At 45.5% G+C, this 142,945-nt stretch overlaps 2 protein-coding genes across 12 annotated transcripts; one reads left to right on the forward strand and one right to left on the reverse strand.

Moving 5' to 3' along the window:
- The first annotated feature begins 44,025 nt into the window (after positions 1-44,025).
- RUFY1 (RUN and FYVE domain containing 1) lies at positions 44,026-111,442 on the forward strand. 5 transcript variants are annotated; one of them, XM_059175890.1, is made up of 19 exons: positions 44,028-44,328; positions 54,027-54,200; positions 56,011-56,128; positions 59,885-59,986; positions 61,835-61,958; positions 70,405-70,466; positions 72,924-72,989; positions 75,605-75,674; positions 78,024-78,125; positions 78,920-79,036; positions 80,078-80,245; positions 97,992-98,089; positions 99,701-99,820; positions 100,441-100,570; positions 102,611-102,705; positions 104,847-104,895; positions 105,926-106,003; positions 109,202-109,243; positions 110,199-111,442. In XM_059175890.1, the coding sequence occupies exons 1-18, from the start codon at positions 44,055-44,057 to the stop codon at positions 109,223-109,225; spliced, it is 1,971 nt and encodes a 656-aa protein (XP_059031873.1). In that variant the 5' UTR covers positions 44,028-44,054; the 3' UTR covers positions 109,226-109,243; positions 110,199-111,442. The 5 variants fall into 5 exon arrangements, with proteins under 5 accessions (XP_059031875.1, XP_059031874.1, XP_059031873.1 ...); XM_059175889.1 differs by having other exon boundaries at positions 109,202-111,442; XM_059175888.1 differs by lacking the exons at positions 109,202-109,243; positions 110,199-111,442 and adding an exon at positions 107,089-107,618 and having other exon boundaries at positions 44,029-44,328.
- HNRNPH1 (heterogeneous nuclear ribonucleoprotein H1) lies at positions 110,361-120,180 on the reverse strand. 7 transcript variants are annotated; one of them, XM_059175898.1, is made up of 14 exons: positions 119,405-119,542; positions 118,793-118,921; positions 117,376-117,531; positions 117,021-117,164; positions 115,368-115,506; positions 114,250-114,428; positions 114,096-114,167; positions 113,906-114,039; positions 113,613-113,748; positions 113,152-113,211; positions 113,001-113,060; positions 112,217-112,309; positions 111,703-111,752; positions 110,361-111,100 (listed from the first exon to the last, which is right to left on the reverse strand). In XM_059175898.1, the coding sequence occupies exons 2-13, from the start codon at positions 118,887-118,889 to the stop codon at positions 111,703-111,705; spliced, it is 1,320 nt and encodes a 439-aa protein (XP_059031881.1). In that variant the 5' UTR covers positions 118,890-118,921; positions 119,405-119,542; the 3' UTR covers positions 110,361-111,100. The 7 variants fall into 7 exon arrangements, with proteins under 7 accessions (XP_059031881.1, XP_059031880.1, XP_059031877.1 ...); XM_059175897.1 differs by having other exon boundaries at positions 112,971-113,060; XM_059175894.1 differs by lacking the exons at positions 111,703-111,752; positions 119,405-119,542 and adding an exon at positions 120,037-120,180 and having other exon boundaries at positions 112,971-113,060.
- Between the last annotated feature and the right edge of the window lie 22,765 nt (positions 120,181-142,945).

Consider the following 142,945-nt stretch of genomic DNA (forward strand, 5'->3'; position numbering starts at 1 on the left):
TTGAAGAGAGGCGCTCCTGGAGAGCTCACGGACTCTCCGTGCCCCTTCCCCATACCTTGTCCGCTGTGTCTCTTCCACCTGGCTGTTCCTGAGTTCTATCCTTTCCTAACAAGCCAGTGTTTTAGGTAAGTGTTTCTCTGGGTTTTGTGAGCTATTCTAGCAAATTAAACACATCCACAGAGGGGATCGCCAGAATCTCCAATGAATAGCTAGTAGACCAGAAGCACAGGTGATAACCTGGATCTGTCACCAGCCCATGGTGGGGGGAGAGCAATCTTGCAGGACGAGGTCCCTAACCTGTGGGATCTGATGCTCTCTCCAGGGAAACAAGGTCACTTGTTGGGTCGAACTGTAGAACACCCAGCTGCTGTCAGAGAATTGCTTGCTTGGTGGTGTGGGAAAACCATTCATGTTGGAATTAGGGATCAGAACCCTTGATCTGTAACAACCCATTCCAAAGCTTAGTGGCTTAAAAAACAATGATTTATTGTTCCTCTGGATTCTGGGGTCGAATGGTCTCAGCTGGGTAGTTGTCCTGAGACTGCAACCAGCTGGGCTTATTCTCCTGGCTGCATTCAACTGGCAGCTGAGCTGAGCTGGGCAATCCAAGGAGACTTCACTCACATGACCATGTGTCTTGGTGCTCTCTGTGTGGCCCCTTCAAGGGGCTGGCTTGGGCTTTTTCATGGTATGGTCATGCCAGGGGAAGTCAGCTTTCATGCTTGATGGTTACCTGTCAGGAAGGAGGACACAAGAAGCTGCCAGTCCCCTTAAAAACTAGATTCAGAAGTCATAGAACATCATGTCTATGTTCTATCAGTCATAGAGAATCACAGGCCAGGCCAGACTCAATGGATGGGAAAGAGACTCTACCCCTGGTTGGGAGAAGGGGTGTGGAGTACAAAGAAGGAAAAAATTAGTGGTGGCCATCTCAAGACCATCTGCCATCTAATCTCTTTTAGGCAATTTTTCCCTTTCTGAAATTAGTTAGAAATATTTTTGTCACTGTATCCTTTGCCTTTGGACTTTGTTTACGTGTGTGTGTATAGGTATAGTGGTTTTTAGCTTTTTATTTTGAAACCATTATGGAATCACAGGAAGTTGCAAGGAGCATATAGAGAGGTCCTCTTGTGACCGTCACCCAGATTCTCCCAAGGATCTCCTCTTACGTAACTACAGGATGACATCAACACCAGGAAAATTGCATTGGTATGATATGTGTCATTTTATCGCACGTTGAGATTCATGTAACCACCAAGGCAAATCAGAACTTATCCATCACCACAGATGTCTCCCTCTAAGCTCCTCCTTTGTAGTCATGCCCACTGCCCTCTTCCCACCATACTGACCCCTGGCAACCACAAATCTGTCTTCCATCTCCACAGGGGATTGGCCTCCAAAAAGCTAGGTCCAATTCCTAATCCCCAGAACCGTTGCTTATGACCTTATTTAGAAAAAGGAACTTTGCAATTGTAAAGAAAGATCTTGGGCACTTGGGGGGCTCAGTCGATTAAGCGTCTGCCTTTGGCTCAGGTCACGATCCCAGGGCTCTGGAATCGAATCCCACATTGCGCTCCCGGCTCAGCAGGGACTCTGCTCCTCTCTCTTCTTCTGCTCTCCATACCCCACCAACTCATGCTTGCTCTCGCTGTCTCTCAAATAAAAAATAAAGATCTCAAGATGAGGTCATTCAGGAGTTAAGGTTAGCCCTAAAGCTAAGGACAGCATCCTTTTTTAAAAACATATATATTTTACCCACTGGCACAAAAATAGACACATAGATCAATGGAACAGAATAGAAAGCCCAGAAATAAAACCTTATTTGTATAGTCAATTAATTTCGGACAAAAGAGGCAAGAATATGCGATGGGAAAAAGTCTCTTCAACAAATGATGTTGCAGAAACTGGACAGCCACATGCAAAAGAATAAATTGGACCACCTTCTGATACCATGCACAAAATGAACTCAAAATGGATTAAAGACCTAAATGTGAGACCTGAAACCATAAAACTCCTAAAAGAAAACATGCATAGTAATCTCCTGGACATTGGAGTTAGCAAAATTTTTGCAGCTGTGTCTCTGGACTTGTCACTATGTTTTATTTTAGCTGCTCTGATAGGCCATAGTGATATCTCATCACCTTCTTTATTTGCATTTCCATATTGCCTGTGGAAATACATCTTATCTTGTGCTTACTTGCCACCTGTGTATCCTCTTAAGTGAAATGTCTCCCCATCTCTTTTGCCCATTTCCTAACTAAATTGCTCACCGCTGAACTTTGAGAGTATATGTTCTAGATACAAATCCTCTGTCAAATACATGGTTTTTACAAATATTTTATCCCAGTCTATAGCTGTCCTTTCATTTTCTCAACAGAGTCTTACAGAAAGCAAAGTTTTCAACTTGGTTGAAGTCCAATTTATCTGTCGTATTTTTTTTTTTTTAACAGATTGTGCTTTTAGTGCATGTTCAAGAAATCTTTACCAAAAACTATGTCCTGGAGATTTTCTCACGTTATCTTCTAAAAAATGAATAATTTTACATCTAACAATTAAGTCTTCAAGCCATCTTGAGTTAATTTGTATGTAAAGTATAAGATTTAGGTCAAAGAACGTTTTTTAACATAGGCATGTCCAATTATTCTAGCACCATGTGTTGAAAAAACCATTCTTCATTTAATTGCTTTTGCACCTTTATCAGAAATCAGTTGGCCCTACTTGTTTGGGGCTATTTCTGGATTCTGGATTCTGTTCCATTGATCCCTCCACCATTGATCACCTCCACACAAGCACCGAATACTTTATTCTTCTTTTTCAAAATTGTTTCAGCTCTTATAGTTCCTCTTCCTTTCCATGTACATTTAAGGATAATCTTGTCTATAAAAAAAAAAAAATCTGGGGTGCCTGAGTGGCTCGGTCGGTAGAGCATACAATTCTTAATGTCGGAGTTGTGAGTTCAAGCTCCACAATGGGTATAAAAATTACATCAGAAAAATAAAATCGAGGGGTGCCTGGGTGGCTCAGTTGGCTAAGCATCTGCCTTCAGCTCAGGTTATGATCTTGAGGTCCCAGGATCAAGCCCCTCATCGGGCTCCCTGCTTAGCAGGGAGTCTGCTTCTTTCTGTCTGTCCCTCCCCCGTCCTCCACTCCTGCTTGCTCTCTCTCTCTCTCTCTCAAGTAAATAAAATCTTGTTTTAAATTAAGATTAAAAATAAATAAATAGGGGCACCTGGGTGGCTCAGTGGGTTAAAGCCTTAGCCTTCGACTCAGGTCAGGATCCCAGGGTTCTGGGATCGAGCCCCGAATTGGGCTCTCTGCTCAGCGGGGAGCCTGCTTCCCTTCCTCTCTCTCTGCCTGCCTCTCTGCCTACTTGTGATCTCTGCCTGTCAAATAAATAAATAAAATCTTTTTAAAAACAAATAAACAAACAAACAAACAAATAAATAAAAGTTTTTAGAAATCTGCTAAGATTTTGATAGTGATTCCGCCAAACCTATATATCAATTTGGGGAGAACTAATATCTTTACTCTGTTGAGTTCCATTTATTTAGATCTTCTTTAATGTCTTTCATTAGCACTGTGTAGTTTTCAGCACATAAATCCTGCACATGTTTTGTAAGATTTACATCTAAGTATTTCTTTTTTAAGGAATTATAAATGGTATTAAATTTTAATTTCAGTGCCCATGTGTTCACTACAACTATATAGAAATACAATTGATTTTGTATCCTGTAGCCTTGCTGAAATCACTTTTTTTTTTTTTAAAGATTTATTTATTTATTTGACAGAAAGAGATCACAAGTAGGCAGAGAGGCAGGAAGAGAGGCAGGCAGAGAGAGAGGAGGAAGCAGGCTCCCTGCCGAGCAGAGAGCCCGATGTGGGACTCGATCCCAGGACCCTGAGATCATGACCTGAGCTGAAGGCAGCGGCTTAACCCACTGAGCCAGCCAGGCGCCCGAAATCACTTTTAGTTATAGGTTTTTGTAGATTCCTTGAGATTTTTTATGTAAGCCCTCCATGTTGTCTACAAATAGAAAGTCTTTTTTTTTTTTTTAAGAAAAAAAATATTTATTTATTTATTTGACAGAGAGAGAGAGCACAGTAGGCACAGTGAGAGGGAGAAGCAAGTTCTCTGCTGAGCAGAGAGCTTGAGTCAGGGCTCGATCCCAGGACCATGGAATCATGACCCAAACCAAAGGCGATGCTCAACCAACTGAGCCACCCAGGCAAAGCCTTGTTTGTTCCTTTCCAATGGTACACATTTTCTTTATTTTCTTGAGTCACACTAGCTAGGATTTCTAGTATTATGTTGAATAGCAATGCTGAGAAATGATCTCAGGGGGAAAGCAATCTCATCTTTTACCATTAAGTATGATGTTAGCTATCGAGTTTTTGAAGATGATCTTTATCGAGTTGAAGAAATTTTCTTCTTATTTCCAGTTACCTGAGAGTTTTTATCATGAGTAGATGTTCAAATTTGTCAAATGCTTTTCCTGTATCAACTGATATGCTCATGCGATTTTTCTTCTTTAGTTTACTAATATGGCACATTGCATTAATTGATTTTTTAAAGATTTTATGTATTTACTTGACACAGAGAGAGTGTGCATGTGCACAAGCAGGGGAAGTGGCAGGCAGAAGGAGAGGGAGAAGCAGACTCCCCGCTGAGCAAGGAGCCTGATGAGGGGGCTTGATCTCAGAACCCTGGTATCATGACCTGAGCCGAAGGCAGATGCTTACCCAACTGAGCCACCCAGGCACCCCACATTATTTTTTTAATCTTTTATTACTTTTCCCATTGGATCCAGAGTTTGGGTGTATTTTTATTTATTTATTTCACATACAGAGATCACAAGTAGGCAGAGAGGCAGGCAGAGAGAGGGAGGGGGAGAAGCAGGCCCCCTTGCCCGTTGTGGGGCTCGATCCCAGGATCCTGAGATCATGACCTGAGCCAAAGTCAGAGACTTTAACCCACTGAGCCACCCAGGCACTCCCATTAATTGGTTTTTGAATGTTAAACCAACCTTGCATCCTGGAACATACCCCACATGGTCATGGTATCTAATTGTTTCCATATATTGCCAAATTCTATTTGCTTTTTGTTTTAATAATTTTAAAAATATCTTATAATTTTATGAGTCAATTATACCTCAATAAACCTGAAATTAAGAAACATAAATGAATTTAAATTAGCAGGGAGAAAAGAATTTTGCATCTATATACATGTGGGATATCTACATTGTATCTAAATGTATGTTATGATAATGATACATTACATATAATATATATTACATATATACACATGTTAGTCTGCAGTTTTTTTAATCTTTTGTCACTTGTCTAGCACTGTCTTTGTCTGGTTTTGTTATCAGGGAAATAGTGGCTTGACTAAATGAATGAGGAAGTGTTCTCTTCTATTTTCTGAAAGAGACTGTGTAAAATTGATATTAATTCTTCTTTAAATATTTGGTAGCATTCACCAGTGAAATTTTCTGGTGCTGGAGATTCCTTTCGGGAAAGTTTTTAAATTATGAATTTAATTTCCTTTATAGCAATAGAGCTATTTACATTAACTGTTTCATATTGGATGAGTTGTGGAATTTGTGTTTTCAAGGGATTGGTCCATTTCATCTAAGTTGTCAAATATGTCAAAGGAGTTCAGAGTATTTCCTTTTTGTTCTTTCCAATGTTTCTGCCTGGTCTGTCTTATTTCTGACATTAGGAATCCATGTCATCTCTCTTTTTTCTTTGTCAGCTTTGCCAATCCTTTGTCCATTTTATCCACACATTCCTAGCTTTTTGTTTCATTGACTTTTACTATCATTTTGTTTTCAATTTCATTCATTTCAGATCTTATCTTTATTATTTCCTTCCTCTGCTTGCTTTGCATTTAGTTTTCTCTTCTTTTTCTAGGGTCTTAAGTGAGAACTTGATTATGGATTTAAGACATTCCCCCTCTTTTAATCTAAACATTTAGTGCTATAATTTGCTTTTTCAGCATGGTTTTCACTGCATTCCATAAATTTTCATGTTATATTTTCATTCTCAATGTACTTTTTTATTTCCCTTGAGATTTCTTGGGGCGCCTGGGTGAATCAGTCAGTGAAGTGCCTGACTTGATTTTGGCTCAGGTCCTGATCTCAGAGATGTGAGATCGAGCGCCCATGTGGGGTTCTGTGCCTGACTTGATTTTGGCTCAGGTCCTGATCTCAGAGATGTGAGATTGAGCGCCCATGTGGGGTTCCGTGCTGGGCATGGAGCCTGCTTAAGATTCTCCCTCTCCCGGGTGCCTGGGTGGCTCAGTGGGTTAAGCCGCTGCCTTCAGCTCAGGTCATGATCTCAGAGTCCTGGGATCGAGTCCCGCATCGGGCTCTCTGCTCAGCGGAGAGCCTGCTTCCCTCTCTCTCTCTGCCTGCCTCTCTATCTACTTGTGATTTCTCTCTATCAAATAAATAAATAAAATCTTTAAAAAAAAAAAAAAAAAAAAAGATTCTCCCTCTCCCTCTGCCGCTCTCCACTCGCACACTCTCTCCTTAAAGAAAGAAAGAGAAAGAGAGGAAGGAAGGAAAGAAGGAAGGAAGGGAAGGAGGGAGGAAGGAAGATCTCTTCTCTCATCCATGGATTGTTGAAAACTGCTTCATTTCTGAGCATTTGGAGATTTCCTGTTATATTTCTGTTAGTGATTTCTAGTTTGATCCCAGTATAGTTGGAGAACACACTCTGTATGATTTCAGTTCTTTAACATTTGTTGAGGTCTGTTTTATGGCACCTGATGAGGTCTACGTTCGTGTACCATCTGTTGGTGCTTGAGAAGAACGTGTGCTCCGCTCTGTTGAGTGGAATGTCGTGTACATGTCAAGTCGATCTTAGTACTGTTGATTTTTTTTTATCTTGGTATTGATGATTTTCTGTCTAATTTGTCTTATTTATTGTTGAGGGCTGTTGAAGTCTCCCACTAGAATTGTGGACTTGTCTATCTCTTCTTTCAATTTTTTTCCCAGTTTCTGCATATTTTATGGTTCTGTTATTTGATGCATACACATTTAAGCCTCATATGTCTTCCTGGTAGGAAGGGACTCCTTGATACTGCTGGTTAGGGTTGAGAGTTCAGGCTCCTAACTAAGCCTCTGCAGGTACCATCCAGCCCCAAAGAGGAGGGGTGCCTTATTAGTGCTCCCCACAGGTCGCCACTGACGCATTGAGGGGATGGTCTCATTCCTGCTGAGCAGTGGTTAAATTCCTGATTGTCCAAGTCTCCTCTGCACCCCAACAAGGAGGCAAGGGGGTGCCCTATTATCGCTGAGTGGAGGTGGAGGTCCGGGATCCCACCCAGTCTCCACTGACACAGCAGGGTGTGGAGGAGCATTGCTTTGTTTTCTCCCCTCTGGGATCCAAGTCCAGGCTCCTCTCTTGGCCTTCTCTGACACCACCCAGTGATGAAGCCATAGATTGGGGTTCCTCATTAGCAAGTGTGGAAGTCTAGGCTCTTCACACAGGCTTTGATGATGAGAGGGTGTCATTTTCCCTGTGGAGTCTGGGTGACACAGAGTGGTTATTGTCTAAAGTTTTCTGTCTTGGCAGGCTGTCTCTCTCCTGGTCCTTTGGCCACAGACAGCTGGCTTTGTTGAAGGCTTTTGTCGCTCTGCCCTTATCTCTCTACCTTTTGTTTGTTTTCCAGGAGTTTTAGTGGTACTTAGGAGGAATAGGGAAAAGTGTATCTCCTCTATCTTTCCAGAAGCAGAATGTTTTCATTCTTAGTATAATGAAATTTATCAGACCTACTTTATGGCTTTTCACTTTGACTGATGGAAAGGATGTCCCCATTTCAAGATCATAAAGGAGTTTGCCATGGGATATTCTAGTAATTTTATGATTTCATTTTCTGAATTCAAGTCTTTGATCTATTTGAGTCTTATCTTCTTCAGCATTGAGAGGTATGAATCCAACTTTATATTTTTCCAAATGGCTACCCATGTTTCCCAACAGTTGCTGCTATTTTATGTATAGATATATCTTTGTTGAGAATTATAAACTTCAGTATCATAAAATATTCTTCTTTGGCTCATTTAAGAATTTTTATCTAAGTTCTATCTTTTCTATATTCAGAGTACATCTCTATTTTTTTTTTTTGCATTTAGCTATTATGCCTTGCTTATTCTTTAATTTTTAACTTTCCTGAATCTTTGTTTTACATTTGTCCCTAGTGTGCAACACAGACTTAGATTTTACTTTGTGATCTGATCTGAAAATCTCTTTTAAAAGATGAGTTTACCGCATTTACATTTATTGATATGAAATATGTGTCTTCTTAGTTCTATTATATAATGTACTTACCTATTACGTATACATGAAATTATCTTATTATTGTTCTAATTTTGGCAGGGTTTGTATTTTTATTTTACTGATTACTAAAATTATGCATAAGGGGCACCTGGTTGGCTCGGTTGGAGGAGCCTGTGATCCTTGATCTTGGGGTGGTGAGTTCAAACCCCACGTTGAGTGTAGAGATTACTTAAATTTAAAAAACAATAAAAAATAAATTAAAATTATGTATAAGATTATATGTTAAATCTTTTTCTTTCCCCCTGGCTCTGTGACCCCCCCCCCCAGGAGAGACTCATGAGTCAGTCAGTCACATGTCACTGGAGATGCTGGAGAACTGGAATGGGGTCCATTAGCCACAGCCAGACTAACAGGCCATAAACAGTGCTCATAGGTTAAATCTTTTTTTTTTTTTTTTAAAGATTTTATTTATTTATTTGACAGGGAGAAATCACAAACAGGCAGAGAGGCAGGCAGAGAGAGAGGAGGAAGCAGGCTCCCCGCTGAGCAAAGAGCCCAATGTGGGGCTCGATCCCAGGACCCTGAGATCATGACCTGAGCCGAAGGCAGTGGCTTAACCCACTGAGCCACCCAGGCGCCCCTCATAGGTTAAATCTTTATAAAACTTTATCAGACCTACTTTATGGCTTTTCACTTTGACTGATGGAAAGGATGTCCCCATTTCAAGGTCATAAAGAAGTTTGCCATGGGATCTTCTAGTAATTTTATGATTTCATTTTCTGAATTCAAGTCTTTGATCTATTTGAAACTTATCTTCTTCAGCATTGTGAGATACGAATCCAACTTTATATTTTCCAAATGGCTACCCATGTTTCCCAACAGTTGCTGCTATTTTATGTATAGATATATCTTTACATAAAGATATATCTATACATATATCTTTATGTAAAGATATATCTTTATGTAAAGATATATCTATACATAAAATAGATATGTATTTTATGTATACATATCTATTTTGTATGTATACATAATATACATACATAGAAAATATGTATGTATGTATATTATACATAATATAATGTATCATAATACATTATCATACATACATCATACATGTATCATAATACATTATATTATGTATAATATAATACATGTATTATATGTATTATATAATATATGTATTATATATATTAATATATAATAATTATATATTATTGCCCTCTGCTTTTTCAAATGTTCATTATTTCCCTACTATGAACAGCGCTGGGAGAGGGGGAAGGGGGTGGTTCTGGCTCCCTCTTTCCTATTCCCTCCCTGTCCTCTACATCCCAATTTAGGACATTCATTTTCTTATTCTTTACCACAGCGCACCTAATGCTTTCTTTATCTTTGTTTACCTTTGACTTAAGTGTGCTTAAGTTTGCTCATTTTAAAAATATCTTTAACTCTTGGAGTGCCTGCATGGCTCGGTCAGTTAAGTGACTGCCTTTGGCTTAGGTCATGATCCCCACATCCTGGGATGGAGCCCTGCATCAGGCTCCCTGCTTAGCGGGGGCAATGGGAGTGGGGGATGGATAAAAAGATGATGGGGATTAAGGAAAGCACTTGAGAGGAGCACTGGTGATGTACAGAATGTTGAATCACTATATTGTACACCTGAAACCAATATTACACTGTATGTTAACTAAACCTGAATCAAGATAAAAAGCTTAATTTAAAAATAAATAAGTAAAATGTTCAAATACCTTTAACTGCATTGCATACAGGGCAACCCGCAAACTTTCTCTGCTTTCTACTTTTTTTTTTTTTAATTCCTGCTGTGCTTTTTTAAATTCTACTTTCCCCTTTCCATTCATTTCTTGTAAGATGTCAGGACAGAAGACCTTAGTATTTGCTCTGCAATTATTCCCATCCAGTGCTCACCATCAGACCTTTAGCCAAAATTTCCTGTCATCTCATGCTTCACGAAACTCGTCCTTGAATAGATTCTTAGGCAAGTGCTCAAGGAAACCCTGTGGTTGGTTACTGAATGTTTAACACTTGTCTCTAGCCCTCATCCAGTTGAACTTGGCTAGATAAGCCTTGGCTCACATTTTCTCTTATTGGCAATCTTGTGGCTGTTACTCCACTGTCTTCTGACTTCGTGTTGACTTTGAGCGACGGAAAAGTGTGATGCCAACTGATTTCCTTTCCCTCAAGTAACATTTTTGCCTAACTGTGCAAGAGTCTTTATCTTTAAAAAGTCTTTTTCTGTAGGAAAAAGTCCAATCATTTTCTAAGATAGGTATCAGCATTGACATTCTACGTCAGTTTTCCCTGGAACGCATTGCGCTTTCTCAATGTATAGAGTAAAATCTGTGTTTCCAGGGAGGCTTTTGTAAATAATTTTTTAGAAGTTTATTCTGACTCACTCCTTTGGATTCTTCCTTATAGAGTCCAATTATGTATCTATTGGGTCTCCCTTACCTGTTTTCTCTACCTATCAATTTCTATTAAAAGATAATTGATTGGAGCGCCTGGGTGGCTGGGTGGGTTAAAGCCTCTGCCTTTGGCTCAGGTCATGATCCCAGGGTTCTGGGATCGAGCCCCACATCGGGCTCTCTGCTCTGTGGGGAGTCTGCTTCCTCCTCTCTCTCTGCCTGCCCCTCCACCTACTTGTGATCTCTGTCAAATAAATAAATAAAATCTTTTAAAAAATAAAATAAAGTCTTTAAAAATATATCTATTTTAAAAAAGGATATAGCTTGGGTGTACAGAGTGAAGCAGACACATAGCTTCACAATTTATCTATGTTATAGCAAGTATCAGAATTTCCTTCTTTTTTAAAGCTGATACTATTCCATTGTATGAATATACCCACGTTTTGTTGATCCATCCACCCATTGATGAACACTTGGGTTCCTCCCACCTTTTGGCTATTGTGAGTAATCCTGCTATGAACATGGGTGCACCTATATCTGTTCAAGTTCTTGCTTTGGATTCTTTGTGTTTATACTCAGAAGGGAAATAGCTGCATCAAATAATACTTCCATTTTTAATTTTTTGAAGAATCATCTTACTGAGTTCCACAGTGGCTGCACCATTTTATATTCCCACCAGCAATGCACAAGGGTTCCATTCCTTCCAACACATTGTTTTCTGGTCTTTTGATCATAGCCATCCTAATGGATGTGAAGTGGTACCTCATTGTGATTTTTATTTGCATTTCCCTAGGATTACAGATATCAAACATCTTTTCATGTGCTTACTGGTCATTTACCTATGTTCTTTAGAGAAATGTCTATTCAAACCCTTTGCTTAATTCTGAATTGAGTTGTGTTTGATTTTTCTGTTATTAGGTTTTAGAAGTTCTCCATATATTCTGGACATCAGTCCTTTATCAGATAGAGGATTTGCAAATATTTCCTCCCATTCCATGGACTACCTTTTCATTTTGTTGATACTATCCTTTGATGTAGGCAGGTTTTTAATTTTGATGGAAATCCAATTCGTCCATTTTTTTTCTTTTGTTCTCTGTTCCTTTGGTGTCATATCCAAAAAAATCATTGCTAAATCCAATGTCATGAAATTTCCCCTGTGGCTTCATCTGAGAGTTTTATAATTTTAGTTCTTACATTTAGGTCTATTACCCATTTTGACTTAATTTTTGCATATGGTGCTAGATAAGAGTCCACCTTCATTCTTTTGCATGTGAACATTAAGTTTTCTGAGCACCATTTCATAGTACCATTGCAAAGATGTCCCCTCCCCCATTGAATGGCAACACTGTCAAAAACAATTTTTAAGAGTGAAATTAATTAATAAAAATATAAAATAAACATTTAAAATATTTTATTTAACTCACTGATTAATGATGAAATGAATAAGACATTATTCATTTCAATTCAAAGGAGAATTCAAAGAACAGAGACCTATATTGAACATAAAATGAATGTACAAAGAGATATGAAATTGACTTTTTTGGGTGGGGTATGTATCAGTTTCCTATTGCTGCTATGACAAGTTACCACGACTTTACTGGCCTAAGACAACAAATAGATTATCTTAGAGTTCTAACAGTCAGAAGTCTAAAATGTGTTGGCAGGCCTGTGTTGGAACCTCTTGGAACTGCTAGGGGAGAATCCATCTCCTGCCCTTTTCAATTTCTAGAGGCTGCCCTCATTCTTTTGCCTGTGACTGAACATTTCTACAACCTCACTTCTGTGGTCATAGCTCCTTTCCTAATTCTGACCTTCCTGATCATAGGGACCCTCATGATTACATTGGGCCCTCCTGGATAATTCAAGATAATCTCCTCCTCTCAATACCCTTGATTTAATCACAGCTGCACAATCTCTTTTGCCATGTGAAGTAATGTATTCACAGATTACAGAAATTAGGACTCAGATATCTTGGGAGGACACTTGATTTTGCCCACCACAATGGGGGAGGGGGCAATGGCTCCTTCCATCAGAAAGAATTAATTTTCATAGAAAATTTATCACTTGCATTTCTATAGGTTTCCTGCAGTTTACAAGATTATAAAATAACACAAAGACAGTGAAAGGAGCAGGACCAGGAAAAAACAATCCAGAAGGTGGTGCTTAGTTTTTCATTACATTCCCGAGTTTTCCATCAAAGACACTCAATAATCTTTTGGGTACATTTCAAAGTCTTTCACAGTTCATCCTGGTATCTTTAATTCATTTCATCCCTTTATTTCTGTGTCATGTTTTTTTTTGCATTTCTAACCTCTATATGTCTTATTGTGCTTCCTGCTCCATTCTCTTTTGGGCTTCCTTTAGTTTAGTATTCATTTTTTTTTAAGATTTATTTATTTGAGAGAGAGAACACACATATGTGCAGGGGGAGGGGCAGAGGGAGAGGGAGAGAATCTCCCGCAGACTCCCCGCTGAGCACAGAGTTCAACATGGGCTCAATCTCAGGACCCTGAGAGCATTACCTGAGCTGAAATCAAGCATCAGATGCTTATCTGACTGAGCCAGTCAGGGGCCCCTGTTCATTGCTGAAATTGTTTTGTTTTGTTTTGTTTTGTTTTGTTTTCTTCTATTTCCTAACCTCTCCTAGTCCCTAATGTCCACCCACTATCCATCCATCTCTTCCTCTTGTCTGGCTATTTCTATCCCAAGGTCCTAAATTATTTCTGCTTTGTGGTCATCGTCAGACCTTCAACTACCTAAGGTATTATTATTATCATTATTATTACTATGTTGGAAGATTAGGGTGCAATTACCCCCCACAAAAAAAAATTCTGATGCATTTTCTTCATCTGCAGAAAAATTCTGTTATTTCTTTTCAGGATTTTTCCTCCGGTGTTCTATATGAATGTGCAATTATACCTATTATGTTACTTATACTTTAAGTGTATTCTATGATCTCAAACCAGCTATTAGCAGGGGAATCCCGGGCATTGGTGGTGTTGCGAGACATGCCTCCAGGCCTCCCTCTTCTGCGGCTATGAAGGGTGGTTTCCTCCACTATGGCCATACTGAGCTCAGCCACCAGTCTGGAAGGGCTCCTCCCAAGCTCACGAATGCATGAAAATTAAACATACTCCTAGATGACCAACAGGTCCAAAAAGGAATCAAAAGGGAAATCAGGAAATACTCTGAGATGACTGAAAATGAAGACACGATGTACCAACCCTTATGGGAGAGCAGTTAAAACGGTATTTAGAGGGAGATCTATGGCTGCAAATGCCTATATTCAGAAAGAGGAAAGATCTCAAATCAATAACCTAACATTCTACCTTAAGACACTAGAATAAACGAGCAAAGTAAGACAAAAAGAGGGTCCTTTCCCAAGCCCTGAACCCCTTCAGCATCCTGGCCCCCTGGTGCCCCCTCAGGTTGCTGGACCTACCTTCCAGGGATGCATTCTCTTCCCAAAGGGGTTCCTTCTAGATGGACCACTTCTGAGCCCCCTCCAGGCCCTTCTCTCCCCTCCTCCCACTGATTTTCAGTCCTATTCACAGCAGTGTTTCCTCAACACTGAAGGTGAGGAGGGGCCCTCACCTTCCAGGACCTGCTGGTTAGACTCCACCCCTTTCTGGTCCTGCTGCCCCACTGTGACAGCTCTGGGCTGCTGTTAACAAGTAACTCAGTCTTGACCATAGCTCAGGCAATGAGGGTACAAGAAGCTCTCCCAGTGTAAGGGACTTGGCTGGCGGGGGGGTGGGGTGTCCTAGGCTGCACTCACGTGGCTTTCTCACCTAGTACAGAGGATGCTGCCCCTTGCATGCTCAGCACCACCTTATTTTCTGGGGTTTTTGAACCAGGATGCAAAATATTGCAGTCCAGTTCAAATGCTAACCGTCCAGAACTACCATCAGACCCCACGAGTAAAAGCACAGACCCCAACAAGCTTTCTCTGGCTTCAGACACAAGCTGCAAGTTCAGGGGTCCCCAGGCCACCTGCACTTCTGGCTATATGGTCACAAATTGGGGAGTTCCCACAATCCCCTTAGTTTCAGTAATTCACTTGAGTGCCTCATGGAACTCAGGAAAGTACGAGACTTATAGTTTTATTATAAAGGATACGAATCAGGGGGCGCTTGAGTGGCTCAGTCAGTTAGGCGTCTGCCTTTGGCTCAGGTCATGATCTTAGGGTCCCGGAATGAGCCCCACCTCGGCGGGGCGGAGGAGAGGGGTTCCAGCTCAGCGGAGAGTCTGCTTCTCCCTCTGCCTGCCGCTCTCCCAGCTTATGCTCTCTCTCTCTCTCAAAAAAATAAATATAATCTTAAAAAAAAAAGTTATTAAAAAACCCAGGCAAATGAAGAGACACATAAGGCAAAGTCTGGGAAAGACCCTTTCCCAGACATGGAAAGAGCTTCCATGTCTTCTCCCCAAGCATCAGGACAAAACACCTTCCCTGCACGTAAAGGCATTCACCAACCAAGAATCACCTGAGTTTTTATCCAGGTTTCATGACATAGACATGGTTGCTTGGACCATTGGCCATGTGATTAAACTTAATCTCCACCCCCTCTTCTATCCCGAGGTGGTGCGTCTGGGCTGACATCCCCCGGCTCAAAGCCCTAAGCCTCTAATCACATGGTTGGTCTTCCTGAGTCATCCCGTTAGCATAAACTCAGGTATGGCCCAAGGGCCACCATGAACAACAGCTCTCCTGCCACTCAGAAAATTCCCAGCACTTAGAAGCTTCATCCCAGGAACCCAAGAACAAAAGCAGACAAATTCTTTATTATAGCACATAAGGACTTTCGGGTAAGTGTGCCCAGAACAGTGGGAGGCTAAAACCTGTCATCAGAGCAGCCAAAGAGACCAAGAAAGAAGAGCCCCGGAAAAAAGAGGACGGCAGACAGGAGGGCTGTTTCCATAAAGAGCTCCCAAGAGAGCTTTCTTGAGACTTGTTCCTCTGGCCTCAGAAGACAAGGCAGAAACGGGCAATTCCGGGTCCAGGAGACAAGTTACTCGTCGGGGAGAATGTTGTTCCTGTTTAAAGGGAAGCTCTGAACCTTGTTGCAGGGAAAGGACCAGGTGACCCCCAAGGGTCCCAGAAAATCACAACAGACCTCAACACGCACACACACGTGTGCAGTTACCATAGAGTCTGTGTCATTGCCCCTCGAGGTCTGGTATGTCATGGGTGGTGGGAGGGATGGAGGAGTAGCAGGGAGCCCACCTTCGTATACCACAGGATGCAGCATCAAATCGACGCCCAGACAGAGTCTGAAAAGGCTGTCTGGGAAGAGCTCACTGCTCATCTTTCCTCCTCACATCTCTTGCCGTGCGCTTGGTCTACTTGGTTCTTTTCCCATAGCACCAGCCTCTTTGCCTCAATTTCCCATACGCAACCCCCAGTCCTGAGACTCCAGGACAACCCTACTCAGCCAAAAACCCACTAAGGCATATGCTGAGCAAAGTGCCAGGGACCCCTGGCCTCCAGAGCCGAAGCTTTGACCTCTCCTTCCTCGATATCCCCTGAGACTCCTGTTGGCAGAGCCCTCACTGGAAAGGGGAGCAGGGGTGAGGCAATTCCTCCTGCTTCAGCAGCCAAACCAAGCCTGTCATCGGTCCCTCTGCTGCTGACCACTTCTGTCTTCCTGGGCGCTTTGCCTGGACTCGCCCCTGCACAGGCTCTCAGGGATTCCGAAAGGCAAAACCTGTCTTCTCACTCCTTATTCCCTGTCTGTCCTATCCCATGTATGTGGCGTCCCCAGAAGCTGCCCTTCTCTTTCTGTGCCCACGACTTTCACACTGTCCTTAGGTACTCCTGAGACCCATGGCTTCCCATCCCACACAAACACTAGGCCCCCCACTGCCTATTCCCCGCCCAAGACCTCCTCCCTTCTTCGGATGGAGACTTTTACCCATGGTTGAATTTGGGATGGGAAGAACACATTTTCTACTTAATTCATCCATGACTACTTGAATATTTCACAATTCTGGGACTTTCCCACTATGATGGTCAGTTTTTTGTTCGTTATTTTTTTTTAAGATTTTATTTATTTATTTGATAGAGAGGTATCACAAGTAGGCAGAGAGGCAGGCAGAGAGAGAGAGAGGAGGAAGCAGGCTCCCCGCTGAGGAGGGAGCCCGATGCGGGACTCGATCCCAGGACCCTGAGATCATGACCTGAGCCGAAGGCAGAGGCTTAACCCACTGAGGCACCCCATTTGTTTTTGGTTTTTTTTTTTTTTTTTAAAGATTTTTTTTTTTTTTAGATTTATTTATTTATTTGACAGAGATTACAAGTAGGCAGAGAGGCAGGCAGAGAGAGAGAGAGGAGGAAGCAGGCTCCCTGCTGAGCAGAGAGCCCGATGCGGGACTCGATCCCAGGACCCTGAGATCATGACCTGAGCCGAAGGCAGCGGCTTAACCCACTGAGCCACCCAGGCGCCCCTTTTTTAAAGATTTTATTTATTTATTTGACAGAGAGAGATCACAAGCAGATGGAGAGGCAGGCAGAGAGGGAGATAGAGGGAAGCAGGCTCCCTGCTGAGCAGAGAGCCCGATGCGGGACTCGATCCCAGGACCCTGAGATCATGACCTGAGCCGAAGGCAGCGGCTTAACCCACTGAGCCACCCAGGCTCCCCTTTTTTAAAGATTTTATTTATTTATTTGACAGAGAGAGATCACAAGCAGATGGAGAGGCAGGCAGAGAGGGAGATAGAGGGAAGCAGGCTCCCTGCTGAGCAGAGAGCCCGATGCGGGACTCGATCCCAGGATCCTGAGATCATGACCTGAGCCGAAGGCAGCGGCTTAATCCACTGAGCCACGCAGGCGCCCTGGTTTTGTTTTTTTTAAAGATTTTATTATCTATTTGAGAAAGAGTGAGCACAAACAGGGGGAGGGGCAGAGGGAGAGGGAGAAGCAGACCTCCTGCTGAGCAGGGAGCCCGATGAGGGGCTCGATCCCAGGACCCTGGGGTTAGGACCCGAACCGAAGTCAGACACCCCACAGACGGAGCCACCCCGGCGTCCCTAGGGATGGGTAGCTTTATGCGTCAACTTGGCTAAGTTGTGGTATCCGTTTCTTCAACCCCCCACCAGTCTAGATGTTGCTTTGAGGGTATTCTGCAGACGTGATTCATTCCTACAACAAGTCAATGTTAAGGAAGGGAAATTATCCTCAATAATCTGGACGGGCCTTAAAAGCACAACTTTCCCTGAGTCGGGAGAAATCCGGCCCATGGTCTCCAGGGTCAGCTTCTCCCTGATGCTTCCAGCCTGCCCATCCCTACGGCTTCTCCTGCAGATTTCAGACCAGCCTGGGCAGCCTAGAATCATGTAAGCCTTGCAATAAATAGATCAATCTCCTCTCTCTCTCTCTCTGTCTCTCTCTGTTTTCATGTATAGGCTGATTCTGTTTCCCCAGGAGGCCCTGACTGATATTCTACCTAACACCATTCATAAACTCAAGGTGCCTGCACCATCGTGCCCACCCCCCAGGGCTCTCCCACCAGGTCCTCACCCTGGGGCACCGCATGGTCTGCCTTGCATCTGCCCATACCAGAAACTTACGGGTCTACTCCCTCCTGCTCCCAGTCAGCTGACCCATCCTTGGGGGGAGGGGTATCTCTCGAATCTGCACCCAGCCCTTCAGCCTGTGTCCCTACCTCTTCTCCTTCTGGCTTCAGCTCAACTATCTCACGGGGCTCCCTGTCCCTGTGACAGCTTCGTCTTCCCCATCCCACCCGCCAGCCGCAGGGTCTCTGAGAAGCCCCCTTCCCCTGTTTAAAGGCCTCCCGCATAGGCCGCATGGCGTCCACCCCCTCCTCCCAGGCTGGTGGGCTCTGCCCGTCTCTCCTCACTCCTCTCACTCCAGCAGTTTCATCCCTAGTTCTGGGCCTGGAATGGGCTTCCCTCTCTTCTCACCTCCGAACCTTGGCTTCAATTTTCCCTCCTTGCCAGTTGCCCAGCTACGTCACCGGTACAAGGCCAGGTCCTCGGGCCTCAGCTTGCCCCTGGCTGGCTGCTTGCTTTCTCGAATCACCAGCAAACTGAGCTTCCCTCAGAGCCTCCTCCCAGGCCGAAAAAATGCAATTACGTGCTCAGAAACACTGGCTCAAGAACTAATCGGACGAATGGTTTACCCACGCTTCCCTTCTTCCCTTGTCTTTTTCCTAGTCAGAATGCAAACCAAAGCAACGCGTTTAATTAGTTTGGGGGTTTACCAAAGGGAATTTCCTTGTCTCCGTTCATGACTTCACTGCAGATGATTAGGACAAAGACCATTTCGCCCCTTAAGAAAAGGAAATCAATCTTCTTTGACTCCCATGCAGGTTTGAGTGGAGTCTCTCTCTGTTTGCTTCCCAGTGGTCCGGGATACTCCAATCTGTTTGGTGGTTCTTCACGACGTCCAAGAAGAACATGTGACCTCAAGCTCCAGGTTCCAACAGCCCCCATCCCTGATGCCTTCGTGATGGCGTCTGTCTGAAGACACAAATTCTGTCTCGGTAGCAGACAGAATTTGCTTAGAGCAGCTTCCCTTCGCAAGACGGAGTCCTTGTCCCCGACCTTGAGCCTTTGCCTCCGTCCCTGCCGGGGGTTTCCTCCAAACATTGACTCGATAGAGAGATCTCTGGTCCTCCACAATCCCCCAGAGGACAGAGCCCGGAGCCTGGTGTCCGATGGGGTCCCTGGTCTGAGGAGCTGGCCAGTCCCAACCTCACAGGAACACCAGCCCCAGCCTGCTGAAGCAGGCAGCACCAGCTGAGAAAAAACACAGATGAACTTGTTCCCCAGTTAGACTTCCTTCTCCACTGGAGATCTGTCCTTTCCCTCCCCTGGCCCTCAATCCCTGGGATCCTGTGATAACGTGTCCTCACTAGAAAACCAGGGACAATGACTAAATCAGCATCTCTGGGCTACAGCAAGGCACAGTCACCTGCACTTAATTAAATAAAGAGATCAGACAAGCAAAGACAGGCAGACCCTGAATTCTAAGAGCCTGGTGCCCATCGCATCAGTAAGGACGATCCCAGGGTCCTTTGGGGAGCGAGCCTCTCTTTCCACCATGGAGGGGTCCTCCCGCCACCCTTTGCCCAAAGCTCAGCCTCATCCCCGAGTTCTAGGTTCGCTTCAGAGAGAGAGAGACTGAGAGAGACGTGCTGTCCCCAGTACTTTTCCACCCTGGCATTCTGAATTCCTGCTCTTCAATCCACTTGGAGACAAAGTCACACTTTTTATAGGCTCAGAACTTGAAGGTCTTCTCACACAGAGACTCATAAAGGGGGGTAACAAAAGACATTCGAAAGCTCCAGAAGCCAAGAGGAGCAAAGGGGGCGGCTGCCAACAGCAAAGCAGGTGAGCCAGCACCGAGCTGAGCCAGCGAGCCACCTGGCTGCCTGTCCCTGCGGCCAACTGCCATGGAAACCGCACACAGCATCGCGGCTCCCGGCACCCTTGAGGAGGCAGGCCATGGGGCTTGGCAAGGCCACTCTGTGGGTAGAAAACAGCTAAGCAAAACCTCAGGAGGCTGGTCTTCCTGTCTCGGGTCTGATACCTGCTCTTCACGGCACTCGGGGACCAGGGGTGGCCGGCCTCTCCCTCGAAGGCGGGAGATAATATCACAAGATTGGGGGAGAAGAAACCTTGATTCAAAGACTCCAGCCACTCGGGGAGCTTGAAGTTACTCAGTGTTTCAATTACGGTGTGTTGAACAGTGATGATGAGGACAGCTCTTGAGAAGCCAAGTGGGAAAGTGGCCCCTCACGGCTTCCAGGCAGAGCACATAATCGGGACATGACCCTTCCATGGCTCGTTGTCCGTCCGTGTGATGCAACAGACAACAGCCAAACGGCAGTATTACACATTTATTCCCACAGCAAACCACAGCAGGTCTGTGCTCAGAATCAAAAAGTCTAGCCTCTAGTCTCCTCCCCATCCAGCACAGGCCCCTAAAATTAACATCTGCCTGGACATGGCTTGCCCCGTCTCCTCCCTCCACTGGGAAACCTCCAGCGGCTGTCCATGGCCTGCGGGAAAAATCCAAACCTCTTGGTGTATAGCCACCCAAGTTCTCCACAATCTGTTCCCTATCTTCCCTCCCACTGCTCAGCAGCTTGGACCTGGCCCCCAGCCACCCGGTGCTCCAACAGCATCCCTTAAACAGTCTGGGTTCCCTTCACCCATTCCTCACCAGGTGCTCCAGGAAGCAAGAAAAACACACTGTCTACTTAGGGGCAGCTTTCCTTGTGCTAATGCGAATCTGGATAAGACCTGGAAGCAGAGGTAACACCACGAGGAGAAGGTGCAAGTAGGGTTCCTTGGGACCCAAAGACAAGGGAGGATTAGAAAGAGGTGCTCTCAGACATGGCTGGAAAGGATAAGGTGGTTTAACCGCTGCAAGGGGACAGCTGAAAAAATCTGCCAAAATTATAGATGCCACTATGCTCTGAGGCAGCAATCTTCCTTCTGGAAATCGATTCTGCAAACACCCCAGCCTGCATACAAATGGAAGATGTACAAGATTATTCATTGGGGCATTCGTTGTAATGGCAAAAGATTGGAGACATCCCAAGAGGACCTCAATAAGGAGCTGGTTAATGTCCTATGACATCCACCTAGGAGCAATGAGAGGCAGCAAAGGATGTCTCTGTGGGCCCACATGAAAAGATCTCCCAGGGGGCGCCTGGGCGGCTTAGTCGTTGAGCGCCTGGCTTCCGCTCAGGTCATGAGTCCAGGGTCCTGGGTTCAAGCCCCACATCAGGCGCCCTGCTCAATGGGAAGTCTGCTTCTCCCTCTACCACTCCCCCAGCTTGTGTTCCCTCTCTCTCTGTGTCTCTCTCTGTCAAATAAATAAATAAAATCATTTAAAAAGAAGAAAGAAAGAAAAAGAAAAGATCTCCAGGATATATTGGCACATACATAGCATGGCACCCTTTTTAGGACAGGAAAATTAAAATACATATTCATATACGATTGCATAAGGAAACATTAGAAGTAGAAACAAGAATCTAATACCCAGAGGGTGTGAGCCGAGTTAAAACAGCAGATGAGAATAACTCCTCATTATCTCTTGATTCTTGAACCCTGTAACTTACCTCCCATTCAAAAATTAAAAGTGGTTGGAAAAGGATTATTCCTTCATAAACATGAAACATCTTTAAGTCCAATAACTACCACAATACGTAAAGCTGGGGTCCACTGTGACCCACGGAATCTACATCATTTGCCTTTTCTTCCCTGGAGTGAGCGTCCTTGAGGGAAAGCATTTTGTCCTTTTCATCTTTGTGCCTCCAGGAATGAGTGCATAGTAGGCATTCAGGAAAGAGCTCTTGACTAGATGGCTGCTGTTTTGTGGAAACTGACAGCCACAGAGGAAAAAAAAAAAAAAATGACAAGGCGTCAGGGCACATGATCAGGACTGTTCACTTTATTTAACAAGAATCACCATAGTGATGAGAGGCAAGTGAGAAGAATGGTAGCGTGGTTGCTAACGGCAGCAGCTCCAGGCCGACGGGCAAAGCCTGGACCATATCTGAACGAGGGGCTCATTGCTGGCTGGAACTTTATGCTTTGGGGGGATTTTATTGTAAAGTTTTATTCATTTTAACAGCAAATGCTGAAAATGTTTAAATATGCATTATCCCTTAAAATGTGTAGCTAAAATACAGAAGACTTGGTTTTCTTGCCATTTTTTCTTTGCTGATTGAAAAAAAAAAAAAAAACAGGAAATGAAATCTGGTTTATATATAATTTGTCACACATGTAATATATCCAACTTTGTAAGCACTCCAAGTTTTCATTAACTCTGCTGAAATATATTTACATTAAGAAATCTCTCAGCCCTAATGTCGTTAGTTTCAAACTTCCAAACTTAGTTGTTTTGCTAAAAATGCAGATCAGAGCCAGATGGAGGACTGAGCACCCCCATTTGACCTCCCTCCTAACCAAAATCCCATTAAATAACAGAAAATTCTTGCTTAATTAGAAAAGGCAGAAAAGAGAAGGAAAAGGAGAGGAAAAAAATTCGTAATGGCATGGGAAAATCAGAGCACCATCACTGAAACATAGTGTTTGCCCCAAGCTAAATCTGAAGGTGTGAATACTTTGTCCAGAGAGGCAAAGCAGAGACTACCCCAGTGACGACTGATCGTCCACAAAGAACAGGTCACCTCTACACTCTCAGAAGAGTAGACACCACCTTACCCCAATAGTCATCAGAAGCAGGTATGATCAATAGAATAAGCAAGCCAGCAGGGATTTCTTGATACAAGGATGGCAGATGGCCAAGAATCACCCGACATTTGAGAAAACCAACACCACGGTAGAGTAACATCAAACATAACCTAGAAGAATTACAACCAAAGGAAATAAATAGAGAAAATAAAGGTATTCTAATAACTATAATTTCTGTCTCCAGGGAAATAGAAGACTACATTTCATCCATAAAAAATTAATTGTAATTAATCAAAACCAAAGACTAACTTCCAACACTCAATAGTTGGGGTGAATGTCAACACCAACACAGTTAAGGAGAAATTCATAACATGGAAAATCAAGTAAAGAATTCCCCTCGGCCTGGGGTGCTCAGTGGGTTAAAGCCTCTGCCTTTGGCTCAGGTCCTGATCGTCCTGGGTCCTCTCTGCTCAGCGGGGAGCCAGCTTCCTCCTCTCTCTCTGCCTGCCTCTCCACCTACTTGTGATCTCTGTCTGTCAAATAAATAAATAAAATCTTAAAAAAATAATAATAATTCCCCTCGGCCTTAGTATGAAACAAGAAAGAAATAAAAAATTGTGAGTTGAAAGTCATGAGACGTGGAGGATAGGCCCAGAAATTCCAATATCTGTATGACAGAAGTTCCAAAGGGGGAAAACAGATAAAATGAGAGTGAAGAAGTACCCAAAGAAAGAATGGGATGGTGATTGGGGATTCAGAGTTGAAGAAAGACACCAGCCTTCAGACCAATAGGGCTCACTGAATACCAAGTGCAGTGAATGAAAAGTGAAATAAATTTTCAGAAATCTAGACACATCGTGGTAAGGGTTTGGGACACCAGGGATGCCTGGATGGCTCAGTTGTTTAAGTCTCTGCCTTCAGCTCAGGTCATGATCTCAGGGTCTCAGGATCAAGCCCCATGTCAGGCTCCCTGCTCACTGGGGATTCTGCTTCTCCCTCTGTTTCTCCCTTCTGCTCATGCTCTCTTTCTCTCAAATGAATATGTAAAATCTTAAAAAGAAAGAGTCTGGATTACCATAGATGAGAGGAAAATCCTAGTAACTTCCCAAGACAGGAAATAGATTATCACAAGAGAATGAAACTCAGCTTGACATTGGACATCTCTATCATCAGCCAACCCTGAGCACTGGAAGATAGTAGAGCAAGTCCTTTAACACTCTGAAAGGCAAAAACAAAACAAAACAGAAAACAAATAAACAAAAAACATGTTTAACCTAGGATCTAATACCCAGCCAAACTAGCATTCAAGTGAAGATCAAAATAAAGATGTTTTTGAGCATGGGTAGGTTCATACAACCTGTCACCTGCCCTTAAGAATAGTGGAAGATAGAGGATCCAAGAAAGTGGAAGATAGAGGATCCAAGAAATAACAGGGAGGAAAATAGAGTTGATGCATAAGTTTTTTTTTTTTAAGTTTCATTTTAGTCTGGAATTAAAATCTTAAACATGCTCAATGTGGTAGGGATAATGGGAGCAGCAGGGGAGAAAAGAAGCAAAACCGTGCTCAAGGTCCACACCCTACTGTCCCACTGCAAGAACAGATTTTTTTTGCAAATCACCCCATTAGAAGTGCCCTAATTCAGAAAATAACTTAATTTGAGATTTTTACTAAACCGCACTTCTTCACTAAATAATTGGACTAGTAAAGAAAGCCAGTTTTGCTCTTCTAAGTTAATGAAGGTATAAATGTTTGCCTTTGAATTTACTCGAGGGCAAGGGTAAGGTGGGAGCTCATCTTGGAGATCCCTTTCAATTATCACATATCATCTTCAGCACCTTCCAAGCCGCAGGACATCAGGTCATGCACACAGAGAGCCCCCTGTGTGAGAGAACACAAATGATTAGGAACCAAGAAGAAAAAGCTGAACCTTGACAGGGTCTCTTAAAAAGACTATTGAGTTGATGCAACATGAAAAATAAGAATTCCTCGTATGTCAACATATTGAGTTAAACAGCAATCTCTTTCATCCATTCGAATCCAATCAAGAAATTTCTTTGAGGGGCGCCTGGGTGGCTCAGTGGGTTAAAGCCTCTGCTTTCGGCTCAGGTCATGATCCCAGGGTCCTGGGATCGAGCCCCGCATCCCGCTCTCTGCTCAGTGGGGAGCCTGCTTCCTCCTCTCTCTCTGTCTGCCTCTCTGCCTACTTGTGATCTCTGTCTGTCAAATAAATAAATAAATCTTTAAAAAAAAAAAAAAGAAAAAGAAAAAGAAATTTCCTTGAGGGGCGCCTGGGTGGCTCAGTGGGTTGAGCCGCTCACTGCCTTTGGCTCAGGTCGTGGTCTCGGGGTCCTGGGATCAAGTCCTGAGTCAGGCTCTCTGCTCAGCGGGGAGCCTGCTTCCCTTACTCTCTCTCTCTCTGCCTGCCTCTTGTGATCTCTCTCTGTTAAATAAATAAATAAATAAAATCTTTAAAAAAAAAAAAAAGAAATTTCTTTGAGACAAGAAATAACAAGTGTTGGTGAGAAGGTAGAAAAAAGAGAACCCTCGTGCACTGTTGGGGGGAATGTAAATTGGCACTGCCACTGTGCAAAACAGTTTGGAGACTCCTCAAAAATTTAGAAATAGAAATACCATATGATCCAGCAATTACGTTTTGGGGGACTTATCTGAAGAAAAGAAAAACACTGATTTGCAAAGACATAGGTACCCTCCTGTGTTCATTGCACATGATCTACAACAAACAAGATATGGAAACAACCAGTGAATGAATGGCTAAAGAAAAAGTGGTTATAGAGAGACACACTGAAATATTACTCAGCCATAAAGAAAGAATGAAACCCTGTCATTTGGGACAACATGGGAGGACCTTGAGGGCATACACTAAATGAAATAAGTCCGGCAGAGAAAGATAAATGCCATATGATCTCACTTATATGTGGAATCTACAAATGAAAAAAAATTAAAATTGAGTCTGTAGATACAGAGAACAGACTGGTGGCTGTCAGAGGCAGGGAAGGTGGGGCAGGGGCAGTTAGCCAAATGGTTGAAGGCGGTCCAAAGATACAAACTTGTAGTTATAAAATAAGTAAGTTCTGGGATATCTGGGTGGCTCAGTTGGTTAAGTGACTGCGTTTGGCTCAGGTTATGATCCTGGAGTCCCAGGAGAGAGCGTTGGGCTCTCTGCTCATCGGGGAGTCTGCTGCTCCCTCTGACCCTCTGACCCTCTCCCCTCTCGTGCTCTCTCTCATTCTCTCTCAAATAAATAAATAAAATCTTTTAAAAAATAAATAAAATAAAATGAGTAAGTTCTGGGATGTAAGGTGCAGCGTCATGTGACTCTAGTTAATAATACCGTATCATGTATTTGAAAGTTGCTAAGAGAGTAAATTTTCTTTTTTTTTTTTTCTTTTCTTAAAAGTTCTCATCATGGGACGCCTGGGTGGCTCAGTTGGTTAAGCGGCTGCCTTTGGCTCAGGTCATGATCCCAGCATCCTGGGATCGAGTCCCACATCGGACTCCTTGCTCCGCAGGGAGCCTGCTTCTCCCTCTGACTCTTCCTTCCACTCTGTCTGCCTGTGCTCGCTCTCATTCACTCTCTCTCTGACAAATAAATAAATAAAATCTTTTAAAAAAAAAAAAAAAGTTCTCATCATAAGAGGAAAACTGTAACAATGTGTGGTGAACGGTGTTAACAGACTCACCATGTTGATTATTTTGCAGTGTATGCAAATATCAAATGATTATGTTGTAGACTTGGAATTGATATAATGTGATATGTCAATTATACCTCATTTTTTTAAAAAGAGGGAAAAAGAATCCTCTTTTTAATTTATAACAATGGAAAGCAGAAGTAGGAGTCTGAATTACTGGTCCTGACTCTTCAATCCTCCCTACACCCACATCCTTGCCACACCCTCACTGTGGGGTGGGATGTACTTTCTCACCCCTTGACCCAGCCAATAGAGCAGATACAATACAAGCAAAAATCTGAAATGTGTTTGTGTGGTCAAGGGTGCCCTCTCCCAGTTCCCTGCCATCACCCAGTGACGAGCGTGTCCCTGCCAATCCTCAGACGAGAATGAAAGACATGAGGATCCTGTCCTACCCCAGCATGGAGCAGAGCCACACCGGCCAACCTACAAACACACAAGTAGGAAATAAATAGTCATAATTGTATGTTATTGACAGTTGGGGATGATTTGTTAGCCAGCAAAACTGTGGCGATAGCTAGCTGATACAATAACTGCTCAACAATTTAAAAAGGAATGGTTTACTGATAAGCACAAAACCAAGGAAGAACCTCCAAAAAGTGTTTTTTAGCCAAAGAAGCCAGATTCAAAAGAGTACATAATTTAAGATATGTTAATATGAAGTTGAAAACCAGAAAGAAAACACATACACACACCCACACACACACACACCTTAATATTCCGGAAGAGAACTCTGCATAGTGGTTTCTTGGGAAGGGAGAGCAGATAAAGTGGAAAGAGAAAGAATAGAATTTTCTGGCGGTGATGACAATGTTCTTTATCTAGATCGTGGTGTATGTATCAGATACATAAGTATTTGTCAAAAATCATTGAACCCTACACTGAAGATCAGTGCATTTCGCTGAACTGTACCTCAATTTTTTAAAAGATTTTATTTATGTATTTGACAGAAAAAAAGAGAGAGAGCAGGAGGGGGAGTGGAAGAGAGGAGCAAGGAACCTGATGTGGGACTCAATCGCAGAACCCCGGGATCATGACCTGAGCCAAAGTCAGAGGCTTAACTGACTGAGCCACCGAAGAACCCCTGTTCCTCAATTTTTAAATGCCTATCGGGGTGCCTGGGTGGCTCAGTGGGTTAAGCCTCTGCCTTCGGCTCAGGTCATGATCCCAGGGTCCTGGGATCAAGCCCCGCATCAGGCTCTCTGCTGAGCAGGAAGCCTGCTTCTCTTCCTCTCTCTCTGCCTGCCTCTCTGCCTGCTTGTGATCTCTGTCTGTCAAATAAATAAATAAAATCTTTAAAAATAAAAAAAGTAAAAAAATAAAAAATAAAATGCCTATCAGTGGAATTGGATACAGTGTCCAGCTAAGCTGAGGGGCAGATAAGCCAATCTGTGGAGCTGGGCAACCCCCAAGACCCAGTGGGCTCTGGGCAGACCAAGCTCTGTGCTCTCACAGACATTCTGGAATGTTCTTCTTGGAGCGTGGGATCTAGCTACATCTCTAGATTTTCTGAGGGCCCACCCACACCCTGGGGAAGAACTTCAGCTGGGCGCACGAACACAGTCAAACCTGTCCGCCAGATGGTGGGGATGGAGGCCAAGGAAGGCAGGTGAGCAGCAGGGACAGTGAGGCATCAACTGGACACCAAAGCAGCAGGAGGCTGGCCCAAACCCACCTGGGAAGCTCCTCCTGGAGGAGGAGGCCCTGGGGAGGCAGGGCAGAGAGCCCCCACACTGGGTGCCCTATGCAAGGATTCCCTTCCCACATTAGCTCGCCAAGGGTCTTAAGCAACTCCACGGTCCATTCTGAGAGCTGAATGTGGACCACGAAAGCTTCCTCAGCGCTCTCACAGGAGAGAGATGCACGCGGAGGTCTTGGGTCACTGCAACAGAACTGGCCGTGCCACAGGTGTTAAAGCGGTGGACACCATGGGGACCCACACAGAGCTTAAAAATAGCATCAGTAGGGTGGCAGGTGGGGACAGAGGCCTTGACCCAGGAAGGCAGGGCGAGCAGAGGTCAGGGCATGAGAGGGGGACGAGAGGTGCCCTCCATACCCCAGGGAGGCGAGAAGGGACCAAGGAGGGAGGACTGAGGGCTGCCGCATGGTGGGGAGGGGCACCTGGACACATACCTTAGCCAGAGCCCTCAAGGTAACAACACAGAGGCAACTGGGATTACTCAGGTAGAGTTCCTGGAAAGCCCTGGAAAGGATAGTAGAAAGAGGCAACCCCGCCGCAGGAGCCTGGGCTGCAGCTCCAGCAGGTGAATGCGTGGTGCCTTACAGTGGCCCAGTTCACATACAGACTGCACAAGACCGCAATCGGACCCGCAGGCTGGTCCAACCTGGGACTCCACGCTTGTATTCAGAAGGCATCAGCAGCGGAGAAAGAGGTGCAGAAACACAACTGAGAGAAAACACGACAAAATGTCAGTAGCAACTGTCTTTAATCTCCTAGCAGTAAGATCACAAGTGATTTTTCCCTTCTCAGTACCTGTTGGTTCTTTATAACTTTATAATTTAAAAATATTGAAATGTGGGGCACCTGGGTGGCTCAGTTGGTGAAGCATCTGCCTTCAGCTCAGGTCACAAACTCAGGGTCCCAGGATTGAGCCCCACATGGGGCTCCTTGCTCAGCAGGAAGTCTGCTTCTCCCTCTCCCTCTGCCCCTCCCCCATGCTCATGCTCTCACTCTCTCTCAGATAAATAAACAAATAATACTTAATTTAAAAATAAGTAAATAGGGCGACTGGATGGCTTAGTCATTAAGTGTCTGCTTTCGGCCAGGGTCCCTGGGTCCTGGGATTGAGTCCCAAATCGGGCTCCCTGCTCTGCAGGGAGCCTACTTCTCCCTCTACTGTTCCTTCTGCTTGTGTTCCCTCTCTCGCTATCTCTCTCTGTCAAATAAATAAATGAAGTCTTTAAAAATAAATAAAGATAAGTAAATAAATAAAAACATTGAAATGTATCTGTGGACACATGATCACATATAGAACCACGATGGTCAAACATTTTGCTTCATATAGTCTAGTACATCTATTTACATAGACATTCTGGAGGCATACACTCGTACACATACACATTTGCCTCTTGAAAAAGGATTGCAAATCCCCTAAAAATCTTCTATTTATGTGAGTTACAACTATCAGTTCTAACTGTATTAGATATTAAAACAGAGGTGATTCCCAATTATTTATTTTTAAATGGCAGTTAAAAAACCCACTGCATGTTAACATAAGTAGCCTTTCCGTGAAAAATAATGGTGTCTTTGGACACCGGAGTGAGGAAGGTGGCATTCTGCTAGCACTTGCGAATCTCTTTAATGCCCAGCTTTAGTGAGACCGCTGGATTCTCAGATCTGCTCCATCCTTCAACCTGCTACAATGTCACAGGGAATGTGGTCTCCGGAAAATTCCACTGTACTCTCAAGGGAGAAAGAATGAAAAAGGCAAATGACATCGTCGCGTTGTTATGAAAATAGTTTTGGCCACACTTTGAGAACTGCTAGTATAGAGTGTAATCACAGCTTTGGAAAAACAGCCTGAAAAATATCTGAACAAAAGTGTCATGGTGCCCCCTCGTGATCACCTCTGATTATTGCAACTATGGTTACCAACATTGAGTGTGTACATGTCTGGGTGACTTTTGGAGATGCAGAAGGCCCGAGGTTCCACAAGCCGTAAGTGGTGGGCCCAACCCTCCGACCCGGGTCTTCTGATCCCCATGGCATTCAATCACCTGTACTGAGATTGCCTCTAGTTTAGAAAAATCCTCAGTATGGTATGATCAAACAATATGTTAAAAGGCAGACAGATTTCTGAATAAAAATAATAAAACATCCACTCTGCTCCATTACACTTGGTGTGTGTGCATATGCTTAGGCTACATGCAGATTTGGAAAAACATGGACTGTCACCTACGGGGCACCAACGAGACGCCCAGCCACGTGCAAGACATTTTCACGTTCAAGTATAGACCAAACACATACACGTTCTCAATCTGAAAAGGCACGTGCACGAAATGCAACTGTTTTTCAACACTCAATTTTAACTTCTAATTCCAATTCCTGTAAGCATAATCTAGTCCTTCCCAGGAACACTAAGCTCCATTCATGGTCACTCAGCACTTAGGGCGGCATCATCCTACCCCATCCTCACCCTTTTCCTTGGGTGGAGCCAGGATTCTGGGAGAGGGATGTCGCTCCCAGTCCGCTCCTAGTCTCCTGCACCTGTGCCCACCAGCATTCACTGAAATCCAGCCCACCCCCAGCCATGGCCACCTGCTGGAAGGGGATACTCTCCGCATGCTTTTGTCAACACTGTGAGGAGTCCTGAGGTTCTCAAGAGAGAGAGATCCAGGGACACGCTGCTGCTCTCCCCTTCGCAGCCCCTGGGGTCCTTCGACCTTCTGGCCCACCTGCTCTCCAGGCCAAGGGCCCTTCTCAACACATCCATAGCCCAGCCCTGGGGGTTCTCCAGCCAGCGAGCCCATCTCCCAGCTCCTACATCAACCGCCATTCCTCCCCACTCTGTTCCTCATGCAGAAAAAGTCTTAGACAGGAGCGCCTAGGTAGCTCAGTCGGTTAAGCGTCTGCCTTCAGCTCAGGTCATGGTCTCAGGGTCCTAGGATGGAGTCCCACATCGGGCTCTCTGCTCAATGGGGGATCTATTCCTCCCTCTGCCTCTGCCCCTCTCCCTCCAACCCCCGTTCATTCTCTCTTTCTTTCTCTCTCTCTCAAATAAATAAAATCTTCAAAGAAAAAAAAAAGAAACAAACAAACAAACATTTACATAGAGTCCTTCAGGATCTGCCCCTCAAGAGTCAAACCCAAGTCAAAAAGATCTTGATTTTCAAACTAATGTTCCCTTGGCTGTGAGCTCCTAAAAGCCATTTAGAAACTTGCTGGATTTTTATCCTCCCTGAGTCTAAGATCTCAGGGTCCTCCCTTGGCTGGGCCCAGGAAGAGCCCTGAGAAAGCCTGGGACCACACTGGTGTGAAGGATCCTGTGCCTTGAGGGAGGGGGACACACGCTCCTGGAGGGGCCGACTTCAGAGAAGAACCAAAAGATAGCATTGAGAGAAGCAGTTGTGATGAGAACCCTGAATGAGATAGATGTACCAATGTAGATGGGTATGATCGGGTAGATATACATACAGACATACACATGTAGATTAGAGACAGATTAGATATAAACGTGAAACAACTACATCCCAAAATCGTTTTTTCTTATTGTTTCTTGGTACTATGTTCTTGACTCTCCATAAGAGTTCTCACTACAGAGGTGCCTGGGTGGCTCAGTCAGTTAAACATCTGCCTTTAACTCAGGTCGTGATCTCTGGGTGGTGGGCTCCTTACTCTGTGTGGGGGTGGGGGTGTCTGTTTCTTCTTCTCCGTCTGCCCCACCCCCAACTCAGGCACACGCGCAAGCGTGCTCTCTCCCTCTCTCTCAAATAAAATCTCTAAAAAAAAGAGTTCTCGTTAAAATTACTTTCTAAATTTTTATTACAATTTTAACTTTTTCATTTACTTATACACTTTTACATATTTTTATATTTATAGTCTATTTGTATTTATTTTTATTACAGTTATATATTTTATACACACCCATCTATACATAATAGACACAAGCATACAGTCAGGTTATAAAATTCAGTAGAGGTGGTAAAAAAAAAAAAATAATTGGATGTTGCTAGTAACATAACTCATGATCCAAAAGGTCAAAAACAAGAGCTGGGGTGCCTGGGTGGCTCAGTCATTAGGTGTATGTCTTCGGCTCAGGTTACGATCCCGGGGTCCTGGAATCAGGCCCCGCATCGGGCTTTCTGCTCGGTGGGAGGCCTACTTCTCCCTCTCCCACTCCCCCTGCTTGTGTTCCCTCTCTTGCTGTGTCTCTCTCTGTCAAATAAATAAATAAAATCTTCCCAAAAAATTAATTAAAAAAAAAAAAAAACAAGAGCTAACATTATCCCCATTATCATCCCGGGCACATGCCTTACATTCTCGCCCCCTTGCTTCCTTGAACTCTCTTGCTGAAACCCCAACTGAGTAAAATCCAACTCTCCCGCAGAAGGGGGCTGGGAAAATCACAAGCCACAAGGACCTCATGGGCCTTACTTCTGTCCCTGACCGTGAGCCTGATGAGCATCCAGAGGCACTTCCTGCCCAGCCCACACCATGCTTCCCTCTTCTGTCCACTACCCCATGTGCAGAAGACCGTTTCCCACTTCCTCCACCCTCCCCCATAATCTGGCCTACCTTCTCTACCTCCCACCTGCTACCGGACATCCCCAGTGGGTCCCTCCTCTCCTCTTCAAGGCTCAGCTCGACAACTCTTTCCCTCTCTCCTACATCATCAGTTCTCACTCTGTAAGATTTTCTTCAACAGCATATAAAAAGGGTGTTATCTCTCCCATCCCAGAAGAACAAATGAGAACACTCTTGGTGGGGCTCCTGGGTGGCTCAGTGGGTTGGGCGTCTGCCTTCAGCTGGGGTGGTGATCTCGGGGTCCTAGATCAAGCCCCGCATCGGGTTCTCTGCTCAGCAGTGAGTCAGCCTCTCCCTCTGCCTCTGTGATCCGTCTCTCTCTGTGATCGCTTTCACTCTCTCTAAAATAAATAAAATCTTTAAAAGAAGAAGAAGAAAGAAAGAAAGAAAACACCCTTGGCTTGCACCTACTTCCCCCTGCCAGTATCCACCCCATTTCTGGTTTATACTCATCTCTCATTCCTCCCCACTCACCATCTCTCTTTACCTCACTTCAGCCAGACTTTTTGCACACAGAGCTGACCAATTGCTCTTCCCAAGGTTACAGATCATTTTCACCTAGATCCCATGGCCAGTCCTCAGTCACCACCCACTGCCCCATCTTGGCCACTCTTTTCTCCTTGTAACATTTTCCTCTTTGGGTTCATACTATTTCATAGTCCTCCTTCTGCCTACCAAAACATTCCTTCCCTGGATCCTTTGCTGGCTCCTCCTCTTCTCCATGACTTTCTTTTCCCCTGGGAACTGCTCATCCAGAGCTCCTCCCAGCCCTTCCCGGCAAGGGGAAGACAATATGGGATTGACTCTTGCTGATGAGCCATGAGCAAAAGACACAGGTCACTTCCCAGCAAAGCCTGCCTGCCGCATTACTCTCCAGCTGTCTTTTCTCCTGCTGCAGCAGCATGGAGAAATCTTCTTGTTGGCATGTGGGACCAAAACACCAAAGCAGCCTGATCCCTGAGTCACTCTATGAAAGACAGATGTCCTGGACATGAGCCCAGACTGGCGTCAGGCTTCCTATGATTGAGCAATAGGCTTTCATGTGTCTGGCCACTGGGATTTGGGGGCTATTTGTTACCAAGACAGAACCCTAACCATTCCTGACCAATACAGTCACCTTATCCAGTATTACAGCTTTCGATACCATGTGTATGTTCATAATGCGCAGGTTTATAGGTCCAGCCAAATTGTCCCCTAGACTCCAGGCTCAAATACACAACTACTTACTCAACACTCCATCTGAGGTGTGAAACATCTCACACATAATGGATCCAAAACCAAATTCTTGATTTTACCCCCATAGCATTTCTCATTTTGGCTGGTGGCAACTCTACCAGACCACCGTTGTCCGGAGGGACCAATTTCCACTTTCTCCAACCTGACCCCAGCTATTAGTATAGCTCTCCTCCTAGGAGGGCTCCTGCCTCTACCTTTCCTATCTATTTCTGCACACTCTATAGCTGCACAATCTCATCCTAGCAGCTTCGTGAAAAAGAGCCTTTTACAACCAGGTCAAATCAAGTCATTCTTCATTCCTGAAACCCTGTAACAGCCTCCCATTTTAGGTAGAGTAAAACCAAAGTCTTTACTGTATCTTCAAGACCCTACAGGGTCTATATCTGTTAGTTATCAGAATCCCCACACTCACTCTGGGCCAGTCACACCAGCTTCCTTGCTCTTCATCCAACACGTAGGGCATGCTCCTTTCTGAGGACCTTTGTTCTAGAACATTCCTTCTCCAGGTTCTGAAAATGTCATCCCTCACCTTATTTTCTTAAATCTCACTTTCCCAAGAAGCCTACCCTGAACACCTACTTAAAATTACAAAAGGTTCCTGGGCACCTGGGTGGCTCAGTTGGCTAAGCATCTGCCTTTGGCTCAGGTCATGATCCCAGGGTCCTGGGATCAAGCCCCGCATCAGTCTCCCTGCTCGGCAGGAAGCCTGCTTCTCCTTTTCCCTCTGTCTGTCGCTCCCCCTGCTTGTGCACTCTCTCTCTCTCTCTCTCTGCGATAAATAAATAAAATATTTTAAAAAGAAGAAGAAAGAAAAGAAAAGGACCAGGGGAGGGAGGTGGATGGAGGGAGAGAAACTAAGAAAGTTTAGAAAGTAAATAATGTATTGCTAAATAACTTAGTAGAAAGCAAATTACGAAATATTTAAAACTGAACCGAAGAGATGTCAAAATTTGTGGGTGCAACTAACAGTACTTGAAAGAAAATGTGTATCTCTACAGACACTTATTGAGAAATGAGAAATAATTAAAAATAAATGAAATAAGCATTCAACTAAAAAAAAAAAACCTGGAAGAAGAACAACATACCAAAACCAAGGAAACGAGAAAGGGAAACATAACAAAGAGAATTACAGAGAAAAACATAATAATAGGATATGGACATTGGGGAGGGTATGTGCTATGGTGAGTGCTGTGAAGGGTGCAAACCTGGCGATTCACAGACCTGTACCCCTGGGGCTCATAATACATTATGTGTTAATAAAAAATTAAAAATTTTTTAAAAACATACTAGGAAAGACTAGTAAAGATGAAAGACACTCATAAATTATAAAATGCTAATAACTTTTAAACCTAAACAAAATGAGACATTCACAGACAAAACTTAAAAGACCAAAATTGAACAAGAAGGAAAGATAATTTGACTAGATTAATAACTGTGTCTTCATTGAAATGGTGGTCAAAGATCTCCCTCCCACCCAAGACTAGACAAAAAGAAAAAAGCCTGGCCCTGGTCCAGTTATTGTACATGTGAATCCTTCCAGACTTTCAAGCAAGAATTAGTTCTCTTATAGGAGCCGTCCTCTTGAACTGCACCCAGTATCCACCAGCCCTCAGCGGCTAGCAGCCCTTGAAATGTGGTCAACAGGACTGGGAAAGCAAATTTTTATTTTTAGTTTACCTTCATTAATTCTAAGTTTAACTGAACAATCAATACTGATTTCCACTACTGGGAAAAAAAAAATTTTAAGATTTTATTTATTTCTCTGACACAGAGAGAGGGAGAGAGGAAAAAAAAACACAAGTGGGGGGAGGGGCAGAAAGAGAAGTAGAAGTAGGTTCCCCACTGAGCAGGGACAATGAGCTTTATCTAAGGACCCCAGGATCTTGACCTGACCCACCCATGCTCTGCTGGGAAAGTTTTTTGATGCTGTTCAGTTCAGTACTTCCTAAACCTCTTCAGTCATGAAGTAAATTATAATTCACTACTTTTGGTGTGCAGTTCTGTGAGTTTTGGTAATACGCATTAGACCGTGTAACTGACATCATGTTTGGGACATAAAATAGTTCTCTAGGGGCACCTGGGTGGCTCAGTGGGTTAAAGCCTCTGCCTTAATCCCCACATCGGGATCTTCGCTCTGCAGGGGGCCTGCTTCCTCCTCCATCTCTGCCTGCCTTTCTGCTTACTTATGATCTCTCTCTCTGTCAAATAAATAAATAAAATCTTTAAAAAAAAATAAATAGTTCTCTAGCTCCACAACTGTGCCTCCTACCTCTCCTTTTTAGCCAAATCTTCCCACCACCCCTCACCCCTGTCAGCAAACGATCCCCAGAGCTTTGCCTTTTCCAGGATGTCATTATAAACGGAATCCTAAGTATGCAATTTATGGGTGTATTTACTTGAAAATTTTTCCAGATGTTTGAAACAACTCGGGGATGCGGATCTACTTTTTCAACTGTAAATTTAAGAAATCTAAATACACATGATGTATTTCCTGTGAAAACAACCAAATTAATGACATTGGTGCACACTAGCATGAACCAACACGAAATTAATTTAAATAAGATACCAGACACAATGGCAAACATATATGCAAATATAAAAATTATTTATAGATTAACCCGTTTGTACACGGCCACTGTGGAGAGACTTCAACACTCTTAAAAAGGACATAAAAGTGGGTGCCTGGGTGGCTCAGTTGGTTAAGTGTCTGCCTTCAGCTCAGGTTATGACCCTGGGGTCCTGGGATCGAGTGTTGTGTTGGGCTCCTTGCTTGGCAAGGAGTCTACTTCTCCCCTTGCTTGTGCCCTCTCTCTCTCTGACAAATAAATGAATCTCTGGACTCCTGGCCTCACAGCCAACCTGCCCGTGGGCTCTTACCCCAATCAGGACACCAAAGGCTTTGAGGACTGAATGACATGTTAGCCAAACAACCAGGACCCAGGCCTCTTTAATATATGAAGAACCGGGGAGCGCCTGGGTGGCTCAGTGGGTTAGGCCCCTGCCTTCGGCTCAGGTCATGATCCCAGGGTCCTGGGATCGAGCCCCACATCGGGCTCTCTGCTCCGCGGTGGGCCTGCTTCCTCCCTCTCTCTCTCTGCTTGCCTCTTGACCTACTTGTGATCTCTCTCTCTCTCTGTCAAATAAATAAATAAAACCTTTAAAAAATTTTTTAAAAAAAAAATATATATATGAAGAACCAGGCCGTTGTGATCAATTTTCAAAAGAAATGGCAAATAACGCCCCAACTTCACGATAACCCAGCTGTTGGATTATTAGAGCTTAAAGCAGTTCTGATTCTTCTCCTAGGCACATGGTAGGGCTGCATGTCCCACCCCCGTGCAGTGAGGCATGGCCACATGTCCACTCTGGTCAACAAAATGTGAGCAGAAGAGTCTGGGTGACTTCCAAGAGGAAGCCTGTAGGAGCAGCAATCATTATTCCCCTTGTCCCTTCCCTCTGCTGGGATGATAAAGAAGTTCCACAGGATGGGGGCTCTGCTGGCTCAGTCTTTTAAGTGGGGAGAAAGGGGGGGGGGACTCTGGCAATGAAGGTAGCTGTGCGGTGTGATCACGAAATAAACTTAGTAAACCTCTGTTGTTTAAAGTCACTGACACGCGGGTGCAGATCTGAGCCCTGAGAATACAACAGTGACCCACAGGGACAAGTTTCCCTCTGAGCTCCATTTCAGGAATGGGGAGGCAACCATACTAAACAAAACTGGAACTGGAAAATGTCAGGAACTGGTAAGAACCATGGAGGAAATTAAACCGGGTCAAGTGACCAAGGAAGGGAGGCTGGGAGGGGTGCATATTTTAGAGCAGTTAGGGACCGTGTCTTTGGAAATTTGAATTGAACTTGAATGTGAAAGATGTTGATAAAAAAAAAAAAAAAAAAATGTCCATCAGAGGGCGCCTGGGTGGCTTAGTAGGTTAAGCATCTGCTTTCAGCTCAGGTCATGATCCCCAGGTCTTGGGATAGGGTCCAGTGTCTAGCTCCCTGCTCAGGGGCGGGGGGGGGGGAGCCTGTTTCTCCCTCTGCCTCTGCCTGCTGCTCCCCTCTGCTTGTTCTCCCTCTCCCTCCCACTGTCTGTCAAATAAATAAATAAATATCTGGGGGGGGGGGGTTGATTGGTCTAAGACTAGGAGAAAATCATTCCAAGCAAAGAGGGGGAAATATATGGAAAGAATACATGTGGTGTGTTTAAGAAACAGAAAGAAATCATGTGGGACTTAACAAATCTACAGATTTGCCTGGGTAGCTCAGTCGGTTAGGTGGCTGCCTCCGGCTCTAGTCATGATCCCCGCATCTAGGGATCAAGTCCCACATCTGGCTCCCGTCTGCTTCTCCCTCTGCCTCTGCCGGCCACTCCCCCTGCTTGTGTGCTCTCTCTCTGTCAAATAAATTTTTAAAATCTTTAAAGAAAGAAAGAAATCTACAGATGATGATATGACATAGGGTAAGAAAGATTGGCAGGGGTCAGATCACACAGGACCTTGTAGGCTGTGATGGCTATATGGGTGAGAGAATGAAGGGATACGGATGGATGGGAGGATGGATGGAGGGAAGGAAATTGTCAAATCCTGGACGGTTAGAAACGCAAGTCCACTTTGGACCACAAGGTGGAGCCAAACATTGATATTTGTTACTTAGTTGTTTCAGTCTGGCAGAAATTTAAAAGCCTTCAGGAGGGCGCCTGGGTGGCTCAGTGGGTTAAGCCGCTGCCTTCGGCTCAGGTCATGATCTCAGGGTCCTGGGATCGAGGCCCGCATCGGGCTCTCTGCTCAGCAGAGAGCCTGCTTCCCTCTCTCTCTCTCTGCCTGCCTCTCCATCTACTTGTGATTTCTCTCTGTCAAATAAATAAATAAAATCTAAAAAAAAAAAAAAATAAAAAAAAAATAAAAGCCTTCAGGATATTCCTGCCTGGAAAGCAGGGTGGGGTTCAACTTCCCTTAAACCAGAGCAGAGTTTCTTGACTAGTGAGGCTACTGGACTATTAGCTGTGCAGAGATACTGATGCTCTTGGCCCTGGGGTGACCTAATAAAGTCTGAGGAAGCCAAGTTCCCCAAGTGTTACTTCTGTCCATTCAGAAAGCTGTGTAATACAGTAATCATTATCATGTTCTAGGCGGGTCAGTATGCAAAAAAAAAAAAAAAAGTTTAGGAGGTGCAACCTTACAGAATGTTGTGTTCTTCATGTCTCATCATTCAGAAGAGTGATCTGGCTTTTTTTTTTTTTAAGAGTTTATGTATTTATTTGTCAGAGAAGGAGAGAGAGAGCACAAGCAGGGGGAGCGGCGGGCAGAGAGAGAGGGAGAAACAGGTTCCCGCTAAGCAGGGAGTCCAATGCGGGGCTCGAACCCAGGACCCTGAGATCATGACCTGAGCCCAAGGCAGATGTTTAACCGACTGAGCCACCCTAGTATCCCGAGTGATTTGGCTTTAACTGGCCATTCCTGGAAACAGAGTACCAACTATGTCCAGATACTAAAGATTCTGAAATGCCAAAGTGTGAAACGTGTGCATGGGAGATACAGGGACTCTCAGCTGTTGGGCCAACATATAAAACCAACGAAAACTTGAGATTCCACCTCTCTGGATACTGTTCTGGGATCAGGCAAATCACCAAACCCATCTGGGATGCTGCCTAACTCAATTTAAAGTGCACATCAAGGAGAGAATGAGCCATCAGCAAGTATGACGTGCAGATGAGACAAAGTCTCCTGTAACGGGAAGCAAGGAGAGAGCTGCAAGCAGGAAGATGAAAGGATCAGTGCTGGGTCTTTGGAAGTTCTCAAGCTAAAGTGTCTAGAACAGAAGGGAGGAAGGAAAAGTCCCAAGACACAAGCTGTCCTGGAGAGTGTCTACAAAATGAGGCGAGAGGCCACACAGGCAGGGGCAGCGATCGAGCAAAGGGCAGGGCCAGAAGTCAGAGACCGAGTCTGAGAAATGTAGTGAGAAACCTTTGGATGATTAGAAAGGAGAATGTGCAGGCAATGGGCAGAGGGTAGAATCATACTCAGGAGGAAGCAGCAAGCAGGTGAAACTCAAGGCATAGAAAAGGTCCGGGGGCACCTGGGTGGCTCAGTGGGTAAAGCCTCTGCCTTCAGCTCAGGTCATGGTCTCAGGGTCCTGGGATCAAGTCCAGCATTGGGCTCTCTGCTCAGCAGGAAGCCTGCTTCCCCACCCCCCACTCCCGCTTGCCTCTCTGCCTACTTGTGATCTCTTTCTGTCAAATAAATAAATAAAATCTTTAAAAAAAAAAAAAAAAACATTAAAAAAAGAGAAGAAAATAAAAGAAAAACGGGTCCGGGGGTGCCTGGGTGGTTCAGTCGGTTAAGCATCTGCCTTCGGCTCAGGTCATGATCCCAGGGTTTTGAGATGGAGCCCCACACTGAGCTCCCTGCTCACTGGGGAGCCTGCTTCTCCCTCTGCCTGCCACTCCCCCGCTCATGCTCTCTCTCTCTCTCTCTCTCTCTGTCAAATGAATAAATGAAATCTTTAAAAGGAAAAAGAAAAGTGGGTCCGAAGAAGATTGGAGAGGACAGGGAGGATGTAGGGGAGGAGGGGAGAATACAGGGAGGGAGGATTGGACTACATATTTGGGGGTGGGACTTCCTACTTATTATGGCATATTTCAAGCACATGAAAAGTTATAGAAAATGACAAACACGGTAAGGTGTCTTTTAAATTCTACTATTTGTACAGAAAATAAGTATACACAAGAGTGCTCCAAATCACAGATCTTTCTTACCAAGTTTTCTCCAAAGTTGACCTCATATACAGTAAAATTAGAAAGAATTCAGAACTGTCATGTCTGTTGCTAGACTTGACATAGTTACATGCAAACTCAGTCACCTACCCAATTAGGCCCATCACACCGTTTAGAAAATACATATTTTATAATGCCACACTGTCTACTGTGAAAGCTGTTCATAGATAATAAACCTATCAAACACCCAAAAGTTCAAAAAATTAACTATCATATAAAGGAGAAATAAGTCTCTAAAATGCATTTCAATATGTAAATAAGTCACCACTAACACTAAAAGAAATAAGGTAGCCAGACACTTGTACCTAAAATCCCCATGACTGTGACAAACAGCACAGGTATTGTCTTAATACCAAAAGCAACAATATTGTAGGTGATGTGATCTTCTGAAATGGATAATAGCTCTTCGGTTCTGAACAAACCATTGTCACTGCATTCTGGGAGGTTCAGAGTACATTTACGGTAGTCATTTTGCTCACCAGTATTCCCTGCTCTCCTTTCCAGACACTGGTAGGATTGAACTTTTGAACTCTCTCGAAGTTAAAGGAGCAGGTACTTACTCTGGCCAGTGAAAAGTATGTAAGTGGGGGGGCGCCTGGATGGCTCAGTGGGTTAGGCCGCTGCCTTCAGCTCAGGTCATGATCTCAGAGTCCTGGGATCGAGTCCCGCATGGGGCTCTCTGCTCAGCAGAGAGCCTGCTTCCCTCTCTCTCTCTCTGCCTGCCTCTCCATCTACTTGTGATTTCTCTCTGTCAAATAAATAAATAAAATCTTTAAAAAAAAAAAAAAGAAAGAAAGAAAGAAAGAAAAGAAAAGTATGTAAGTGGGGAGGCCTAGATGGCTCATTCGGTTAAGCATCTGCCTTTGGCTCAGGTCATGATCCCCAGGTCCTGGGATCGAATCCCACATCAGGCTTTCTGCTCAGCAGGGAGCCTGCTTCCTCCTCTGCCCGCTGCAACTGCACCCACCGCTTGTGTTCTCTCTCTCTCTCTCTCTCTCTGACAAATAAATAAATACAATATTAAAAAAGAAAGAAAGAAAGAAATGTATATAAATGAACATCGTCACATCAGGGTTGTGGCACTTAGTGGTGATGCAAAATTCTGCTCCAAATGATAGAACTTGCGATGGCCTGGGTCCCCAAGAGGAGGACGATGAGAAGCAAACTTCCGATAAATTAAACCACTGAGATTTGGGAGGTTCTTTGTTACTGCAGCAAAACCTAGTCTGATATAATGTTAAAACCATTTTTCTGGGGCACCTGGGTGGCTCAGTCGGGTCAGCGTCTGCATTTGGCTCAGGTCATAATCCTGGGGTCTTAGGATAGATAGAGCCCCACCTCAGGCTCCCTGCTCAACAGGGAGCTACTTTTCCCTCTCCCTCTGCCCCTTTCCCGTTTGTGTTCTCTCTCTCTCAAATAAATTAATAAAATTTTTTTTAACTATTTTTCTAAAAGGAGTTTATATTTCTATGCAAAGTGGAATATGATCCAGGCTCTGGCCATTATAAATGAGCTCTTCACCTACAAGAATGTCCACTGGCACTGAAAAGTCATGAAAGATCTGGGTCCGTTGCTTGGTAATTTCAGGGCATCTAACTCCCCTGCTCACTGCATTTCAGTAGAGACTGGCAGCAAACCCCTCCATCACGGTGACAGCTCAAACACCATCCCACAGCTCCCCTACTACCTCTGCACCCCACTCTCCCCATAGAAAACAGCTGGCCTTCAAGGACCACACGGTTCATAAACAGGGAATGGAGTGGAGACAGCTGGACCAAAATGCCTGGAGAACCAGGGAGCTTCTAAAGGGACCGCCATTGCCCACTTCACCAATTTGTTGACACCACAGAATAGACTCTGAGTTGCCAAAGCTTCCACTCTTTCAAGAGGGCCAAAATCCAGATTTTCATACCAAATCTTCCGATTTCGAAATGTCTGCAACAATTTTTTTTTTAAAGATTTGAACGCTATGGGGGCACCTGGTTGGCTCAGTGGGTTAAAGCCTTTGCCTTTGGCTCAGGTCCTGATTCTGGGGTCCTGAAATCGAGCCCCGCATCCGGCTCTCTGCTTAGAGGAAAGCCTGCTTCCTCCTCTCTCTCTGCCTGCCTCTCTGCCTACTTGTGACCTCTGTCTGTCAAATAAATAAATAAAATCTTAAAAAAAAAAAAAAAAAAAAGATTTAAACGCTCTGGGAGCCAAACAACAGTTCTCCTAGTTCAATGACTCTGGGAGCCAAACAACAGTTCTCCTAGTTCGATGAGGACCCTGCGTGGCACTTTGCAACGGAAGTGTCGAATGCAAATGAAATGTGAGCTTCCAGTTAGATTCCGTTCTTTTCCAAGTGAGGAAACAGACGGGCAGTGCTTGCCTGCAAAGTGGACCGTGCCAAACGACCCATGGCGGTAACGTCTGCCATGCGCTCCTTCCTGCAAAATCTAACTTCATCATGAAGTAGGTTCCCTTATTATCCCTATTTAACTAATTCATAGAATCCGGACCTTCTGATTCCCAGTCCTGCCAACCTGTCGTGTCTGTAGGGTTTTGTTTGTTTGTTTGTTTTGTTTGTTTGTTTGTTTGTTTTGATCTCAGGGTCCTGGGATCCAGCCCCATGTCTGGCTCTCTGCTCAGCGGGGAGTCTGCTCCCCCCCCAACTGCTTCTCTGCCTACTTGTGATCTCTGTCAAATAAGTAAATAAAATCTTTAAATAAAAAATAAACTAATTAAAATATATATTTTTTTAAATCCTAATTTCTGCCTCGCCTGTCCCAATTCCCTCAGCCGCCCTTCTAGGGCTTGCTCCGAAGCGTGCTGCCGGAAAGAGGCGAAGTAGAAAAAGCACATCATGAAATTAAATCAAAAAGAGGAAATTGAGTCACGCCGAAACTAAAGCCGAAGGGGCTGTGTTCCAAGCCAGGCTGCGGACAATCCCGATGGGGGGAAGGGGGCAAGCCCAAGAGTAATTTTCTGGACACGAGTCTTCCCTACTGGTGGGAATATGGGTGTGTCTTATGTTACGATTTGTTGTTATAATGATTTTCCTGAACCTTTTGGAGGCTAAAGAAAGGAGGGTATAGAGTGGTGAAGAGGAAGGGAGAACTTCGCGAACAGGAAAAAAAAAAACTCTTCCCACCCGCGCGCCCGCCTGCGCGCCCGCCCGCGCCGAGTCCTCCGCCCGTCGTGGCCACGTGACGCGGCCAACATGGCCGACGGGGAAGACGGCTGCCCGGCGGGGCGGGAGCCGGGACCGGAGCCGGGAGAAGAGTTCGAGATCGTGGACCGGAGCCAGCTGCCTAGCCCTGGCGAACTGCGCAGCGCAGCGAAGCCGCGGACCGGGTCGGAGGGCTGGTCGGCGCCCATCCTGACCCTGGCGCGAAAGGCCACTGGCAACCTGTCGGCGAGTTGCGGGAGCGCGCTGCGCGCGGCCGCGGGGCTAGGCGGCGCGGACAGCGGCACGGACGGCGCGGCGCGCGCAGGTAGGCTGCGGCCGGGCACGCCCCGCGCGCGTCCGCGGGACAGGTGGCCGTTTGGCTGTGGGAGCCCGACTGGCGAGGGCATCGAACCTTCGCAGCCTGTCAGACGAGTTGCTCAGAACCAACCTGTTAGCACGCGTCCGTACTCGTGCGCTTTTCGTCCTGCCGTGCAAGCCGAGTCAGGGTAAATGCGCGGGTTTGCACGGGCTGAGATTGGGGCGGTTCCCCTAGCCGACCCTTGTAATTGGGTGCCCCAGACAATGTCCTGACTCCCAGTGGGGGACTTGAAGTAAGGGTAGGAGTTTAAAAGTCCTCAAGAACTGAATGCAGTTACGCTGTCTGCCGCGAATCTCCAGATGCCAGGTCGGCTCGCGCCTGGGCTGTCCCCGCCCACCCAGGAGTGCAAGCTCGGAGGTGAAAGTCAGGAGGCGGTGGTTCCAGGCGAGCGGAGCTGCCAAGTCTTTTGGGTGAGGCGCGCCGGTCACCGCGTTTCTCAGGCTGTGCAGTAGTGTTTTGATTCACCCGTGAGCTCTTCTAGTTCTTTTCAGCCCTTGTTACCCGGAATAGAGTTTCAGCATGTTAGAAGAATGGAAATAATGGAAATACTAAATGATGATATTAAGAGTGTGATTTGGAAAGCCCTGTAAAGCCAGTTATTGAGAGCTGTGCTCACCAATAGAGTAGCCACGACACGCATGTGATGTTCAAATGTTAAAATTTAAAATTCCGGGGAGCCTGGGTGGCTCAGTCCTTAATCTTCTGCCTGCCTTTGGGCTCAGGTCCTGATCCCAGTCTTCTGGGATCCAGCCCTGCATCAGACTCCCTGCTCCGCGGGAAGCCTGGTTCACCCTCTCCCACCTCTCCTCCTTGTATTATGTCTCTTGAAGTCTGTGTGTGTGTGTGTGTGTGTGTGTGTGTGTGTGTGTGTGTGTGTGTGTCAAATAAATAACGTCTTTTTAAAAAAATAAAAATAAAAAATTCCGTTCCATCTTCATAGAGTGCTGTGGGGCAGAGGTGATGGAAGACTGTAGTGCTAAGAACCATAATGTGTCTTTGAGGTTTCTTGATTCCCTCCCACCGGTGTCTTTGCTGCCTAGAAGTCCTCGCTGACACAGCATTGTGAATTGTGAGAATTTCGGTGGTGAAGATGGAGTAGTGAGTGGAGAAAGGTTTACACACGGACTTGTTTTGAGATTCTGGCCATGGCAAGTAGGACTAGCAGGCAGTGAGGCAGCCTGTTCACACGGGATTCTAGTTTCCACTGGTTCACTGCCTTTGCACATACCTGTGGGTGTTTGATTGAGAACCAGCCATGGGCGGCAAGTCCCGAAAGTCAAGGCATAGGGTGAAGTAGAGGCCTCCGAGATTGTGTAGCAAGCAAATAATGTGAGCTGTTCACTGAAAAATGCCATGCTAGTGCCTAAAATAGCACCAGCACAGAATAATTAATAATAAATATTTGCTGACTTACTAGATGCCAGGTATTAGTCTTAGATCTGTGCCTGCATTAATTCATTTAACCTTCAGAATAACCCTGGGTGGTAGCAGCACTGGCTTCCTGCTATGCATCAGTGCAGGCTTTGATCCAGGTGGTCACCTGGGTACTCAGAGGTGCTGCACACGTTATCCTTGTTATCTTCGTTGGTTTTTGTTTTGTTTTAAGATTTTATTTATTTGATAGAGATATAGTGAGAGAGGGAACACAAGCAAGGGGATTGGGAGAGCGAGAAGCGGGCTTCCCGCCGAGAAGGGAGCCCGATGCAGGGCTCAATCCCAGGAGGATCAGGACCTAAGCTGGAGGCAGATGCTTAACGACTGAGCCACCCAGGCGTCCCAAGGGCATTCTCCCATTTTAGAATTATTCAGATATATATTTCCTTCCCATCAGACAGGGGGTATGTGTTACGCCTTTCTCTGTTCTTCCATGGGAAACTTTATTCTCCATGTGTCCAAGTGGCCCTCCACAGCCGGTGCAGCTCGTTTCACAATGAACCACAGTAATGTTTTCCCAGTTATGTTGCTGAACTCACGTTAGCCCCTGAGATGCTAAGTGAAAATTCCTGACAGGAAAGTGTTAAAGTTTTCCTCCTTGTCCACAGAGGGGAATATTGTATTGTAAGACCCTTCAAGACACCAAAGGGCTACTCAAAACTAAAACTCAGATTTATCAAGAATCTCCTTACTCCTCTGTAATTGAGAACCCAACAACAACAACAAAAAAAAAACCCTATGGCCCACTCCCCATCCTGTGTACTCACTCTCTGTACCTCTATATATAGAGGTGACAACAAGCTGTGAGCTGCTTGTATCTGGTCATTGCATCTTCTATAATTTTCTTCTTTTAAAGACTTTATTAATTTATTTGCGAGAGAGAAAGAGTGAACATGAGAGGGGAGAAGGTCAGAGGAAGAAGCAGACTCCCTGTGGAGCTGGGAGCCCAACTCAGGACTTGATACCGGGACTTCAGGATCATGATCTGAACCGAAGGCAGCAGGTCAATCAACTGAGCCACCAAGATGCTCCTGGTCGTTGTAGATGCTGCACAGTGTAAAAGCATTAAAGCAAATTTTGGGACACCTAGGCAGCTCGGATGGTTAAGTGTCTGCTTTTGGCTCAGGTCATGATCCTAGGGTCCTGGGATCGAGACCCGCATCAGGCTTCCTGCTCCTCGGAGAGCCTGCTTCTCCCTCTGCCTGCTGCTCCCCTTGCTCAGCATACTCTCTCTCTATCTGACAAATAAATAAAATCTTTTAAAAAACTAACATTAAAAAAAAAAGCAATTTTTTTTTTTAAGCTAGTGAGCAGGCTTTACATAGAAATCCAGACGTCCAGCTTCTGAAAACTCTGCATTGGACACTGTTGACCAGCATTCCTCTCACCAGAGGGTGATACTTAGCAGGGTTGCTCCCTGGATATTCATAGGGCCCTGGTACCCTCCAGCTCATCCTCCCACAATAGCCCTCATTTCTGTTCCAGGCCTGGCCCCTGCACAACAGTCAAGATTGAGATCCCTGGATAGACCATTTGTTTGGCAATTTAGGAAGTATAGAACTTGGTGATGTCCTGTGTGTGTTCTGATGTGCTGGGCTTTTTTTTTTTTTTTTTTTTTTTTTAAGATCTTGTTTATTTGAGAGAGAGATGTGAGAGAGAGCGCAAGTGGGGAGGAGAGAGAGAAGCAGGTTCCCCGCTGAGCAGGGAGCCTGATGTGGGACTCAATCCCACGACCCCGGGATCTTGACCTAAGCCGAAGGCAGACGCTTAATGACTATGCCACCTAGGTGCCCCATGCTGAACTATTATTAATGAAGCTTAGAGAGGTGAATAGCTTGGCCAAAGTCACAAAGCCAATAAACTTGAGAGATGGAATGGCTCAAAGATCCATTCCATAGCTCTCTAAATTGAGCATGGATGGGAACAGGTGAGTCGTGGAGCAGAGGGATGTGTGGGATGACTGCAGAACACAGCCATGTACCCAGGAACGGTGATAGTGATGTGGGGAACAAAGAAAAATTAAATTTCCTTCCTACCTGAAGCCCACAGACAAGTCCTTGAAACAGGCCCAGTGACGTTCTTCTAGGAACTCTGCTGTCTCAATGTTGATACTCTGCTAAGGACAAAAGACCGTCTTAACCCAACCCCCTGTCCTGTAAGTCTACTTTAAAATACAAAAATTCCTTTGGAAGCTCCCCACCCCCACCCAAGATACGTGTTGGCAATCATCCCCCTAAGCATATAGCCCATGATATACATCTGAAGGGTCTCATGACTAAGGTTTTATTAGATGGTAATAAATGACCTTTTCCCAAAAACAGCTAGCCCACTCAAGGTCCTGGAAACCTTGCTTCTAAAATTCCTTACAAACTTACACTATCCCTAATCCCCTCCCAACTTAAAAGTGTAGAAAACCCCAGTGCCCATGGGTCCTGTTCCCATGTTTTAATAAAACCACCATTTTGCATCAAAGATGGATCAGGAATTCTTTCCTGGCCATTGGCTCTGAACCCCAATGTCTTTCCTACATCAACAGAAGCCACTGCCACCTACTTCTGGTGACCTAAAACACTAGTCTTCATGTTTTTTGCTCACATAACCCCCTACAAGAAGTCATCAGCTTTTAAGGTTAACATATAAAATTCTTCATCATAATTTTAAAGTTTGTTTTCTGGTATACTGTAAATATTAGCTTTTTAAAATAAAAGCATTACATCATTTTTTAAGTGGTATATAAATACCTAAATGATTTGATAAGTACTACCATCCATCTTAAATATAAATAAGTTATTTGAAAACTTTACTTTTTTTTTTTAAGATTTTATTTATTTGACAGAGATCACAAGTACGCAGAGAGGCAGGCAGAGAGAGAGAGGAAGGGAAGCAGGCTCCCCGCCAAGCAGAGAGCCCGTTGCGGGGCTTCATGTGGAGCTCCATCCCAGGACCCTGGGATCATGACCTGAGCTGAAGGCAGAGGCTTTAACCCACTGAGCCAGCCAGGTGCCCCTGAAAACTTTATTTTTTTTTAAAAAAGATTTTTCTTTTGCGTAATCTCTACACCCAGCGTGCAACTCAAACCAAGCCCAAGATCCAGTCACATGCTCTACCAACTGAGCCGGCCAGGAGCCCCTGAAAACTGTACATTTTCCCTTTTACTCCTAAAAAAAAAAAGTAAAATTCAATAAACTTTTTTTGTAACTAAAGCTCTCTCTTATAAAAGTTTTCTTGTGGAATGAATTATCAATAAAATAAGAAATACAAAGTTGACATAAGGATATAACTTTTATACATAAGTACTATAAACTTTTCTTGTTATTGTTTCTCTTAATGGGCTGCTTTGGTTTTTTCATTAGCATATATCCAGAGATGAACATATATGATTCACAGATAAAATATGATGGGACTCAGCATCAATTTTATTACCATTTTTTGTTTTTTTTTCTTTTTAATTTTTTATTTTTTATAAACATATATTTTTATCCCCCGGGGTACAGGTATGTGAATCATCAGGTTTACACACTTCACAGCACTCACCAAAGCACATACCCTCCCCAATGTCCATAACCCCACCCCCCTTCTCCCAACCCTCCTCCCCCCAGCAACCCTCAGTTTGTTTTGTGAGATTAAGAGTCACTTATGGTTTGTCTCTCTCCCAATCCCATCTTGTTTCATTTATTCTTCTCCTACCCCCTTAACCCCCCATGTTGCATCTCCACTTCCTCATATCAGGGAGATCATATGATAGTTGTCTTTCTCTGCTTGACTTATTTCGCTAAGCATGATATGCTCTAGTTCCATCCACATTGTCGCAAATGGCAAGATTTCATTTCTTTTGATGGCTGCATAGTATTCCATTGTGTATATATACACATCTTTATCCATTCATCTGTTGATGGACATCTAGGTTCTTTCCATAGTTTGGCTATTGTGGACATTGCTGCTATAAACATTCGGGTGCACATGCCCCTTTGGATCACTACATTTGTATCTTTACAAACACTTCGTTTGTATCCCTGATGCAGAGTGATGTTGAGCACTTTTTCATGTGTCTGTTGTCCATCTAGATGTCTTCTTCACAGAAATGTCCTCTTCCCATTTCTTGATTGGATTATTTGTTCTTTGGTGTTGAGTTTGATAAGCTCTTTATAGATTTTGGGTACTAGCCCTTATCTGATATGTCCTTTGCAAATATCTTCTCCCATTCTGTCAGTTGTCTTTTGGTTTTGTTAACTGTTTCCTTTGCTGTGCAAAAGCTTTCGATCTTGATAAAATTCCAATAGTTGATTTTCGTCCTTGCTTCCCTTGCCTTTGGCGATGTTCCTAGGAAGATGTTGCTGTGGCTGAGGTCGAAGAGGTTGCTGCCTGTGTTCTCCTCAAGGATTTTGATGGATTCCTTTCTCACATTGAGGTCCTTCATCCATTTTGAGTCTATTTTCGTGTGTGGTGTAAGGAAATGGTCCAATTTCATTTTTCTGCATGTGGCTGTCCAATTTTCCCAACACCTGGTTTGTTTGTTTTTTTAATAGAGAACTCTGGTTCATATAAACAGGAAATAGAAATGGATAGTTTTGTTTTAGTAACTTTGTCAAGCTTTTGAATCCCTTCCAAGTTATATGCCCCAAGTCACCTTGATCTATTGTCAAAAATTATTTTTTGTTCCTTTATTTTTGTTTAAAACAAATGAAAATCACCTGACTTTCAAAAAGATGTTACCCAATCATATTAAATTTCCCAGCCTCAAAATGTTCCCCCCAAAAAGCCTTTACCAAGACTTATCAAATGGAAATTATACTTGTAATTCTTTCAGTAGCTACCGTTTAACCCAGAACACTCAGAACAGTTGGCGACACGTGAATGTTGCTTATTTCATTATACCTTTGCCAACGCAGTATTTTTTGACAAAAGGATTTAGTTTATGTGTACTTCAAATCCATTTTCTTAAAAAACATGGAGCTGTAATTTATTAGAGCCCATCTAATTTATGGAACACATCCTTCAAGTTAATGGTGCATCTCAGGGAGGAGTATTGAGATGGGCTAATTGATTACATATATCTGTGGGAGAAAAAAGTGTTTAATTTTCTGAATTCAGGCTAGCCAGCAGAGAGCTAGAAACCGTCCCCCTCCCTCAAGACCAGCTTTCCTTAACTAAGTACAATAAAGCAACAAGAGGTTGGAAGGCTTTCATGTTTTGGGTGACTTGAATCATCAAAGGAGGCTTAATCTCCACTTGGCTGTGTGGGACTCCCTGGACCCCAAGTGGGTGTGATGTGGTTTTGAGTAGCGTAGTTGGTGAGGCCTGGAGCCAATGGCCACGGAAGAATTCTTGAGACGACTTTGGTGCAAAAAGGTGATTTTTCATGGGATAGGACAGGTAGGCTGAAAGAGCTGCAGCACTGGGGCTGTGCGGAGTGGCTTGAAACATATGTGGGGGGAGGGGGGGATGACAAAGGGAGGTGTCCAAAAGGACTTCCATATGCTAAAGAAGACTCGGGATACTGCAGGCCTTGCTATTGTCAAACTAAGGTTGCTTTTCCCTCTAGGAAAGCATTGGTGTTGAGACAGTTGGGAGTTTCCCGGAGGAGTATTAGACTGTGCCTGCCTCTAGTGTTTGTCAGTGGGGCTACGGGTAATGAGGAAATTTAATTTTATTTACATTCCCTTTTGCCTTTGTTTCCCACATTGCCACGGAGGAGAGGGTGATGTTAGGGCTCCAGGAAATTGAGTCTTTGGGTCTCTGGATATTAGGCTGTTAGTAACAGGATGCTTTTGTCTTGTAAATCTCTAGGACAGTGGTAAACTGATCGACAAGACCCCTGTCCTATAAAGGACTGTGATCTTTATCAGTTAACCATTTGTTTTTCCCTTTCCTTAGTTTTAGGGCAGCCTGGAGTGTCGGGGAGGTTGGGTAGCCTGCTGGGGGCAGGGTATGAGCTTGTGTCCTGTCCTCAGCAAGCCTTCTGCTCCGTCATCAGGCACATCAAGAGGAAGATGTGGGATAGGGAGTGAATCTGTAACCAGGCCGCAGGAATGCAGGAACACCTGGGGGGGGGGCAGGGGGGGCGGTCCCAAACAGACCAGGTTCAGCCACTGGCGGAGAGAGGAGGGGTGGTGAGCCAAGAAACGAAATTTACTGCAGTGAGGGGGAGTAGCATCTCAAAGGTGGGCTACAAAGTGCTGAAAATACTCTATATTTCTGTAAGGAAAATGTGGGGGCAGAGGTCGGTGAGTACAGGCCGGTGGGCAGTAAAGGCCGCGTCCATCCTTGTCTTGGGGTCAGTCACACACGAAGTCTTGCTGGCTCAGAATAGTCCATATGGTAGTTTGGTTCCCATCAGGCGACGCCTGGCCCGCAGACTCTTGCGGGGACGTAAGAGATAAGCAGGAAGGAACTTAATTAGAAAGTACAGAATGAAGTGAAAATAGAGTTGGTTGAAACCCTGTTTCAGAGGGTGAAACCTCGGGGGCTGGAAACGCATCTCCCGCAAACATTTGGGCTTGCAGGGCGCTGCGAAATCCTGGCTCCGCATAATCCTGGCTCTGCATTCCGAGGAGCAGAGCGGTGGTTTGCAGACCTAGGCGTGGTGGCTTCTTGAGCAGTCAATCTTTGCAGATTGCAGGTCTTTATTGGTCCGTTTAGGGTTTCTCCCTCCTCGTGATGAGGCTTTTACAATTTTTCTTTTCTATGCCGATCTCCCGCTCATTAATGCTTTCAAATTTATACATTTAATATATAGGATTCTCTCTAAATTTAAAAATAATTATACCGCCCCTACCCCTTTAATCAACCCATTTTCCTCTGATGAAATGTTCCCACCAACTTTTCTTTCCCAGTAGCTGTCTTTGTGGGTGTCTGAGATTTTTTAGAATGTGTAGTCCCAGGCTGTCTCAGGTCTCAGTAATGTTTACGTAATACCTTTATTATCAGTTCACCATAATACATTACTTCTCGATTCAGCTCTCCATGTGTGCCCTCTTTTATTTTTATTTTTAAAATTTTTTTTTATTTTTTATAAACATATATTTTTATCCCCAGGGGTACAGGTTTGTGAATCGCCAGGTTTACACACTTCACAGCACTCACCAAAGCACATACCCTCCCCAATGTCCATAACCCCACCCCCCTTCTCCCAACCCCCCCTCCCCCCATGTGTGCCCTCTTTTAAACTATCTTTTTGGTTGTATTAATCAATGACCGTGAAATCAAACAGCTATAAGCAAAGGATTAGTATCAATATTAATTTATACAAAATACACAGATCACAAGGATTCACAGAATCCAAGGAGACAATAAACATGAAAAGCCACTACGATCCCCACCCCACCACCACCACCATCTGGCCGGCCAATGTTTCAGACTAGATGTTGGGCAGGTGCGGAGGGGCGTGCGCGGGGTGGTTTTTTCTCCCAGGACGCGGTTAATCGCGTGGAGTATGCATTTTTAATTTCTAGGCTGGCAGCTTTCTGGCATGAGGGGGACACGTGGCAAACATTTGTCATGGGTATCTGATGCCGACGGCCCACAAACTTTTTACTCTCAAAACCAAGACAGCGTTAATAGGATTGAAATGGAAACGTAGCTGAGTTCTGATTGTAGCGGTTTCACATACCACAAAAAAGGGTCGAACTCGTATTGCCCACCCACTGTGGGCTAAAGCTAGGCAGTGAGAATTTGAGTTTGGAGCTCAGGGGCAGAGGCTTTCCCAAACGCACTTGGGTTGACACCGTCGGACAAAGGAACAAGCTCAGAGAGCCGTCTAGGGAGGGTCGGGACAAGGCCACCCGCGCCGAGAACGCAAAATGGCGCCCGTGAGCTTCGTGGGCGTGGCCTCTGACTGAGTCCGTCCAATCGGAATGTCCAGGGGAGGACCACTTGTGGGCGGGGCTTCCTGGAGTATGCCCCCTTCCATTGGTCGAAAAGGTGTGGAAAACGCCAATCGCGACGAGTCTTAGTAGAGCCGTCGCCCTGGCAACGCGCGGAGCCGCCTGGGAGAGGTCTCCCGAGACTGACCCGCGGCTCAGGCTGCACAGGTGCAGCCGTGACCTCCTGGGTTCAAAGGCCGGTTGACTACGAAGTCCATTTATCCGTCCAACCACACGTCCGCGCTCGGAGCTGATCGCCTGGCCCCGCGCCAGGCGGATCTTCCAGCCTCCTCACCCTGGACCACCTTCAGTCCACTGACCAGGCTGTCCCTGTTTGTGCCCCCACAGCTTCCAGGTGCCAGATGATGGAGGAGCGTGCCAACTTGATGCACATGATGAAACTCAGCGTCAAAGTCTTGCTGCAGTCCGCCCTGAGCCTGGGCCGCAGCCTGGATGCGGACCATGCCCCCCTGCAGCAGTTCTTCGTAGTGATGGAGCACTGCCTCAAACACGGGCTGAAAGGTGAGCTTGAGGGGGCCTTCGGGGCGGGGGAGTTCGGGCCAGCTGTTTGCTCCGCATGTATTCATCAGTGCCAAGCCTTGTTCTGGGTGCTGGAGTAACGGCGGGGTCAAAACAGACGCGGGGGGGGGGGTCCCCAGCACGCCAGACCCGACCCGGAGAGCGGCACTAGCCAGGGGAAATGCCACGCAAGGTACTTGTGCAATTTTTAGTGTTTTGATAGCCACGTTTAAAAAAAAAAAAAAAAGGACGGGGCGCTTGGATGGCTCAGTGGGTTCAAGCCTCTGCCTTCTGCTCAGGTCATGATCTCAGGGTCCTGGGATCGAGCTCCACATCGGGGCTCTCTGCTCAGCGGGGAGCCTGCTTCCTCCTCTCTCTCTCTCTCTCTGCCTGCCTCTCTGCCTACTTGTGACCTCTGTCTACTTGTGATCTCTGTCTGTCAAATAAATAAATAAAAATCTTTGTTAAATAAAAAAAGAAAGGAAAAGTAAAAAGAAACAGGTGAAATAAATTTTTAGAACACATTTTATTGACCCCATTATATCCAAAATATTATGATTTTTAACAAAGTCAGTGATTAAAATCCTTATTGATGAGGTATTTTACATTTTTCTTTATTCTACTAAGGCTTAAAAACCCACCAGGTGTTTTATACCACATCTCAGTTGCACTGGCTACATTTCAGGTGCTTAAGAGCACACAGTACTCAGTGACTCGAGGGGACCGCACAGGTCTAGGGGACCAGACAGACGATGAACACAGAAATGAAATTACAAAACGCCACAAATTCAAGGAAGCAGCAAGCGTTTCAGCTAGAGTGAGAGGTGAGGTCTTACTGGGGAGGTGAACTGTGAGCTGAGACCTAAAGGAGAAAGAGTTAGCTGTGCCAAGATTTGGGGCAAGAGCATTCCTTAGTTGGGGAAGAAACAGATAGGCAGAAGCCCCGGGTGAGACGAGGATTGGTTTGAGGAAGATGCCAGTGGGCTCAGAGTGAGAATGGGAGGAGATGAGGTCAGGGAAATGGATTGGGGGGCAGGAGAAGGTTGGGTCATAGCCTTTGGCAGGTCATGTGAGGAGGTGGATTGTGTTGTAAGTGTATCTGGAGGATTTTAAGCAAAGTGAAAAATATGGCCTGACTTAACATTTTTAAGAGAACTTCCTTTTTTTTTTAAAGATTTAATTTATTTGATAGCACAATTAGGAGCAGCAGCAGAGGGATAGGGAGAAACAGGCTCCCCTCTGAGCAGGGAGTTCGATACAGGGCTCGATCCCAGGACCCTGAGATCATGACCTGAGCTCAAGGCTGGCACTTAACCAACTGAGCTACCTTTAGAAGAACTTCTATGTGTGTGAAGAGATTGTGAGGGAGTGGAGAGTGACGAGGTGTCCCTCTTAGGAGCAAGGAGACCCATTAGCAGCTTATTGGCAGCAATTCAGATGAGGGATGCTGGTGATGATTTGAAATCCAGCATTGATGTTGACATCAGGTAGAAGGGAGAAAGGGGAAGGATTTCTACTGTGTATATATACATATTGTATATGTGTGTATAAATTTATTTGTTTATTTGTTTGATTTCATGGGCAATAAATACTTAGAGTAAGCATATATAGTCAGGGTATCACAGAAACCCTGTCACCGGAGGAAGGGAGAGCTCATTTGTTACCTGACATCTCTGAGTCCCCAGGACTAAATCGGGGTTAAGCAGTAGAGCTGTGTTGCATTGTCCATTTGGCTTTTGGGAGAGAAACTGTGGGCGCCTGAGGACATTTTGCAACCCGCTCTTGTGAATAACACTTTTGTTTTCCCTTTTAGTTAAGAAGAGCTTTATTGGCCAAAATAAATCTTTCTTCGGTCCTTTGGAGCTGGTGGAGAAACTTTGCCCAGAAGCATCGGATATAGCCACTAGCGTCAGAAACCTGCCAGAATTAAAGTGAGTGAGAAGTAGCTAACACTGATTTAATGTTTGTTTTTTCTTTTTTTTTTTTTAAAGATTTTATTTGTTATTTATTTGACAGACAGAGATCACAAGTAGGCAGAGAGAAAGGAAGGGAAGCAGGCTTGCTGCCAAGCAGAGAGCCCGATGCGGGGTTCGATCCCAGAACCCTGGAATCATGACCCGAAGGCAGAGGCTTTAACCCACTGAGCCATCCAGGTGCCCTGATTTAATGTTTTTTTTTTAAAAAAAAAAAAAAAAAAAGCCAGCTCCCTCATATTTACCCATTTCTCAATTCCTTGCTGCTAAAACTTTTTCTAATTTAGAACAAATGGTAATATGAGCCACACTCCATTTAAACTTTAGTCTCAGCTCTGCTACTCATTATCCTCAAGATGTTGAGCAAGATTTGTTCCTCCCTAAGCCTCAGTTTCCTTATCTTTAAGATGGGGACCTGTAGGTCACACTTAGGTCATGTAGTTTGAAAAGGTGTTATGAGGCAGCTGGCTGGCTCAGTTAGGAGAACACGCGACTCTTGATCTCAGGTCATGAATTCAAGCCCCCATGTTAGGCATAGAGATTACTTTTTTTTTTTTTTTTTTTTTTTTTTTTTAATTTTATTTATTTATTGAACACAGAGAGAGAGAGATCACAAGTAGGCAGAGAGGCAGGCAGAGAGAGAGAGAGAGGGAAGCAGGCTCCCTGCTGAGCAGAGAGCCTGATGTGGGACACGATCCCAGGACCCTGGGATCATGATCTGAGCCGAAGGCAGTGGCTTAACCCACTGAGCCACCCAGGCGCCCCCATAGAGATTACCTTAAAAGAGAGAGAGGGAGAAAAGATACTGTTACCTGAGAAGCAGTTACAAAAGTAAAAGGGTCATCATCAGGCCCCTGGAATCTGAGTTTTGGATGCATCTGGGCAGTTTTCAGAATATAGTTCAGGCCAGATTTTAGCTTCTGGGATATGGGACATTTGTGAAAAGGTGAGACAAATCATTTACCATATCGGAGTTCGCCCTTGGGATCCCCATGCATAGGCTCAAAATTTAAAAACTTGACAGAATAAAAACAAGGCATCATCATGAAGTTGACATTTAAAAGGGGACCTAGAGATCCCTAGGCCCATTCAAATAGCACTGTGCAGTCTCCTGCAGGGGGATACCACTGTCCAGCCTCAGATGCTTCTCCTGGGGAGGCAGCCTGTTCTGTTTTCAGATAATAATCTCCAGCTTTTACTAGGGGCCTGCCATGTCCCAGGCATTGTGCTAAGGACATTTCAGGATCTCATTGAATTCCTCACAACAAAGCCTCCAGGAAAGCTGTTAAGCACGGTTCAGCAGCTAAGTAACCTGCCCAAGGCTCCTTGGCAAGTGAGTGGTGGAGCCACGAAGAGAACACAGGTCTGTGGGATTCTGGAAGCCTCTAAGTCCCATTGACTTCCATTGCTGCAGAGCCCCGTGCGGTCTTCTCAAGGTGAAATTGAAGCCTCAGTCCCTGTCCCTAATTCAGCCCTTGAGCCTAGCCCACAGAAGATGAAAGCCTTTTGCACCATGACAACTTTCAGATACTATTTGATGAGCTCTCAGGCGCTTTCCACTTCTACCTTGTTTCAGCAGCTCCTTCTGTGGTCCTCCTGCCCACCCCTTCCATCCAGCTCCCTCCTTCTGAGTGAGGCCGGGGCAGGGGGGCGGGGGGGGTGGTTGATGGAGTCCCGCTGCGGAGTCCCAGTGCGTTCAGATTGCCAGACCGGGGTTGTCCCTTCTCCTACACTCAGACCTCTGTTTCCAGTTCAGCATGAGAGGCAGGTTTGAAGTCTTGTATTAACAAAGAGCTCACTGTCTGCCAAACCCACTACCTCTGTTCCCTTCTTAACTCTTTGGCTATGAAGAGGTGACAGGCTGTCCGAAATCCTCCCCTGTCTTCCCGAGACGGAAAAACACAATAGTTCCCTTCTCTTGATGCCTGCAGAGAAGTAGCCTCACCAGGGGCCGTGTTGGGAAGGACTTTTCTTTTTTCCTATTTCATTAAATAGTTTAAAAAGTTCTAAAATTTGGGGGGTGGAAGCGTAGTTTGAAACTTGGCAGGGTATGTTTGTATCCTGAGGAATCTCCCTCAAGTTCAGTTTCCCCTAATTGAAATGAAAATATCTTACATAGTATGACCCCGTCACCCAAGGTTTTTTACTGTTTTCAAGTCATGGGTGGTGTTTATTTGTTTGTTGTTGTTTTAAGATTGTTATTTATTTATTTGAGAGAGAGCACTGGTTGGGGAAGGTGGAGGGAGAGGCAGAGGACAAACACACCCCCTCTGAGCAGGGAGCCCAACGCGGGGCTGGATCCGAGGACCCTGGGACCATGACCCGAGCCGAAGGCAGGCACTTAATCGACTGAGCCACCCACGTGTCCCCACAACATCATTTTTGAAATGGCCACATAGCATTCCTTTATGGAGCTCATCTTCTTAACTCCCCTTTGGGCCTTGTGCTTTTCTTCAGTTTTTCATTATCTGAGGAGTGTGGCAGACTTTCTCCACACATACATTTTTATGTGCATTCTGAATTATTTCCTTACCACACATTATTAGATCTCGAGTTTTGATACCCTGATCAAATCACTGGCTGGAAGTGTGGTGCATCATCATTGCCAACAGTCAGTATCTTTTTTTTCTTTACTTCCTTTCCTTTTTACTCCAATTTAAGCTCATTTATTTGGGAGTGGGGAGGGGAGGACTTCAAAGCCTTTTGTACTGATGGAGTTGGATTAACCCTTACGGGCCTGGCTCCTGGAAGCGGCCCCCATAGCTCTCTTTGGTGCAGACACTGATTACAGGAGCGCCTCGACTACTTTCTCGGAGGTCACAGATGCTGTCACTCTGCCTGGAACAGAATCTTTCTTTCCTCAAGCAGTGTTAGGTCCACAGCTGGGAGGCTTTTGGGTTTCTTCTGATGCTTAGAGCAGGCCTTTCCCAAATTACCTCTTTGAGACCGGCTGCACAACAGCATGAACATACTAAATGCTAGTGAAGTGTACATGTAAGAAGGTGAATTTTTATGTTCTGTGTATTTTGCCACAATTAAAAATAAAGTTTCACCTTTGAGCTAATGCCTAGGGACGTGAGACTTCAACACATCAACAAACACTATGTTCCAAATATTAATTTTTTTTAAGATTTTATTTATTTATTTGACAGAGACACACAGTGAGAGAGGGAACACAAGCAGAGGGAATGGGAGAGGGAGAAGCAGGCTTCCCAGCAGAGCAGGGAGCCCAATACAGGGCTCGATTCTAGGACCCCGGGATCATGACCTGAGCTGAAGGTAGACGCTTAACAACCGAGCCACCCAGGCACCCCTATATATTAATCTTTTGAAGAAATGTTTATGCAGTATACTAATCAGCTATTTCCTGGCCCCATGTGAAATTTTATGAATCTGTGCCATGTTTTATCTAATTGTATTTATTCCAGAAATCGGATTTTTTTGTGGCTTGAGAGTTTTTTTCTCTCCTCAAAACAAACCAGAAATACATGTCCGTGATACAAAATTCGAACTGTACCCAGAGGTTTGCAGAAAGCTATTTTCTGGGCCTTCCCAGACTTTGCTGTATCTGGGCCCCAAAGCTGCTATTCCCACGGTCTTCCCTGTGTTCACATGCACGTACATGCGGGAATACGTGTCTCTCTTCAGCTAAATTGGGGACTTGGGGGTTTTTGATGTCATGCTTTAACAGTTTGCTGCTTCACTGAATTCCAGGACGGCTGTGGGAAGAGGCAGAGCCTGGCTGTATCTTGCACTCATGCAGAAGAAACTGGCAGATTATCTGAAAGTGCTCATAGACAATAAACATCTCTTAAGGTATTTTACCTCCTGTCTTTGCTTGTCTTTTGCTCTGTAAATACTTAGAACATCGTTCTGGAAATGATTTGGAATTAAAATAGGAGTATATGATGTACACCGCTTTTATTTGAGTTATTGTTCATCATAAACATCCTGTGGCTTGGTTTTAGGGTTTTTCTTTTTAAGATTTTAATTGTAATTTTTTTATTTTTTAAGATTTTTAAAAAGATTTTATTAATTTATTTGACAGGGAGAGACACAGCAAAAGAGGAAACATAAGCAGGGGGAGTGGGAGCAGGCTACCTGCTGAGTAGGGATCCCTGACGCAGGGCTGGATCCCAGGACACTGGAAGCATGATCTGAGCTGAAGGCAGACGCTTAATGACTAAGCCACCAGGTGTCCCATGTGGCTTAGTTTTTAAAGAGTATTTCATTTTTCGAACTTGGGTATCTGAAAGTCATTTTGAATGAAGATTCCTACTGCTTTTCATTTGGAAAAGCCTTTTCAAAGATAATTCTTCAGAAATACCTAAGATTAAGAAGCAGGCAACCCACTCTATTAAACTTCAATGATACGGTATGTATTAGATTTATTGATAATAGGGGGAAAATGCCTTTAAAACTAGAGGCAGTGGACAATTTTAAAGTATAAAAACCTGCCTTTTATAAGAGAGAATACCTTTGTTACCTATTTTAGGATTCCATATCATCTTATAAAATTTTCTATCTCTTAGCATCAATGACAACTAACTGGCTGTCCCTGAAATTGATGACTGGTTCGTTTTTGATACTCACATGTAAGCACAAATAATCCTCACAAAGGAATATTTTCCTAGAACCTGGGAATTTGGAAGGGGAGACTCTCCCTAGAGTTAGCGTTTTTTTGTCTGACTGAGTTGAAAAGTATGGCCTGCCACTCAGAATTTTTCATTGTTTGTAAGTCATGGCTTATTGCACATATCTTTACATGATAAATAGGGATTTCAAATACTTCATGTACTTTGTGCTTTCAGTACAATTACACTGAGTAACTTTGAGGTGCAGATTTTGTTCTGATGAACTAACTTTTTTTAATTGAAGTAGAGTTGATACACAATGTTAAGGTAGTTTCAGGCATGCAACAGAGTGATTCCACAAGTCTACACTATTGTGTTGTGCTCACAAGTGCACTACCATCTGTCGCCACACAAAGTTCTGACAATACCATTGGCTGTATTCCCCGTTCTGTACCTTTCATCTGCATGACTTCATACCCTAATTCTTAAGTCACCGAGTTCTCGTGCGTACACACACACACACACACACACAGAGTGGGTAAATGAGCACATCCTTGGTGACCAGGAGCAGTAGTAGATGGGGAATGGAGTCCCCCTGCGAAGGGCGGAGGCGACTGGGAGGTAAGGAAGTAAACGAGCCAGTGTGGCTCCGCGGGACACAGGGAAGAAGGAGGGGTTTTATTCTTGGAAGTGAGGGGCTGTGGGATTCCCGCTTCCTGATGGCATAGTAGTACACTGCAGTGTGGAAGAAGGCGCCAGTGGGGACAGGCAGGGCAGAGTGATGGTTAGAAGCACGGAAGCCAAGAGGAGATGGGGGGGATGAGATCCGGGGTCCAGACAGAGGAGTCAGCCTTGGACTAGAGGCGGGAGGAGCGCATCCTCAACCACAGGAAGAGAAGAGGGGCCAGAGAAAAAAGAGCAGCACTTGAAGCGGGGACAAGAAGTGGCACCAGAGAGTTGCTGGGTACCTGGTGAAGCTGGCAGCCTGGCCCATCCACTGAGGGGTGAAAGGGGAGGGCGGGTCGGGGAGAAGGGGTGGTGAACCTCCCTTCCTGACCAGCCGGCCGCCTGTTGTGTCAATCTGTTGCAGTGAGTTCTATGAGCCCGAAGCATTAATGATGGAGGAAGAAGGGATGGTGATTGTCGGTCTGCTGGTGGGACTCAATGTTCTTGATGCCAATCTCTGCTTGAAAGGAGAAGACTTGGATTCTCAGGTAGGATGGGAGTCTTGGCTCTTGGTGGAATTCCTTCTCTGGGCCTGGGATTTTACACAGGTCTGTGTATGCGTGGCCAACCTTCTTGGGGGCAGATGGCAGAGGGTGTTTGCTCCAGGGCTGTGCCGGGTGTTGTGCTGGGGTGGGGTCCGGGCCAGGGCACGGAGACCTACTAAGTTAGAGGCCAGCCTCAGTTTTCAGGCCATTCATACCATGCTAACGGCCATGCTTTTGTCCCTGGAGCTTTGAGAAGCTGTTAGAGGTTTTTAAGCAGTGTGCCGGCATAATCAGGCCCGGATTTGAAAAAGAGCAATCTAGCAACAATCCAGGAGATGAATTAGACATGGCCAAGAGTGGAGACATCAAAAACATGGAGCAGACAAGTCCCCAAGGTTGGGTGTGGACCAGAGGATAGAGTTGGGAGAGGCTGGGGAAGGGAGTAGGTGCAGGGGGCATGAAATGAAAGCAGGCAGCAAGGAGCAGAGCAGGACCGCTCTCCTTTCTACCTGCCCAGGAGCGGGTGACCAGGACTGAGGCCTAAACTCCTAGCGGCAGGGACAGTGAGTGAGTGGTGGGGGAGACACATGTAGCTATGGCTGGGCCGCTGCCTGGCCTTCTTCCTGCCACAAGTTCAAATTCAGATCTGTAGAATCTAAAGCTTCCCCTAATCCCTCCGTACCCAAGCCACTCCTTCCTATTTTTCCCCCAATGGTTTTGTTTCTGCATGTTGAAATGTTTCAAAAAATACAGAGAAGTGTTTTTGAAAAGAACCAGCGCCTCAGAATCCTAGTCCTCAAGAGACAGCTGAATGATTTAATGTTACATTTTGATACCTATCTTTTCAACACATGAATAAAGGTGTGTGTGTGTGTGTGTGTGTGTGTGTGTGTTTTTTTTAGAGGTATTTGGATCTTTCTTTCTTTCAACCAAAAAATACGATTATTCCAGGCACACCCATTTTGTAATTTTTTATTTGACACTGTGTCCCACGTGGCTCTCAATGTCAGGAGAGATATGTGCTATTTAAATGGCTACACAGTAGAAGCATACTTTAGAGAGACTGTGTGTGACTTGCGTTCCAGACCACTGCAATTAATCACATATCTCAGTAGAGTGAGTCATGATCTCCTTTGGTTTCCCAGTGCATATAAAAGTTATGTTTACACCATACTGTAGCCTATCAAGTGTGGGATAGCATCATATCTTTAAAAAAAATCAATGTGTAAATAAATAATAAAAATAAATTAAGCTAAGTAAATTAAACAAAAAGTCAATGTAAAGTGTTTTTTAAAGATTCTATTTATTTATTTGAGGGAGTGCAAGCAGGGTAGAAGGTCAGAGGAAGAGGAAGAAGCAGAATCCCTGCAGAGCAGGGAGCCCAAAGCAGGGCTCAATACCAGGACCCCGGGACAGACACTTAACTGACTGAGCCATCCAGGTGCCCCATATCTTAATTTTAAATTACTTTCTTGCTAAAAAAATTCTAACCATCATCTGAGCTTCCAGCGAAAGTCCTAATGAATGATCACAGATCATCATAACAAATGTAGTAATAGGAAAAGTTTGAAATCCAAACTTTTGGTGATGACCAAAATGTGACACAGAGGGGAGAAAATGCTGTTCGGAAAACGGTGCTGATAGGCCTATTCAACACATGGCTGCCATAGACCTACCCCTTGTAAACATGCAGTGTCTAGGAAGTGCAATAAAGCAAAAGGTAATAAAACAATGTATGCCTGGATTCATTTGATGAGCGTACCATAATTTATTTAACCAGGGCTGTATTAACGGAGGTTGATTCTGTATTACAACAGTACTATAAACATCCTCATGCCTCTTTGCACTGTTGTCCATTAATTTCCTTAGGATAAATTATGGAATTTCTGTGTTAAAGTAAACATCCTACATCAGTGTGACGATGTTATGATGAGCACCTTGATCTTTTTCAATCTCACAGACCAAAACAGCTCCTCTCAAATTTTCATTTTTTTAAAGCATGTTTAGTTTTGGTGGTTTGTTTTGTTTTGTTTTGTTTTGTTTGAAGATTCATCTTAGAAAGAGAGAGTGTGCATGCATTGGAGGAGAGGGAGAGAATCTCAAGTAGACTCCCCACTGAGCGTGGAGCCCCACGTGGGGCTGGACCTCACAACCCTGAGATCGTGACTTGAGCCGAAATCAAGTGTCAGTTGAAGGGTGTCAGTTAAGCATCTGCCTTCAGTCATGATCTCAGGGTCCTGGGATCAAGCCCTGTGTTGGACTCTCCATTCAATGAGGAGTCTGCTTTTCCCCCTCTCTCTCTACCATTCCCTCTGTTCATGTGAGTACATACATGTGTGCTCTCTCTCAAATAAAATATCTTTTTTTATTTAATTTTAAAAAGTCACTTAACTAATTGATCCACCTAGGCGCCCCTATTTATTTTTTAAAGTAGGCTTCATGCCCAACATGGGGCTTTAACTCAAGATCTTAGGATCAAGAGTCACATGCTTTACCATCTGATTTAGCCAGGTGCCCCACCAGATTTACCTTTTTGAAAACTCTGGAGGTCAAGTATTTTTTGCATGTTTTATTTGCCATTGGTGGTTCCATTTTTGTGACTCCCCCTTCCTGTTCCTCCCATTTTTCTGAGTCTTCCATTTTTTCTACTTTATTATAGATTAATAAAGAATATAATTTATTATAGATTCTACTTTATTATAGATTAATGATATTAACTGTCAGAATTTTGGTTCAGTTTTTTTTCTGATTTCTTCCAGCTGTTTTCCCTGCAAGGAAAGAAGGGCTTTTTTGCAGTCAAATTTATTTCTTTTCCCCAAAGATTGTTTTTACATAATCTCTGCTCCAACCATGGGGCTGGAACTCAGAGCCCTGAGATCAAGAGTTACATGCTCTACTGACTGGGCCAGTAGTCACATTTAATGGACTTTTTCTTTTTTCTTTCTTTCTCTTTCTTTCTTTCTTTCTTTCTTTTTTTCAAAGATTTTATTTATTTATTTGAGAGAGAATGAGAGCGAGAGAGCATGAGAGAGGAGAAAGTGAGAGGGAGAAGCAGACTCCCCAAGTACCTGGGAGCCCGATGCGGGACTTGACCCTGGAAGTCTGGGATCGTGACCTGAGCCAAAGGCAGTCGCTCAACCAACTGAGCCACCCAGGCGCCCCTAATGGGCTTTTTCTTTATCCCTTCTAAGGTATTGTGCTTAGAAAGTCCTTCCCCATCTAAAAATTAACCTACTTTTAAAAATCAACTATTTTTTTACATTTAAGTAATGCCTGTCATTTATTTTGACATAGTGTGAAATGGGAGTCTGGGTTTCATTTACAAACACTAAACCAGTTTTCTCAGTATCATGTATCAAGTACATTTTTCTACTAATCTGAGATTTCACCTTTATTATGTGTGAACTATCCCTAATCCACTGAGGTTTATTTCTAAATTCAAAGGCCTAGTCTCTGAATCTCTTTATCTTATGTCAGTAACAGTCCTTTTTTGTGTTTAAGATTTTATTTATTTATTTGACAGAGGGAGTAAACACAAGCACAGGGGGAGGGGGAGGGCAGAGGGAGAGGATGCCCCACTGAGCAGGGAGCCTGACTCGCGGCTGGATCTCAGGACCCTGATGTCAGAACTTGAGCTGAAGGCAGACACTTGACCGAACCACCTACCCTTCCCTGTAGTGTTATTTATTGTTAATTACCATCATTTAAGAGACAGTCTGAGGAAACCTAGGAAAAGTCCTCTGAAATGACAGTTGTCAGCTGTTTCATTCATTTTTTAGTTTAGTTTTTTTTTTTTAAGATTTTATTTATTTATTAGATCACAAGTAGGCAGAGAGAGCGGGGGAGCAGGCTCCCCGCTGAGCAGAGAGCCCAGTGCAGGGCTCGATCCCAGGATCCTGGGATCATGACCTGAGCCGAAGGCAGAGGCTTTAACCCACTGAGCCACCGAGGCACTCCTCATTTTTTAGTTTTAAATAGAATTTCCATATGTTAGGGCGCCTGGGTGGCTCAGTGGGTTAAAGCCTCTGCCTTCGGCTCAGGTCATGATCCCGGCGTCCTGGGATCGAGCCCCACATCGGGCTTTCTGTTTGGCAGGGAGCCTGCTCCCCCCGCCCCCCCCCCTCCGCCTGCCTCTCTGCCTACTTGTGATCTCTGTGAAATAAATAAAGTCTTAAAAAAAAGAATTTCCATATGTGTGTCTGTGCTCAGGGTAGAATTTTTTTTTTTTTAAATTCTAGTAGACATGTAGCATTATATTAGTTTCAGGTGGACAGTGTAGTGACTCGAGGCTTCTGTACATTTCCGTGCTCTGTTCTTCAGCTCAGTGCCTCTCATATGCCACCAGGAGGTGTGAAGGCTTGCTGCTGGTGTCTGAGGGATCCTCTTATGTTTAGAAAGTACTGTTTCAGTCTAATTTATTTCCCGTTTTTATTAAAAATGAGCATGCAGTGCCATCACATACCCTTTTTTGGGTGTCTTTTGAAACATCTTATCTTTTATCCCATAAATATAATGGAATTCATACATAGGTTTGTGATATTACCTGTTGTGATATTATCTCTGCATTCCTAAAATAAACCCAAAGTGGCCATCGCGCATTATTCTTCTAGCATACGCCTAGATTTCACAGGTCTTTGTCCCTTCACGGTGTCAGAATTGTGTTACTCATAAAATAAGGCGGCTAATGTTCTTTTCTTGTTTTCTGTAACTTTATTAGAGCAGGAATTTTTTTTTTTATTTGAAGGTTTCTTCCTGGTATGACCTCTTCAGCTTTATGCTGATTTTTAGTCACATATTTGTTTTTTTAAAGATTTTATTTATTTATTTGACAGACGGAGATCACAAGTAGGCAGAGAAGCAGGCAGAGAGAGAGGAGGAAGCAGGCTCCCTGCCAAGCAGAGAGCCCGATGCGGGACTCGATCCCAGGACTCCGAGATCACAACCTGAGCAGAAGGCAGAGGCTTTAACCCACGGAGCCACCCAGGCGCCCTGGTCATAGTTCTTTGACCACTTTAATTTTTTACTTAGCTCTTGGTATGTGTACTGGTTTCCTATGGCTTGGAATGATTTTTTAGTCACATATTTTTCCAAAAGTCATTTATTTCATTCAGATCTATTAGTTATATGAGAGTATTCCTTTATAGCGTCTTAAAATCTCACTTTCTCATTTGCAATATTGTGTACTTGCCAGTAAATACCAATCATACTTGATAGAGATTTGTCTATTGTGTTGAGTTTGAAGAATCAGCCCTTGCTTTTATTGATCACTTTTGCTTTGGGAGAAGGGCTTTATTTGCTTTTTGATCCATTAATGTCTATTTGAGTGTTAACTCTCTCTCCTTTCCTTCTTTCTTTCTTTTTTCTTTTTTAAGCTTTTAATTATTTGACAGAGAGAGAGAACATGAGCAGCGGGGAGGAGCAAGGGGAGAGGGAGAAGCAGACTTCCCGCTGAGCAAGGATCCTGATGCGGGACTCGATCCCAGGACCCTGGAATCATGACCTGAACCAAAGTTAGATTTTAACCGACTGAGACACCCAAGCATCCCTCTCTTTCTTTCTATTGTTGGGTGTGTGTGCTTTTTTGCAGTTGAAAATGTATTTCTTTTTTATTTATTTTATTATTTAGGGTATTTTTTGTTGTTGTTTTAAAGATTTTTATTTATTTATTTGACAGAGAGAGATCACAAGCAGGCAGAGAGGCAGGCAGAGAGAGAGGAGGAAGCAGGCTCCCTGCTGAGCAGAGAGCCTGATGCGGGGCTCCATCCCAGGACTCTGAGACCATGACCTGAGCGGAAGGCAGCGGCTTAACCCACTGAGCCACCCAGGCGCCCCTTATTTAGTTTTTTTAAAATTTTATTTTTGAGTAATCTCTACACCCAGTATGGGGTTTGAACTCACAACCCAAGATCAAGAGTTGTTTGCTCCGCCCACTGAGCCAGCTAGGCGGCCTTTATTTCTTTTTATTATTAATTTTATTGCAAAAGAAATGTGCGCTTGTTGAAAAAGGTTTATATAGAAGCATATCAAATGAAAAGTAAAATTCAAACTCCTTTCTCCCTTCCCCTGTCAATCTCACTCATCCCCACAGAGAACGGTAAAAACCGAAGGGAAAGTCTTTCTAGAACCAGTTCTCCTTTTTTCTCTGCATTTATGTTTACATAGGTTTTGTTTCAAAGTGAATCCTTTCTTGCTCCTATTTCTGGGTAAGGAATCCCCAGCCCAGTAACCAGCAGTCATCACTGTATCTCCGGCTGGGAGTTGACTGGGCTGAAAGAGGCAGGCACTTCTTGACTGAGGGCTCTGTGATTGCAGTCGGGTTGGTGACAGGGCAGCAACCACTGAGGCTTCCTTTCTTGCTTGTCTGTCTTCTGGGCTGAGAAGGGACTCAGTGAGCTGGGACTGGAACAGCAGAGCCCTCTCAGGCACCTCTGTCCTCATATGGTCTTCTCCACTTGGTCTCCAGGGTGGTCAGAATTCCTCTGTGGAAGCTCAGAGGTATATACCCCTATAGGGAGAGCCAGGAAGAAGCTTGTGTTGCCTTCATTAATGTGGCTGCAGAAATCATGGCCACGTTTCTGCCGCTTTTGACTGAAGACAGACACTGAGGCTGCCCAGGTTCAAGCATCGGGAATATAGATTGGTAGGAGGTATGACAGAGAAGTTATAGAAGCCCTCCCACGTGGCTCTAGCTTTAAATAAATGGTATTACTATAGGGATGCCTGGGTGGCTGAGTCGGTTGAACATCTGACTCCTGGTTTCAGCTCAGGTCATGATCTCAGGGTCATGGAATCAAGCCCTACTTGGGCTCCGTGCTCAGCACGGAGTCTGCTTGAGATTCTCTCCCATGCGCACGTGTTCTCTCTCTTAAATAAATAAATCTTTTTTATGGCGCACCCTGGTGGCTCAGTGGTTGAGCGTCTGCCTTCAGCTCAGGTCATGATCCCAGGATCCTAAGATCAAGCCCCACATTCCATCAGGCTCCTTGCTCAGCAGGGAGTCTGCTTCTCCCTCTCTCTGCCTTTCCCCCATTCGTGCTTGCGCTCTCTCTCAAATAAATAAAATCTTCTTTAAAAATTAAAATAAAAAATGGTGTTACTATAAAGAGTTAATGCTGTACCTATCACTCTAGGACTTAACATTTTCTCCTGAAGCATTCTTCATGTCACTATACATCCCTCCATGGCGTTCTTTGTTACGGTTGTGTAAGGATCTGTGATAGGGCTCTTACATGAATGAAAAGTAGCTACTGATGGACCCAGTTTTCCCATTTTTCAAATAAGAGTGGTTTCATTTATTCACACTGGAGTGGACAGTGGCAGACCAGGCTCTCATTCTCTCCAAGTGCTTTATTTCTGGACAAAGCCCTTAGCATCCAGATGTAGGGGTTTGGTTCCTCCCTTGTTCTCCACATCAGCAGAGAATGTCCCCTAGAAAATGAAATAGGACCCTTTCACCCACAATTTAGGGACGGAAGGAGGCAGGATATCAATTAAGGTTACCTACCACTTTGGTCTAGCAACCCAGGCCTCTTTTTTGTTGTTATTGTTATTGATCTTTGTTAGCAACTTGATTGTCGAATAAATACAAAAAACTAACCTTGACAAGGGAGGAAAACTTCAGAAAATTCCCTTAAATTCTGATTTTTTTTTAAAGGTTTTATTTATTTATTTGACAGACAGAGATCACAAGTAGGCAGAGAGAGAGAGAGGAGGAAGCAGGCTCCCTGCTGAGCAGAGAGCCCGATGCGGGACTTGATCCCAGGACCCCGAGATCATGACCTGAGCCGAAGGCAGCAGCTTAACCCACTGAGCCACCCAGGTGCCCCTAAATTCTGATTTTTTAAAAAATGTATTTATTGGGGCTCCTGGGTGGCTCAGTGGGTAAAGCCTCTGCCTTCTGCTCAGGTCATGGTCTCAGGGTCCTGGGATCGAGCCCCACATCAGGCTCTCTGCTCAGCGGGGAGCCTGCTTCTCCTTCTTTCTCTGCCTGCCTCTCTGCCTACCTGTGATCTCTGTCTGTCAAATAAATAAATAAATAAATAAAAATGTGTTTATTTGTTTAGAGAGCAGGAGGGGCAGAGAGAGAGAGACTGAGACTCTCAAGCAGACCCCCTGCTGAGTGTGGAGCCCAGTGCAGGGCTCGATCCCGCCCTGAGATCATGACCTGAGCCAAAATCAAGAGTCGGTTGCCTAACCAACTGAGCCACAGTGATGCACTCCCCTCCCCCAAATTCTGGTTTTTTAATATGTTTTTCTTCTAGAAGGGGGTAGGGTTATTTTTCTCTTGGTTTGTGGGTTCCATCGATTGCTTTTATAGAGCAGGTTAGGCCAACTAGATGTTTGTAGGAAAGAGACAGGAACGTAAATACCCTGAATTTTAAAGATAAAAGGTTTGTGGAGAATGGGACAAGTCTCTCTTATTTAAACTTGTGCTTTTCATGTCATTCAGGTTGGCGTGATTGATTTTTCCCTCTACCTTAAGGATGTGCAGGAGCTTGATGGTGGCAAAGAGTAAGTACGGCCCTGTGTGCTGCTGCTCTTCATGGTTTCATGAAATTCTGCAGACAAGGCTACATTGGCGTTGGCTTTGTGTGCCATTTTCATTCTCATCGGGTGTCTTAGTTACAGAAGTAATACAGTAATATTCCCTCGTACAAGGAACTGAGCTCTGCACAATAGAGAAGACAAATGAAATGTGCCCATTCACATCCCCCCCTCACTGCCCTGCCTGCCCCTCCCTCAGTGGGGAGACCCTGCTCAGGTCTCCTCCGACGGCTTTTCCAAACGCTGTAGACATATCTGTTGGTTGTATAACTTGCCTTATGGTTTGTTTGAATATAAGTGGGACAGTACTATTATATAGACATAAGTTCCCTTGGGACTTGTTCTTTGATTCTGGTGTCTCAGATGTCTCCTCGTGCCACCCATAGCTCTCCTTCATGCTGGTTAACAAGAACATTCTTTTAAAGGGGGTTTTCTGGGACAGAAGAGAACTAAACAAAGCAAACACTGTGTATAAAATGCTGCCATTTGAGTTATGATAAAGAATATACATCCATATTTACATGCTGTACTTCCCCGCACATGGACTCTTCTAGAGTAGCATATGGACCGGCTAACATGGGCTGCCTGGCGGGGAAGAGACTGGGAGGCAGGCATGGGGGTAGTTTCTCTGTAAGCCTTTGGGTTGTGTTTGAATATTTTACCACGTATCTTTCAAATGTGTTCTGAGAAGGGTTCTCACGGTCGTGTGCCCTAGCAGCACACCATATCTGTCAGTGGGAACTCCATTAATGTTTCAGGGATACATGGATTCACCCAGTTGAGACTTAAACAAAAATAGATTCTTGGGGCATCTGGCTGGCTCAGTCAGTAGAGCATGCAACTCAGTCTCAGGGTTGCAAGTTTGAGCCCCAGGTTGGGTATAAGATTACTTAAAAATAAAATTTATATATACCTATATAATTAATGTAAAGAAATTGAAATAAACTGATTAATCAGTAAGGGGATAATTGAATAAATTATGGAACATTCAAAATATTCCACTCTGTGATATATTATGCAGACAGAACAAATTTCACCTACTGGATATAGTAGACTTAAAGGGATTTCCACAAGGTATTCCTGAGTGAGAAAAGTATGATACTGACAGGTGTATACAGTTGACCCCTGAACAACACGGGTTCAAACTACATAAGTCTACTTATACAGATTTTTTTTTTGCAATAAATATAATACAGTACTTTAAATGTGTTTTCCTTCTGATTTTCTCTCTCTCTTTTTTTTTTTTTAAGATTTATTTACTTATTTTAGAGAAGGGGAGGAGGGGCAGAAGGAGAGGGAGAGAGAGAGAATCTCAAGCAGACTGCATGGAGCACAGAGCCTGGCGTGGGGCTTGGTCTCTCAAACTTGAGATCAGACCTGAGCCTAAACCAAGAATCGGCTGCTTAACCAGCTGTGCCATCCAGGCCCCCCCAACCTTGTGATTTTCTTTAACTTATTTCTTTGTAAGACTAAAGTATATAATATATATAACACTCGAAATACATGTTGATTACCTAATTGGTAAGGCTTCCAGTCAATAGTAGGCTATTAGTAAAGTTTCTGAGGAGTCAGAAGTTAACTTGCAGTTTTTCAACTGCATATAAGGGTTAGGGCCCTAACCTTTGCATTATTCAAGGGTCAACCGTATATCATGTTTGTAGACAAACCTAAGAAATCCCTAATATATTTTTATGTTTCAATTACATACCCTAACTATACGTAGGTACCTATGTGTAGGTACCTATGTGTATGACACACAGGGATATTAGGACCATATGTATATAGGCTCAGCAGACTATTCACACGGGTTACCTGCACACCTATGTGAAGGGCAGAACAGGTAAAAGAAACAACTGACTATTCTGAACAATCCAGCACCTGTGACATGCACCTGTGTGAACATACATATATATGTAAAGAAGCTGGGGTTTGGAGGAAAGTATAACTTCAAAATGTAGAAGTTTGCGGGGTTTTTTGTTTGTTTATTTTTAAGCCAGACTGGTCAGCTTTATGTGTTAAAAGGGCTCTGGTGTGCTTTCTTGAGCCACCCACTTTCCCTTCAGCATGACAGGGGCCGCTTCATCGGCCACCTCGAGGGAGGGCACCTTGTGCCAGATGACTTTCTCTCCTTTTCCCAGATGCCCAGCCTTCCAGGGAAGGAGGGGGTCTGCCAGAGGTCTGCTCATGTTTGTGCATCTCCCAAGACCCTGGCCGGTGTCCCTGCCACACCCCAACCCTTGGCCAGCTTTGCTCTCTATTTATTCCGGGATTGGGAGCAGGCAGACGTTATTATGGAGGTCTGACTGTCCCTAGGTTTCCTGATGACTTTGGTTCTCCTTCAAGGTGATCAGCGTGTTGGGGGATGGTTACAAAGTAGTAGCCACAAATAAAGGAATGTCTCTCTTTTTATGCTCTTTTTAAAAGGCATGAAAGAATTACTGATGTCCTTGATCAAAAAAATTACGTGGAAGAACTTAACCGGCACTTAAGGTAGGACTCGCTCCTTTCTCCAGTGTTACAGTTCGGTCTCAATACACAATAATTGTTTCATGGAACATTTCTGAACTGCCATATATTCATTACTGATGCTTTTGCCAAACCAAGAAAGAAGGTTATCACACTTTTGTACGCAGAGTGGGGAAGTATGATTTCTCGATAAGGAGCTTTGGGAATTCTTGGGTTCTTTGTTTTATGTGGTTAGACAATGTAGAAAGCAACCAAATTATACCTTGAATCTCAACACCTCACCCCTCAGCCACCTGGTTGGAAGTCACAGCCACGGGAAGCCCTGTTCCAGCTGGCAATCAGCACACATCCCTCTGGGGTGCCAGGGCAGGATAAAAGGGTTGAAAAAACCTTCAGGGCTAGACTTTTGATGATAATTTGGTAGCAAAAAGCAGGCGTCTTGTACTTTGATTTTTTTTTTTTTTTTTTTTTTTTCATTTTAATTGGAAAGCTGCTGCTGTGTTTCCTGAAGCACTAGCCAATGGCGGTGGTGGTGGTGGGCAGATTCTGATTCAGGGGTTTGGGAGACCTGTTGTTCTCTGTGTCTCTGAATCCCCTCTGAGGGTGTGTGGTACATGTTGGCTCCGCTTCACAGGAGTGGCCCCTCTGGCCCCAAGCGCCAGTGAGACAGCTGAAGGAGCTGGCACAGTGTTGCCATACGGGGAGACTGCTCCAGGTTCTCCTTAGGTGTATGTTGGCTGCTATTGCGAGACATTCTTGATAGATTCTTATTTATTGAGCATTTTTATAGGGAACAGGTGTCAGATTTTATCGAGTGCCCTCTGCTTCATTGAGGCAATCATGACTTTTATCCCTTAACCTGTTGATGGGATGTATTTATTAGTAGAAATCTTCATATTGAGCCATTTCTATATCACAGGGATAAACCCTACTTGATTGTAGTTGTATTTTGTTTTACTTTTTAAAGATTTTTTTCATTTGAGAGAGAGCATGAGCAGGGGGAAGGGCAAAGGGAGAGGGAGAAACGGACACCTGGCTGAGCAGGACTTGATCCCAGGACCCTGGGGCCCTGACCTGAGCTGGAGGTAGACATTTAACCATATGAGCCACCCAAGCGCACCCTGAATTATAGACTTAATAATCATTTTTTAATATGTAAACTGATCTAATCGTTCTCCGGTTTATTCCTCTCCATTGTGGTGTCAGGGTTAAGCACCTTCAGAAAATGAATTAGTTCTGGTTCATGAGCATTCTTTGCTCCTTGAAAACATGAAGCTTGGGATGCCTAGCTGGCTCAGTCAGTGGAAGATGGGACTCTCGATCCCAGGGTTTTGAGTTCAAGCCCTTTGTTGGGCGTAGGAATTACTAAAAAAAAAAAAGGAAAGAAAATGTGAAGCTCAAAGCCTTTGTTGAGGCAGTACTTTGCTTTTCAGCTTTTCAATTTTTCCTAAGTTGTTTAGATTTTTTCCTTCTGGAGGATATCTCTCTTTTGGTCATCTATATTTTCTAAGAAATGTATAAATTTTAGTGACATTTTCTAAGTTAGATAGTTGGAATAGAACTGAAAGTGGTATACTTTCAAAATTTGTAGTTCTCAAGGAGCCTGTGTGGCTCAGTTGGTTAAGCATCTGATGCCTGATCTTGGATCAAGTCTCAATCTCAAGTCCTGACTTCAAGCCCCACACTGGGTTTCACCCTGGGTGTGGCACCCACTTAAAACAAAAACCTTGTAATTACCTCCATATCTTTTGTGTTCCCTTTTTCTGCTTTGTGTCATTGTATAATTTTCTCACCATGCCACCCACCCCTCGCAATCCTTGAACCTTGGTTCACAAGTCTCCCAGGGTTTGTTTCTTTGTCCTTGCCTCAGTGGCAAAAGGCACCAGTTAGGGGCAGCAGGGCCTGGAGCCAGACCACCTAGGTTCAGATCCCACTGCCCCACCAGTGGGGAATGAACATGAGTGAATTTTCCAATGTAAAGTTATGGTTTCATCATCTATGAAACAGGTAACAGTGAGAGTTACTCACAGAATTATGGGGAGGGTCACATGAGTTGATGCACTGAAATGCTTAAAACAAACAGGGCCTGGCACATGGTCCAGAGAGGAAGTTACTGTGCTTGTTATTGTTGCCATTGTTTTTATTGTTTATCAGATTTACATCAGTTTGACATGTTTTTCAGTAGGAAGGTAGTACAGATTACTTAGAGCATTTGAAAAATGAAGCAAAGTATAAAAACAATTTAAAAACCTCATTAGATCCTATAACCCCAGAGTACCAATATCTTGTTACAGATAATGATCTAGATAAATGACCACTGGCACATTTTGGTTCCCATCTATCCTGTTAGGGAAAAAAAAAAATCTGTTTCCTTTCCAACTGGCTAAAAAAGAAATGGATAGCATATTTTGGGGGAAAGACATTGAAGCCTTTTCAGTAAATGTATACACACACACACACACATTCATATTTAGAATTCACGCACACATACATACATATTTAGAATTCTCGTCTCAGTTCATTGGAGACCCTCGGCTTTCCATCCACTGCACAGGAAACCCTAGGAATCTGTTATTGTTCACAGGCTGGGGAGACAACCTTTATAAGCTCACTGTTACTTAATGTGTTGTTTTCTCTAGCTGCACAGTTGGGGATCTTCAAAGCAAGATAGATGGCTTGGAAAAGACGAATTCAAAACTTCAAGAAGAGGTTTGTAACTTTCTGAAGTTCTTAGAGTGGCCCGAGGTGCAGAGATGGTATGGTTGGTGTATCTGACCAGAGCTTCTCGCTGGTCGGAATGGGATTGCTAAGCTCGGGTTGAGCTGCACGGGGGGTTAGTGTTCTTAGAGTTCTGCATCCTCAGAATGTCTGTGTTCAGCCCTGCTGGCGCTTCCCATAGCCAAGGCAGCCAATCATGATCCAGTTCTAAGTGACTTAGGTTTCATCACTGCACAGTGCACCCGGGGAAGACCAGGCCTCCTTGGGAAAGCCCAGCTCCTAAGGTGAAGATGCTTTTCTCTTCCTCTTTACCCACCTTCCTCTAATGTAGTCTGTCCCCCTGCTGCCCAGAAGGCACAGACCGTTATGAGGTAAAAGTAACCCTCGCCCACCCCTTCTGTGTTTCGGCCTCTCAGGAGTATGGAACCAGTCTCCCCACAGTGTGGTCTTTCTCTGCTTTCTCACTAGGAAGAGAGAGAATGAAAGGACAGGAAGAAGGAGGGCTGAGGCCGAGGAAGAAAGCTTGCTGCCAGCTGCCCGGCAGTCTCCTTGGTGGACACATCTTGTCTCCTGTTAGCAGGAGGGGGGTTGCTCAGCCTTTCTGAGGCTTTCCACAGGTAGCGGTCCCTGGCTGCTCGGGCCTCCCCACCAGGTCTCCCTGGGGAGGAAGAGGGCTGTGATAGGGGCCAAGGCGTGACCCCCCCCACCTCGGTGTGGAGGCAGGTTACGGCCAAAAGAGAGACACAGAGCATGCTTTTGTATGGAGGGCCCAGTTTTAAGTCTCACTTTAAACTGACTGCTCTCTCCCACGGGGCCAGCCCTGAAAAGCTTTAAGGACAGGAGGTCAGATTTGTGTGACAGAAGGAAATTCAGAGCTGGCCTTCATAGATGGGCTTCCCGGGAGCAGCTTCACCACACTTAGAATTAGAGGACCCACGTTTCCCTGGGGTGGGTGGGCCTCTGGGCCTCAGTTTAGGTAGGCAGGTCTTTGGACTCACAGTTCTCATCTCCAGATTGGATGATAACCCATACCTCACAGTGCTGTAGAAATTAGATTAGTATTCTGTAAATTTGCCTAATGCAACACTTGGCGTGTGGAGACATCAGTTGATTTTAGATCAAACATATTGATTCTTTGCTCTCCCTGGCTAGGTGGCATACTTTCAGTGAAGGTCTGATTTTAGCTTTTGAAACTAAACAACTGGGTTATTTTTTCTTCAAAGGCCAACCGTTTTAATAGAAAACCTGCTTTAGAGAAAAGTCCCTCTTCAGGGTGTGCTCTCCATTTTCAGAGAGCGGATGGAAATTAGCATCTGGCTTTTGCCTGCTTCTTCCCCTTGTAGCAACTAGCACCTCCTAGAGCCATGAAGTTCCTTATTTGGGTGCAGCAGTTCATGGTTAGAAGCCCCAGTCATGGGTTCCTAGACCTCTTTGACTTAGATGCTTTTGAGGAAGGTGAACAAGGAGTTGGGTGCTTCAGGCCCTCCCCCGCTTTGGTGAGTGATGCCAAGAGCACCGCCAAGTGTCCCTCTTCTTTCCCCTTCCCCAGCCTGCCCTTCTCTCGCCAGGCTGTGTTGGGAGGCTGGATAAGGAGAGGTTGGTGGGTGTGCTCACGCCTCTGCCTGCCTCTCCCTAGGCATCCTGTTCCAATACACTTTGCCCTAAACTATGGGAACTCACTCAAGGCCAGGAAGAGGCTCTCCAGGGCCTGTCTTCTGATTCCTCCCCCAGAAGGTTTTCACTCTCCCTTCGGGGATCAAATATCCTTTTGCTTAATGGCTGGCAAAACTGAAAAGAACCAAGAATCAGAACAAAAGCCCACAATCCCTTTGCTAAGTGAGAGCTACTGTGACCACCTTCATCATTGGTGTTTATATAGGCCCCAAATTTTCCTAGGCGTTTTTCACCTAGGGGATTTTTTTTTTTTTTTTTTTTTTTTTTAAATTAGAGGTGAGAACACCCTCCATAACCCACGTTTTTCCCCTCTCGCTGTTCTTCCCTAAGTATGTTCTCTGGTCGTTAAAAGCCTCTGCTTTTAACTAGGAACTACATGTTCGTCTGATGCCCCCACTGCCATTCCTTAAACCACTTCTCCAGGGTTGGACATTCAAGCGTCTGTCAGTTTGTGTCCGCGAATGTTTGCCTTGAACTAGTTTGCTCTCGTGTTTTCAAAACTATGTCCGTGCGTTACCTATTCAAAACCCAGAACTGAAACGGGAAACAAGAAATCAGATACGTGGAAATCCATCGTCACTGGCGAAGGTGCCGGACGTCAGCTTTTAAATTTGAGCGGTAAGAGTAGTGCTGATGTCGAGAAACATAAACATCTTTCTTTACCAGCTTTCAGCTGCGACAGACCGGATCTGTTCGCTTCAAGAAGAGCAGCAACAATTGAGAGAACAAAACGAGTTAATTCGCGAAAGAAGTGAGAAGAGCGTGGAGGTGAGACGAGACGCTGGCCTCACTGGGGGGGCGGCGGGGGGGCACGACGCACGCACGCACGTAGGCCGCACGCAGGCACGCTCGCGCGTATACGACCCCGATGGACCTCGAGCCCCCTGCGCGGCAGTGACACAGGCCTCCCGTAGTGCACAGCTGCGGCGTTTGGTGCCGCTGCGTCCGCCCTCCCCCTCGCGGGTCACCGGGGCCACTGTGGGATGCCACCCCGGACGCCGCAGATGCTTGCACCTCCCTGCGATAGAGAGAACCCCTTTCCTGTGCTGCAGAGCTGCTGGCCGGCAGCTGTCCTACCTGATGACCTGAGAGCACGGAGAGACCGTATCTGGTTCATCTCTAAATCCCCCGGTGCTGAAGAACGTGCCGGGTAAGGAAAGTCTGCGCTGAATGGGGGCCTTTCCCACTGAAAACAACAGCTCTGCTTTAAAGAAAATTAAATGGAAATTGTTTTCCGAATCCAGCTTTCAAAAGTCTGGTGACTTGCTTCCGTCTTTCAAGTTCAAATGTATTTTTGGAATATCTTTTAACCTTTTTCTATTATGCCTAAAAAATAGAAATTATCCTACATCTTTAAAAATTGTGACATTAAAAATATATTTTTTTTTCTCTTAGTTTAAGTAGGCTCCATGCCCAGGGTGGGGCTTTGAACTCATGACCCTGAGATGAAGGGTCATGAACACTATACGGACTGAGCCAGCTGGGCATCCCAGTGGTGTATTTTAAAATAGTTTGTAGTTAGCTCACTTCCATAAACAAACCATTCCTTTTGTTATCCACAGATAACAAAACAAGACACGAAAGTTGAGCTGGAAACTTACAAGCAAACTCGGCAAGGTCTGGATGAAATGTATAGCGATGTGTGGAAGCAGCTAAAAGAAGAGAAGAAAGTCCGTTTGGTGAGTATGCAGGACAGAGTGTGTTGAGAAGGTATTCCCTGGTAGCCCGCCAGGTTCTTTGTTGGTGTGTTTCAAACACGTTCCCTGATCTACTTTTAAAAACAAATGCGTTTTGGGGGGCATCTGGGTGGCTCACTGTTAAGTGCTTGCCTTCAGTTCAGGTCATGATATCAGAGTCCTGGGATGGAGTCCCTCATCAGTCTTCCTGCTCAGCTGGGAGCCTGCTTCTCCCTCTTCCTCTCATACTCTCCCTGCTTGTGTTCTCACCCTGTCAAATAAATAATTTTTTTTTTTTTTTTAAAGGGTTACTACTAAGCTCTGAGTTTTTTCTATCTCTATAAACCTTTGTCAGAGTTCACCATGAGATCAGATTCATGGTTGCTTTGCCAGTACAACTCCCTCACCCACAACCTCTGGTCTTTTTCTTTCTACCCAGTCTGCATGCCAGTGACCAGTGATTTGGTTTTTGTGTGTGTGTGTGTTAAGTAGGCTCTACACCCATCGTAGAGCTTGAACTTAAACCCTGAGATCAAGAGTCAAGGGTGCCAGCCAGGCACCCAGGCACCCCAGCCAGTGTTTTTTTTATTAGACCCAGCTTTTGGGCCTGCTTTGTTTCTTTGCTTCTTTGCACCAATGTGGAGACGTGTCCTGAGTTATCCAAGATGGAACTGGTTCAATATGATCACACCCCTGTTGCCATAATCTAGGATCCCTTTACAAAAACTCATATGGCAGTGTCACATTGCTGAGCAGACATTCTTTCAGTCTCCGCGTTCTGGTCTTCAGGCTTAAAGAACATGGTTGCTGCAGTGTGAGGCTGAGTGCCACCTACCAGCTTTCTGACACACAGAGCCAGTATTCATTATACAATAAGAAAAAGGGAAAAACTTAATCTAGTCCTTTCCAGACAAACTCTGCTGAATCTTGCTAACCTATTCTGACTTCGGTTTTTTATTTCTGGCACTGCCCAGGATACAGCCCCAGGTAAACACATCTCTGCGGCTGTTTCAGTAATACTTGGCTTATTAATACCTTCTTAAGGAACTAGAAAAAGAACTGGAGTTACAGATTGGAATGAAGACAGAAATGGAAATTGCCATGAAGCTGCTCGAAAAGGACACCCATGAGAAGCAGGACACCCTGGTCGCCCTCCGCCAGCAGCTGGAAGAAGTCAAAGCGATTAATTTACAGATGTTCCACAAAGTTCAGGTGGGAGTTAGCTTTGTGTCCCACAGCCTGGTTTCCTGCTGCTTGTTGCAGGCTGCCTCTCAGTCTGTCCCCATTCTTCCTTCAGGAGAAAGAGGACACATCTGTGAGGCACTCACATGAGGCAGGCCTAAACCCTAGGCCCTAGGCCCTGTCACACGTTCCTGTGCTTATTTTAATTGAGCCTCCCAGCAGTCTACGAGAAAAATGTATAACATGGGGGAAATGTAAGTAACGAGGCAGAACCCCCGACTGCATCACATGCTGGGGCTGGCCCAGCCCCTAAGTAGAGCTGACAACGCAACTGTGCCTTCTGAATCCAAACCCAGTCTCGACTTATTGTTCCCTTCGCTGTCTCCCCAGTGTCTGTCGCCTCTGCTTCAGTGACTAACTCCCTGCCCCCAGGGGTTGGAGAAATGGAGTATGGAGTGATATAAGTTAGTATTGTCTTTTCAAACTTGGCTGTGACACTCATCTTGCGGAGTCTCCAGCCGCACAGCTTGCCATGTCCCCTGTCATGTTGGAGTGGTCCAGGGGAGCTAGCCCAGAAAGAAATGGTCATGCCACAGTTTGAAGCTAACATCTGAGGTCACATACCTTGGGCACCTGGGTGGCTCAGTTAGTTAAGTGTCAGCCTTCAGCTCAAATCAGGGTCCTGGGATCGAGTTCCCCATCGGGGCTCTCTGCTCAATGGGGAGTCTGCTTCTCCCTCTCCCTCTACCCCTCCCCCTGCTCCTGTGTGCACTCTCTCCCAGTCTCCATCATGAAGAAAAAATATTTAAAATAAAAAATCGCAAAGCTTTCTTGCCAAGAAGCTATGGCAGCACCCAAGACCTTCTCAAAACTTTTCTTCTTTTGAAATTCTGTTTTCTGTTTTTAATGCCCAGACTATCCTACTTCCTTTTCCTTAGCTGTCATGCATCTGTGTGAGAAATGGTGTGAGGGCGGACACGCGTGTTCTTTTGTCCGGCTGTTTTTAAACTGTTGTGTAACCGACATTATCATAATAGCAGCAGTTAGAAATTAAAGTGTAGGGAGAAAGTGGAAAATAGCCTCACTGTTTTCCTTCCCAACACATTCTCTTTTTTAATTTGTTCGTGTTTTCTTCTGCTTTGGGTCCATCTATAAACGTAATTTTTTTTTTTAAAGATTTTATTTATTTATTTGACAGAGAGAGATCACAAACAGGCAGAGAGGCAGGCAGAGAGAAAGGAGGAAGCAGGCTCCCTGCTGAGCAGAAAGCCCGATGTGGAGCTCGATCCCTGAGATCATGACCTGAGCCGAAGGCAGCGGCTTAACCCACTGAGCCACCCAGGTGCCCTGTAAACGTAATCTTTTTTTTTTTTTAAGATTTTTCTTTATTTGACAGATCAGAAGTAGTCAGAGAGGCAGGCAGAGAGAGAGAGAGAGGAGGAAGCAGGCTCCCCGCTGAGCCGAGAGCCTGATGGCGGTGCTCGATCCCAGGACCCTGAGACCATGACCTGAGCCGAAGGCAGAGGCTTTAACCCACTGAGCCACCCAGGCGCCCCCTGTAAACGTAATCTTAATGCATGTTAGGGGAAGCCATCCTGCCATAATAATTTAGCAGACCCTAAAACAGAGCATTCCAGACCAGCACTTTTCCTCCCCACGGTCCCTCAGGGACCCAGGCCACTCTGATCAATGCCATTCTTGCCAGTGGAAGGGGAGAGAAAAACAAAAATTCCAGAGGCAGGATTTCCTCCCAGACAGTGAGAGAGAAGTTAAACACATTACGTTCGATTCCATAGCAAAGGGCGACGTGAGGCGGCATGGCCAGGTGTGGCGGCGAGAGGAGCCTAGGGCTGGCGTTTCTGGGCTGCCAGCCCAACGAAGGGGAACATATGGGTTAATAGACAGGGTTGTCGCTACCCCATCAGCCCCACCGATCTCCTGGAAGTCCGGTTCAGTCCCGGAGTTCTCATTGTCCACAGCCCCTGCGTGTTGGGCAGCACTCTCCACGGAGCCCATAAGGCCTGTTTAAACCACAAGACCAACTGTCTTTCATGTTAACCCATCCCGCCCAGCATAAAATGGGGGAGACAAAACAGGATTGCCAAATGCCTGTTTGCAAAGGGAAACGAGGGACACGCAAGGCAGACCCCAGCCGGCCATGGCGCTCACTACGTCTCTGGGCAGGAGCCATGAAGGCTAGCCAAGGCGCCAGAGGCGTTAGCCTCTCTGACTACCCTTCCTCTGTGGATTGAAGAACTTGTCTGCGGACTTCCATGGTCCCTGAGAGGTCTGCCGTCCCCGTGGCCTTGGGAAGCGGGCTCTTGGGGTTGGGGACTTCCTGGTGGGAGCATGGCTGTTGTGGCCAGCTCCTTCCTGGTGTCAGTTTGCTGACCTGGAGATTTTCTTCAGGATCAAACGGTTGCAGATGTTCTTCAGGCCTGACTGGTTTTATTTGACAATGCAGTCCCCTCGGTCATTGTGTGTGTGTGTTTGTCCTTGGTCTGTGTGTCAGTGCCCACAGTTCACTGTCCCATTTACTAAACCCAGTTTTCGTGCCTGCCTCAGCCTCTCCCACCCACTCCCTCACATCAGTGGCCAGCCAGCTGCTCAGCAGTCCGCAGAGGGCTTTCCCGCACCCCCGACCTCTTCTGCAGGATGCCGTGGGGCCTCCGGGGCTCACTTGCCAGTTTCTCTCACTTCCTTCTGGGCGCAGAAGCAGCAGGTGGCTTTCCTAACCTGGTCAGGCCCCTGCCCTTGCACTCTGCTCCTGTGCCAACAGCCCCCTCGGTCACGGCCCCCACAGCAGCACTCCGGCTCTTTACAGCCATAGCCCCCGGGGCCCTGGCGTGGTTGGTGTGGTTGCAAATCCAGTCTTGGGCAAGTAATTCTGCTTATTGTTCGCCATGATTGTCACCCCTGCTCTGACGGTGCCCAGCCCTGGACTGCCTAGTCCTTGCTACATACAGGACTTTCTTGGCACAGGGGCTTCAAGAGTGCCCCTCAGTGTGGGGTCCAATGTCATAAAACGTCCCTTGTTTTTTTTTTCTCCTCATGCCTGCTCCCATCCTTGTTCCTCTGGGCCCATGTTGTAAAGTGTTTATTTTTGTATGGATATTTGTCATTCCAAAATGCGTATCATCTTGGTCTTGTGCATGGCTCTTCTCTTTCTTTTTTCCCCCTCAGAGGTCCGCATAGCCGGGGGTGTACCTGGTTTGGGCTTCGAAATGGTTAGTCCTGGGGTTTGGGGTCATCCCTCCCCTGTGGGGGACACTGTTCCTGCCATTCCACCAGCACACAGCACAAACACCCCCGTGGCAGCTGGTTTACACATCCTCCCGCACCTCCCCAGGGATTCAGGAGAGTCTCTCTGCCAGACAGAAGCTGGAGTACCTGCTGGACAGACCCTCCTTTTGTGTCCTTGATTTGTGGAAGCCCAGCCACTTCTCTTTCCGGGAGGGCTGCACCAGCACACGCTGCCCCCTTCAGTGCTGTCTGCTGACATCTGTATTCTGAGTGCGTTTGTTTTATGTGCACTGGTTGGCCTAGTGAGTGTCAGCAATATCCCTTCGTATGTTTGTTAGCCTTTCGTGTTTCCTGTTCTTGCCTGTTCATATTTTTGTCCTCTTTTTTTTTTTTTTAAAGATTTTATTTGTTTATTAGAGAAAGCACAAGCAGCAGGAGAGGGAGAAGCAGACTCCCCGCTGAGCAGGGAGCCCAATACAGGTCTCGATTCCAGGGCCCTGATACCATGACCCCAGCTGAAGGCAGACGCTTAACTAACTGAGCCACCCAGGCCCGCCGTCCTTGTTTTCTTTTTTAAATTGAAGTACAGTTGGCATTAGTTGCGGGTGTACAACATTAGTGAATCCAGTTCTGTTACACAGAGCTCATCACAATAAGTGCAGGCACCATCTGTCACCATACAATGTGATTACAGTATTGTTGACTTTATTACCTATGCTATATTTTTCATTCCTGTGACTGACTTAATTTTTAAGTGGAAATTTTACGTCCTAATCCCCTTCACCTATTTCTTCCATCTGCTGCCGCTCTAGTTTGTTCTCTATTCTTGAGTCTTTTTCTGGTTTGCTTTGTGTTCTGGATTTCACATATAAGTGAAATCAGATAGTTTTTGTCTTTCACTTTGTGACTTATTTCACTTAGCATGTTACCCTCTAGATCCATCGGTGTCATTGCAAATGGCAAGATCCCATTCTTTTCTGTGGCTAAGTAATACTCCATTGTGTGTATACCCCACATCTTCTTTATCCATTCATCTGTCGATGGACACTTGGGCTGCTTCCATATCTTGGCCCTTTGGAAATAATGCTGTAGTAAATATAGGGGTGCACATATCTTTTTGAATTCATATTTTCACTTGCTTCAGTGAAATTACTGGATCATAAAATATTTCTATTTTTACTTTTTTTTTTTTAAGGAACCTCCAGTCTATTTTCCACAGTGGCTGCACCAATGTACATTCCCCCCAACTGTGCAATGAGACAGGCACGAGAACTGTGTTTAATAAATGAAGCAATAAACTGGTCACATGGGTTGAGGGGAGATAAGCCAGAGACAATGACTGAGGGAACTTTATTATCAAAGAATCCATGAGTCAGGCCGGAAGAAACCTGTGACTGATCCTTAATGCAGCCTCCAGGCCAGCAAACTGAGACCATGTCTTCTACCAGCACTTGTTATTTCCTGTCTTTCCCAAACTAGCCTTTGTCACCAGTGTCCACCGACACCTCACTGTGGTTTTGATTTCCATTTCCCTGCTGGTGAGTGACGAGCATCTTTTCACAGGTCTGTTGGCCATCTGGATGTCTTCCATAGGAAAACGCCTATTCAGGTCCTCTGTCCATCTTTAATCAGAGTACTTTTTGCTGTGGTTTATTGTAGGAGTTCTGTGTATATTTTGGATACTAACCCCTTATCAGACATGTCATTTACAAATGTCTTCTCCCATTCCGGAGGTTACCATTTCATTTTGTTGATGGTTTCCTTCAGTATGCAAAAATTTTTAAGTTTGATATTGTCCCAATAGTTTATTTTTACTTTTGTTTCCCTTGCCAGAAACACGTTGCTAAGGCCATTGTCCCAGGAGATTGCAATCTGTGCTTTCTTTTAGGATTTTTATGGTTTAGGGTCTCATTTAGGTCTTTAATCCATATTGAGTTTTTTGTATGTGTGGTGTATGAAAGTGGTCCAGTTTCATTCTTTTCCATGTGGCTGTCCAGTTTTCTCAACAGCATTTGAAGAGACTGTCTTTTCCCCGTTGTGTATTCTTGGCTTCTTGTGGTAGATTAATTGACCATATGAGCTTAGGTTTACTTCTGGGCTCTCATCCTTTTTCATCGGTCTAGGTATCTGTTTTTGTACGAATATCATGTTAATTCTTCCAGCCTGTGAGCATGGTCTTTCTGTCATCTTCAGTTTTTTTCATTCATATCCTGATAGTCTTCACAGGGTAGGTCTTTCACCCCCTTGGCAAAATTTATTTTTAGATTTTTGTTTGTTCGCTTTTGGGTTTTTTTTTAAGGATTTTATTTATTTATTTGACAGAAATCACAATAAGCAGAGAGGCAGGCAGAGAGAAAAGAGGAAGCAGGCTCCCTGCCAAGCAGAGAGCCCGATGTGGGGGTCAATCCCAGGACCCTGGGATCATGACCTGAGCTGAAGGCAGAGGCTTTAACCCACTGAGCCACCCAGGCACCCCAATATTTTATTATTTTTGATGCAGTTATAAATGGGGTTGGTTTTTTTCTTAATTTTTCTTTTGTGCTACATTGTTATTAGTGTGTAGAAATACAACAGACTTCTGTATATTAATTTTGTATCCGCAACCTTACAGAATTCGTTTATCTGTTTTAAAATTTTTTGGTAAAGTCTTTCAGGTTTTCTGTCTAAAGTATCATGTATTTGCAAATAGTGAAAATTTTACTTCTTTCTTACGAACTTGGATTCCTTTTATTTCTTTTTGTTGTCTGATTACTGTGGCTAGGATGTCCAGCTCTATGTTGAATAAAAGTGGGGAGAGTAGACATCCTTGTCTTGTTCCTGATCATGAAGGAAAAGCTCTCAGTGTTTCCACATTGCATCTGATGCTAACTGTGCGTCTATCATATATGGCCTTTATGATGTTGAAGTCCATTCCCTCTGAACCCACTTTGTTGAGAGTTCTTACCACGAATGGATGTTATATTTTGTCAAGTATTTTTTCTGCATCTATTAAGATGATCATACGGTTTTTATCCTTCATTTTGTTAATATGTTGTATCACGTTGATTGATTTGCAGATGTTGGGCCAGCTCTGCATCATGGAATAAATCCCATTTGACTCTGGTGAGTGATCCTTCTCTTGGATCATTGCATTCAGTTCACCAGTATTTTGTTGAGGATTCTTGCATCAGTCTTCATCGGGGACGTTGATCTGTAGTTTTCTCTGTAGTGCCTTTGTTCTGGTTTTGGTATCAGGGTCCTGCTGGCCTCATAGAATGAATTTGAAAGTTTTCCTTCCTCTTCTGTTTTTTTGGAATAGTTTGAGAAGATTAAGTATTAACTCTGTTTAAATAAATATTTGGTAGAGGGCACCTGGGTGGCTCAGTGGGTTAAGCCGCTGCCTTCGGCTCAGGTCATGATCTCAGGATCCTGGGATCAAGTCCCACATCGGGCTCTCTGCTCAGAACAGAGCCTGCTTCCCTTCCTCTCTCTCTGCCTGCCTCTCTGCCTACTTGTGATCTCTCTCTCTCTCTCTCTCTCTCTCTCTGTCAAATAAATAAATAAATAAATAAATATTTGGTAGAATTCCCCTGTAAAGCCAAGTGGTCATGGACTTTTGTTCATTGGGAGTTTTTTTTATTACAAATTTAGTTTCACCACTAGAAACTGGTTATTTCTTCCTGGTTCAGTCTTGGAAGATCATAGGATTTGGGTAATTTACCCTTTTCTTTTAGATTGTTCAGTGTATTAGCATATGATTTTTCATAGCATATCCTATAGTCCTTCATATTTCTGTGGTGTCGATTGTTACTTTTCCTCTCTCATTTCTGAATAGATTTATTTGAGTCCTCTTTTGCTTTTTCTTCCTTTCTTTTTTTTTTTTTTTTTTTTTAAGATTTTATTTATTTGATAGAGATCACAAGTAGGTGGGGCAGGGGTGCAGAGCAGGCTCCCCGCTGAGCAGAGATCCCGAGACACAGGGCTCCATCCAGGGCCCCAGGATCATGACCTGAGCCAAAGGCAGAGGATACTTAACCTACTGAGTCACCCAGGCGCCCCTCTTTTTTTTTTTTTAAATTTTACTTATTTATGACAGAGATAACAGGAAGGGAACACAAGCACAGGGGAGCTGGAGAGGGAGAAGCAGCCTCCCCACCAAGCAGGGAGCCTGACTGAACCACCCAGGTGCCCCAAGAGTCCTCTTTTTCTTGATGAGTCTGAGTAAAAGTTTATCAGTTTTGTTTATCTTTTCAAACAACAGTTCTTGTTTCCATGTGTTCTTTTCTACTGTTTTTTAAGTCTATTTCATTTATATCTACTCTTACTTCCTTCCTTGAACTGATTCTGGACTTTTGCTTTTCTTTTTCTAGCTGCTTTAGGTATAAGGTTAGATTGTTTCTTTGAGATTTTTCTTTTCTGTAGGGAGGTATCACTAAACTTCTTTCTTAGAACTGCTTGCTGTGTCCCAGAGATTTTGGACCATTTCCCTTTTTACTTGTCTCCAGGTACTTTTTAAAATTTCTCCTTCGACGTTTTGGCTGACCAATTTGTTGTTTAGTAGCATGTTGTTTAGCTTCCACATGTTTGTGTTTCTTCTCTGTGTGTGTTGTTCTTTTCCCTTGTAACTGACTTCAAGTTACATACTGTTGTGGTGAGTAAAGATGCTTGATAAGATTTCAGTTTTCTTAAATTTATTGAGATGCCTTTTGTGGCCTAACATGTGATCTGTCCTGGAAAACGTCCCATGTGTACAAGGAGGGAATGCATATTCTGCTTTAGGATGGAATGTTCTGTGTGGATCTCTTAAGTCCATCTGCTCCACTGTGTCACTCAAAGCCTCTGTTTCCTTACAGATTTTATGCTTGGATGTAAGTGGGGTGTTACAGTCCCCTACTGTTGTATCATTGTCAGTTTCTGTCTTAATGTCTGTTAATAGCTGCCATATGTATTTAGGTGCTCTGGTGTTGTTGCACAGATATTTACAGTTGTTACTTTTTTTTGCTGGATTGATCCCTTTATCGTTATATAATACTGTTTTGTCTGACATAGGTACTGCTACCCCAGTTTTGTTTTGTTTTTTGTTTGCCTCCATTTGCCTGCAGTGTTTTCCTGTCCCTTCCTTCACTTCCTTCACTTTCAGTCTGTAGGTTTTTAGGTCTGAAATGAGTCTCTTGGAGGCAGCATATAAATGGATTTTGTTTTTTTAATCCATCTGCTACCCTGTGTCTTTTGATTGGAGCATTTAGGCCATTTAACTTTTTTTTTTTTTTTTTAAAGATTTTATTTATTTATTTATCAGAGAGAGAGCGAGCGAAAGCGAGCACAGGCAGACAGAGTGGAAGGCAGAGTCAGAGGGAGAAGCAGGCTCCCTGCGGAGCAAGGAGCCCGATGTGGGACTCGATCCCAGGACCCTGAGATCATGACCTGAGCCGAAGGCAGCGGCTTAACCAACTGAGCCACCCAGGCTTCCCTAGGCCATTTAACATTTAAAGTTACTACTGACAGAATGCCTGGCTGGTTCAGTCAGTTGAGCAGCTGGCTCTTGGTTTCAGTTCAGGTCATGATCTCAGGGTCATGAGATCAGTCCCTGTAATGGGTCTGCTGGAGAGTCTTTCCCTCTCCCTCCCTCTCCACTCCTCCCCCCTGCTTGCATGCATCCACTCAAGCACATGTTCTCTCTCCCTCAAATAAAATATTTAAAAGTTACTACAGATGGGGCACTTGGGTGGCTCAGTTGGTTGTGTCCAACTCTTGATTTCTGCTCAGGCCATGTTCTCAGGGTCATGAGATGGAGCCCCAAGTCACTCTCCCTGCTCGGCAGAGAGTCTCCGTCTCTCCCTCCACCTCTCCTGGTTTGCACATTTGCACACACATACATGCACACATGCTCCCTCTCTCTCAAACAAATAAAACTTAATAAATAAAGGGGTGTGTGGCTGGCTCAGTTGGTAAAGCACCTGCCTCAGCTCAGGTCATGATCCCAGGATCCTGAGATCAAGCCCCATTTCAGGCATCCCTGCTACTATGGAATCTGCTTCTCCCCCTGCCGTCACTCCTCATTCTGCTCATGCACGTGCACTCTGTTTCTCTCTCAAATAAGTAAAATCTTAAATAAATAAATAAAATGAAAAATAAAATTATTGACACATATGTGTACTTACTGCCTTTTTGTTCATTGTCTGGTTGTTTTATAGTTCTTCTCTGTTCCTTCTCTTGCTCTCTTCCCTTGTGATTGATGGCTTTCTGTAGTGTTGTGCTTAGGTTCCTTTCTTTTTACTTTCTGTATGTATATCTGTTGTAGGTTTTTGATTTGTGGTTGCCATGAGATTCATGTATAACATTCTGAGTATATAACAGTTTATATTACGTTGGTGGTCTGTTAAATTTGAACACATTGTAAAAGCACTACATTTTGGGGCACCTGGACGACTCCGTTGGCTCAGCATCTGCCTTTGGCTCAGGTCATGATCCCTGGGTCCTAGGATTCAGCCCCACATTGGGCTTCCTGCTTAGTGAGGAGTCTGCATCTCCCTCTTCCTCCGCCTCTCTCCCTGCTTGTGCTCTTTCTCTCTCTGTGTCAAAGAAATAAGCAAAATCTTTAAAAATAAATATATAAATAAAGGTACTACATTTTTACTCCTTTTTTTATATATGATGTAATATTTTATATCTTTTTATTTTGTGTATTCCTTAACTGCTTTTTAATATAATTGTACTGTTTTATCTTTTACTCTTTTTACTAGCATTATAAGTAATTGATCTCCTGCCTTTATTTTATGTTTGCTTTTGCCAGTAAAGTATTTCCATTTCATAATTGTCTTAGTGTAGTTATGGCCTCTTCTTTTCCACTAAAGAATATTTCTTGTGAGACTGGTTTCTTGTGAGACTGGTTTAGGGATGATGAACTCCTTTCACTTCAGTTTGTCTGGAAAACTCCTTCTCTCTCACACCAGATAGAGAGAGTACTCTTGGTATAGGATTCTGCCTTTCAATGCTTTGGATGCATCCTGCCACTCCCTTCTGGCCTGCAATTTCTGCTGAAAAATCCACTGATGGCCTCATGTGGTTTCCCTTGTATGTAACTATTTGCCTTTCTTTTGCTGCATTTAAGATAGCTCTCTGTCGGGGCGCCTGGGTGGCTCAGTGGGTTAAGCCGCTGCCTTCGGCTCAGGTCATGATCTCAGGGTCCTGGGATCGAGTCCCACATCGGGCTCTCTGCTCAGCAGGGAGCCTGCTTCCTCCTCTCTCTTTCTGCCTGTCTCTCTGCCTACTTGTGATCTCCCTCTGTCAAATAAATAAATAAAATCTTTAAAAAAAAAAAAAAAAAAAAGATAGCTCTCTGTCATCTTTGCCATTTTAACTATTATGCATCATGGTGTGGACCTCTATTGCTTGAGCTTGTTTGGGGCTCTCTTCCTTCCCCCAGGTTAGGTTAGGAAAGTTTTCAGCTGTTACTTCTTCAGATGGGTTTTCTGCCCCCTTCTCTCCCTCTTTTCCCTCTGGGATATCTACACTGTGGATGTTAGCATGCTTGATGCTGTCCCAAATGTTCCTTGACCTAACCTCTTTTTTTAAAATTTTTTTTGTTGGGGGGGATTCTTTTTTCTTTTTGCTAATGAGCTTGGGTGCTTTCCATTTTCCATCTGTCTTCCAGATCTCTGATCCAGACCTTCTGCATCCTTTAATCTGCTGTTTCCTCTCTCTAGTGTATTTTTTATTTCAGTTCTTATGTTCTTCAACTCTTATTCTTTTCTATAATTTCTCTTTGTTGAAGTTCTTACTGAGTTCATCCACTCGTTTGTCAAGTCCAGTGAACATCTTTATGACCATGACTTTGAACTCTTTCTCAGGAGGATCACTTACCTTCATTTCATTTAGTTCTTTCTGTAAATTTTGTCTTATTCTTTCATTTGGAATATATTCCTTTGTTTCCTCATTTTGCTTGACTTTCTGTGTTTGTTTCTGTGTATTAGGCAGAGCAGCTACCTCTCCCAGTCCTAAAGGAATGAGTAGCCAGTGTGGGACTGTGCCCTCTGTAGTCTGCATATGCCTGGTGTCTTCAGCTGGAGCTGTAGCAGGCACATGCTGGGGTTCCCAGGGCACTTCATGGGAGTCTGGAGCTGAGGGAGACAGGGGCCAGGGGGTCCCAAGGTATTCCATAAAGCAGAGGGTTCCTGGCAGAACAGCTGGGGAAGGGGGTGCAGGCTAGTGAGTCCCGGGATGTTCTGCATAGTGGAAGCCCTGGTGGGATGGCTGGAACTTATGTGGGTATAGGCCGGGGGTCCCAAGGTGCTTCACATGTGGTAGAGGGCCTGGTGGGATACCTGAAGTGGGCACAGACTTGGGGTGGGCAGCGGGTGTCCTGGCAGGTTGTGTAGAGCTGAAGCAGGTGTGGGCCTGGAGTGTCCCAAGGTGCTCTGCACCCATGCTGTGTGGGCAAGACAGCTGGAGCTATAGTAGGCACCATCCAGGGTTTCCCAGTGTGTGCTGCACTGGGTCCACCTTGGTGGGACAGCTGGAGCTTGCGTGGACTCAGATGGGAGGGCTGCCTCAAGGAAATGCCTGGGGCTGATGAAAGCTAGGGAACTGAGGTTCACTGAGGTGTCAGGCCGGCTAGAATGGCCAGACCGTGCTCCTGTCTGTGCTGTCAAGGTGGAGGGCGTCCATCAACAGTGGTCATCACCAGCACCTCCCTACCAGGCAAACATTCCAGCAACTACCCCCACGCCTGGCAAATGCACTCGGTTTAGGTCACCCACAGTCTAGTTGCCGTTTTAAACTACAGCTTCTTCCCATGCCCCAAGGGCAGACACATCTGCACACAGGCCCCACAGTGCCATCCCATCCTGTGCACATGCAGCAGCCCCGGTGGGTTCCCATCCTCACTGTCTCTCCACCTCTCCTATCCCTCTCTGCATGGTCCCTCTGCTGGGGTGGAGACTGCCCTCAGTTCTTAGGGGAGAGTCACTACAGGTGCAAATGTGGGTTTGGTATGTCTGTGGTGGAGGAGAGTTCAGGTTCTTCCAATGTCACCATCTTAGACCCTCTCTTTGTCTTACCTTGTCCTTGTGAGATAACAGTAATTACATGTATACCATGAATACTGGGCCCTTATTGGTTCACCTATGGTAGATCTCCTCTCTTCTCTGGAATCCTTTTTTTTTTTAAGATTTTATTTATTTATTTGTCAGAAAGAGAACACAGGCAGGCAGAGTAGCAGGCAGAAAGGGAAGCAGGATCCCTGCTGAGCCCAATGCAGGACTCATCCCAGGACCCTGGGATCATGACCTGAGCCAAAGGCAGATGCTTAACCAACTGAGCCACCCAGGTGTTCCTTTTCTCTGGAATCCTTAAGTCCTTATTTTTGGTGTAGTCATATGTGCTGACTTTTCAGATTATGGGCTGTGGTTTGGGGATTTTAAGAAGCCCTTTCTCAAGCTTAGGTGGCAAAGACATTCTATGCTAGTTTTATAAACCTGACACAGGTTTTCCATGTCTAGAGTTAAATTTGTTTTACAGCCTTACCAATGGATCTAGGTGTGGCTTTCTCCATCTAGTTCACCACTTCAAAACTAGTCCACTCATCTTACTCTCGTATGTGGTGCCATTTTGATCCTAGATCGTTTGTCCATAAGGTGGACCTGTGTCTGAGGTCTGTTCTCTGCGTCTATTTGAGTTATCTAATCACAATAGCTTTGTAGTGTGTTTTATGTCTAGTCTATTAGTTAGCTATAACAAAGTACCACAGACTGAGTGGCTTGCCAGAGCTTCATTGTCTCGAAGTCTGGAGGCCAGGCGACTGCAGCTGGGTGTCAGCACAGGGTTGTGGGGAAGATGGTAGCATGTCTGTCTCCTAGCTCCCAGTGGTTGCTGGCCACCGCTGGCAATCCTTCACTTGCTGTGCTCCCCGTGTGCATGACTGTGTCCACATTTCCTCTTCTCATAAGGACACAAGTGATACTGTATTAAGGGCCCACCCTAACCTCATCTTAAGTAATTATGTCTGCAGCGGCCCACTTCCCAAATACAGTCACACTGCATGGTACTCGGGGCTAGGCCTTCCACATTCGGATTTGGGAGGGATGGAACTCAACCCATTACGGAGGTCAAGCCTGCCCTCCTTGCCCCCTGTTTTGTCCCCTCTTTTTAAGATCGACTTATCTGTTTGTAAACCTTTATTCTTGTTGAAATTTTTAGAACAGTTCATAAGGTTCCTTTTAGAAATCAAGCTGAGGGGAGCCTGGGTGGTTGAGTTGGTTGAGCATCTGACTTGATTTTGGCTCAGGTCGTGATTTCAGGGTCACGGGGATCAAGTCACATGCTTGGCAGGGAGTCTGCTTCGGATTCTCTCTCTCTCCCTCTGCCCCTCCCCCACTGGCACACACACACTTTTGCTCGCTCTCTCTAAAATAAAAGTTTTGGGGTTTTTTTTTTTAAGATTTTATTTATTTTGACTGACAGAAATCACAGGGAGGCAGAGAGGCAGAGAGAGAGGAAAGGAAGCAGGCTCCCTGCTGAGCAGAGAGCCCGATGCGGGGCTCGATCCTCGGACCCCAGGATCATGACATGAGCCGAAGGCAGAGGCTTTAACCCACTGAGCCACCCAGGTGCCCCTAAAATAAAAGTTTTAATAAAAATTAAAAATAAACAGGCGCCTGGGTGGCTCAGTAGGTTAAAGCCTCTGCCTTTGGCTCAGTTCATGATCCCAGGGTCCTGGGATCGACCCTCCATCGGGCTCCCTGCTCAGCAGGGAGCCTGCTTCTCCCCCACCTGCCTCTCTGCCTGCTTGTGATCTCTGTCTGTCAAATAAATAATCTTTTTTTTTTTTTAATTAAAAATAAAAACCCAGCTGGACCAAGCTGGGATCAGGCCCCAGACAGGGGCAATATGAGCAGCAGGGAAAGGCCAGACAGGAGCAGAGGCTGGGATCCGGGTGGGAGGTCCCAGGCTAAATTTATTAAAACAAAACACAAATGGATTTCCTAAATGGGGGTTACATTGGATTTATAGGTTAACTTGAGAAAAAGTTTACCTCTGTAGCATATAAAGTCATTCCATCCAAGAGAATGGGGTGGATCTTCATTTAGTCAAATAATTCCTTTTTCTCTTTTTTGTCCTTTTTACTGGGTAAGAGTCTTACATTTCTCCAGGTGAGTTCCTGTGTAGTAGTCCTTCTTGCTCATGTGACCAGTGCCTTATTTTGGCTTCATCATCTGGTTAGGTATTACTGGTATAGAAAAGAGCTTGTGTGTTTGCAGGCCTGATCTTCTGTTAGCTGCCTTGCACACCACTGGGGCTGACAATTCCTCACTTGATCCTCCTGCCTTTAGGTATAATTGATCACATCATTGGAAAATAGAGTTTAATCTCTTTACCCTCAATTTTTTGTTCCTTAGCGCATTGGCCAGGCTTTCTAAGACTACATTACACAGTGGCAGAAACAGTGAGCAAACTTGTGGTCCTGCTCTTAAAAGAATTGCATCTAAGTTTCTCCATTTGCTGTGTGCTTGCTCCATGTTTGCTATGTGATCCTCAACGAGTTCAGGAACATAACTTCTGTTTCTTGTTTGCTTAGAAATTTTATCATGAATGAGTGTTGAATTTATTAAATGCTTTTTTTCCCCTATATTGCATCTATTTTGTTGTTGTTTTTAAGATTTTATTTATTTATTTGAGACAAAGAGCACAAGCAGGGGGAATGGCCGAGGGAGAGGGAAGCAGACTCCTACTGAGCAGGGAGCCCGATGCAGGGCTGGATTGCAAGACCCTGGAATCATGACCCAAGCCGAAGGCAGATGCTTAACTGCCTGAGCCACCCAGATGCCCCACTGTATCTACTTTGATAATCATATTCTTTTTTTCTTTTTCCTTATATTTGTATTGCAGTTTATATTGATTAACATTCCTGGAATCCTACTTGATTACGACATATTTAAATATACTCTTGATGCTATTAGCTAATATTTTATAGAATATATTAGTTTATATTTGAGATGGACTTCTAGTTACCTTTCCTCTTACTAACCTTATTTGCCTTCAGAATCAAGGGTGGGCTGGCACTGTGAGCTTTCATGCTGTCTCAAAGCTCTCTTTCTGTGGAGTAATTCAAACAAGGTAGCAAGGGTTTAGTCTCAAAAAGTTTGGAGAACCCACCGATGTTATAGGATTCACTGGGGTCTGAGGCTTTGGGAGCAGGGGGTCTTTGATGAGCATTTCTGGTTATTAAATACTCACTGACCTACTTGTGCATTCTCTCTCTTCTCAGGAGAATTTGGTGTATTTTTCCCAAAATGCATCTTGTTTAGGTTCTCAAATGTTTTAGCTCATGGTTGTTGATAATGTTCTTTTACAATATTTTTAAAACTCTTTCATGCAAGGTTTCCTTACTTGCATTTTGTTATCTTTATTCTTGCCGGAAGTGTGTCTTCTCTAGTAATCAAGAGAACCACCTTTTTTCCCTAATACCCTGCACTGTTGATCCATGTCTTCTGTTGATTTCCAGCATTCCTTTTATTATATTCTTTCTGATTTTGGGGGGTTTTCTTTTTTTTTAAGATTTTATTTATTCATTTGATAGAGATATAGTGAGAGAAAGAACACAAGCAGGGGGAGTGGGAGAGGGAGAAGAAGGCTCCCTGCTGAGCCAGAAGCCCAAAGCAGGACTCCATCCCAGGACCCCGGGATCATGACCTGAGCCGAAGGCAGATGCTCAGCCACTGAGCCACCCAGGAGAGCCTTCTTTGGGTTTTCTTTCTAGTTCCTTTTTGGCTGTTGAAATGCATGCTTAGCTCATCTGTGTTAGCTTCCCCCCTAAAAATAAAAAATGTCATTTGGGTTGGGGCACCTGGGTGGCTCAGTGGGTTGGGCCGCTGCCTTCGGCTCAGGTCATGATCTCAGGGTCCTGGGATTGAGTCCTGCATCGGCTCTCTGCTCGGCAGGGAGCCTGCTTCCCTCTCTTTCTCTCTCTGCCTGCCTCTCCATCTACTTGTGATTTCTCTCTGTCAAATAAATAAATAAAATCTTTAAAAAAAAAAAAATGTCATTTGGGGATGCCTGGCAGACTCAGTAGAACATGTGACTCCTGATCTCAGGGTCATGCCAGGGGGAAGAGTTTACTTAAAAAATAAAAATAAATAACAGAAATGCTACTTAAAGTTAAAAATTACCTACAGATGCTAATTTAGATGTCGTCCTCAAATTCTAACAAAAATATCATCTAAGAAGCACATTTTTCACATCTTCGCATCTCTAAAATCTAGGTACACCTCACAGTCAATGCCTGACATGTTCCAGGTAACAGGTTTTTCTTTCTTAGTGGTGTAGAAAGTTAAAACACACCTTACGTGCGTCTTCAGTACCATACAGTATTGCATAGCGTTTTCATTAGCTTTTACTTCTGAGTATTTCATAATCCTTCCTTTGGTTTATGTTTTTAGCTCAGTAGCTTTAGTGATATGCCATTTAGTTTTGTTAACAAGATACGAGTTGTTTTTAGTCATTCTTTCGTTGTTAATGTCTAATTGTATCACGTTACTGTCCAAGAATATGTTTTCTTGGGAATTTATTAGGACTTCCTTCTGTCTTTAGCCTTTCTGTACCCTTTTTCTTTTAAAAGAGTCTCTTGTAGTCACATAGGAACATGGTGCTTTTTGCCCTGCCTGGTCCCTCAGTACCTGCAGGGCTTAAAACCTGGATTCAGAAGTCACATTGTCGCAAGTGTGAACGTGCTGCCCCAGCATGTGCGCCAGTCTCCCCACCCGGCGTTTTCTCTGACCCTCCCTTTGCCTAGAGAAGGGGGGCTAGCGACCCCGTGGCCCCTGCCACGGCTGGAGAACTCACATGTGCGCTGGGCATGTGTGAACAGCTCAGTGACGCTGTCAGATCCCACTCTGAAGTTCCTTTTTGAAAAGGAACTCAGAGGGGCATCTGGGTGCTCAGTGGGTTAAGCCTCTGCCTTCGGCTCAGGTCATGATCCCAGGGTCCTGGGATTGAGCCCTGTGTCGGGCACTCTGCTCAGCAGGGAGCCTGCTTCCCCCATCCCCCGCCTGTCTCTCTGCCTACTTATGATTTCTACCTCTCTGTGTCAAATAAATAAAATCTTTAAAAAAAAAAAGGGCGCCTGGGTGGCTCAGTGGGTTAAGCCGCTGCCTTCGGCTCAGGTCATGATCTGAGGGTCCTGGGATCGAGTCCCGCATCAGTCTCTCTGCTCAGAAGGGAGCCTGCTTCCCTCTCTCTCTCTCTGCCTGCCTCTCCATCTACTTGTGATTTCTCTCTGTCAAATAAATAAATAAAATCTTTAAAAAAAAAAAAAAAAAGGAACATGGACCTTTCATAGAGGAGAGCTCACTACTTCCTTCTGCTCCTTTCTTTCTGTTGATAAAACTGGGCACTTAACCCAGTTTGTCTTCCAGGGCTGTGGGGAAGAGCAGCAACTAATGAAATACTCCTAAAAGTGCTATGAAAGTACAGGGTGAAATCACACCTGCTCATAATCCTGAGCACGTAAGGTGGTGAGGGAGTGGCAGAGTGTGACCCCTTTTCCTTACCTTGGCAGAGTGCAGAGAGCTGTTTACAGCAGAAGGATGAAGCCATCACATCTTTCGAAGAAAAAAACAACCAAGTTATGTCCAGCATGAAACAGATGGAAGAAAGGTAATCAGTCCCCCTGATAGATATTCCCTAGAAGGTAGGGATATTCTCTGGACCTGGAACCTCTCTCAGAAGTACAGACAGCTTGGGGTGATGGTCCTTTGGGATCCTAGTCTTGCTGAAAGGGGCTGATTCCCAGCGCTAAGTGTGTATTCCCGTAATAAATTTTGGGTTCCTGTATCATATTGTAGGTGGGATCATACCAATACAGTGAGGTCCTTATCACAGTCACATTTCCACATCAGTCAGTAGTGAATCACAAGAGTCTGAAAACAGACTCACATGAATATGGCAACTGATTTTCTTAAAAAGGTGCAAAGGCAGTTCAGCAGAGCAAGGAAAGTCTTTTTAATAAATGATGTTGGAACAGTCAGACATTCATAAGCAAAAAAATATGAATCTCATTCTATACCTCATGCCTTATACAAAAATTAACTGGAAATGCATCATAGGTCTAAATGGAAAACTTAAAATTTCGAACTTTTAGAAGAAAATGTCGGAGAAAATGTTTGTGGCCTTGGGTTAGTCAAAGAGATCTTAGACATGACATGAAAGCCTAGGGTCCATGGGAGAAAATTTTGATAAATTGGACTTTATCAAAATGTGAAACCTTTGTTCTGTGAAAGACACGGTTAAGAGAATAAAAAGACCTATTACAGTTTGGGAGAAAACTTTTGCAGATGACATATCTGACAAAGTACTTGTATCCAGAAGGTATAAAGAGCTCTCAGAACTCAACAAACAATCCAGTTTAAAAGTGGACAAAAGGCTTGAACAGACACCTCCCCAAAAAGGACATACGGATGGCAAACCACCACACAAAAACGTTCAGTATTCCCCTCCAGGGGACGTGCGTGTTACAGTCACGGTGGGTGCTGCTGTGCACCTATTAGAACAGCTAAGTATCTCTTCAGCGACAACACTGAATGCCGATGGGACTCCAGAGTGACCAGAACACCCCTGCAGTACCGACGGGACTACCAAATGGTACAGCCACCCGGGAGAACAGTCTCTTAAAGCTAGACATCCCCTTACCAGAGGACCCCACAGCCCCTCTCCTGGGTGTGTGCCCGAGATGAGTGAAGGCTGATGTTCACACAGAGGTTTAGATCAGGTCTGTTCATTGAATTACTAAAACTGGAAGCGAATTGGATGTCTTTCATCGCTGAAGGAAGAACAACCTGGCACCATATACCATGGAGTAGAACTCAGCCATCCAAAGGAATGAGCCACCAACACAAACCTGGAGTGACCTCAGAGACCGTGCTGAGCGAAAGAAGCCAGGCTCAAGAGGTTTTATGAGGCATAATTCCATTTCTAGGACGTTCTTGAACAGACAAAGCCATGGTATCAGAGAGTATCACAGTGGTTGCCAGGGTTTAGGGGTGACTCCAGAGGGCAGCACTAGGGAGCTTTCCTGCTAATGGCGCTGTTGGCGCCGTTGTCCCCAGATCGCTCCTGACCACTGCGGTGGTTACACGAGTCTCTCCGTGCGCTAAAAACTTGGAACAGTTTTACTGTGTGTGTATTTCAAACCCCAGCCACAAGAATGTGTGCTGTCCTCAGCCTCGAGGGTAGCTCCTTTCTCACGCAGACCTGGTTCTTGGGGTGCAGGTTACAGCTCTCAGAGAGGGCGCGTCGCGGGGCGGAGGAGCGGAGCCACAAGCTGCAGCAGGAGCTGGGCGGCCGGACGTGCACGCTGCAGCAGCAGCTCTCCCAGCTGCATGAGCAGTGGTAGGTGGGGCCGGGCCTGGGGGAGCGGAGGGGGCAGCTCACTTTTGGGCACAGGCCTAGTCCCTCCTGAGCTTACCCCTACAGAGGCTGGAATCAGGGGGTGTATCAGGCCCCGTGAAGAGAAATGCCTGTGTCCCTCTTTTTTAAGTGAGAGTGCTGGTTCAGGGGGTTCGGGAACGTCCCAGGGCCACTCAGCTGGTGAGAGGAGTGCGGGAGCTTTCTCCTGCCCCCACTCCCGGCCCTCCAGTGGGAGCCGCCCCTACGTTGGAAAAAGTAGAAGACATTTTGCAGTCTTTCCCCTCAGGTCTCCACCTTGGTAGAGGATCCCCCTGCTGTGGTACTAGTGTTTTGAGACCCTTCTCCTTTGTCTGCTCACGTGCTATCGAGTGCATGCCCACTGCTCCCCCTGATGGGGTCCTGGTCTTCCCTCTGGAGGGGCAGGTGGCCCTGCCGGAGAGGGTGTGTGGGTTCCCTGCTCCCGTGACAGGTTTAGGTGCATGTGTGGCACTTCTGATTCCTGTCAATGCCCCATTTCCCGGGCAGAGAACTGGGTTGGACATTGTGCATTTTCCACACACCTCTCCCACTAAGACTAACTCGAGTTCATTTTGGGAAAACAGCTCGAGTCTAGAGAAAGAGTTGAAATCAGAAAAAGAACAGAGACAGGCTCTTCAGCGAGAATTACAGCAGGAGAAAGACACTTCTTCTCTACTCCGAGCAGAACTACAGCAAGTGGAAGGATTAAAAAAGGTAAGGCAGCTGTCGGGAGAGGGAAAGAGCTGCTGGCGTCTCCAGGAGCCCCGGGCCACATGGAGGCCCCTCAGCACAGCCAAAGCCACCCTGTGGGCCTCTGCTTGAGGCAGGTGGTGTGTGCACACTAGCCACTCAGGGAGCAGTGCAATGGGGAGAATAAAACAGGGAGACACCCCGCAGTGGCGGCAGTGGCCCGGGAACCATGCCAGGGAGACGGAGTCGAGGGACCAGCTCTCCAGCTGTGCGGAGAGGCGAGCAAGGGACGGCTCAGGCAGACTGCAGGAAGCATGAGGGTCTGTCACGGTGAAGGAGCAAAGAGCAGGGCTGTGAGGCTGAGTCGTGGCAGACACAGGAGGAAGGCATTGGGAGCTGCCGCCGCGGGTGGGCAGACTGATTGCGGACCCCCGAAGACATGCAGAGGGATTTGGATCTGCTCCGGAACTCAGAAGGAAGCTGGCGGAGCCGGTTCATTTTAGGACAGTCCACCAGCTCCTGGGGGTTGGGGGGGCTCACAAGAGGGGAGCAGTAAGCACGAGCGCTTTCCGAGTGCCAGTCCACACCTTCCCTCAGAGTGGCTTGGCCACTCTGCCCAGGGTCGGGTATCCTGGTTCCCCAGAGCCATCCAGTCCTGGTCCTGGGCCACCCCTGGGAAGCCAAGTAAACCAAAAGCCTACCTCTACCCTAGACGAGACCCGAGTCTCGTCTCTCCCTGGAGTCACCTCAGTCCTCTGGGGAAGGCGAGGCTTGGAACCAGTGGCAAAGCTTCAGAGAGTGCAAGGGGGTTGGGGACCCAGAGTGGCATCTTGGTCTGCTCACAGAACTAGGCCTCCCGGGGAACCCAGGCAGGCTGCAAGGTCTCCCCTGAAGGCAGGAGGTGCCCACAGTGCTGGTGGGAGCCAGCTAAGGCCTGGGCTGCCCCGGGTGTGTCTGGCCTCCGCAACTTCTCCCGGTAGGACCGGCACGCCATCCACACACCTGTGGAGGCTCCTTGGAGATTACATTGTGTTGAACATGGTGGTGGGTACTGCTGTGTGGTCTGAATGGGTGCACAAAGAGCCTTTGATCCCACATGATTAGACGTGTGGGAACATGTCTAATAGCCCCTCCCGGGGGAGCCCAGTGGCCCAGGGGTGGAGACCACTGGGGAGGGGAGACATTCCTCAAGAGCTCTCAGTCTATGAGAGGGGAGGAAAAATGGAGGGCAGAAGAGGACTTCTAGAAAGCTCTGCATCTTGCCTTCTTTATTCCACTTCAAAATTCCACTTTGGTCAACAAATTGAATTGTACACACACTCCCCACCCCGCCTCCGCCCTGAAGTACGCACGAGAAACGACACATGTGACATGGTCAGGGTGCCCTTGTGCTCCTGTGTCTCCAGGCTCTGGGGCAGAAGGCTTAGGGGGCAGTTGGGAGAGATGGCGCCCACCACTCAGGCCTAAGCCCTGTTGCTACCCGTCATCCGCCCTGAACCCCAAATCACTGTCCTGGGTCTTTGTCAGGGCCCTTGCCAGATTGTGTTCTCAAGGGTCATTGGCCCCAGATTACAGTGTTTATCAGCATGCGAGCTTCACTTCCCACACACGCACCTGGTCTCAGTGCATGAGCTCCCACATCCTGGCCTTCATCAGCCTCGTTCATTCATTCTCAAGAAGTTTCAACCAGTCCTTTCCAAAACGTTTATTCAAATGAGCCTTCACTGTGCAGGTGTCCCCCACTTCTGCATAAGGCTCTTCTGTGTGTGTTCTGAAGCTGTTCTCTGTTTACACAGCCTTTTAATAGCAACTCAGATGGGCAGGGGTTTCGTCGTCCTGTGCAGGTGACTGCTTTGCACGTAGCTGTTCTCCTGTCCCATGTCACTGTCCCTTCTGCAGGTGCCCATTCTGGAGAAACATGCTAGGGAGAAGTAATCCATGAAATAACCCTGGCTTGAATGAGATTAACACAACAAAAACTGCTTTTTGCTCTTGAAAAACATTCTGACCTGCTTGTTGCTGCAATTACATGAGTGTGTCAGGCCTCTGGTTGGTTGATTTTAGGAGCTGCGGGATCTCCAGGACGAGAAGGTGGAGTTGCAGAAGGTTTGCGAGGAGCAGGAACAAGCCCTCCAGGAAATGGGCCTGCACCTCAGCCAGTAAGAAGCCCGCCCCCCTCCCCTGCCACCTGCATCATGACCACGGGACCTGGCCCCTGGCCAGAATCACATCAGCCTGCGCAAACCAAGTTCTGCTGTTCCGGGGTAGTGGGGGGTTGTGGTCAGGCAGGAGGCTGGCCAAGTGTTCAAGGGCCACCCCCCGGGAAGTGAGGCCTTGGAGACACAGTGCCAGTTGAACTAATGAATTAGGAAGTCCCTTCTAGTGAGCCTTCCTGTTCACTAGATCAGCCTCTAGGACCTAGGCGAGTCGGGGGGACGGCAGCAGGGTGCTCGCTGAGCCCACAGTCAGACGAGGGGGCTTCCACCTGCTGTAGTGGAAGTAGTCACCACCTCCCTTTCTGGATATTTGTGCCCACCAGCATCTGTCTGTCTGTCCTGCTGGGTGCTGCTGAAGGAGTAGAGACCTCGGTCCTTGTCTCTACTTTGACCTGATCGCCCTCCCCGGGGTTCCCGTCCTGCCAGGTTGCTCTGGCCAGTCCGATAGGTCACACTGCAGATTGTAGAATTTGCTCATTTGTTTGATGCTTGGGTTTTCAGAGCCACTGGAGAGCTTTATTCTCCTTAGGAGTCAGGAGTCCTAGTTGCAGAGGGACAGAGATCCAACTCAGACTGTCTCAAGGCAAAAAAAGCTATCGGGACTCAGTCTCTCCCTCCTCCTCTGCCGTCTTGTCTGCTGCTCCCTCACTGGTGGCTGGCCCCTAGCAGAGTCTGTTCTGGCTTCTGCCCCAAACACAGTGACTGGAGAGATGGGGGTCCCATGGGGCCTGTGACCAGAAGATTCGGGTGCCAGACACAGGGACCAACAGAGAAGTGGCTAGAAACACAATGCAGCAGCATGCATATCAGTCAGACTGGGCTGGGCTTGTGTTGAGGACTGTGACGTGGGCGGGGATCCCCAACGAGCTTTCTTGGTGCGTCCTCCCTGCCTCCTGCTCTCTTCTCTCCATCTTGCAAGCCAACACCAGGTGACAGAAGGACAGGGCTCTCCTCAGATCCCTCCACCAGCTAGACGCAGCTGCCCAGTTTCTCTCTCTGGGCAGCATCCAGATCCTTCCCAGGTTTTCTTCTCCAGGTACCTGCCTGCACATTCAGGCTGCCATCTCGACCTGGGGTCCTCCAGTGTCTCCCCCCGGGCAGCTTCTAGTCCTGTCAGGCCGCAGGCCTGTCTCTGAGCTGCTTGGGGTGGACCAAAGGCCCCCATGCTCAGTTTCCCAGTCCTCACCTGGAAATCTTATCTGTGTCTCAGACCCCTGCCACTTTGACCCTTCGGTTGATCCAGTGATAGTTTAGGCTGACATCACCCAGACTGCAAATACATAAAGTTTTCATTTTCTCTGGTTTAATTCCGCCAGTGTAGACCATGCTCGGGCCTGTGTTCTAGGTGGACAAGTAAGGAATTGTTCTTCCCCTAACAAGAATGGAGCAAGAACAAGTGAGCCTGTCGTCAAAGCAGGACTGTTCTAGAAGGAGCACACAGTCCAGAAGGGGTGGGGGGAGCCCTGCAGATTCAGGTGCCTGCTGTAGGGGAGCCCCCCGCGGCCCCTTTGGGCACATGTCCCACACAGAATGGTGGCCCAGAGAAGCCAGGAACCTGATTTTTAGGAAATTACTCCTAATATTTAAAGATTTTATTTACCTATTTGACAGCAAGAAGGAAACACAAGCAGAGGGATCGGCAGAGGGAGAGGGAGAAGCAGACTCTCCACGGAGCAGGGAGCCTGCCACGGGGCTCCATCCCAGGACCTCGGGATCACAACCTAAGCCGAAGGCACACACCTAACAAAGCCACCCAGGCATCCCTTCCAATTTTTAAATGGTTGTAACTACTTCAAAGTCTTTTTAAACCTTGCAGGCTCAACAGTCTGTCTTGGGACCCTGTTTGGTCCACAGGCTCCACCTCAGAGCACAGCAGACGTGAGCCAACATGATGAGGTGACTCTGGGATGGTAAAAGGCAGAAAGCATGTTCTGGAACAGCTCCTGTGCAGGGCTGCTCTGTCCTGCTCCCGGTCACCCTCCCCAAGCCAGCTAGTCAAGCAGTGGCAGTGGGCTTGCCGATTTCGAGAGCCTCTCACAGCCATAAATCATCATCTTTTTTTTTTTTTTTTTTTTTTTTATAAGGTCAAAGCTCAAGATGGAAGACATCAAAGAAGTGAACAAGGCGCTAAAGGTACTGGACTATTAACCCTGTCGGCCTCAGAACCCCTGCCCCCGGCTTAGAGAGCTCACGCTAATGCCCTGGGTGCCCAGGTTCTCCAGAGTCAGGGAAGGGTGTGCCCCAGAGGCATCCGAAAATGCTGCTCAGAGCCATGGGACCCGGGGACGGGTGACACTGACGGCGGTGGGGCCCAGCCAGGAGCCTTGGTGCTGATTCCAGCCTCTCGGCCCTAGTTGGGACAGTAGGCCTAGGTCACAGGTGCCCAAGTGAAGGGAGCGAAAAGTGGCTGAAGAAACCCAGGGATTTTTAAGCAGGGAGCATGAGACCTCTCCCTGCAGGTGAGGGGCTCGTTCGTGAGGATGCCTGCCACCCAGGGAAAGCAGGAACATGTGGACTAGGTCACCCGGTGCGAGCACCAGACTGGCCTGCTGGGGAAGCAAACAGGAGAGGAGGGGGCAGTTCAGAGAGGAGGGACAGCCCACCTGCGACAGGGAAGTCTGCTCTCCGCTGGATTGGAGACCCTAGCACCCGCCGGGTCGGGGATGGTGGACTGTCCTAGCCCCTTGCAGCAGCCTGGACGTGAACTTGGCTGCACTCACTTCCCCTGCCTTGTATCTGGAAAACTTGAACAGAACTGCTGTGAGCAGCATGTTTTCCATCCCTGCCCTGCCCAGATGTGTCAGACAGCGACAGCCAGCAGCACCACAGGGATAAGCTGTCGGGCTTTGTGCCACAGCTTGTAAGGTCACTCTGTCACCATGGCCACCAGATGCCAAGGAGCCAGAAAAGCTGATCAGGCCTTTGGCCCCTTTGGGCGCCCAGTCTCTCCGGCTGAGTAAATGGCCCATCCTGTCCTTTAGAAAGCTCTCCAGAGCCTCCGGTCCCACCTCCCCACATTGTGCTGAGGGGTGGGGGCTTAGCATGTGGACCAGGGCCTCCCAGCCCACCCCCCCCCATGCGATCTGGGCAATCAGAACATGGCTATGGGGCCGTCAAGAGCCAAGCTGGAAAATGGAATTCTGTTGTGGTCTTCCCCCCACAGGGCCATACCTGGCTGAAGGATGATGAAGCCACGCACTGTAAGCAGTGTGAAAAGGAGTTCTCCATCTCCCGGAGGAAGGTACATGGGGTGGCCCTGCACCAGCTCCCACACGGCCTCTGGGGAGGCCTTCCACCCTTCCCCTTTCCCGTGGGACCAGGGCCACTGCATGACCATGGCACTTGCTGGTTTGCCAGCCCACATGGATGGCTTCCCAGCTTGTCCGTCCTTTCAAGGATGGGCAGATTTCTTTGGGAGTTGGAGCTGCTCACATACAGAATATGAAGGTTCATTGTCAGCAACAGGACCAAAACCTGGTTAAATTAGGCAAAAACAATCCAGAGAACCTGTGGTTGACAGGTCTCAGGACAGGCATCCATGTGGCACCTAGAGCTCCCTGGCAACCTGGGCAGATCCCGTGTCCCCAGGGCCTCGGCCTCTGCCTTCCGGTTCCAGAGCAGGAGGTCTTGCACCCGGCTTTGGGGCATTGATGGACCAGCTGGGCAGAACAGGAGCAGGACACAGATACCTAGCAAAATTGGAAACCTGTACAGCCCACAAAGTACCCTACCCCGCACCATGTGGCTGTGCATTCTCCCTGTCTGCGTCTTGTCAGGCCTCTCTGGAAAAGAAGGAAGACTCCACGATCCTGGCCTGTGCCTCACAGAAGGTCCAGAGGTGGAAACCGCCTCCTGAGGCGGCCTCTTGAGATCAGGCGCGTGTGCCCAAGGGCTTCTGGAGGTTGGGGCCTCACAGTCCCCGCACCTGAATGGCCTGGCCAGGGTCCTGCCTGTTGGCTACTGGCCAGTTGGCAGAAGCTATGTGGATGCTTGCCTCCACCTGGTCTCTTCTCTTCCATGCCTAAGGCTTCTGCACTGCCTGCACAAAACCAGCCTCGCCCAGCAGGAGGCACTGGCCACGGAAACTTGAGTTTCCAGCAAGGGCAGGGATGACAGGGAGTGAAGCAGGGCTCTTCGTGCAGCAGTTTGGGTAAGACGCATTTTAGGGCCTTAACTGCACATCCTTTACCCACACTCTACATGGAGGAGCCAAAGTCTACAAGAACCTCTTACCAATGGACCCCAGCTTCTTGGGGAAGGATTCTAACGGTGTTAGGCAAACAGAGGCACCTGGCCCACTCTGACTGCCTGTCTTGTGTCCTTCAGCACCACTGCCGCCACTGTGGCCACATCTTCTGCAACACGTGTTCCAGCAATGAGCTGGCCCTGCCCTCCTACCCCAGGCCCGTGCGCGTCTGCGACAGCTGCCACACCCTGCTTCTGCAGCGCTGCTCTTCCACTGGCTCCTGAGCGTAGGAGGGGTCCCCGGGAGCGGACGGGGACTGACGAGGGTTGGGCAAGTCAGCTGCCAGAGGGAATCGCAGGAAGGACTCCACTCCTCGCAGGGTCTGCCAGGGAGGCATGCACCCTTCCAGAGCACCTGGATCGAAACTCTTCCTTCTCCCTTGGCCGGATCACCAGCTTTGGCTCCCATGTAACTTCAGGATTTTGCTACTGTCATTTTTCACTTTTCACACAGTTGAGTGGTTTTCCAGCAGGTGCACTAGTGTAGTGAGCACCCCGTGCCCCTCTTCCCACCCCACCCCCCACACTGTGCCTTCCCTGCTTCCAAGTCTGGCCATGTCACACCCTTGTGAATGCATCTCAAGATCTGCAATAAAATCCTTTATTTTCCACTCTGGTGCAGAAAATATCAGTCTCTGCAGGAGGCCTCAGACCCACCCCATGTCCCCCATGTCAGGACAGGCCATTACCTCCACCAGTAGGCACAGAGGAAGTGAGCTTACCTCCACTCGGCTCAGGTGTTCCTTTAGCCACAGGAAGCTGACCCAGAGGACGACAGAGCTTCGTCTGGCGCACTCCAGGTGGAGATACCTGTGGGAAGCTACCTGCCAGGCAGCCATTTTTCCAAGCAGTGCTGGGACAGGCACTGGTCAGCTGTGGAAACCAACTCCATGCATGCTCACCCCCACCTGATGGGTCCAGGTCTTGAATGTTCAGGTGAAGGAACCAAAACTAGTGCCATAGTGCTGTCCAGACTAGTCTGTCTGTCCTCCGTCTGTGGAGCCTTGGTGAACTCCCCTTGCTCACTGCCGAGTGCCTCACCCCTTCGTGGGCTTTGACCCACCGCCTGGCTCAGGAAGGTTAGGTCCCAGGATCTGTAGGCCCAGCTCCAAAGCCATCTTCCTTCTGGGCTGGTTTCCCCATCGAAGCAGGAAGAACATGGCATTAAGAGCAGCTGCCAGAGGCCCCTTCCGTCACTTCCTCTAAGCAGTTTTTTTTTTTTTTTTTTAAGATTTTATTTATTTGACAGAGAGATCACAAGTAGGCAGACAGGCAGGCAGAGAGAGAGAGAGAGAGAGAGAGAGAGAGAGAGAGAGGAAAGCAGGCTCTCCGCTCAGCAGAGAGCCCTATGTGGGACTCGATCCCAGGACCCTGGGATCATGACCTGAGCCGAAGGCAGCAGCTTAACCCACTGAGCCACCCAGGCGCCCCTCCTCTAAGCAGCTTTTTAAATCTCATCCAGGACCCAGCTTTTCCAAAAATGCTTAAACGTGCTGCTGCACTGCCCCCAGCTGGTCTAGCAGTAGAAGTCAGTACCTTGTTTTCAGTGCACCCAATTTGGATTCCAGCTTGCTGGGAAGCCTTAGGCAGGTCACTTCACCTCTGGGCCTTAGCGCTCATCTGCACACAGAAAAGCAAGCAGGAGACACCTGACTCCTAGACTGTTCAACTCCGTAAGTGGGATGTTTCCACCACTGCACTCAGTGCTCAGTGCTCTTCCCTGTATCATAACCAGTTTTCTTTTCCCCTCCCTTCCCCACCCACAAGCGACAGATGGCCAACAGGTATCCCTCTGCCGCAAGGAACCAAGTATTTATTTAGCTGCTTGAGACAGAACTTTTCTCCTCACACATCAGACATGCCCCTGGACTTGAATCCTCAGGCTGTGGTCTGACGATCTTTCTGAGTACCGAGGAACCACAGATGGCCTGGGGCAGTGCTGCTCAAGTGGACATGCACAGGGCCATTACCCAGGGACAGGGATCACGTGAGAACGTGAACTCCCAGCAGCATCTGGAGGTTCTGGTCCCGGCTAGCAAGCGCGCCCAGGAGGTTCTTAGGTCCACAGAGCACGAGGTCCCAATACACCAGAATGGCCCAAGACTCACTCTGCAGAAGCCGCATGGTTCTGCTCTCACTCAGTCTTCCTCCCCACGCCTCTAGTTAACAGTCTCTTCTCCTCTTCCACCAACAGGCCTTTTCTCAACACAGATATTAAAGAAGCTGAAGGACCCAGGTAAGGAAACCTCCTGGGGCCTTCTCAACATGCAACATGTGTCAGTTCCACAGACCCTGAGCAACACTGCCAAGATCCCAGGGGCAGTTCTAGGTTGAGAACACAGCTGAAGACCAAACGCTCAGATGTGCCTCCCAAAACGGAGCGTGCTCTAAACCAGGACACGTGCCAAATCTAACCCTCTTGTACCCCCAGCCCCACTGCAGGCCTTTCCCCTCCACCACGCAGGAGAGAAGTACCCCCAGGCGTGCCGAGGCCATGGAGCAGGGCAGGGTCTGCAGGGCCCCTGTGGCACATGCTTGTGCAACACTGCCATGTACAGACACATAGAAATCTCACCCAAGATCAAAGGGGAGAATCTTCGAGTACTATCCGAGTGAAAAACGGATTCAGATCCTTAATTTGGCTTATTAAGCTTCAGTCTTTAGTAGATCTACTGAAGGGACTTTGGAGATGACCTTTTAAAGGTGCTTCATGCCAGCTACTCAGAGGTCTACCAAAACAAATGGATTTCAATTACTGAATTAAACTAGTCCTTGCTCAGAAATGCAACTTGGTAGTCTACCTCAGACACTGTAAGGAATTAATTCTGCCCAAAGTAGACCTGTTCTTTAGTAAAAATAAGACCAAAAGACTCCATTTGAAAGCCATTTATAAGCTAGCTCCTAGAACCCTCCCCCATGCTCCATGTAAGCAAAACTTCAGAGGCGCCACTGGCTTGGGAAGATCACCTACCTAGTGAGTTCCCCCCCACCTTGCCTCTGGCGCTCCCTTCTCAGCCACGCCTGCCACGGGCCTCTGGGGACATGCAGATCATGCAGTAGAATAGTGCCACCTCTCCCTGGGTTTTGTGCAAGCGCTTAGCAGTCAAAAGGACTTTGGGTTAGATCCTGTGCAGCCAGGCCAAACACACAGCCCTTCCACAAGGGTCCCTAAAACCTACGTTTACCTTCAGTCGCACCGGAGGGAAGAGGAGTCGGCTGACATCTACACAACAGCCTCGGCTGCCGAGCCTCTCTGCCACGCCAGAGATGTGGGCCACTGTCACCTATGCCCCAGGCAGGAAGAGAGCACCAAGAAACAGTCCACATGACACTGAAGCACAGACAAGACAAAGTGCAGTTTTTAAAAGGAAGATTTATTTGACAAGTTTCACTTAGCGCAATACACCTAAAAGGAAATCACGATACAAGGAAAGGTTTAAATCAAGGCCTCAGAATTTCATACAAACACCAAGACCAAAATCCTAACGTATGGTGTTGAGTCTCAAAGTCCCCCATTAACTTAAAAAAAAAAAAAAATTCAACTTACGTGCCTTAGAGGTTATTAAATGAAACTAGAATTAACAAACATGCCAAATGTGTTCACTTTTAATTGTAGACACAGCTCCTATATTGAGTTTTACAAAAAAAGCATGTCTTTCAACATGCATCCCAACAGTGTTCAATGTAATGTAGAAGAGCAACATTTAACATAATTCAACTGCTTTAACCTAAATACACTTGCTGCTTAAGTACATCCTACAATAGAACTAGAGAAAAAGCTGAAAATTGTTTAACAGTTATAGTTTACTCAGCTGTTACATCCTAGATGTATTCAAAAATACTGAACCTTAAGTCTTTTAAAACAATCCTGATTTCCACTTAGAGTAAGCATCAATCACAAGCTTGTATTGCAAAACTGTTAAACTTTGTTTCTTTTAAAAAAACAGTGACCAAGAGTCAGTGATCAGGATCAGTTACATTCCCCATCCACCACTCATACTGGACATGCTAGACATCCCTCCCATTCCGTTCACGCCCACAGATGCTCGGCTTCCGCTACTGTAGTAGCTGCTGTTCACTGCTCCTTGGCTGCCTGCAGAGAGAGCAATGCGACAAGTCAGCAGAATCATCAGATCATCAGCCAAATAAAATATAGCATTCCAAGAAAAAGTTTAAAAAGTATACGAGTACAAATGGCTGCTGTCCAAGTGGCGAGAAGCATGTTTGGGAAAGGGGACTCCCGACTCCAAACAAGTCTCAATTAACCCCTTTTCTCTGCAGTACCAACTTGCCAGACTCTTGTGCTACCATTTAACTGGATGCTTCAGGATCAACATAGAAAATTAAGTTTAAAGGAAAACTAGTGTTTTTCAAAAATTGCAAAATTACTTCATGTTGTTTTTAAAGCTAAGCAAGGCATTTTTAAAAAAAAATTTACCATAAACATTCACAATGTGTCCATCGAATGGCATATATATGAATAGGGAGGACAGGGGCAGTCTCTTGCTTTTCCTACTGATGGTGGGCAGGGAGTGAGACGACAAAAGTTGGGACTAAAGGCAACTCACTGTGCCCAAAATGGCAGCCTCCATGGAGTTAAGTCAGAGCCATTGACTGCTATAGAAATAGTGTTATTACAACATATCAGTATTTGCTATTGGGAATTTAAATTATATTTTTTGAGAAAATATTTACCTATGCAATGTTTGATTGAAAATCACTGGAGTTTTCCTGTAAAACTTGGTCTGCAAAAGGATTTTGTAGGGTAAGACTATAATACCAAAATCACCATTCTTTAGACCAATTGAAAAAAAAATAAAAATAAAAGCAATCCTAGGATAAAACTGACTAGTAAATACGGTCCTAAACCCAACCACCATTCTACTATTTTAAAGTCTCCCTCCATCTAAAATGGATTTAATGCTAATCAAAAGACAGAAAAAAAAAAATCAACAGTTTAATTTTTTAATAAATGGAGGCAGATGTTTGCTGGCTCGACATTATTCCAAGTTGCAATGACTAGTTTTAATATATAGAACACTTCCCCCTCCCAATGATTGGTGCTGAAAATTAAGCTATCAAGAACAAAAGTTACATTTGGATGAAAAGCAAACATTAACCCAGTTTCGCCAAAAAGGTGCCTGCATATTCCCCAAACTAAAGAAACCTCCCTAAAACTTATTTCAAGTACATAAAAAAACACACTTACCATATCCACTCATGCTGCTCTGGCCACCATAGCCGCCTCCATAACCACCACTCAGCTGCTGACTGGCTGGGCCACCGTAACTGGACTGGTTTGCTGTTAAGTTAAGAGAACATTAGGACCTTGTTCCATATGTAATGTGGTACCTGATGGTACCGGGCTTGTTAATTCTAAGTCTATGATTTTTCCAGTCTTGACCTGATATCACTACAACCCTCTGCCTCCTTCTGCCTATTGCCTACGACCAAACTACCTTTCTACCCATATGAACTAAACATTTATAAACCAAAAGGCCAACAGTATGCACATCAGCAGGACTAAATCCACAATTCTCTAAGTAGAGGCATTTTGAGAACACCTTAGGATACTGCTTAAATGGATTTAGTGGGGTTTTTCCCCCCATAATTTGAAAGGTCATACACAGGCTATCACTGAATACCTAATTATGCCCAATTAACCATGCCCAAAACTTTACTGACCTTGTGCTTTTAACTAAATATTCATTTTAAACTTCTACTTCATACTTAAGACAATTCCCTAGTTTCTGCAGTCCCCTCCCCCAAAACTACTTTAAACTAGTTATCTAAACAGTTTTAACTGGAAAAAATTTAAATAAGCCAGACACAAAATTCAAATTGAAACCTCTTTGATTAACTTAATTATGCTAAACTCATTAAAATATAAATTAACTTAACTTACATAATCGACTTATATAGATATAAACGTTTTGGTTTTTAAAAAAACTAACGATATTTACACAAGCCCATGCCTCCCATCATTTGGCTACCATAAGCACCACCGCTTGCTCCTGCTGTAGAATTCAAGAAGAGTTCTACATATCTGTGTTCTGAAATGAGAGAAAAGGCATACAAGGTTAGCTTAAAAAAAGACACTAAAGTGATATTTACACAAACCCATGCCTCCTAGCATTTGGCTACCGTAAGCACCACCGCTTGCTCCTGCTGTAGAATTCAAGAAGAGTTCTACATATCTGTGTTCTGAAATGAGAAAAAAAAAAGTTTGAAAGTGTTTGTTGGTGAAAGAGAAGATAAGCACTTAAAGTTCTTAAACAACATGTGAATTTCAATACTTTTGGTAAAAAAAAAAAAAAATTCTAGCTGCTTCTCAGCTGATTACACTGGTTTCAAAAACCAGCCTTCTGAAACATTCACCTAAATTGCTTTAAGTTTGCCAATTAAGGATATACTTCAAAGACCAGGTTATCACAAACCCCTAATCACACTAATTTCTAAAACCCACATGCTTTTTCAACACACACCAAAAAACTAATCCATTGTTGGAGAATGCATTTTTCTCATATATCCTTACTATTTATCACAAACCTTGGTCACTCAACCATCTGTTAGAGAGACCCCAAGATACTTAAAACCACACTTACGCATATTTGCTTTGTCTTTTGACATCGCGGCCACAGCATCTTCATGAGTCGCAAACTCAACATCTGCTTCACCAGTTACTCTGCCATCAGGACCAATTTCAATATGTACTCTCACAGGGTTGAGCGGTGAAAAAAACTAAACACAAGGTATTTCAGAGAACGAAGTCAAAGATCTACCATTACAAAAAAGCACAATTTATAACCTACTGTTTCACTTACTTAGATTTAGATTAAGAACCACATTTTTACTGCTATCCTGAACCAGACAACTGGTAAATTTATCCTACACTTACATTGTAAATGTCGTTCTCAGTAGCTCTGTAAGGTAATCCCCTCATGTGTACACAATGTCCTGTTGTGCTCTGGAAAGTAGAGCCACCATCCCCATATCTGTGATCAGACATTCCTGAAAAACAGTAATTGAGGTCTAGATTGACGAGAGTGTAAGCATCCTTCAGTTGAGAAATTCAATTCTTACCTTACCTCTTCCAAATCTATCCGACCCAAATCCATAGCCATCATTATAGCCATTATAATCATCATAGCCTCCATAACCTGAAAGACATTAAGTACAATCAACCAAATGAAAACAGTTACAGGAGAACAGATCTAATGATGCCTGCATGTCCTCACGTACCTCCACCATAAGCACCACGCCTCATCCGTTCAAAGCCAGCTCCCCTGCCAATGCTGTTATACCCTCTGCCAGCTCCAGGTCTGTCATAGGGACCTGGCCGCTGCATGGCCATAAGCTTTCGTGGTGGATCATAGTGAGTTCTAACTTCAGCTCGACTGCTCTTAAAGATTTCGATATACCTAAAGCATTATTCATGAGGGAAGGGGAAGGGGAAGGGAGAGAGAACATTAGTCCATTTCATACAAGTATTTAGTTACACAAGAAAACAATGTAGTCATAGCCATGAAACTGACTAATATTTAAAGCCAGATTTCTTATATTTGCATAGGCAATGACCAGAAATTCACTCAATTGTAAGATTTAACGTAAAATTCATAGAGTAAAACTCACTCCTCAGAGGCAGAGAGCCCAACCTTAGGGGTAGAGAGGAGTACTAGAAATAAATGTCTTAGGAGGGAAAGAATTCCACTCAACTTTCAACATTTCAGGTCTTAAATCCATTGGCCGTATGTATAGCAAGTGGGCTAAAAAGCCAGCCTCCACCAACAGTCTAGCCCACACTACACATTTCCTTTCGCCAATAATACCCCAGGCCTATGCTTTTAGTAGGAATCAGCATAGGTAAGCGCATGCTTCAATGAAAAATAGTCACAAGCAAAGAGAATAAAACCTTTTGTGACAATTTCTTGAAAGCTATGCTTATTAATACATATGCAGAATATTTATACAGCAAGAAAAAGTTTGTTGCATTTCAACTTTAAAAACAAGATCAGAAAGTATCACATTTTCTTATGGTAATATTAATTTACTGGGTGGGTGTTATTATAGCTAAAGCCAGGTTTGCATTAACATTTGTTTAAAGCCATAGTCTCTCAACTCTACTGTTTAGAATTAGGAATCTTGCAATATTGTCAGGGAGGTCAAATTAACTGGGGACAATTTTAAAACCTAAACTTTAATCTCAATGCATTATGGGACTTTACACAGAAAATTTGAAAATTGTGGCAAAATATTAATTGGGACTAGAAAATAGATTTCTTCCTTCTAAGCAGAGAGAATATGGATTTAACTGTTTACCATAAGAAAAGTGACAAATCCAACCAACCATCCATCCCCACCTGTGCCCTATTCTTTCCTTGTGTTTCTTTAGAGCCTTTTCAGCTATTTCCTGTGAAGCAAACTGCACGAAGGCCTCCCCCGTACTCCTCCCCTGGAAGTCCACCGGCAATGTTATCCCATTTGGCACGATTTCCAACCCTTCAACCCAAGGACAAATAACCCCAGTAGGGGGGCAATATTAACATCACAAGCCCAGAAATGATTCTTCTTATAGCTTTAAATAAACCAGAATTTTAACTTTAGGCGAATGGTATGTTTTCAACAAGTACTCTTTACATATGCATTGCAGTAATATGAAGTTCCATTATTACAAAGTATAACTCAATTCTTAACACACCCCATGGCATAGTATGTAAAAACAAAACAAAAAAAAAAAAAAAAAAAAAACACTTGAAACACAGGATGCATTAAGAATTCAACAATTAACACTCTAATCTATGCAAAATAATGTTGAGAATTACACAAGAATTTAATCAAGTTTCAAGCATTAAAATACAACAGTTACTAAACTTAAAACACACTTTTTACCTCATTTTATATTTCAATGTTTTAAGTTAGTGGAACTTCAACTTTTAAAAAAAATTACACATTTAAACATTTTATATACAAATTGAAACATTGCTTTAAGTCATATAATTGACAAACATACAATCTAAACTTTCAACAAACAACTGATCTACACAGCACAATCATGCACTCTTATGCTCTAACAGTAGTTATGATTCACTTCTGGAAATTCCGTCTATGAAAAATCCTTTCCGTGGATACATTCCCAAGCTTACAAAAAGGGCTTAAAGCACTTTCCTAGAAGATATGAAATTATGTTCATATTTAACGTTGACAGATAGCATTCAATTCTCACCAATTTAGACAAAAACAATCAGAACAGACTTGATTTCAAAAATTCTGGCAAAATATTAGGACTTGATACATATCTAAGATTTTATCACATACTACACTGAACCATGAAAGGATTTGTTCTTAATTCCACTTTATCACATTAATATAGTTACTTAAAATAAGATTTAACATTCTGCTAAACATGCAATTTTATCAGCTCTTCAGCATAAAAACATTCAAATACTTTAGGCCCAGAATAATTTCAAAACACTTAATGTATTTCAGATACTTAGACTATATTCAAACTACTCCTACATTAGACTGACTTTTAGTAAGTTCATATAATTCCCTGTCTAAACCAATCCTAAAAGTTTTTTTTCTCCCACAAAGAGAATCAGACCATTAGAGATTTCTGGGCCCATGACCCAATGTGTCTTAAGACACAGGCACTTGCCAGAAGTAACAACCTGATACTAATCTAAGGTTAAGGGATCTTACCTTTACCTTGAAGTACCTTGCTGAACAGCATTGTGAGGAAAGTAGTTAAGCTGTTGAGGACAATCCTCAAAGATCTACTCTGAACTACAAACACTAAATACAAGCAAAGTTAGCATTTTGGAAGTACTTAATTTCCACCTTTAAGATGGGCTTAAATTATTTGAAGGTCTCCAGGAAGAAGAAAACATTTAATTAATCTGCATATACTCATACCTGTTTAAGTACCTAAGCTAATGGACTTTAAGGTCTATTAAATCACATGTTGCCAGAAGCTAGCCAGAACTCACTGCTCAGCATCAAACACAACTACATACCTGAGAAGAACTGAACAATTTCTTCCTTGCTACATCCAAAGGGGAGTCCTCTAAGCCGTACAAAGCCATCATTGGCCGTGTCGGGACTATTTGGACCAGTATGCTTCAACACCCAATCCATTTCAACGTTGTTTGACTTGAATACTGAAAAAGGTGCTTAGAATTAGTCAATTTTGGAAAGTTAGAGAACAAAGTTCAGACTTCCTGGGTCTTTAGATAATCTAGGAAGAGCTGCCATAAACTCCCTTAGCTGACCATTTCCATGCGGTCAAATACCTAAAATTCAGAAGGGGTAAGATAGAGCTCTATGTGTTTAATATTTTATTTACTGTTACTAGGGCAACATAAATCAAACCTTCAACATATCTGTGTCCCATAGTTTCTCTGTCTTTTTTCAGGGCCAATTTGACTTCATCTTCTGATTCAAGTTCAACAAAAGCCTCGCCACTCGGTCTGCCTTCTCTGGTGTAGATGAAACGAATACCTTGAGCCCCATTTTGAATTTTGCAGTCTGGAAAGAAAACAACCGTTAATACAGAATTTAAAACTAAAAAACCACCTCTGGATGATACAGATGAAACGCCTGTTCACTTCCCTGCTACAAAGCAAGCTACCACAAAGCCTAGATTGACTGTAGTACCAACTCCCAGGGCTGCTGTCCAGTACTTAAACAGTATCTTCCCCCAAACGTTCTTATTCCCTGAACACCTTCCCATTGTATTGGATTTTCTTCACGCAATTTCTTATCAAAGTTATCTCCAAGTCCTCTCCATTGAACATCCAAGTCTGAATTTCATTTTATGCCATTTTCTGAGTCTGGTTTCAAGTTTTGGTCTGGGGCACTTGATGGTTTTACCTTACTAGCAGCAACATACAATCTCTCCTGCAAATCTAAATAACAGGGCCCATACTCACCTAAAAGGGGATCAATGTTAGCAAGCTAAAATGCTCCAAGCTGCACAGCTGAAGCCAAACCCAGTCTTGCTCACTGCAAGGTGGCTTCCAGTGTACCTGGTTCTCATTTTACACGTCGTTTTCTGTTACCAACGCTAAATTCAGATTGTAAGTCAATCCTACAAGTGTCCTTCCAAAACCTGTAAGTTTCTACCAAATATAGCTGAATCACTCTAAACTCACACTAACAATGTGGACAAGGACATTTTGGTAAAAATTATTCAGGAAACCTGCATACTGGAAAGAAGCTACGTGGACAAGTGAACTTCCCTGGGCTGCAGTGTCCTCAACTGTAAGCCAGATCAAGAACTAGTGGAGCAAGAACTCTTCACAACTACCCTATCTGGATCAGGAAAATTTTTTGAAATTAGTAACATTTCAAATTAAGTCAAAAGCCCCGCTTCCGGTACATACAGAAACTGGAAAGTTGCTGTACTTTAAGGATTCGCAAAAGATTATTAGCATTACCTGCCCAGTTAACTGGACAATTTTCCCAAGATGGAGAAAAACCCCATTTATCCTTCAGAAAAGACAGCCGTAGGAAGACGGGTGCTTACGGGTAGGCAAAGAGGACAAAAAATCCGCTGGAGAGGCCGCACTCCCCCCACCCCCCACAGGGCTCGGAGGGCGGGCGGGCGGGGCTTTCGCAATTTCCATTGCGTAACAGCGGACGGCCAGGCGCGAGCCACCCAGCGGGAAAGTCTGCCGCCCGCGCCCCGCCAGGGGGCGCCCCGAGCCCGACCCGCCCGCCCCCCGGCCCTACCTCCCGCCCGCCGGCCGGCTCCAGCAGCGAACTCCCGCCTCCGCTTCAAACTCACCGGAGAAAAAACGCTGCACTTCATCTGCCGAGCAAGACCAGGGCAAGCCCCGGACCTTCACCACGAATCCCTCTCCGCCTTCGGTGCCCAACATCATCGTCTCCTAAGGCGTCCTGGCGTCCACACAAACTGCAAGCCGGGGGACGAGCGTCAGACCGGGAAATGGGGCAAAACAGACTGGCCCCCGCCCTCGAGCCGCCCGCCCGCCCGCGGGGCCCGACGAAGACCCGAGCCCGTGCGGACGCCCGAACCCCGGCGATACCAACACTCAACACCCCTCCGGCCAGCGGCCGGGCCCCCGAGGCCACTCTAGACACCAGGGGCCGCTGCCCCAAGCCGAGGGGGCCCTGGCCTAGCGCCAGCGTGGAGGCAAGGAAATGGCGGCGGCCGCTTCCGCTCCGCCTCCTCCGACATCTCACACAATAGAGTCGACGCGGCCTGCAGGCCTCGGCGGCCCCGCCGCTACTCAGCCTGCTCTTCCTGGCTCCAAGCGGCAGCCCGCACCTTGCCAGGGCCCCCCAGGCTCTACAGAGTTCTGGGGGCAGGCAATCCTTGCAAAGATGGCACCCTCGGGGGCCCCTGGCCGGCAAACACAGAGCGACAAACACTTACCTGAACACACGACTTCGGCGTGGCTGAGAAGAAATGGCCAGCAAGCGCCTGCGCAACCTAAATAAGGCCCTTTGAACAAGCTCTGCGCACGCGCAGCTAGGTGCCCGCACCGCCCCCTTGAGTCACACAGAGCTGAGACGCATGCGTAATTTCAGGAGCTGGGCCCCTCCAGCCAGCGCACTATTTTGCACATGCGTTTTGGGCTCATTCCCCTCCCACCTCCATAAACCCCGCTGGGCCTTTTTGCGCCTGCGCCAACCCGCGATTATTGAACTTGGAGCCTCCGCGGTTTAGGATTTAGTTTCATGCGCATGCGTCTTCTCTCAAACCGTTCTGACGCCTTACCCGCCAGAGTGGGGGAGGGGAATGGCGGCAATCAATTCCCCGGGGCGGCGGTATGTAAGGCAGTCCCCCAGCTCTGGGTTGTGGTGAGGAGGACGTGTTCCTGCGCTTACCCTAGCCCATTACCCGCGCTCTGGGCGGACCTGAAGAGACAGCCGCTCCCGGCCCTGGCGCCGCCTGTACCCCATTTCTCCGCAGAGCCAGCCCCTGACCACTTGGGCCTCTCCTTGGGGGGGGGGGCCTGTAACACCAGGAGCACGTCCGAGCCGCGTATGCCCCACTCCCCTTACCTGCCACCGTCGGGCCTGGGGCCCGGACCCGCGCGGGGTCCCCGTGCCTCAGTCCTGTACCCCGCTTTTGCCCTAACGAACTCGTACCCCGCGACTCCTGCTGCGGCGCCCCGGGGTAGGCGGGCCCTAAATGCCGCGGGGCGCTGGCACGAGAAGGGGTGGCCGGATGCCGCGTCCCGCTGCGCCTCGTGAGCGCCAGACTCCGCTCGCCGCAGCGGGTTCCCGCTCAGTTCTTCCGAGTCGAACTAGGTACAGCCTGGTCCGTTTCCCGGGCGGAGACACTGGGAGGATGACTCCGGGTCTCCTCGTGTGCGCATGTGACACAAGATGAGTGAGGTTCGCGAGTCCCACCAGCACTGCGGAAAAACGACCCTCCTGTCCTCTCCCGCTCAGGCCTGATGGACACGGGCCCTAAAACAACTCAACAATAAGGTAGCGTGGGACAGTTCTCGAGGGCCTCTCTGAATGCCGCCATGGAAACTTCCAGGCGCCGCGTGTCCCTGCCGAAGTGCAACGGTCTGGAGTCCGAAAACAGTTATGATGTCGGGGGAATAAAAAGGGATGGTGATCTAAGATAGGATCCCAGAGGTAGGGAAGGGCCCGATCTTGAAAAGCTCTTCACCGGCTATTTAGGTCTGGGCAAGGGTGTTAACTCCCAAATGCAAAGGAGCACTAGGAGCTATTTGTAAAGGAACAGGCAGGGTTAATCATGCTAGAAGAAATCACCATGATGTGGGACTCCCGAATCCCAAGCAGACTGAGAGTCCAGCACGGATCTCTGCGTGATTCAAAAGTAAGGACAACACTTTTTGCTCCTGGATGGTCTCTCCAGGATATCACAAAGACACCTCCCAGAAGTTTGTTGTTCTTCTAAATTTTTGTTTTAATTGAGGTATAATTAACATCCGGAGGTATCTTCTTAATACGTCATAGCTGTTGAGAGTTCTGGTCTTAACTAAATGACAAGGAATACCTGACCCCCTTGGTAATGCATGAGAAAATCATGTTTGACCTTTTAACAATATGGCCACACTCCTAAGATGGTATTTATCCTATTTTTAAATATAGTTTTGTGGGATTTTCTTCCATATAATGAGAATGGGGGCACCTGGCTGGCTTGGTTGGTGGAGCATGTGAGTCTTGATCTTGGGCTTGTGGGTTTGAGCCCCACATTGAGTTTAGAGATTACTTTAAAAACAAAAATCCTTGGGGTTCCTGGGTGGCTCAGGTCATGATCTCAGGGTCCTGGGATTGAGCCTTGCATCCGGCTCTTTCCTCAGCAGGCAGCCTGCGTCCTCCCTTGCTCTCTGCCTGCCTCTCTGCCTACTTGTGATCTCTGTCTGTCAAATAAATAATCTTTTTTATTTTTTTTATTTTTTTTAAAGATTTTATTTATTTATTTGACAGAGAGATAGAGTACAAGCAAGCAGAGAAGCAGGCAGAGAGAGAGGAGGGGAAGCAGGCTCCCCGATGAGCAGAGAGCCCGATGTGGGGCTCGATCCCAGGATCCTGGGATCATGACCTGAGCCGAAGGCAGAGGCTTTAACCCACTGAGCCACCCAGGTGCCCCTAATCTTTTTTAAAAAATCCTTTAAAAAATGTAATTCTATGATTATCATAGAAAGGCTAGATCAAAGAAAAAGGCAAGATCATTTCTTAGGATAAATTCGCAGATGTAAATTACTCAACAAAAAGGAACTAAGTCTTTTTGAAGGCCACTAACAAAGGTTACAGCACTTCACAACCCTCTCTGTGGTGTGTGAGGGTTCCATATCCCTTCTTTTACTGGTACTAAAATTTTCCTTTCCACTAATCTTTGCTAATGTGTTAAGCTACATCTCTAATTGGCATCTGCTTGAGTCCTAGCGAGGTAGAATAAATGTTAAACATTTATAGCCAACTCTCTGGTATATAGACTATCAGTTTGACTTCTTTTTTTTTTTTTAAGATTATTTATTTATTTGACAGACAGAGATCACAAGTAGCCAGAGAGGCAGGCAAGGGGGTGGGGAGCAGGCTCCCCGCTGAGCAGAAAGCCCTATGCAGGGCTTGGATCCCAGGACCCTGGGATCATGAACTGAGCGGAAGGCAGGCTTTAACCTACTGAGCCACCCAGGCACCCCTCAGTTTGACTTCTTTAGTGATCTTTTGGATTTTATTAAGTCTATCAGCCCTCAGCCACAGCTACCCCAAATATTTTTCTGTTTGCTTCAGAAAAACAATAAAACCTGTTTTTCTTCTACCTTCTACCTATTTTAATTATTTTTTTCAGACTACTTATTCTAGAGATAAGGCATGAGTAAGAGGGGCAGAGAGAGTGGGAAAAGGAATCTCAAGCAGACTCTGATGAGCAGAGCTGACTTGGGTCTCAATCTTATTTTTTTTTTTAAAGATTTTATTTATTTATCAGAGGGGGGGGGAGAGAGCGAGCACAAACAGACAGAATGGCAGGCAGAGGGAGAAGCAGGCTCCCTGCTGAGCAAGGAGCCCGATGTGGGACTCGATCCCAGGACACTGTGATCATGACCTGAGCCGAAGGCAGCTGCTTAACCAACTGAGCCACCCAGGCGTCCCGGGTCTCAATCTTATGATCCTGACTGAGATCATGACCTGAGCTGAAACCATGAGTCGGACAATTAACCAACCTCACCACCCAGAAGCCCCTGTTTTAATATTTAGAAACAAGGACGTTTTTAATTCTGATGAAGTCAAAGCCATGGATACTTTTTTTACCTTTTCTATTTTACTTTCTTTTATCTTTTTTCTTTAAATGTGACAGATATGTAATCTTTTTTTTTTTTTTTTAAAGATTTTATTTATTTATTTGACAGAGAGAAATTACAAGTACACTGAGAGGCAGGCAGAGAGAGAAGGAAGCAGGCTCCCTGCTGAGCAGAGAGAGCCCGATGCGGGACTCGATCCCAGGACCCTGAGATCATGACCTGAGCCGAAGGCAGCGGCTTAACCCACTGAGCCACCCAGGCGCCCCTAATCTTTTTTTTAAAGATTTTATTTATTATTCATTTGGGGGGACATAGAAAGAGAGAGAGAGAATCCCAAGCGGACTCTGCACTGAGCTAGGAGCCCAGCACAAGGCTCAATCCCACAACCCTGAGATCTTGACCTGAGCTGAAATCAAGAGTTGGACACATAACCTGCTGAGCCACCCAGGTGCACTGACATTTAGTTAATCTTTATTGACCTTAACAAGGAACAAAATGTGTCGAAGTTCGTGATGAAAGCACTCTTTCTCTCCTTTCCCCCCCTCCAAGTACTCTCTTTGATCTTTAAGCTTAGAAAGCCATTTCCTATGCAGAGATAAAGGATGTATTTATTCGTCACCTATCTCTTTCATCAATTTTAAAATAACATTTCTTCACAGTTTATCCTCTCTAAAATAGGGATGTGTCTTAAAAACCAGTGGCATGTTTTAATTGGCAGCATTTACCTAAAATAATGCCTTAAAATTGGTGACATTTTAGTTTTGATGGAAACTGGTATATTCCACTTTTTAATTTTTATGATGACACATTGTGGGCCATTAAAATTATGTTTTAGGGGTGTCTGGGTGGCTCAGCCGGTTAAGCCCTACCTTCCGCTCAGGTCATGATCCCTGGGTGGTGATCCCAGTGTCCTGGGATTGAGTCTCAAGTTGGGGTTCCTGCTCAGCAAGGAGCCCTGCTTCTCCCTCTCCTCCTTCTGCCCCCCTTGATTGTGTACTCCCTCTCTCTCTCAAATAATACAGTCTTTTTAAAAAATTATGTATTTATAGATTTTTTTGCTATTGTAAAGTGATGTTTGTGATATAACTATGTGGGAAAAAGAGAAAACAATATTAACAAGTAGTATATAGACCATGTACAACTATCCTAATGTTACAATAAAACACCGTGACCACAGAAATACGAATAGAATGACAATCCAAAACCTTTTGCCACTGACTTTCAAAATAATCAATGTTAAAAAGAGTAATAAAGAGCTGGAAAGAATGCACGCAGGTGACATATACATACTTCGTCACCCAGGGGCCCACATGCATTGCATCACAGTTGGAATGTAAATCGGTACAGTCTTTCTGGAGGGCTATCGGCAATATATTATATATTCAAAATCTTAAAAATATACATCCCTTTTGGGGCACTTGGGTGGCTCAGTGGGTTAAGCCTCTGCCTTCAGTTGAGGTCATGATCTCAGGGTCCTGGGATCGAGCCCACATCAGGCTCCCTGCTCAGCAGAGGACCTGCTTCCCTCTCCCCCTCTGTCCGCCTCTTTGCCTACTTGTGTTCTCTCTCTCTCTCTCTGTGTCAAATAAATAAAATCTTTTTTAAATATATATGTATATATATATGTCCCTTTTGAGGGACACATGGCTGGCTCAGTCAGTAGAGCATGGGACCCTTGATCTTGGCGTGGTGAGTTTGAGCCCAGTGTTGGGCCTAGAGCTTGCTTTACTTTTTTTTTTTTTTTTTAAGATTTTATTTATCTGTCAGCACGATCACACAAGCAGGGTGAGCAGGGGGCAGAGGGAGAAAGACACTCCCCTCGCTGCAAGGAGCCCAATGCAGGACTCGATCCCAGGACCCTAGAATCATGACCTGAGAGAAAGGCAGATGCTCAACAAAAAATGAGCCACCCAGGCACCCCCCAAAGAGCTTCCTTAAAAAAAAAAAAAATTACAAGAATGTTCATTGTAGCATGAAATAGGGAAATCTTAGGAAACAATTTAAATCGCTATTGTAGGGAATAAACTGTGGTACAGCTTTACTATGCATTCTCGCCTGGGGTGATGTTTCCTCTGCAGGGGGCAAAAACTGGTTCTGGAGTTTGGGGGGGGGGGTGCTAATAACATTTGTACTATTACAATGGTTTATGGCCACCTAGAAAGAGATCTATGCTGTTAACATTTCATATGGGGAAGCATTAGGGGAAAAAACTGTCCAAAAAGTCTCCCTTGGGTAGCAACCATGAAAAAAAATTTTTTTTCAGAAAAACTTATCTGTATAATGGAATACTCCATAGTTATTAAAAATGGTGGGGGTGCTGGGTGGTTCAGTTGGTTAAGCCTCCAAATGTGACTGTTGATTTCTGCTCAGGTCATGCTCTCGGGTCATGATCTTTTGGTTGTGGGATCTAGCACCACCCCACGCTGCCAAATCCGCTGGGTGCTCAGCGGGAAGTCGGCTTGAGGTTCTCTCTCTCCCTCTGCCTCTCCCCGCTGTTTTTCTGGAATATGCATAATCACACACGTATAAATCCGAAACACTCACAGGGTCTTTAGATGGCGCGGGCCTGGGTGAATGGCCCTGTTTTGTTTTGTTTCTCGGTATTTCCCACCGTTTTAATGCTCAACACCTGTTACTTGTGGCTAGAGCACTTCACAGTCCTCTGCGTGGTAAGACAGAACGTCGGGGCAGGAGCTTCTCCCTGTCCTCGCAGCAGCTCAGCACCAGCAGCTTCCCCAACGGGCCCGGGGGCGGGCACACCGTTTCGGAGATGGAGACTGAACCCCGCGGCGGCCCAGTGGTTGGAGCCCGGGACTCGGCGCCCAAGCGCATCCCGCCCCCACGCCTTGTGGCGCTGCCCTTGCAGCCGCCGGGTCACGGTTGTGTTAAGCTAGACCGCTCCTCCCACGCCTGGTGCGGACTCGGAAACCACTCCGCCCGCTCTGAATTGGGGTATCTGGTGCGGCAGAAACAAAGGCGGAGGCGGAGCGTCCCCGGGGAGGGTGCTGGCTCTCCGGGAGGAGCTGGGTGCCCCGCAGGCCGCCTCCAGGAAAAGGAGATCCTAACACGCCCCCTCCGGTGCTCTTAGCACATCTCATGTTATGCTGAAGGCGACCACGTGCACTTTGAACTCTATCCCTCTTGACCGTGGTCTCCAGGGCTTTCACCCAGGCACCCACTACGGTTGCATCCTGAAGCCTGATGCAGAACACCTGATGGCTAACGCCACTCCTTACATTGAAGGATGTTTTACAATGGGGGCACCTGGGTGACTGTGGGTTGAGCTTCCCAGCTGGGTTCCCGCCCAGGTCACGATCTCAGGGTGTGAGATCCAGCCCTGTGAAGGCTCCACCAGGAGCCTGTCTGTCCCTCTCCCTCCAAAAATGTAAATAAAATCTTTAGGGGGGAAAAAATGTTAGGGGACCCTGGGTGGCTCAGTGGGTTAAAGCCCTTGCCTTCAGCTCAGGTCATGATCTCAGGGTCTTGGGATCTAGCCCCACATGGTGGGGGTGGGGGGTTCTCTGCTCAGCAGGGAGCCTGCTTCCTCCTCTCTCTCTGCTGCCTCTCTGCCTATCTGTGATCTCTCTGTGTCAAATAAAATCTTTTAAAAACGTTTTTTTAAATGTGGTAAAATATACATCACAAAAAAGTGACCATGTTAACCACTTTTAAGCATAGGATTGGGTGGAATTAAACGCATTCACGGTGTGGTGCGCTGTCACCACCGTCCATCTCCAGACAGTCTTCATCTTCTCAAGCCAAAAGGCTACCCTTTAAGCACTAACTCCCCATTCTCCCTCTCCGTCCCCGGTGACCTTTATTCTACCTGGTACTGGATGTAAGTGGATGGTAGGACATTTGCCCTTGGTTTGTGGTTCATTTCACCCCATGCAATGTTTTCAAGGTCGACCCTCCTGGTAGCATACGTAAGTTTCCATTCTTTTTCAAACTGAATAATATTGTTATGTGTATATACTACAATTTGTTTATTCATTCATCCACTAGTGGACACTGGAGTTGGGTTCCAGCTTTTCAGCTATTGTGAATAATGCTGCTTTGAACCTTGGGGTACAGATACCTGTGAGATTCTCAGCTTTCCTTTCTTTCAGCCATCTACCTATGAGCGGGAATTGCTAGATCATATGTAATTCTATGTTTTCCTTTTCGAAGAACCACTGTTCTTTTTCTTTCGCTAGATCCTGAGTCACTTCAACATTCCCACCAGCAACGCACACAGCTCCCAGTTTGCCCACAGCCTCAGCAACACTCGTTCTTTTCTGGCTTTTGTGTTTGTTTCTGTATTTTTAGAGTAGCTGTCCAAAAGAGATCTCACGGTGGTTTCCATTTGCATTTCCCTAAGGAATAGTGGTGATGAGCATCTTTTCATGTGCTTAGTGGCCATGCCTCTGTTTCCTTTGGAGAAATGTCTATTTGAGTTCCTTGACCACTTTTAATTTGATTGTTTGTTGGTGCTGTTTGTCAATAAGTTTTAGGGGTTCTTTATGTATTGTGGATATTAATTCCTTATCAGATTTGCAAATATTTTCTCTTTCTGTGGATGATCTCTTACATTTTTTTAGAGAGATTTTATTTATTTGAGAGAAAGAGAGAGAGTGAACTTGAGGACAGGTAAGGGTAGAGAGAGAAGCAGACTCCCTGCTGAGCAGGGAGCTGGGAACTCCATCCCAGGACCCCAGGATCATGACCTGAACTGAAGGCAGCCACTTAACCTACTGAGCCACTCCAGGCGCCCCTGTCCCTGACACTTTTGAATCTTTGTAAATTCATTCTCTTTTCAGAAAGTTCTTTGACCATTGCCCACTGGCTTCTCACATATACATTCATTTCACACACTCATTCACCCAAAAAATGTTCCAGTGCATTCCATACACCATGCTCTGGGCTGAACACTGGAGGCATAATCCCAGGAGAAAAGATCCCTACCCCCAGAGGAGCTCACAGTTGAGTGGGGTAGGTGAACAAAACAAGAAACAATTCTGCATTTCACTCCATGACAATAACGTAATTTGGGGTTGGGGAAAGTGGCTGAGAAACTGGTGAGAGGGCCTGCTTCAGGGCAGAGTGATCTGGCAGAGGCAACCCAGCTTTGAGGCTGGGAGGCCTAAGGCCAGATATGGTTCAAGGCTCATACTGCACAGCAATCCAAAGAAAAGTCCAAAGACTTGTCTTGCTGTGGGGCTGCCAATAGATAAAGGACTCCTCCTTCCTCCCCCACCCAGCTTTCACCACATCCTGCCTTCCACCCACAGACAGGCACCCTCTGACCCAGTCTCTGTCATCCCTCTGTCATCTGATGAGGGCAGTTGATCTCCTGGGCTATCCCCTTGTCCTTTGCCTGGTCACTTTCAACACAGAGTGATTTTCTTTTTCCCTACTGAGATATAATTCACATACCATACAATTTTTTGGTGTAGTCACAGACTTCTGCCCCCATCACCACCTTCTTAGTTTAGAACATTGTCCTTGCCCACAAAAAGGAACCCCTTGCCCACTATCAGTCCAGAGTGATCTTTCAAAAACTGCAAATAAGATGACAAAACTACCCTGCTTTGAATTCTTTGGGGGCTCTCACTGCAGTTTAAGGTAAGTCATTTCTTTGTCATCATGGGACTCCTGTGTACCTCCCATCTTCTCAGGATCTCTTCACCCACTTCCCAGCAGCACTGACCTCCTTTCTGCTCTTTTCCATCACAGGCCTTTGCAAATGGGGATTCCTCTGCCCAGAGCATTCTTCCCCAGATGCCATCAGCAGCAGCTCCTCCTTTAGGTGTCTTGCCATCAAAGTCCTCTCTTTGAATCAGTCATACCTTTTCTATACCCTGTGATCATCTTGTTTATTTATGTGATGACTTTTTCTTGGCTGCTCCCCACACCAGAATGTTGGTTGCCTTGCTAGCACGGGGACAGAGTGCCTGGCATGTAATAGGCATCAACAAATGAGTGTTGGACGAGAGAAGGATTAAGGAGAAGAGGGAGAAGGACGTGTGAAGACCAGTGCCCGGGAGTGGATGAAGGTGCCATTCGCTGAGATGGGGAGGGCTGGAGGCAGGCAGAAAAGACGGGGTGTATCAGTAACTCCATTTTGAACACGCTCAATTCGAGATCCTCCAAGATAGCCAAGTGGAAATGTCATAGGAGCAGCTGGAGTTTTATGAGTTTAAAGCCAACAAGAGTCGTCGAGGCTGGATATAAAAATCTGGATGTCACTGGATGTAGACAGTATTTAAAACCTTAGGGATGAATAAAGGTGCTTACCCTTGAGAATGGTATTCCATTCCAACATCAGGCATCACACGAGCTCAAGATTGGGAGGTTGCGGGCGCCTGGGTGGCTCAGTGGGTTAAGCCGCTGCCTTCCGCTCAGGTCATGATCTCAGGGTCCTGGGATCGAGTCCCACATCGGGCTCTCTGCTCAGCAGGGAGCCTGCTTCCTCCTCTCTCTCTCTCTGCCTACTCGTGATCTCTCTCTGTCAAATAAATAAACAAAATCTTTAAAAAAAAAAAAAAAGATTGGGAGGTTGCGTCAATGAAAGAAAAGGAAGAAAGAAAAAGGAGGGAAGGAAGGGAGGAAAAAAGGAAGGAGGGAAAGGAAAGGAAGACAGCAAAGGAGGCTGAAAATGAGTGGCTAGAGAGATGGGGAAAGCCTGGGAAGTACAGGGTTCTGGGTGGAAAAGTGCAGCCCACAGCATCGAATTCTAGCGAGAAGACTCAGATGACAGAGAAACAGAGACCCTGGAATCTGGCAACACGGAAGTCACTGATGCCTTTAGCAAGAGCAGGTTAGGTTGAGCAGAAGGGGTAGAAAGCAGAGCAGGGTGCACAGGAGAGTAAGGGAGGGCACCTGCAACACCCACATACTCTTCTTCTAACACAAGAGCCACTAGTTTGTGGTAATTTTACTGCTTGTGGTTATAGCAGTAACAGGAAAACAATACAGGAAGGTATTCCAGGAAATAAAGAGGGTAATTCATTTTCTTGCAAATCAAGGAGAAAAATTTTGTGTCACCCAGGTGCCCCAGAACCCAAAATTATAAAACAAATTAAATGATATATCCAATTTGTTTCTGCTGAAATTTGGACAAGACAGGGGTTCCCCCTTCTCTTTAAGATTGTGTTGGGGAGGGGCACCTGGGTGGTTCAGTGGGTTAAAGCCTCTGCCTTCGGCTCAGGTCATGATCCCAGGGTCCTGGGATCAAGCCCCACATCAAGCTCTCTGCTCAGTGGGGAGCCTGCTTTTTCCTCTCTCTCTCTGCCTCCCTCTCTGTCTACTTGTGATCTCTGTCTATCAAATAAATAAATAAAATCTTAAAAAAAAAAAAAAAGATTGTGTTGGGGGGCGCCTGGGTGGCTCAGTCATTAAGCCTCTGCTCTCAGCTCAGGTCATGATCCCAGCGTCCTGGGATAGAGCCCTGCATCAAACTCCCTACTCAGTGGGGAGTCTCCCTCTCCCCCTCCGCCTCCCTCTGCTTATGTGCAAGCACTCTCTCTTTCTCTCTCTGTCAAATAAATAAATAACCTAAATTTAAAATCTAAAAATCTGAAATCTAAAATAAATTTAAAATGCATAAATAAAAATCTTCAAAATAACACAAAACACCAAAATACTTCTCTGATGCCTTTGAAAATTTTATAACAAATATTTAAATAAAAAAACAATATATTAGAAGAAAAAAAAGAGTAATATTTATATAACTTTGGAGTGGAAAAAAACCTGCTAAGTCTGGAAACCAGAAAGCCAAAGGGAAAGATACATTTGACTGCACACAAATTTTATTTTATTTTATTTTCATTTTTTTAAAGATTTTTATTTATTTATTTGACAGATCACAAGTAGGCAGAGAGGCAGGCAGAGAGAGAGGGAAGCAGGCTCCCCACCGAGCAGAGAGCCCGACGTGGGGCTCAATCCCAGAACCCTGGGATCATGACCTGAGCTGAACGCAGAGGCATTAACCCTGAGCCACCCAGGCGCCCCACGATTTTATTTATTTATCTGACAGAGACACAGCGAGAAAGGGAAATGCCGAGCAGGGAGCCCAATGCAGGACTCAATCCTGGGACCCCAGGATCATGACCTGAGCTGAAGGCAGACGCTTAAGGACTGAGCCACCCAGGTGCCCCTCTGCACAAATTTTAAAGTTTCCTAGAAAAAGTCTAAAATATATATATAAAGCAAATGATAACCTGAGAAAATAGTTACAAAATATGTGAAAGACAAAGAGTCAACCTTAATATGTAACCGAGGCCTGAAACCATAAAATTCCTACAAGAAAACATAGGCGATCACATCTTTGACATCGGCCAGAGAAATATTTTTTGAGATATGTCTCCTCAGGCAAGGAAAACAAAAGCAAACAAAATGAAATGACTGGAACTATACCCAAACAAAAAGCTTTTGCAGGGGGTTGTCTGGCTGGCTCAGTTGGTGGTACTCTTCTTCTTGGGGCTGTGAGATCAAGCACCACGTTGGGTGTAGAGTTTTCTTAAAAATAAATAAATAAAGGGCGCCTGAGTGGCTCAGTGGGGTAAGCTGCTGCCTTCGGCTCAGGTCATGATCTCAGGGTCCTGGTATCGAGTCCCGCATCGGGATCTCTGCTCAGCGGGGAGCCTGCTTCCTCCTCTCTCTCTCTGCCTGCCTCTCTGCCTACCTGTGATCTCTCTCTCTCTGTCAAATAAATAAATAAGAAATCTTAAAAAATAAATAAATAAATAAATAAATAAATAAAATCTGGGGGCCCTGGGTGGCTCAGTCGTTAAGCATCTGCCTTAGGCTCAGGTCATGATCTCAGGGTCCTGGGATCGAACCCCGCACCAGGCTCTCTCTGCTCAGCACGAAGCCTGCTTCTCCCTCTCCCACTCCCCCTGCTTGTGTTCTCTCTCTGGCTGTCTCTCTCTCTGTCAGATAAATAAATAAATAAACCTTTTAAAAAAAAAAAAAGTAAAATCTTAAAAGAAATAAATAAAGGAAAATCTTAAAAAAAAAAAAAAGAAAAAAGAAAAAAAGCTTCTGCACAAGAAGAGAAACCATCAACAAAATACCAGTGTGTAATCTACTCAATGAAAGAAGATATTCGCAAATGATATAACCACTAAAGGGTTAATAGCCAAAATTTACAAAGAACCTATACAACCCAACACCAGCAATAATAATAATAATCATCATCATCCCATTAAAAGATGGGCAGTGGACTTGAATAGACATTTTTCCAAAGAGGACATATAAATGGGCAACAGACACATGAGAAGAACTTAGCATCGCTTATCATCTGGGAAATGCAAATCTTAACCACAGCGAGCTATCGTCTCACACCCGTCAGAATAAGAAGACAAGAAATAAGTGCTGGTGAGGAGGTAGAGGAAAAGGAACCCTCATGTACTGTTGGGGAGAATGCAAACTGGTGTAGCCACTATGGAAAACAGTATGGAGTTTCCTCAAAAAGTTAAAAATAGAAGTGCCATATGACCCAGTAATTCCACTACTTGGTATTATCCCAAAGAAAACAAAAATACCAGTTCAGTAAGATATGTGCGCCTTTATGTTTTTTTGCAGCTTTGCTTGTCATAGCTAAGATATGGAAGCAACCCAATCACCAATAGATAAATGGATAGAGAAGAGTGATTGATCTACCTATCTATCTAATGGAATATCACTCAGCCACACGAAATGATGAAATCTTGCTATTTGTGACGACATGGATGGACCTAAAGGGTACAATGCTAAGTGAAATAAACCAGAGAGAGAAAGACAAACACCATATGATTTCACTCATATGCAGAATTGAAGAAACAAATGAACAAAGAAAAACAAAAGAGATGAACAATAAAGATTCTTTTTTTAAAATTTATCTGAGAGAGTGAGAGAGAGCACAAGCAAGGAGGAGGGTCAGAGAGGGGGGAAGCAGGCTTCCCGCTGAGCAGGGAGCCTGAAGTGGGGCTCCATCCCAGGACTCTGGGATCATGACCTGAGCCGAAGCCAGACACTTAACAAATCAGCCACCCAGGCACCCAGATTCTTTTTTTTTTTTTTTAAGATTTTATTTATTTGAGAGAGAGAGAAAGAGAGAGCATGAGAGGGTGGAAGGTCAGAGGGAGAAGCAGACTCCCCATGGAGTTGGGAGCCTGATGCAGGACTCAATCCCGGGACTTTGGAATCATGACCTGAGCAGAAGGCAGTCACTCAACCAATTGAGCCACCCTGGCACCCCAGCACCCAGATTCTTAAATACAGAGAACAATATGGTGGTTTCCAGAGGGCAGGTAGGTGGAGGATAGGAGAAATTAGATAAAGATTAAGAGCATACTTATCACGATGAGCTCTAATATATAGAATTATTGAATCATTAAAAAAAAAATGTGGGGCGACTGGGTGGCTCAGTCAGTTACACGTCTGACTCTTGGTCTCAGCTCAAGTCTTGATCTCAGGGTTATCAGCTCAAGCCCCATATCGGGCTGCGTGCTGGGCATGGAGCTTACTTAAAAAAAAAAATTGTGAAAGACAAAGAGTTAAAAGCCCTAATATGCAATTTTTAACAGACAAGCAAGAAAAACAAGACACATAAATGGCCCGAAGTTCTCACAAGTAGCCAGAGAAATTCGAATTAAAGTAGCAAAAGGGGGGCGCCTGGGTGGCTCAGTGGGTTAAGCCGCTGCCTTCGGCTCAGGTCATGATCCCAAGGTCCTGGGATCGAGTCCCGCATTGGGCTCTCTGCTGAGCAGGGAGCCTGCTTCCCTCTCTCTCTCTGCCTGCTTCTCCGACTACATGTGATTTCTCTCTGTCAAATAAATAAATAAAAATCTTAAAAAAAAAAATAAAGTAGCAAAAGGGTTGGCCAAAATTAAAGAGCAGTTCATATCCAAAATCCCTGATCTTCAACCACAACTTCACAGAGTCTTGAAAACCAGAAAGATGTTTGAATTTGCTAAGTCTGAGGCCAATTCATTCAGCAGCAGGACTTTAACCTGAACTAATTCAAGGATATTTGCAGTCTTTTTTTTCTATTTAAGATCTTATTTATTTATCTGATAGAGCTAGAGAGCACAAGTATGGGGGAACAGTAGAGGGAGAGGGAGAAGCAGGTTCTCCACTGAGCTGGGAGCCCAATGCGGGACTCCATCCCAGGACCCTGAGATCATGACCCAAGCCATAGGCAGATGCTTAACCAACTGAGCCACCCAGGCGCCCTGAGGCTATTTGCAGTCTTGACTCATTTTTTTTTTTTTAAGATTTTATTTATTTATTTGACAGAGAGAGATCACAAGTAGAGGGAGAGGCAGGCAGAGAGAGAGAGAGAGAGAGAGAGAGAGAGAAGCAGGCTCCCTGCTGAGCAGAGAGCCTGATGCGGGACTCGATCCCAGGACCCTGAGATCATGACCTGAGCCAAAGGCAGCAGCTTAACCCACTGAGCCATCCAGGCGCCCCAGTCTTGACTCATCTTGTTTGGTGAGAATATTTTTTATATTCTGCTGCAGAAGCATTAACAAAAGCATCTGATTAGGATGGGCTGCCTCAGAGCCTGCTTGGCAGGGAGGGGAGGGGGTGTCCTATAATTTCCTAAAGTCGGAAAGGTACTGTGTTGTGAAACCCTTGGAAGGATTTTGAGCTTTGTAATCTTCAGGTGCTCGCTTCAGCAGCACATATACAGCTTTGTAATCTTCAGGAAACAGAGTGACAGAAGCATGCACTGGCCAATTTTCAAATATTAAAACAACCTTGCATTCCTGAAATAAATCCTGCTTTGTCATGACATGTTACCCTTTCATGTAACATTGGGTTCAATTTGCTAATACCTAACAGGGATGTTTAAGGCCATATTCACCTGGCCTAGTGGTCTCTGACTTTCTTTTGTACTCTCTTTGCCAGCTTTCTGTTCTGGGCTATGCTGGCCTCAGAAAAGGAACTGAATGGTCAGTGTTCCTCCCTCTCCTTTACTCTCTGTGTTCATGAGACACCGTCTGGGCCTGGATTTTTCTTCCCGGAAAGGTTTGGATAAGAAATTCCATTTCTTGGGGCGCCTGGGTGGCTCAGTGGGTTAAGCCGCTGCCTTCGGCTCAGGTCATGATCTCAGGGTCCTGGGATCGAGGCCCACATTGGGCTCTCTGCTCAGCAGGGAACCTGCTTCCTCCTCTCTCTCTCTGCCTGTCTCTCTGCCTACTTGTGATCTCTGTCTGTCAAATAAATAAATAAAATCTTAAAAAAAAAAAAAGAAATTCCATTTCTTTGCCTGTTTCTTTTTTCCAGCATACCACAAGGCGATGAAGATATCCTCCTGTCTGACCCTGGGTCAGAATTTGTGTCCCATGCTCCGCCCCAGCCAGCTAAGGGCAGGGAGATGGCTTTGCTGGGATTGAGTTAGACAAGTCAGGATTGATCCCTGGACTTGGGCAAGGGGCTCCCTCTGCAAGGGTGGGACCCAAACAGTCAGGGTTCTGGTGGCAGAGGAGCCAGGGACAGGGATGACGCAGGGGAAAGGAAGGACATTTGAAAGATGGAAGACCCAGAAGAGACTAAAATAAATTCAGAGAGTAAAGAGTAAGTTTGCTATTCACCATTAGTAGAAATAGGGCTCACGGCATCTGGGTGGCTCAGGTCATGATCTCAGGGTCTTGGGATCGAGTCCTGCATTGGGCTCCCCACTCAGCGGGAAGCCTGTTTCTCCCTCTCCCTCTCCTGCTCTCTGTCAAATAAATTGAATGTTTAAAAAAAATAGAAATAGGGCTCAGAGCAGGGGGTGCTCACAAGTCAAAAACCAAGTTACTTTTTTCCCATTGGAGTTGCACTTGCCCCACTTGAGCTCACCCTCTCCCCTTACACACATGCTAGGGTGGATGGCAGTATTGGTGAAGGCTGCGACCACTGTTGACCATCCACTTGGGAATATGAGACAGAAGACCATACAGGATAGGGATGAGGCTTGACTAATGGGGCTGGAGGTAGGGAGGAGCAGGCTCTCCCTGGGGTGGTGTGGAATGGCCTGAAGGCTCAGAGAGTCCCAGGCTTGCGGTGTAGATGAGTACAATGAACCCACCAGTGCTAACTGAAGGACTGTGACCTTGGCCTCCAGGCCAGAGCAGATAAGCTCACACCATAGTATGGAGTGCCAGCCTCGATTTGAAAATACCTTGACCTGCCATTCATTGTTCAAGAATAAATTCTAGATTCTCAGGGTTTATGGTCTCAAAGGAAACAGTAATCTGCCTGCCTGCTTGCTAATTTGCCTGTATTCTGTTTTGTGCCAGAAAGGAGTTAGGATGCATTAGGCAGGATGGGCTAGGAAATGCTGCAGTAACGTCCCCACATCTCAGGAGTTTTACACGACAAACTTGATTTCTCACAGCTCAGACCACACGGCTCATTCATTAAGTAAGTCACATGGCCAAACCTTTCTTCAAGAGGTCAGGAAATGAAACTTCCCCATGGTCCTAGAAAAAGAACCAAAATCTCCATGAACGATAGGACTGACCATCCTGGGGGCGGGGGTGTCTGTGTTTATATACACACCTGGAAGAGGCAATGCCTCTTCCTGTAAAAATAGAGCACCTTGCTTGGTAGAATCGACAAGTCTCATTTAGCCTTTGCAGGCTTTACCTCTGCCAGGATCTGCCCAGTCAATGAATCAATCAATCAGTCAACCAGGGGAGGGGCAGCAGCATCCCCAGAAAGACTGGCCCCATCAAAGACTGGCCCCTGCACCAAAGCCCTTCCCTTTTCCCCTTCCATATTCTTCCTCTGGGTTTTCCCCAGTCTGGGCTGACTCTGCCAACTGATGATGGAATTGTTGGGGGAGGGAGGGTCCGCCTGGGTGGCTCATTCTGTTAACCAATTGAGAGACTGCCTCGGGCTCAGGTCATGATCTCCAGGTCCTGGGATTGAGCCCTGGGTCAGGCATCCTGCTCAGCAGGAAGTCTGCTTCTCCCTCTGCCTGCTGCTGCCCCAGCTTGCGTTCTCTCTCTCTCTCTTTCTCTCTCTCTCTCACACACACACACAATACACATAGTTATTGTGCCCTGGCATTTGGCAGATAATTGTGTGATTACAGAGTCAAATGAGTCTGAGTTAGGTAAGACATCGCTTGGCCCTGGGCTAGAAGGAAAGACACAGGCAGTCGGTGGTCAAGTTCAAGGGCAGGACAGAGTCACTCTCAGTGGAAGGGAGGGCGGTGGGGAACTTCCCAGCTGAGCAGAAAGAAGCACTGCGGGGAGTAACAGTCAGGAGCTGGGGGTCTGGGTTCCAGGAAGAGAATGGAGAGCGCACAAAGTTCAGGCAGCTGGGTTCCAGGGCTGTTTCCGAGTCAGCACCCTCCCCTTCCTGGGTGCTTCGCATCTCTGTCCCTTGGGGCCTCTTAGCAGTCCCAAATCTGCAAGGAACAGGCTCAGAGAGATGCGCAGAGATCCAGCAAGCGGGCAGAGCGGACCTGGACTCCAGGCCGGGTCCAAGTCCCGCATCAAGCGCTTCCACCACTCCAGCTTGTCCGAGAGCTGGGGGCACCTGGCCCCTGGCCCCTGCAAGCTCCAGGGAAAGCAGTGGGAGGCGCACTTCGGGGGCACGGGGCATCGCGGGGAGAGGACTTGGGCTCCTGCCTGGTGAGAGTGAGCCACCCCAGGGAGGCGGCTGCCGCCTTGCGAGCGGAAGCGTGCAGAGCGGGCCCAGCCCCAGAAGCGCGGAGGAGGGTGTCCCCCTCCGGGAGGGACCAGCGGCTCCGGCATCGCGTGACCAGCAGGGGGCGCGCGATCCCCTTCCGAAACCCGGGAAGGCGGACGAGAGGGCGGTGCCTGGGGAGGTGAGTTCAGCCCTCCTGAGTAAGGTCCTCCGCTTGCTGGCTTGCTGGCTCCTGCATTGAAAAAAGGGCTTGGAAACGGTTCTTACCTGTTCCTTCTGTGGCATTGCACCGGGGCAGGGTGAGGACTCCGGAATTTAGTTTTAAACCCTGCTCTTTAAACACTAAACACAGTTTGACACATGGGCAAGCTCGTAATCATTTGACGGAGAGAGCCTACTCTGTAGCTGATTTGGCCTGGGTCCCCCAGAAAGCAGAGTCGGGGGGGGGGGAGTTGCTTTGGGAGATGACACGGTAAGGACCTCGATCGGGAGAGGAGAGAGAGCTAACACAACTCCGCATTGCCGAGGTGGTCCTTCCCCGCTCCGCCTCCCAGGACATTCCTGGCCACTTTCCAGAATGTCTCAGAACTACCCTCCTGAGGAGGAGAGAAGGATTTATCCATTGCCTACCAAGACCCCCTCCTCTAGCACAGGCCTGCGGGAGAATCTGTTCAGTTCATGGGTGCAAAGCCTGGTCAGGACACTCTCCCAGCTGGAGCTGGATTCTGGATAAGAGGGCTGAAGGGGGGCACATGACCTCAGAACCCCACCCGAGAAAGGGACACAAAGGGTACAAGGGGACCCTAAGGAAGTCATGCACAGTAACTACCCAGACTCTTCATCTCAGGACTGTTTATACTAAGGTGTGTGTCTAAGATTCTGGGAAGCGGGATTGCTTGGTGAAAGGGGAAAGGCACCTGCAATTTTGCTACATGTTGTCAGATCTTGATATGATGGGGTTGTACCATTTGGCACCAACAACTTAGTGAGCTCCTGCTTCCCCACAGCCTTGCCAACAGAGTATGTGGCAGACCTTTGTGTGTTCGCTGATCTGACAGGTGAGACATCACATCTTAGTGCATTTTTATTTAGTATTTCTATTATCATGAGCAACACTGAGCATCCCACCTTATACACAAGGCTTTTCATTGCAGTATTATTTGTAATAGGAGAAGACAGGGAACACAAAAGCACAATGAGATATCACCACCTCATGACCATCAGAACGACTATTAAAAAACAAAACAGGGCACCTGGGTGGCTCTAATGGTTAAGGGTCTACCTTTAGCTCGGGTCATGATTCAGGGTCCTGGGATTGAGCCCCACATCGGGCTCCCTGCTCAGCAGGAAGACTGCTTCTCCCTCTGCCTGGTGCCACCCCCTGCTTGTTCTCCATCAAATAAATAAAATATCTTTTTAAAAAATGGTAATTTGCATGAAAGCTGGATTTTTTTTAATGTGGTGTAGCATATGGGAAATATAATGCAGACATAAAAAGCATTCTGACATTTTGACACATGCTACAATATGTAGGAACCTTCAAAAGGACAAGTACTGTATGATTCCTCTTATATGAGACACCTGGAGTAGTCAAAATCATAGAAAGTAGAGCCGTGGTTGCCAGGGGCTGGGGAGAGGGTGGTGGACTGGGAAGTTGATGCTGAATGGGGACAGAATTTCAGTTTTGCAAGATGAAAAGTGTTTTGGGATGGGCAGTGGGGATGGTTGCCAAAGAATGTGTGAAAGGACCTCTTGCTACTGAGTAGTACACTGAAAAATGGTTAAGATGGTAAATTCTGTTATGTGAACTTCACAATGTTTTAAAAAGAAGCCAAAAACAGACAAGAAACTTTGAATTCATAGAGGAATAGATCAAGCTACATTCACCCAGGGTACAATACTGCTATTAAAAAAAAAAAGAAAAGAAAGAGTGAGGAGTGGGCACCTGGTGGCTCTGTCTGTTAAGCGCCTGCCTTTGGCTCAGGTTATGATCCCATGGTCCTGGGATGGAGCCCTGCATCGGGCTCTCTGCTCAGCAGAAAGCCTGCTCTCCCTCTTCTTCTGCTGCTCTCCCTGTCTGTGCTCTGTCAAATGAATAGATAAAATCTTTTTAAAAAATATGTTTACCTAGTGAGTATCCTATCAGGCTAGATGGGACAGAGGTGCAGCTGGACTTCTCCATATTCTTTTTTTTTTTTTTAACGTTTTATTTATTTGAGAGAGAGTAATAAGCTGGGGGGAGAGGGGAAGTGGAGAGGCAGACAGAGAGGGAGAAGCAGACTCCCTGCTGAGCAGGAAGCCCAATGTGGGGCTCAATCCCAGGACCCTGAGATCATGACCTGAGCCAAAGTCAGATGCTTAAGCACCTGAGCCCCATCTCCGTACCTATCTTGTTTTATACATCTGCATTCAGAAACATGTAAATGTGCACACAATTTTTTTAAACCTTAATTAGTATAGAGTTTGTTGGATTTTCTCTGCAATCTCCATAAGCACAGCCTTAGAGGGTCGTGTTTTTTTGTTTTTTGTTTTTTGTTTTGAGAGAGGGTGCAGGGAGGAGGGGCAGAGGGAGTAAGAATTGCAAGCAGACTCCACACTGACCGCACAGCCTGACACAGGACTTGACCTCACCCCCCGATCATGATCTGAGCTGAAACCAAGTCAGACGCTTAACCAACTGCACCACCCAGGTACTCCTCTAAGATTTTATTTTTAAGTAATCTTTACACCCAACCTGGGGCCCAAACTCACAACCCCTGAGATCAGGAGTTGCATGTCTACTGACTGAGCCAGCCAAGTGCCCCCAAAGAGAGTTGGTGATCTTTGAGATTTCTTATACATTAAAAAACAAAACAAACAATCCCCCCCACCCCATGAAGTAACGAGTATGAACTTAGCTTTGAAAAAACCGGAACACTCACACATTGCTAGTGAGAATGTAAATGGCATGGTAGCCTCTGAAACAGTCTGGCTTCCTCAAAAATTGAAACAGAGTTAACATACCCAAGAGAAATGAAAACACATGTCCACACAAGGGCTTTAACACAAATGCTCATAGCAGCTTTATTTAGATTAACCCCAAACTGGGAATGACCCAAATTTCCGCCAGTAGAGGAATGGATACATTGTGGTATTTCCACAGGATGGCATACTACTCCCTAGTAGAAAGGCTAGCTGATGTGTCTAATGACATAGATAAATCTTGAAATACTTGGGAAGAGAGAGAAATTAGACTTTCAAAAGTACATCCTGTATGATTCCATTTGCAGAAAATTCTGGAAACTGAAAAGTCATCTATAATGATAAAAAGATCAGTGGTGCCTTGGGGAGGGGGAGGTGGGCAGGGGTGCCCCTTAAGGGGAATGAGGAAACTTTGGGGGTGTGATGAATACGTTCATTGTCTTGATTGCGGACGGTCTCATGGGTATACAGATACATAAGAACTTGTTAAATTATACACTTTGGGTTTGTTAAAAAATATTTATTTATATTTTTAGAGCACAGGTGCAGGAGGAAGGGCAGAGGGAGAGAGGGAGGGAGAGATTCTTAGGCAGACTTCCCACTGAGCGTGGAGTCCAGCGTTGGGCTCAATCACACAATCCTAAGACCGTGAGCTGAGCGGAAATCAAGACTCAGACATTCAACTGACTGAGCCAGCCAGGTGTCCCTAAATTATACACTTTGAGTATTTGCAGTTAATTGTTCACAAAATAGGACGAGATGATAAACAGTACTTAAAAATTTTAAAACAATGTTAAGTTCTTGGACGATCTCTCTTTTTTCAAGATTTTATTAAGTAATCTCTACACCCAGCGTGGGGCTCGAACCCCGAGGTCCAGAGTCACATGCCTCACTGGCTATGCCAGCCAGGCATCCCAATATCTTCTATATAGTCAGAAATTCCTTTCTATTTCTGTTTTTGTTAAGAATTCTTTTCAGGTGGAGGGGTGCCTGGATGGCTCAGTGGGTTAAGCCTCTGCCTTTGGCTCAGGTCATGATCCCACAGTCCTGCTCTCATGATCTCTCTGCTCAGCAGGGAGCCTGCTCCCCCCACCCCATGGTCTGCCTTTCTGCCTACTTGTGATCTGTCTGTGAAATAAAATCTTTTAAAAAAATAATTTTTTTCAGGTGAAATATCAAATACTTTTTTGGCATCTGCTATATGGTTTTTCCTCATTTAATCTGTTTACATGGCTTATTTATAGATTCTCTAGCACTAATTCATCTCTGTATTCCTGGGATAGATGCAACTTGATCATGATACACCGTTCTTTTAATATGCTGCTGAAATTGATTTGCTAATAATTTGCAGGGTTTGTTTTTGTTTTTGTTTTTTTTTGCAGTTATCTTTTTATTACTAGCTAATTTAATTGTTTCCGTTGTCCTGGTGAGAATGGCCTGTGGCTTTCTTTGGGACACAGTTTGCTCTCAGCTATACTGGCGTGTGCTAAGGAACGTGTTCTCTTCCAGTTCTCTGGAAAAGTTTGTTTTTTTACGGTTGAGATGATGGGTTCCTTGCCAGTTTGGTGGAGCCCGCGTAGGAAGCCAGCTGGGCTCAGTATTTTCTTTGCGGGGAGATTTGTAAGACTAATCAGATTTCTTTAACAGTTCCAGGGAAAATTCAGGCTTCTCTTTTTTTCCTTTTGAAAAAATATATATACATATATATGTATATATATTTTTTAAGATTTTATTCACTTATTTGACAGGCATAGATCACAGGTAGGCAGAGCGGCAAGCAGAGAGAGAGAGGAGGAAGCAGGCTCCCTGCTGAGCAGAGAGCCCGATGCGGGGCTTGATCCCAGGACCCTAGGATCATGACCTGAGCCGAAGGCAGAAGCTTTAACCCACTCCGCCACCCAGGTGCCCTGATCCTTTTGAAAATATTTTATTACAGAAAATATCCACCATACAAGTAGAAAGAACGGTATGGTGAGCCCTCAACCAGCTTCGAAAATCAAGCTTATAACCCTATCTTTTCATCTGTACCCCCACCCACTTCCCTTGCCCACATCCTAGATCACCTGGAAATAAATTCCAGACATCCTATCATTTCATCTGAGGGTATTCCACTAATTTTCTCCAAGAGATAAGGATTTTATTATTTTACTGTTTTTAAAAATATTTTATTTGAGAGAACACAAGCAAGGGGGAGGGGAAATGAGAAAGGCAGGCTCTCCACTGAGCAGGGAGCCTCATGTGGGGCTCGATCCCAGCACCCTGAGACCATGAACTGAGCCGAAGGCAGACCGAGTCACCAAGGTGCCCCAAAAGATAAGGATTTCAAAAACACAAAATGTAACCCTTATATATCATGCTTATACAAATTGAACAATTCTGTGATATCAGTCTGTTTTTATCTATCCCCAGTTGTCTCATGTGTTGGGGGGTTGGGGTTGGTGGTTTTGTTCATTTCAGTTAGTTTATTTGAAAACCTGGAGCCAATTAATGCCCATACATTGTGACCGTCAATGTGTATCTTCAGAGGCCTGCCCAGCATGTGAGGGTTCATGCTCCCCAGGCGCATGTTTTCATTTCTCCGGCCATGCACAGGCCCCCTCCACGGTCCTCCA

This window comes from Mustela lutreola, chromosome 5 (assembly GCF_030435805.1).
Source record: "Mustela lutreola isolate mMusLut2 chromosome 5, mMusLut2.pri, whole genome shotgun sequence".
Lineage (NCBI taxonomy): Eukaryota > Metazoa > Chordata > Mammalia > Carnivora > Mustelidae > Mustela > Mustela lutreola.

Bases quoted from the DNA above. Each gene is read 5' to 3' on its own strand.
- RUFY1 (XM_059175888.1), top strand. From the start codon at position 44,055: ATGGCCGACGGGGAAGACGGCTGCCCGGCGGGGCGGGAGCCGGGACCG. The intron at 70,467-72,923 runs GTAAGTACGGCC...TCTTTTTAAAAG, and splicing joins GAGCTTGATGGTGGCAAAGA to GCATGAAAGAATTACTGATG. The intron at 106,004-107,088 runs GTACATGGGGTG...TGTGTCCTTCAG, and splicing joins TCTCCATCTCCCGGAGGAAG to CACCACTGCCGCCACTGTGG.
- HNRNPH1 (XM_059175894.1), bottom strand. From the start codon at position 118,889: ATGATGTTGGGCACCGAAGGCGGAGAGGGATTCGTGGTGAAGGTCCGG. The intron at 113,212-113,612 runs GTAAGTGTGGTT...TTCTCATTTCAG, and splicing joins AAAAGACAAAGCAAATATGC to AACACAGATATGTAGAACTC. The intron at 113,061-113,151 runs GTAGCCAAATGC...CTCTCATTTCAG, and splicing joins AGCAAGCGGTGGTGCTTACG to AACACAGATATGTAGAACTC.